The following is a 101,625-nucleotide window of genomic DNA, read 5'->3' as shown; positions in this document are numbered from 1 at the left end:
TTCCCTAACCTAAGGCCAGGGACACACTTACCGGCGAAACCGCCGGACGCCGGATCCGGTGGCGCCGGAGCAAGTTGAGATACACAGGAAGGCATGGGGCAGGCCACACTTCTCCGGTTCGGCGAATCTGCCGATCCGGTGGGAAAATGCTCCGGCGAAACCGCCGGATATTCTCTAACTCGCCGGACCGCCGGATCGGCGGTTTCGCCGGAGCAGTGGGTAGCGAGGCATTGTGCCTTATGGAGATGAACACACTTACCGGCGAAACAGCCAGACTGCGACTGCCCCCACTCCTCAGTCGTGGTTCAACCCTCGAGGGTGGTGATTGTTTATGATTTGTATGCAGTGTCCAAGGGGTGTATTTAGTTTTGTTTTGCTATTTAGTTAATTTAGTTTTTATTTTTAGTCTGTTTATCATTTTAGTCTGTTTATCTGTATATCATCATGGTGGATGTTGATATGGATTTACTTATTAGTTTGGTTCATGAGAAACACTGAGCTATAATTCTAACTGGAGGTAGCACTGAATGTCAAAGATGCGTGTCGCCAGCCGCCATGTTTGCGTGAGGTGGGTGTCCATAAGAAGCCATATTATTGCTATAACTATTATTATACTTGGCTTAAAATACCTACTTTGTATGGTCACCATTTCAAAGAAAATTATTAAAGTATTAAAAGTATTCAAGTATGACAAAAATACTCACTGCTATACCAACCTAGTTATAAGAAGCCATGTTATTGCTATGGTAAGAAAACTTACTGCTATACCAACCTAACAAAATCAGCGACTCGCTTTTGACAGACTTCTGCCATGGCAGTGCTACCTCCAGTTATAATTTTAGCTCAGTGATGAGAAACCAGAACTTTGTGATAGGTCTTTGGAAATTTACAAAGACAAAAAAACGAGTGACAGCAGCAGCTGGCGACAAATTTGTGCCGCACTGAATCCAGCCTTTCCAGCGTCTCATGTATAGTTTTTGTCCTTGTTGCACTGTAATCTTCGATAGTAGCTCGTTGAATGAGGGGACAGACATTCGAAAATAATTTAAAAACTTATTCTCTTTATTTCTCAACTGTAAAAATAGAGTGTAAAAAGCTCCATGTAGCTGTCTGTTCTCCAGAATAGGATGCACCCAAACACAGTTCGGTGGTGTTTTCTCTTCCTTCTGTGGTGGATCAAACCATATCAAACACAGCAAGGCCAACTTTTGAGGTCTCGACAGCACCATTTCTAAGACTAAACTGTACTAGAACTGTACTAGTCTAGGGTCGCCGGAATTTTATCCCCCTGAAATTTTACCACCTGGGCAAAGCTGACGTCACTACGACGTAGTAACCTGAGTGGCCGAAAGTTTGTTCGCGGCCGCCCGCGGATTTGGAAGTCTAATGAAAATAGCCAGAGCGTGATTAATTAATTAGATTAGCGATAAAAACCGGAATTTATCCCCTTGTCCATATAACTAGCGTTTAGACAGCTGAAGATGTACGGGCCGGATTTTTACCCCCGGAATTTTACGCCTGGATTTTTACCCCCCAGAATTTTACCCCCTGGCCGATTTTAGAAATCGAATAATCAATTTTCTTATTTCTGTTTTTAGTTAATTGTAAACATTTCATTATTTAGTAGCCTATCTTTATTTATTTACTAGCAGGGTACCCGTCCTTCGTACGGGGTTATAATATAAGTATAAAATATTTATTGTAGTTATACTAAAGCTTTGCGTTTGCAATAAGGGAGGACACAGTTTGATAAAATTTGCTTTTTTAAAGTTACAGTACTCTATAGTATTACCATAGATAAAACATACTCCCTTAGTAGATTTCTCATCCTTATGGAACAGCTGAAGACAATTTTATTGTTAGTTCTGTACGGTTTTCTGCAGATGTCGTGTTTTGTTTACAATTTGTTTCCCGTTATTACAGCCATTTATAACCTCGTTTAACCAAATAATACGATCTAATCATTAACAATAACTTGTCCCCTAGTTATATAACCAAACAGTAAAGCACATAATCAAGAAATTAACCCTAAAATAATAGAAACAAAATTTCGTCGACACTAGCGCCCAGTGTGGCGTACATGAACTAGACATGAAAAACGAGCTTCAAAATTTACAATGGGATGAGAAGTCTACTTGTGTTGGTTAGTCTATGGTATTACACATCTACCATAGCCATAATGTTCTACCACTTCACCTAAACAATAGAGAAAAATAAATTATCAACAATTCGCAAAATATCACAAATTATTCATGAAATGAAAAACACAAACATGACTGTAAACAATCCTACTTTGACAGTTCTCATTGCAAATCACAGTTTTTTGTTGCTGCTTAATTCAAATTAGCTGTTTTCATAAATGCAAAAAAAATACTGTTTGTAAATCTTATAACTTTTTAATGCTTTTCCATATCATAGAACCAACTTTTTTAGTTGAAACAGCTGACTAAATTCTTTAATTCCCTTTAAATAAGGTTAACATGGGGAATTACAGAGCCACTGGGGCGGAGCCCGAATGGATTTTTGAGATAAGAATATGTCTATATGTTAATCGGGAATGTAAGCTATCATCATGCCAAATTTCAGCCCAATCCGTCCAGTGGTTTATGCGTGATTGAACTTCAAACACACAAACAAAAAAAACAAACAAACAAACAAACACACAAACTTTCACATTTACAATATTAGTAAGATTTTGTAAAGAAATGTTTGAAATTATCATTCAGTTGATTGTTTACGTCATATTAACCATATTATTATGTTGGCTTCAAATATCGAATCATAATACTAGAATCTCAATATTAAAATTAAAAACTTGTTCGATTAGTTAATGTTACAAATAAATTAATATAGGCTACTTAATAATAAAATGTTAACTATTAATTAAAACAGAATGAAGATAATTAATCATTGTCACTAATTTATATATCTGACCATGCAGTAAGGTGTCGCAGCCAAAAATCCTTCTGGTCGGTATTCCTAATAGGTATGACTATCCCGCCTTAAACACTGAGATTTCAAAAATGAACCATAATCTGTTGTGCTCTCAAACCAGTACAAAAACGTTGTTTTTGTTTCCTTAAAGTCTCTGTCTCGTAATTTATTCACACGTCATGGCCTTCACCTTAACTTTAAGGGAAAGACAGCCCTTGCCAACATCCTACTTGAGTCCTTGCATACTCATCAGACCCCCACCCCTGATACCACCGCTCTAACCCTCCATCCTCCTGACCCAGCCATGGAAACCCTTACACCACATTAATCAGAACCAAAGCCTCCACACAAACCTGACCATGTCGATGTGACCCATACACTTCCAAAAACCCATCCTAACATAAAAGCCAAACAACTCGAACCTATGGCCCGTACTCAATGTCGTACCTTCTCCAGCAAACATTTTTTAGGGGAAGCCCGAAAACCTCCAGGAGTCCCTTGGTCACTCTATCTCGACAGAGAATGGGGAATCAGGGTAAAGGTTTAAAAATGTTGCACCAAAACATTAGAGGTGTGTTAAATAAGGCAGAAGAACTAGAAATGATGGCTGCGACACCTTACTGAAAAAGGAATTTAAATCTGATTCGAAATTGTTACAGCGGTCAAGGCTAACAATATTGTTTGTTCCACCAACAATAACAATCACATGTTCTCTATTTAAATAGTTGTCTTTGTTTATATTTTCTGCTGTGTAGTGTATTCTGCCTATCGATTTTCCTCCTCGTCTTCCTTGCGATGTCCTCTATCGTCTTGGTTCGAAATCCGAAATCTTGAGCGATCTTCTTAATGGTGTCCAGTTCTTTCTTCCTATTGGCTTGACTAAGTGGGATCTTATAGGCTCGGTACAGCATAGATCTAAAGGCTGCGGTCTTGTGGATTGTCGGATGGATAGACTTGCTGTTGATTGTAGTGTCCGTTTGCGTAGGTTTCCTGTAGATGTCGAAACCTAAGCAACTAATTAAAACTTTATATCTTTGGCTAACTCAATTTCTTTAATTTGAGTTAAAACTTTGTTTTACACTGTGGGATCCCAAATTACTTATGGGATACCGAATACTTACGTGCAGACAAAATTAAGAGTTCAAAGTTCTAGAGGCAGATGCCTCCGAAACTAGGGTTAAAATATTCGCGATGTTTCCAAGTGTCGGCCCTGAGGGTGATAAGATACCATCTGTGATATATAGACAGTGGTGTGGACAGGCCCTAATCTCACCATTGTTGGCGATATTCAAATCTACACCCGCGAGCGCGCCGCGACCTTCCCAATAATGGCTTCATCCTTAAAAAAACACTTTTGATATCTACCGAATTGGCGTTTGTCTTAAAATTATGAGTCTATTTATGAATTAGGTAGCGAATGAGAATTTTACCGTCTAGGAAAAAATACCCTTGGCCATTTTGGGAGTAAATTGTTGGTCCGACCAATAATTTTGATAGTATCTCGTAGACGCTAGCCAATTGAGTTTATTGAACGCCTTATGTTTATAGCCCCGAGAATTCGTTTTGGCACTATGTGCTAATTGCCTCGGTTGTCTGCGATGAGTTAGTCATCAATCTGGATACCAAATCAACAGATTGTAACTACTAAGTATGTTATAGTAGCCTAGTCTAACCTATATTTTACTGAGCGAACGAATTTTGGATCGTTTCATTACTAATCTGTGTTATATTACATATAAAATGGTTTAAGTTAACTTTTGCGTCAAACGATCCGTGATGTAGTAGATGACTACAGCTGTTTCGTGCCGCTGGGGCACATCTTCAGGTCGAGCGTTAAGATGATGAAGCTGTCATCCGAGGATGAGTTTGTCAGAATAAATAATTACACAAAATACACGTTACGAAAACATTTAAATACACGTATTTACAAACATAGCCAAGTGACGAACAAGTCTGTAAATACGTGTATTTAAATGTTTTCGTACCGTGTATTTTGGGTAATTATTTATTCTGACAAACTCATTCACGGATGACAGCTTCATCATCTTAACGCTTGACCTGAAGATGTGCCCCAGCAGCACGAAAAAGCTGTAGCCATCTACTACATCACGGATCGTTTGACGCAAGAAAGGTAACTTAAACCATTTTATATTGCAATTTTCAATGCAGAGGCTAACCCATCATATATTATATAGGTTAATTTAAACACGTTTACACTAACATGTTATCATGATTTTAAATTTGATAAGTCTAATTTATAATAATGCGTTCTCGGATGCTTTGTACCTCATATTTTTGTTATTGTATAAATGTGTTGGATAGTAACTGACCCATCGGACGGACTATAATCGTTGGCTGCTCAGGGATTCACAAGCGACGAAGCAATGAACGTGGGGTGTAGGAGCAGGTTCCGTAGACCAGATGAGTCTACTGAGTATATTATCTGGTTGGTGTGTGTAAACTATTCTAATCACACAAGAGTTTCGTTAGTGTAGTAGTCGAGTAGTAGGCCACTGCACGGCATACGACGTGGAACCCTACACATTCTGTGCTGTATATATTGGAAGTAAATACATTGGAAGTAATGTTAGAAAATCATAATTATTTTTCACACGGTCACTGATGGGCTTTCCTAATATGTCCTAACCAAACAATCTATAATCCGTAATTATTAACGAGCGATAGATTTGATCAATGATTACATAGGTCTTCACACAATATACTTAATCCCAGGGTCATCTATATCCGAAGGAAAAATATAATAAATTCTTTTCTGAAATATCTTCTGAATCATCTGTGGCTCCAAACTTCTATATGACTTCCCTTTGCTCCATCTCTATGTTGGACACCCAGAGGTCACGTTTCTTCAGGATTACATTTGGCAATTTTATTCATTCGCGATTCTTCTTCCCTTCTCAGCACGTGTCTTTCTCATATCTCTTGTGTCTTTCTTCAACCTTTCACCTCAATCCTTCCAATTGATTCTAAATTAATCCTAAAATATCAACGGTCTTGAATTGTAGACAAACAATGTGTTGAATAATTCCGCTGTTAGTCAATAAAGAGGACAATATGAACTAGGAAAATAAATCCACCTCAATAAAAAAAAACCAAAGCGGTATATTCAGACACATAATCTATATCTATATAATAAGAGAAAATATGTATGTATGTATATGTATATACCCTATGGACCCCGAAACCGCTCAACAGATTGTAATGAAACTTATAGGAATTTTTTAAGCATTATTCAATTATGGTTTGTGTGAAGTTTGGTGGAGATACGTCAAAAGGGCTTCGCCCCAGAGGGTTTTAAGGGGTCCAATGTCAGACTTTTGGAACTGCAATGTTTAAAAATAAATATAATTTAGAAGTAGATGTTTACTTTCACCATTTTCACCAACTGTTTTGTAGGTTTGAATAATCACAACATTCTGTATTAGTCATGATTTGAAATAGTGCCACACTGTTTCCAGAGAATGCAACACAGAAAACTATTTTATTTTTGGATAAGTCCAATTATATTAAATCCCAATCGCAGCACACCTGTGAACTCAACAGCGTTTAAATTCTCCACTATTAAATATGAAAACATACAAAGTAAAAAGCTTTATCAAAGTATTATAAACAATAAAAGGGATGGCAATGTCTTAATATTTTTATCTTTTGTTCTATACCCCCACAATCTAACATAGATTATTAAGTGGATAATAATCGTGCGTGCTATCTAAGGTATTCAAAAGCCCAATATGTCATTAACCCACCACATTACTGTAATTAAAAGCTCAAATAATACTAATGCGAAGCTTATATTCACCCATGCTGTGCAACGGAACCAGACTGGCGATAAAAAATGACACCAAGCTTGATCGAAGCAACAATCATCAGTGGTAAGTTTGAAGGAGAAATAGTCTTAATCCCAAGAATACTGACAATTTCATCCGAACTACCCTCTGAATTTAAACAACTACAATTTTCTTTGTGTCTTGCTTTTGCAATCCCCATTATAAGGCACAAGGGCAATCCCTGACTATTGCCGGTTTAAATTTAGAAACTGCATGTTTTCAAACGGACGGCTGTAAGTTGCGTGCTCACGAGGTGGTAGGTACTGTACGCCTAAAAACTTATGTATTTATACACCTAATGAAAAAAAAACATTTTTTATCCACTGACAATTAAGTAAAATAAATAATGTATTAGATGAATCGGAATAAGTTTTTGAATATTGCGGATCCTCTATCTAATAACCTAATTCATATGGAAGAGCTACCCTTGCAATCCAAAACATTTAAAGAGGCACAAGCAAGAAATCAGATCGGAAACGGGACTTAATTCGCAGGGAGGGAATCTTCCTGCGCCGTATATGGCACAACAGTCCACTTAGGTTCTCCTTGTAAGGTGGCCAATTACAACAAGATGCACCCGATCGTGTGAACGCTCCTAAAATGGAACCTGCAGACACAGCAATCGGTTATGTTTCAATTTGATACGACGAGAATCGAGTAAAAACAACTGAGAAAACTGAAGTAAATCAAACCACAATATAATTGGGACGGGTGAAACGAGATTCTTCGCGAGTCGAGGAGTGACCTTCATTCCAGCGGGGACAAAACGTTCTAAATATTTATATCATAATTTAACAACTGGATGTGATGGCTTCATAAATATGTTCCCTTTTGCAGTTTCCTAATCTGTGGAAATGGATCAATTGTAAGTTTGAAATGGTGGTTTCTTTATAATTTCCACATAAACGTATGAACAGTGAAAAAATGAAATTAAATGAAAAAAATTCCTAACTGATGTGTTCTTTTTGCTACTTCATAGTGTCTATTTTTTCCTAGGATGCTAGGCACGAGCCCGGGATTGTTTGTCCCGCGAAACGTCGGAGTAAATCCAAGGACTATTTGTTATGTTCGTGTGTATGTATGTGTAACTGTGACTTCGTAGTGTGTACATTGTGACGAGTCCTTGATTAACAAATTAAGGTGAGTGAAGCACACAAGATTGATCAGTAAAACAAACCTCGCCTAAAAACATGTTAATTCAAAAATAGAAAATTATTTTGCCGGAGCCGGCAACAATATTAATAGAGTGCAATGATCTCTGGATCAGTTCTGTAATAATGCTGTAAACACCAAAGAAATAGACCATGCTGTGTTTGCTCCAGACCACACCACAGGAGAAAGAGGAAACACTATCGGAGTATTTGGGTCCATCCCATTCTAGAACACATTCAGCTTCAGGGAGCATTTTATACCTTTTTATTCAGCTTAGGAATGACAAAAATAAGCTTTTTTTATTATTTCCGTATGTCCGTGACTTCATTTGACGAAATTTTCTTCAAAATAAGAGTTAAAATACAGGGACAAGACACTAATAAGAGAAACTACTTGTATCCACAAGAGATACTATCAGTAGCATCAAAGTATACAACTTCATAATTTATAGCCTATATGGAATCAATTATTTGTGGAGGAGTGGTAGGGGCAGGTCAGTCTGTTTCACCGGGTTGTGTGTTCATCTCCATTTGTACAATTTCTGGCAATACCTGCCGGTCCAATTTTGCCTACAAGTGTGTCCGTGGCTGCAGGACCCTACCAAAGAGAGAAGTATAGTCTATTCAAAATGACTTCTCGCACTCAAAAAACCAATTTATCCTATTTTCAAGAGAGAATGTACACGAGGTTCACCATGCCCGGCATTTTTACACTTAAGTACGACAATACCTATCGCTTGTAAATTAAAACCAACCGAATCGACGCCGAACTTGGTTTAATGGCAAATTCTAATCGTTTTTACGCCTTATATGCAAATAGGTAATTAAAACAGCAGTAAAACAGTGGCTAATTAAAGAGAAGGCGTGCACGAGGTAAATTACACTTGAATTGTAGACCGAGTACTCCGTGTCCATAAACAGCTGATCAACACCGAGATGTGGATCGCCCTCCTCACTCGGTCTGGCGGCAGACAAGGGAATTTATTAGAGAAGAAGAAATTTCCGGAAATGACCGCGTACAGCTGCAGTGCAACCCACCATCAAAAACACGGAGCAAGTGACCACAACATGGCACTTTTTATTTACATTCTCCGCTTTTTACGACCGTGGTTTTAGGCGCTGCGTCGCTTGTTTTTGACCCGCGTTTTTGCCCATTTCCGGGTGCGCTGTTTACCCGCGGAATGTTAGGGACTGCTGTTTATTCGCGCGAAAATACAGAGTAGGCTTTGAAAACTTAATTTGGCCCAGCAAAGCAAAGAAAGACTTCAATGTTTCTGTTTATTTCCGATAATGATTGACCGCAGGCATATGTGTTTTCAGAATACATGTTATCGTATTCCCCTTCGTGAGTTCACAGCTTTTTGTCCCGGTTTCAAATTAAAACAATCCTTAACTGTACGTCGTTTTCTCCCCGAAGTATGTAATAACTCCGAGCGACGGTAATGTTTGAAGAATGAGTTTGAGATTGTTGAGATTGTGGCTGTGCAGTTCAAACAATATAGAATCCATGAATTAGTAGGCTTCATTTCGATGTTACACGCTGAATAAATGCAAATCATAAAATAAATCCTCGTACACTAGCACGTAATAAAACAAGCTGCGAAGTCTTCATTACAACATCTAATAGACCCGTCAAATAAACACCTGACTCCTAGGAGTTATGGAAATTTGAGCCCAATAAACCTAAACCGTTCTCCAGAAGGAAAATATTGTTCAGTCTATGAATAGTTTCTCCATTATAGTTTGTCACAGCGTCGGTTTCACACCAGCGAGTTTATGCGTCCCACGGAGATGTTGTGATACTAGATTGTTTATTCCAGGTCCCGTTAGTCCGCAGATGATGGACAACCTCGACATCAGACATCTTCACCAGAGTCACCGCGGGGTTCGACACTCATCACAGCGGTGCAGCTTGTCGCGCTATAGAATGCACCAATGAGACATTCGCAGGCCAGTTTGCAAACACGTCTAGTTGAATATTCATCGTCTGCCTATTCTTGTTAAACGAACTTCTTCATTCAGGCAGTCACATTGCGTAAAGGAGGTGCTGTAGACGGGGTTCGTTTGTATTTTATGTCTACACCAAAAGTGGCATTTATGAACTTATCACTAACGCCTTAAGGGGAAATGTTTCAAACCCTTTAAATTGTTGCGGATGGTTGAGGTAATCGATCCCGTCATCTCGCACCAAAGTCTGGGACGAGCATTTAAGCAATTAAAACCCCCACAAGGTCGGTTTGACATTCTAAAGCACTTTTATTACAGACAGAGGCTCAGGCTGTACATGAACTAAAATTTATGCTGCAAACGTTGTCCACACATGGCCTACCGTACCCCTTGGAACTCGTGGACGAGGTTGGAATCAATCCTTCATTTTCTGATAACAAGATTGCAATAAGCTGCTACTATACAATATAACCCTATAGTCGTCTTGCTGAGACCATCTTATACTCCACTCCTGCACGAGACACACTGTAGAGTCGCGTGGCGGCGCTGTTGTAGGCACCTGTTGACTGCTGACTGCTGAGCGCTGAAGCTGTAATCATCGTCTGACGCCGGCGGTGATAGTCTACAGTCTATGGCTGTCGTGTAATGTGTAATGGAGTGATAGGCTATTTGAAGATAAAACACTGGTGTTTACCTACTAGCACTAGGAATAGCTCTAAGAAATTTCCATATGGAATGCGCCCTACGTACTGTACCTTCAATATGTTAGTATCAATGTTGAAGGTCTTAACCAAAATCGGATAATATTGTTAGGCGACTTATTAATTTTACAAGTAAATAATTAACGGCGACAATTCGAACCATGGACGTTTTGAGATCACGGTAGTTCTTAGCACTTCAGAAGAATACACACCAGAGCGAACAAAATTACTTCACAAAGGTAGATTTGCACAGTGACGGAAAGTACAGTTGTGTTTAGATTCAGTTTTTGCAAACGACACACACCGCTACTGCCGCTGATCATCTGCATATGACATTACACAGGGAGGTGCAAACAATGACGTAATGTGCACTTGTGTTTAGGTTCAGTGTTTGCAGACGACACACACCGCTACTGCCGCTGATCATCTGCATATGACATTACACAGGGAGGTGCAAACACTGACGTAATGTGCACTTGTGTTTAGATTCAGTTTTTGCAGACGACACACACCGCTACTGCCGCTGATCATCTGCATATGACATTACACAGGGAGGTGCAAACAATGACGTAATGTGCACTTGTGTTTAGGTTCAGTGTTTGCAGACGACACACCGCTACTGCCGCTGATCAGCTGTACGAGTAATCGCACAGGTAGATGCGCACAGTGACGTAAAGTACAGTTGTGTTTAGGTTCAGTGTTTGCAGACGACACATACCGCTACCGCCAAAGCGATCAGCTGTACATGTTATCACTAATGTCTAATCCTCCTAGGTCATTACGCAGGGAGAGGCACACAATGACGTAATGTACAGTTGTGTTTAGGTTCAGTGTTTGCAGACGACAAATACCGCTACCGCCAGAGCGATCAGCTGTACATGACATCAGGCAGGGAGAAGCACACAATGACGTAATGTACAGTTGTGTTTAGGTTCAGTGTTCGCAGGCGGCAGGTGCTGTTGTGAACTTCCACCTGCTTAAGGACCACCTGGGACAATTTCTGGATCAACAGACCTAACTGCTAATACCGGAACTCTTCCCCATTTAGTTTTACAGGCTACGTAATTACTGGTTATTTCCTAAATAACAGAATACATATTTTCTGTTAAATTGCTTCAAACATTTCAACGCATGTATGTAGATAGAGTTGTACAATTGAGTGCATATAATAGCTGAGTATAGCACTCGCCAAGTAACTATAAGATGTCAGTTAGATCATAAGCTTTCTGTAGATGTGAAACAGTCCCAGCCACCTTTGAGTACTTTGTTTTTATAACGATAAACCCAGCTGATCTTGCGGCTAGTAAAAAGCTGTAATCTCAATCATTAAGCACTCACTTAAGGTCGTAAAAATACAATCCGTCCATTTGTCTTGAAGATGAAATAATTGTAGGCAACTCAGTCTTTGTTCATTCGCGGTTAGAACGTTTTCCAGTTACCGTGGTCCTACTATCACACACTAAAATCAAGGTACTGTAGACGCCCTAACTATGCTCTTGTCAGAGAGGTCAACAAAAAGCAACAAATAAAAACGTAGCAATTAACTTGTTATCATACATTATTTGTTATATTTAGGTCGGCAAATTTTTATAACCTACGCATTTTACTTAGTTTTAAAAATCGAATTGTTCTTTGTTAAGCTGATCAATTCTTTCAAAAATGAAATCCCCTCTCTCGTTGGCTTTCATCCTGTTTTTTAAGTGTTCATTGCATAATAAACACTTCAACTTTACACTATAAACAAAAATTACAATATTTCACTCCATTTTATAAAATTTTCAACTAAAGGAGATTTGAGTTGGGAATAGATAGTCCAAAGGTCGCAGATGGAACATTAATTACATTGTCACAGATAGCATTTTTAAATAAGGAGGGATTATTTAAAAGGAATTCATTTTTGTGTTTCTTGAACCAGAGTGGACTTACCCATTTAGGTAAACCTGCTTTACACTTACATAAACAACATACATCAACAACATACAACAACATACATAAACAACTTATATGTAGTTTACAACCAGTTGACCTTTCTGTTTGGCTTGATTAAAGTTTGGTGGAAAACATAAATCGGTATTGACAGCAGAGCATTCTGTTGGAGGTTCACGTTTTGATATGCATATACACTTTTCCTTGATTACTTTGTGTACCATATGCAACAAACCAATCGCTATGTATCTTGTAGCGTATGTTGGTGTCTGGGGGGTGTTGACCATTCTCCTCAACTATCGTATAATCAATCAGAACAGAAAATAGGCCTACCATTCTGCAAAGTCTACGCATTCACTAAAAATTCGTCCCTTCGAATATCCTCCAAAAAATCATTTCGTCTTAAAGGTCACTCAAGCCAATCAACGCAAAGAAGTCATTCACTCCAGTACCGACCAGTAGCCCGGCGCAGGGTAATGAACAAAACACTTTGCGAGCTTTGGCAGGACAAACCCGCCTCGGATAACGAGCACTTAAAGAGGCGATATTTCCTCGTCACTGGATCCACGTAGGTGGCAAAGATAACAGCATCAACATGCAGATGAACATTTGCACAGGAGATGTGAAAGTGCGGCAGTCTGAGTGTAATTGCCAATCGGCGCATGCGCGGTATCTGAGCACGTGCGCGGCGCAGGCGCACGGCGGAATTGGCAGATCCGATCTCACTGCCCGGCCCCGTAATTAGCCAAATCCATGCATAATTTATGCAGTTAGCGGTCAACGTAATCGGGCCGCTCGCGGTGCATTTTGGCAATAACTATTTTTTCCTCTCTCGATACACCGGTGAGTTTTGAGTTTGTAAAACACTAGCCTTCAAGTAAAAACACAAGGAGTATCACGTACAACTGCTAATGACTAATTCATATCATCGAGATTAATCATACTTGTCACTTGTACAACTTGTCACAAGCTACTGTGAGTACACCTAATTTTCGCTCAAGTCCGATTGCGTTTTTTGAGTTGACTTAGAGCCAAGCCAAAGACTAGTTTTCAGATTTACGCACTCAATTTAATAAAAGATCAATTGTTTTTGTACACATTTTTTTAAATTTCAGTCATGTGGTTTTAGTTTAATGAGAGCATTTCATAGTGAAACGCGTATAAAAGCGTAAAAGCAAAATATTGGTAAATATTAGAACACAACGCCAGAATGGCGTACCAAGAATCGGAATAGACTGGACCATGTCATGAAATAGAGGTGAATATCGTTAATTTTCACATGTCAACTTATCTTTAATAATTAGAGACCAAAATGATTTTGAATTTATGCTCAACATTTCGTCATAAATAGCCAAAAGTAATGAATAACTTGCTGTTTAAGTAATTACCTACTAGTCCACAAACGCACTGGGTCCACGGTCATCAATGGAAATATCAAAATCCTTCTGCATAAATCCACCATAACCACCTCTCCGAGTAAAACACAAATAAAATGCAAATCAGACCCTGGGAAAGTAACGAAATATTTATTCCTTTTAGCGGCTCCGTTAATAAAACGACAATTGCTGGACGACTCAGCGCAAAATTGCGATTTAATGCTCTCTTTGACGGTGAAGGAACTGGTAGCCATATAAATTGAGCCCAATGCAGCCAACCGATAAACAACAATTAATTTTTCAATTTGCGGGGTTGGTAGACCTGCACGACGTGTGTGTTCTCGTTTGTATGCTGAGCGCATGCGCCCTTGCTGCTAATTGATATTAGTGTCGTCGTCTTAGGCGCAATCGACAAGGTCGTTCCATATTCTTTATGGTATTTAAATTAATTTGGATTTACAAGCTGGTCTTTTAAAGGGAGTGGATGGTTTCCTATTACTCAAGTGATGAGTTCGCTGAGCTATTTTATTACTATTATTTTTTTATACAGCAGGTTATTGGTTTCGTATTGGTCCCTGTCATTTATTTAAACCTGTAATTGTTTGTGATGATTTAATATTCGGCCAATTTATTGATAACATATACAATTAATAAGTTGAAATAGGTTCATTAATTCCTGTATAAAAACTTGAATCTTTCATGTATGATTATTCAAATTATAAATAGTTTACGTTATTAAAATAATTTAATTAAAGTATAATTTTGAAGTTTAATTAAACATTTTACAGGAGCCTGGATAATCCACAATTTGACTTGAATTAATATGATAATAATGTATACAGTATTATATTAATAGACCTACTTCCAAGCGTTCCAAATATCAGATTTTTCTAACCAATATGATCTTTTTATTAAATATAAGAAGAATCTACTTAGCGCAGTAGACATAAAGGAAAACTTTGCATGACAGTAAATACAATGTATATTCGACTACAGGTAAGTAAGTATATTTTAATATGACTCGTGTTAAATTGATATTTTTTAGACTTTTTAATATATTGGTGAACATACGATAGATGTTCTAAACGTGTTATCCCTACACGAGAGATCTATAGATTTCCAATAATTAAAAACCCTATGAGCAAAAAACCTCTTAAAAACACTTAACCACCATGTTGGAAATCTTTCAAGTGATAAACGGTTGGTTTTAGGGCCAGGGGGTGGGAACTCCTCGCGGCTCCCCGTCTATTCAGATTTAGTGAACACGTTAATGAACTCATCTTCCAAAAGAGCGAAAAAATAAACGAGAAGCGGCTCTCACACCTACCTGTGTATTTTTTCAAGTAGCCCAAGTTATATATTTAACCGCTAACGACACCCTCAACCAATCATGCTTTTGTTGGCTCCCGCGTGCCTTCCCACCCGACACTTTTAATTTCAACCAAACCCATTTTTATTTCCTTAATCCTCCCTCGATTAATTTCTCACCACTGCTGCGCGTCTCGGTGACCCTTAAATTAGGATTATGTCCGCTCATTGTGGGCCAGATTGTTTACGGAGGAGTAAATTTTCCAAAGTGACTGACACGGCGGTATTTTCGACATTAAATATGGAGTTGTAAGTAAAATGCGGATTTTGGAATGGCTTAAGACATTTAAAATGGATGGTTACATCGTGTTGATATGTCTTCAAGCTTACTTAATTTTTGAGATATTTCGGAGATGATGGTAATATTCATGGGATAAATGTCAGATTTATTTCTAATATATATTTGGAAATTGTTTGCCAACAAGACTTGTTTTTACAACGTTAGTATGGTGCATATAATTTTAGTGGTGATATACTACTACACTGTTACATATTTTAAACTTTTAGGTAATAATCAACTGGTTTGTAACTTAAGAAATGAGCATTACTAAACAAAAAAATATATGCTCGTAGTATAAATTTGGCCAAAACAAACTTAAAGCAGTTCAACATAACTGTCAATAAATAAGTAAACAACTAGCCAACCCGTGCGAAGCTTTCGCACTGAATCCTTCTCAAATCCCACTTATCGAGGTACACAACATACAGTTAATTCTGCGTAGTAACTGTATCGTTGATTTAAGTATGAGTCCTTACTTCAGGAATAGATGTGCGTTTACATTTTAGATAATTAACCTTTTCAAAACATAATGTTAAGTTACGTTCTTACATGTTTACAGGACCTATTTGACACTATTAACACAACGAATAATATGACCATATAACATTTTTGTGTCGATGGCTTTGTATTTATACAGACATTGTTTTCACTGAAAAAGCACCCTTTGACAAATCCACAAAAACTGAATGTGTAAAAAATGGGGTCATGCTTAGGTTTCTCATCAACATGATAATAGAGTCCTTTTTAGCATGGGTTTATGAGGGTAATAAACCGAAAGGGCTTAATGAGTAAAAAATTTAAACTTTATTGGATACAACAGAGCGTTCTACGTCCCTTGGTATGGAACGAATCAAAACTGATATAAACCGTTTTCTGTCGGCAACAAATTAGACGAAATATAACCATTCATTGAACCCTGTATTAAAAAGTTAAGGGGTGATGTTTGAAGATAAAATTCTTAAATATACATAGAACGGTTGGTAGGTATGTCAAAATGAAGGCTATGACGTAAATAAAGCAAAATAAAAGCTAAAGTATCCATGTGGTACTTACTTTTGAGTTGATTAATTTCTTAGTCCGTAATTGGATTGTTTGTCGATGCCGAAGATAGTTTTTTTATTTGCTTGTATTTTTACCTTCAGGTCTCAGGAATCGTTTAAAATGACCTATTTCACTATCATTTACACCCACACAAATTATGTGAAAGAATAACAACAACCGCTTTGCCTCTTGAGACTGTTGCGAAAGATTTCAATGCTGTAGTCATCTTACCATGACGACGGTACTTGCAAACCTAGTAGAAAATCACCAAACGCACCTCTTCAGTCTTATACAGTATTCAGAGGAATATTGAGATTAAAAGGTGTCACTGTGGTGTGAGTAGCCTCCGGATTGCGCATAACAACTACTAATGATAGTGGTTTAAATACCTTACTCTGGCAATACAATTGTTGTATTCCACAACTAGTTTCAACCTGCTAGGAGGTCATCATCAGGTGTGTATGAAGTAATATCATCCTTGTACGCACCTGATGATGACCTCCTAGCAGGTTGAAACTAGTTGTGGAATACAACAATTGGATTGCCAGAATAAGTTATTTAAACCTCTATCATTAGTAAAAATGGTGAATTCTGTTGATTAATCAGATGATCCTTATCTGTTGACGGAGACGTCTGTTGGATTTTATTTTATTTTTATACTATGTTGGCCTTCATTTGATATTTGATTTTAAAACGGATCATATGACCCGAAATAATAAGTCCTTTGAATTATGTAAGGAAGAAGAGTGAAGACGGAAAAGATAGGTAAACCTTTGATATTCTTAGACCTCTCAGTCTTATGAAAGATGTTTCAACTTGGTTTGATGTAACTATGAAAGTAAAAAAGGACAATTTCGTAGTGACAAGTTGTTTCTAGCCGCCGCCACTCCCACCTCTTTCCACACTTCTCTAGAAGGCGATATATTCGCCACGGACTCCCGCTGCCTCATTATGTCTGATATGGGGTTTCTCGGGAGCCACAAAGGTATTGGGGCATAAATTTGCCGTAAATTTCCATTAAGGGTGTCTGCGCACCGGAATGTCTCTATTTCGCCGACTTCCCACTGGGCCTTGACCCCGACGATGACGATGACTCCCACCCTGACACTGGTCGTGGCGATGATGATGATTGTTCGACACGTTCGTGGAAGATGACATTGATGACGATTCTTATAATGAAAACACAAATATCGGTTTCAAAAAAGCCACAACTGTTGATTGTATCGAGTCATTGGTGATGGTCAGACTGACGATTATGGAAAAAGGGACTTAAAATTATGGTAATTGTATTGATAATTTCTACAATATTCACATCGTTCCCCAAAGAAAAATGATGATGAGAGCGATGTCTTTAAAAAAGCCATAACCAATTATTTAATATATAATATAAAGTATCAAAATGTATCAACTTGTAAATAATAATGTAGTTTAATAACACTGTTCAGTAACTTAATAAAATACTATAATACAAGATTTGAAAATTGCTCATGATTTTAAGTACCTATATTAAATATGTAAAATGTAAAAAAAAATATTTTTATTTTTTTTTTGTAGAAAACGAAACATTGGTTTTCAACTTTTGATGTAATACTACTGTTATAAGTTGAAATTGTTATTTTCAAATTTTCTAAGCAGTCATGTTTTTGTATTAGTTTTTTTTAGTGAATTTCCCATATAGGGAATAAGCTATTACCGTAGTACTCATAGAAAGACCTGGACCCGGGACCGATTTGATTTTGTCATTTTGAGTTCCCTAGTGGCCAAAAACACCATCCGTTCAAATTCATATATATACATGTGTGTGTGTCCGTTAGCGCGATAACACGAGCAAAGATGATCCGATTTCGATGAAATTTGGTATAAACTTGTAAATCTACGTTTATTCGAACGAGTTCGCGATCCAGTATAATCGGACCATGGGAACGGGGGTTTTATGAGGTAAAAATGGGGTTTCCCATTTTTGACCCTAAAAACAAAAAAATGCAATTTCTTCTTAAACCGTTTTGTAGAGCTTAAAAAAGGAAATAATTTAGTATATTGAAGCGCTGTTGTATGCCTAACGGTCACGGAGAAAATTAAAAAATAGTGTAATTTAAAATTCCCATGTTATTCTTATGGAGAAAATGAAAATTGTTGTAGTTCACTTGTTTATGGATATATGTTGATACAATTTTTCAAGTTTATTTATTTCATCCTATACTATTGACATATGGTCAAAAACACTTTTTACCTTCCCCGTAGCAGCAAACTGAAGCACTTGTTAAATCTAATGTTATTTAAATAGGGAATATAATATATGTCTTATTTATGGAAATATTTGAGTAAAAATGTAATCATACAAGTTGAAATTCGCTTAGTCTGCAGGTTTGCTGCGGCGGTGGTATTTATGAAATGCTCGTGAGCAACATATATAATTTGATTCAGGATATTAAAAATTTCATACCGCCCATGCTCATTTAAGACCACGATTATCATTGCTCTTGAATCGCAAAACTCTCTTTGAAAAAAATGCTCTATTGAATCGCAAAATCAGCATTAAATTAACCCTCAAAAAAAGAGCAAACCCAGTTAGAACTCCAATAAACATTCCTGGTTATTAATGTGTCGATTTGCCTAAAACAAAGCCATTCTTTCTGATTAGAAGTGCCGCCGTCTCTGGCAGTCGAACAGGCTGGAGACTTGAAGGATGGTGTGGACAGGTGGACTTGTATTAATGTCGCCATGCTCTGGCCGGAACAGTTTTATCTATGATTTCAGATTTGGCCTGGAGGGTTGTGGCATCGCATAGCTAAAGCCATTCGTAGTTGACGTGATTCGAACCCAGGACCTCGGGGACGAAGGCCCGCGTTTTACTCTTGACCAGCTCGTTCCCTGGTCTAACAGAGTAGGTCTGACAGACAGGAGACTTGACGGATTGTTCTAACTGGTTGACTAAGGTCGGGAGCTGAAACGTCTAATTTTGTAATTTGTCAGCCTGTTGCATACCTCGAGTCCTCCACTAGGTGGCCCAGCCCATAGACCTCCTACAATACAATCAGTTCTGGTCCAGTATGGTGTGATAGATCAACAAAGATTAACAAACAATCACCGCCTGAGAGCCACTGGTCGGAAGAGAGTGTAATCTATCATCGGAGAAAGTTTTAATGTGGTGTACTTAGCTGCTGCGAGTGGCTACAGATTATACGTCTGTCCACACTACGATAAATGGCTTCAGTTGACCGCTGTCAAACACAGAAGACTGGATCTAGATATCATTTTGTTGGGAGGCAAGTCGTTGTCATAGGGACCGTTGTTACAGCTGGGTTGGTTCCACTTAACAAATTCTTTATCGAATACAACGAGTGTCTTCATTCTAATAAATTGTAGGAATATGTAAATAGTTAAGAATAGTATGATTTTTTAGATTTTAAGAAGTCTACGAAATGGTAGTACTGTAATAGTAATAGATTTATAAAATACATACGATGCGCCACTTGTCAACAAACGCAGACTACGCGTTGGTTCTTGCGTTGGAATTGACAATTGAAAGAGAAATTAAAAATATAGATTTTGAATTTCTAACAGGCCTAATCAAAACTCATCAACACATTAGTGGTGATTCGTATAACGTGTTCGTATTTTTTACAATTATATGAACTACTGATATTAACTAAATAATAAAATACATAATCTTAAAATAATCTTTATAAAAAATTGAGGTACATTTATTAATCATTATCAGGCAGAAGTAAGAAAAAATCGTATGTTGTTTAGGTGTTGTTTTGATTTGTTGGGCGACACAGATGTATTCTTCAATGCATCAATTTGTAATTTAAAATACAGCATAATATTCTTAATTATCCACCTCTACAAATACATATGCGATAGAGATTGCTTCGTATTACTATTCAATTATACAGTGATATCTTATGAATACGTTTGCACAGGAGAACAGGAGCAATGTAACAACCGTTCCTCGACAATCGCAGTATCCAAGTCAAGGTTGAAATTATTTGGCTGGTCAGCTAACAGCTGATTGATGAGGTAGTCACTAATGTGGAATGCTACTTAGGTGGTGGAATGGTGAAGCTAAACGAACGGTGAGTAAATTAGCAACTGACGATTACTGCTGCTGCTACCTCCAGAGCACATTAGGCGACGTGGAGGAGCAGAGTGGAGTACAGAATTAGTTTGTATACTGTAGGCTATACACAAATAATTCCAAAAGAGGATTATGGAAAAAATTCAGTCTTCTTTGTCTTTATTTTTTGGGCCTTGCCTTGCCGGATTTCTTCACGCGACTGTACTAAACAAGAGGTTAGATACCTTGATTGCTAAAGTAATCCTTTCTCAAGTTTTATGGTGTGAAATTCTCGCAAAGATACCACAAGTCACCCGATCGCTAAGCAGACTTTCAAGGAGTACATTCAAAATCAGTAATTTTATCTTTTGTTTAGGATAATTTGTTGACCACCCCTTTAAGAAAATAATGAATTCAATTCTTATAGATGTTATACTGCAAATACTTTTGGGATTGACTATTTACTATAAATACAATGATCCATAGAGGAAGCATAGTTCAATTTTATATTTATTATAATATAACAGTCTTCAGTTTAAGTTTACACAATTTTGGTAGTGTGCGTGTTCTTGTATTCATCCAAATCCCTGAAATATTGTAAGTTGTTGCCATATGGAAAATAAAGAAACCCAATACTGTACCGTCTCACACACTTCCTCTGCCGGCAGATCTGATTATCAATAGTTACTGACGCGGATTCAGTAATGGAAGTTTAAGTCTTTAAATCCTAAGGCAACGAACATCATCGAGTAGTCTTGAATAATACGGAATAGAAATGTGGTAATTAAATTGGCCGAGAAGCTACTAGTGAAGATGCAATCTTATAGTTTGGTCCGCCGCTTCCTCTATAGTTACAGGTTATAGCAGCAAATTATAGTCCAGCCAGCCACTTTATTATTGCGGCCGAGGATGAACTAAATGAATAGTTTGGCGGCTCGCGTTGATGAGTTGGTTTTGTGTTTGCGGATAATGTTACTTGACGGCTGGTGGCCAAGCTTTGCCCAGAGTAAGTCACTTACACAAGGTAATATTTATTGCTCACTATATCGGCAGATAATCAAGAATTTACATGGAAAAGGAAAATGTCCATTTAAGTGAGACGTGTAGGGTTTAACACGTTGAAAATAAGAGCATTGAGTATAAACCTATCATTGAGTTAGGTTTATACTCAATGATAAGAGTAAACCAGGTATGAAATTTTAATTCCAAAATATAGAGTAACTTTTACTAAATTATGCCTGGTTAAACATGATAAAATCCTATGACACAAAAAAGAATAAATCAAGGAATTTAAATATTTTCATTCATACATTTAATTTATGATCCTTGATTTAATATGACATCTAATACTATATTTAAAACATGATAATTTTTCAATTAAAACTTTATCCTTTTTAAAAATGAAAAGGAGTTACATATAATAACACCTGAGAGCAAAATTTAACAATCATTATAAATATGCTCAGAAAAGAGTCATAGGAAAATAAATCAATAACATACATATTGTAGGTTAAGGATAGAACACATATTTACTTAAATTCAACAAACTTTGATGACAAACAATTTCAGTGTTGTTAGCCTGTCAGGGGTGAGTATGTATAACCATCTCAAATGATATCATAGGGAAGCTCTGAAAATTATTTTTAAAGGCTATTAAAGAAAGTCCCATTTTTGAGGTTCAGTGATGAACTAAATTTGAAATTGTGTCCAAAAGTAAATGAAAGCCAGTTTCTGTGCATTCGTCAACCGGAATAGTTGAAATACCACTTGGTGTTTCCAGAAATAATTAAAGAAATCTCTTAAAAATGCGGAACGAGTTGAAAAAGAAATTAATCGAAATGGTCTGAGGAAAGAGAGAATCTTGGCCGGAATTCATACAAAACACGCTAATGATTTTTGCTACTTAATCAAGGAGAAATGTGGAACGGGTCAGGTTTTACCACCTAAAGTGATTAACCATATTTGGTAGAAGTAACGGATAAAGAGGAAAACTGTTTAAACATAATTAATTATGACTTAAAAATACTTTTTGTGGATCAAATAATTGTTTCGGTAATAAAGTAAGAAATTCCAATATCCATAATCAATTCCAACTTTATTACCGTCTTTGTGAGTAAACAGTATACTAAACAAAACAGTAAATATACTATTACAAGTGTAATTTGACGTATTTTTATATCTTCAGGTGTTAACACGTACAAAGCTGATCAAGAAGTTTTTTAGCTTCATACGTCTACATTTTTAAATAAATGGTATCAGGAATCTGACACATACTTTCTCCCATTAGCTTGCCAAACACTCATATCATATTATATTACACACGGTAACCGGCTTACACTTGGGTGAGAGTAACTTAGATAACTTATAGGAACATTTAGAGTAACTTTGATAACTTATAGTAAAATTTAAAAAGTTACAATAAATTTTAAACCATAATTTCGAAAGCAATAGGGGTTGTAGAATTTCGTTTAGAGTTAAAAGGATAAAAACATACACAAATTTTAATAAAAATCTTTCGTTTTTTAAATCAGTATTTGTGTTATTTAATTATTATGGGTTTTAATGGTGAAAACCACAAAAGCTGTAAAGCCTTTTGAACCGTAATTTTTACAACGACGGGGGCTATACCACCTTATGTTTAGAGACAAAAAGACTATACAATTTTAATTAAAATCTTTCGGGCCATTAAAAAAATTGTCTTTTCGTTATTTTATGGGGTTTAATGAAAAAAATACCATTGAAAATACAAATTTCAAAAAAATAAAAAAATTCCTTGAGATATCATAGGTTAGTACCTACATACCAAACTTCGTCAAAATTGACCACAAGTGTAGTCTGTAGCTCAGTAAAACTCCACATGCAGACATACATATAGACAGACACACACACACACTTGACATATAAAATCATGAAAAGTTTGTGTAACCAATTCAAATGGACTTAGGGAAGATCTATTCTCCTTTGGATTTACGCTTTCAATGTAAATAATACGCATGGAAACTTGTTTCTTAATAGTTTAATGTCCATACGCTCTTTATCCAAGAAGTAGCTTAATATTCAATAGTAAAATACAGTAGATATGGTTCACAAAGCTACAATCTTTGCGCTCATGAGCGTGCAAGATTTAAACGTCCTTTAATCTACATAAATGTACTAGTTAGTCCCTACATATCAATATAAAGAGTATAGAAACGTAATAATTGATACGAATTCCAACACCATGCGATATATTTACACCTTGCACTGCAAATATTAGACATCAAATAAAGTTAAAAGGTTCTTTTTCATAAAAAAAAATAACGGACAATTCTGATTTTCTCGAAAATGTCCCGAACGATTAAAAAAAAAAAATGTAATATGTTAAAGTTCTTTGAATTTTGAACAAAATGGTTCAAATCCCATTTCATTAAAAATTACGGTTCAAAAGTTATTAACTTATGTTATTTCCCTATAAAAAAAACCCATAAGATAACAAAAAATCATATTTTAAGGAAAAAAGCAGGTATGATTAAAATTAATGTTTTATGGTCCTTATAATTCTGAATAAAATAGTGCTATCCCCATTGCTGTAACAATAAATAAAGGTTCAACAGTTATTGCAAATCATGTGATTTTTTCTATAAAATATATTGTATACTTCCACCGCTTACCCATGATAAAGGTAAGTACCAGTGCGTAATAATATGGTAATCAAGAAGTTACAACAAAAGTCTCTTGTGGGAGATCAGTAACTGAACATTCCCTCCTCACCATGAACATCCATTAAATAACTCTTCCATCTTCTCCTTATCCCATCTCCACATGCCGGTGCAGTAACACTAATAAACACATAGTGTAAACAATATTTAACATCTTTATCTCACGCTCACGGTCTCCTATAGTGTGTGCGTTGTATCTAGGCCCGCGGCAAAACAGTATCACGTGACCCGGTGTTGGTGTTAACAAACCTATAATCAGGTAGTGGAGAGGTCAGGTAAGGTCATGTGACCACTGTCCATTGTTATCCTCTGCCTCGGGCTTTCAGATTCTACACCTGTTGTTTTGTAAACCGGTCCTTCCATCTACATATGATTAATTAGTACAATCAATCCATCTCTTAACGGAAGTAAGAGTGACAGTTTGAAAACTGTATTTTCAACCTGAAAAGCATTTGCTCCCAGGAATTAAATATTGATTGATGCAGCAGTATTTACACTCTTTAAGAAAAAACTGCAAAATAATTGATCGATTACGGTTAGCAACTTTCATAAACACAAAACACTTAGGCCTATAACATGGACCTCTCAAAGTACGGACTAAGAGCGATTTTAAAAAGACACTTTTCCCAATAGGGGCTGTTGAATTAACAAGCAATGTTATTGGTACGCAAATTTTCTCACTTGAAAAATTAATGTATTCAGCTATTTATATTATATAAAATATTGTTTATGCATTCCTCGATTAATGGCGAATTTCTCTACAGAGAATAACTATTGAACTCATTTGCAATCACAATTTTGAAATTTAATCCTGATTAACTTGATAGTATACTGTAGTACGTCCGCGAGATATTATGATTGCTAAACAAAGTTCGTCGTCTTCTGCTTCAGGATTTTTGTTTTCCTATTAAGTTTTCAAGTTTTCAATTCAACACCATAATGCCTTAGGGAGAGACTTTTCTGTGAAGTGTGGTGAATCATTAAGTAACTATAATACCAATCATAAAAATTATCCAACCTGTGTCTCTATGTGGATTTTTTTGTAAATTACAGAGAAGGCTGAAATTACAACACAAATTTTATAAAGTTACAGAAAAAATAACTCAGAAACATAAATACTTTAAATGTCATGCATGTAAATATCTGGACTAATTAGGGATTTCGAATAATTCCTTCAACTCCTTTTACCGTTGTATCTTGCAGGCCACTTTATATATGATGAGATCAAGGCGGCGACGCAGACAGGTGATCAAGTAGGCAGGTGCATGGCACGCGACCACTGCCTTCTTGTTTACTTTGTAGCTCTCCTTCTCTGTTGCACCAACGCTTTCTCCATAACCCTCTCTCTCTGGAATTAAAGTATTAAATTATACCACGGGCCAGGAATGGCAGTAAGCGGGTTATCCTTGTTTCGCGTATTCTGTTGGTTTACGGTGCCTGACACGACTGTAAACAAGCAGGTAAGACCGGGATTAACATGTTTCCTATTCTCCCATGTCGATGCCCCCGGCTCGTAAACCTGTAAGCTCCAAAATGCTTTTATTTCTATTTTTGAGGATTAGTTTGTTGAGGTTCAAACTCTTCGAGTGAGAGAAGGTCATCTGTATCAGATGGGAAATCTTGATCGCCAAACTCGTTTGGGAACCTACAATCTGGGATTTCGGAGAACATCACTACAAGACTACAAGTTTTGATAAATCTGAAAATTTAGGTTTATGGAACAGTTTGACTGGATTAAAAGCTCGAAGGCTTCAAAATTTGGCTGGACTCCAAATTAAAAATACTCACGCCATTTTTAAAAATTGACTTTACTAAACATGGTCACAATTCTTTATCTCCCCATAACGGATACATTCCACAGAAAATTACATAAAATAAAAAGGTTAGTAAAATAATCTTACAAATAACTAGATAAATAAATAAAAATACGTATACATTATATTAACATAATCTTTTGAAGAAATTATTGTTACTAGACGAATAAAATGAAATTGTTTATTATAAAGTCACAAATTATTTCAACGCAATTTTAATTAATATAATAAGAGATAGAACAACAAATTTACACTGCCTCTTGATGAAACAGCGACACTTCCTATTTCATAGACGCCGTAGGGTTCCCAGATGAAATATGATGACAAGTTTGTGGATGTAGTTTGACTACTATAACTCAAGGTCTAGTCCTAGTGTCTAGCTACTGTCGAGTCAGCTGGTGATCGCTTCATCTGCGCTCCTAGAGGTGTTGCTGTCACCCAACATTGACAAGTTTGTGGATGTAGTTCGACTACTATAACTCACTGTCTAGTCCTAGTGTCTAGCTACTGACGAGTCAGCTGGTGATCGCCTCATCTGCGCTCCTAGAGGTGTTGCTGTCACCCAACATGGACAAATTTGTGGATATAGTTTGACTACTATAACTCACTGTCTAGTCCTAGTGTCTAGCTACTGTCGAGTCAGCTGGTGATCGCCTCATCTGCGCTCCTAGAGGTGTTGCTGTCACCCAACATTGACAAGTTTGTGGATATAGTTTGACTACTATAACTCACTGTCTAGTCCTAGTCTGGCTACTGACGAGTCAGCTGGTGATCGCCTCATCTGCGCTCCTAGAGTTGTGTCTGTCACCCAACATTGACAAGTTTGTGGATATAGTTTGACTACTATAACTCACTGTCAAGTCCCAGTGTCTGGCTACCTACGAGTCAGTTGGTGATCGCCTCATCTGCGCTCCTAGAGTTGTGTCTGTCACCCAACATTGACAAGTTTTGTGGATATAGTTTGACTACTATAACTCACTGTCTAGTCCTAGTGTCTAGCTACTGACGAGTCAGCTGGTGATCGCCTCATCTGCGCTCCTAGAGTTGTGTCTGTCACCCAACATTGACAAGTTTGTGGATATAGTTTGACTACTATAACTCACTGTCTAGTCCTAGTGTCTGGCTACCTACGAGTCAGCTGGTGATCGCCTCATCTGCGCTCCTAGAGTTGTGTCTGTCACCCAACATTGACAAGTTTTGTGGATATAGTTTGACTACTATAACTCACTGTCTAGTCCTAGTGTCTAGCTACTGACGAGTCAGCTGGTGATCGCCTCATCTGCGCTCCTAGACTTGTGTCTGTCACCCAACATTGACAAGTTTGTGGATGTAGTTTGACTACTATAACTCACTGTCTAGTCCAAGTGTCTAGCTACTGACGAGTCAGCTGGTGATCGCCTCATCTGCGCTCCTAGAGGTGTTGCTGTCACCCAACATTGACAAGTTTGTGGATATAGTTTGACTACTATAACTCACTGTCTAGTCCTAGTGTCTAGCTACTGTCGAGTCAGCTGGTGATCGCCTCATCTGCGCTCCTAGAGGTGTTGCTGTCACCCAACATTGACAAGTTTGTGGATATAGTTTGACTACTATAACTCACTGTCTAGGCTACTGACGAGTCAGCTGGTGATCGCCTCATCTGCGCTCCTAGAGGTGTTGCTGTCACCCAACATTGACAAGTTTGTGGATATAGTTTGACTACTATAACTCACTGTCTAGTCCTAGTGTCTGGCTACTGACGAGTCAGCTGGTGATCGCCTCATCTGCGCTCCTAGAATTGTGTTTGTCACCCATCATTGACATGATTTGTAGAGTGATGCATTTAAATGTGCTCTTGTAAATAATATTTATCCATACATTATTCGGTGTGTTTATAAAATACGTAATTGTATTAAGTTATACAATTCAAAGGTTTCCCTCGTATTTTAAATGTTTATCACGATTAGGAGATAAAATCGTTCTATATATTATTTGTGGGCAGCCTTATAGTATGAAGTAAACCGATCTCTCTATTCTAAGGAAAACATATTATAAGCTATGACGTTTTAGCAGTATAAAGTAAAACTGGCTTTGTAAACATATACCAAGAATGGTTAATTGAGATTGCGATGCTGGTTTTTACGATCCGCCAACAGCTGAATTTTCAAAAACTATGGAATTTTTCATACATGTGACAATAATTTTAAACGCGAAAAATGCTGTGAAGACAAATATAAATGGACTTATAAATATAGGAATATGAATATAGGAATAGTTCAATGTTAAAAATAATTGACAAAATGCAAGAACATGACAATCAAAAGATATAAAAATTGTCATTAATTTGTATCAGAAAACCAGGTACGTGATGAACTATATCGAAGTTTTTGAATCACTTTGGTTTTGTTGGTTGGTGTCTGTGCTTTTGTATTTTTCTACAAAAGCTGTAAGCATTTTAATACAGAAATCTAAAGAGTATTGCAACCTGCAGTCAAAGAGGAATAAACGGATCTTGATACAGTAGTACAAAGCAGCTCAAGATGCAGTAAATGACTACTGTATTTACAAATATTACAATAGAGAAAATCAACGTTCTGATTGTTCACCTTTACATTAGTTCTCAATGGTAGTTTTACACCTCAATGCAAACTAAGTTCTTTTTCAATTATACCCGAGAGACTCAACCTACTTAATTAAAACATAAATCACTAAGATGAGCAAATATACCTAAAGATTGAAACTCTAATCTGAAACAGTGTATTAATGAGAAAGTTATCATGCTGTTGTTACAAAGCCATTAATATTGGTAATCAATAGGTGATTCATCATCGGTATCTACAAAGGAATCTGCTGTGAGGTACTAATAGATTGTCTGGGTGAAACTTATTAAGGAATTGGATCATGTGAAACACAGATTTGATGGTAGCAACGTGATATATACGTTCACAACAGACCTTGCGTTCATTTGTATTGAAATGTATCTTGCTCGTGATAAAGTATCATCAAGTCATTTATTTTAGCTTATTTTTGACAAATCATAGTATGATAAATTGTCTTTATTGTAGATCTCTTTGAACTGGAACAGAAGATGGCTTCGTTTTAATAGCAGTTCACGTAGCGTAGTCCCATTTCCTTCTCATCCGTCTTTGAGTGTATCTTTTCAAATTTTGCTGAGAGCACTCTAACCAAAGAGACAATATTCAGCCAAGCGTGTGACTTAATTTCGACCAGACATCGCGAATTATTCGCATCGCTGTCAAAACAAGAGACGCGACTTGGCGAGAAACGTTCCTGGGAAACCAAGTGTGAATAATTCTCATACATATGTTAGGGACGACCTGCGCCGAACTGAAGGCATTTAGAAACACTGTTGGAAATATGAGCGTCATTACACGAAATAACATCGTCATCGTTTAGAAGCAGCCCAGAATATATCAGCCGAATGGACGCGGGAAACGTATGGTTATTGGTTATTGCGATCTATGTAACCAGGTACGTCAGATCGCTGATACATCGCTTGTGTGATTATCAATGCTGGCCGATTTGACAAACAATTAATTTATTTAGTGGTTTGACGAAAAACTTTACGCAAGTTGTTTGAGCAAGTTTACTCATCCTTCAACGAGCAGGAAAATCTTATCTTGAAAAAAGTCAGTTGATGGTTCGAAACTGGGCCCAAATCATTGGACTTTTAACAAATGACATTGAAAACCACCTGACCCAGGAGAATTAATATCACAAATACTACAAAAATAATAGTACAAATTTAATACTATTTACCCTATACATATAAATAGCACACCAAAAAACAACTAATCTTCTGCCATTTTAACTTAACAAAGTCATTTTTCCATTTCTTGAAAACAAAATCCCTTCAGTGACGTCCTTGTCTTACTTGACATTTCTTTTCACATTCCTTTTCAGTCACTTAAAAAATGCCTTTGAATACTCCTTCCAACATTTCTTCAGGGATCACTTTAGTTTCTTGAAAATTCAAGAAAACCTCTAGAGCAACTTTGAAAAACCTTAAATTTTAAGTAGTTTATAGGGAGAACCCCCCCCCCCCCAAAAAAAAGCAAAGAGCCAACGTAAAGCTTTCAACAACGAAAGCATTCTGGAAAACCTCTTTGGACTTTGAGTTACTGCAACTCACACTTTTTCAACATTTGCTGGTGTACAAAGAGTTTTCCGGCACCCACCGATTATTTTTATGGTTATCCTAAATAATTTTACGCAGTTCCCTATTGTTTTCTAATCTGGAACAGCGCAATATCGACCAAGTATGGAATGTGGTCCAAACAATCTCTGGGTGTTTGCACAAGAATAACTATTTTTTAAATAGGTTTATACATCAAAATATCAGTGTTACAAGCCTCAGGCACTATGCTTACTAAAATTGCATAGTTTGATTAATGTTATAACACAGCTGTTCATTCATTGTTGCTTTACTTATAATGTGACAACGAAAGAAAATCGGGGTGCTCTCACTGCCTCACCCTGTATAACGTATTTTGTACAATATGTACTAAAAATAAAAAAAAAGATTAAACCAGGAAATAAGTGCAGCAATACATTGGCACAAAGGGGCTAAGAACGTTCGGTACAACAACGTTTTGAAATTGGTAAAATCATAATAAATGTTTTTTTTTTTTAAACTCTCAGTTACTCTCACCATTTTAAAAACTTAAGTCCATAGCCAGTGCATTCTAGAGTTGCGGATTTGCGTAGACATCCCAAGAAATGCGTACTATCACGGTAATTCATACAAGAATACGCTAGAAGATCGCCTTGTTGAACGATGTAGTGCAATTTGATGACGACCAGTCCTATACAGGCCCGGGGGGCCGGGCTACGTCCTGCTCGGGCACTTGTTCAATTAAGAGGTTTCCATCAATATATCAATGCTCTGAGATAATAGACTGAGAAGATTGACTTTTGTTCGTACTCAACTCTTCGAACAGTACCTGCGGTTAGGGTTGTTCTAATTTCTGAAATCCTAAGACAGGTTAATGATTTTGATGAGTTTCAGGTAGATTTTGATGTTGTACATGATCCGGGATTTGGGTGGTCATAGATAGGTCAGAGGGACGAAGACTCAATGATAAAACAAGGCACATGATAGTGTTGATACGTCTATCTATTTATTGCTATAAAGAGGTTTAAAACCAGTTTTCTTTTGCTCGATTGATATTAGACGAAGATTTTCAAGTTGTATTTTCATAAGTTTCATAAGTTGATGTTACATTGAGTAGTTGTTATTTAGTATTTTTCAGTATGTAATTGTATGGTAAAAGTGTAAAGAGGATGTACATAAAAGTAAAAACTGTTAAAACAATTCTTACCAATGAAGTGTTATTGACGAAATATAAGGCAATATTTAAATAGTTTACTCTGTTCAATTTAGTGTTACGTATGAGTGTATTTATTTAAAAATTGAATATTAAAAGTGATTATTCATAGGTAAATTACGAAGGACCACCGCAAATTACATTGCGGAAAATAATAAGAAACTTGAAAACATGTACCTTTACAAACTCCAGTGCAGACGTAGGGGGAAGTGGGAAAGATGGCGTATTTGAATTTCAGATTAGTGTCGGCGCTGTGACGAACCCTTGGATGTTGGATGAGACGATTTTCGCTCTTCTTAGTCTTCTTTCTGCTTGAAGGCTTGATGTTCGCACGTAACGCTAAGTCTTTTATTGTTCGTGGCCACTTTAATTACACGGAAGTCGCGACACCGCACAGGACACTTTGATTACTTGATGGTGCATGATTCGTGAGTTAATAAAACGCAAATAAAAATACTACTTGTCACTAAAACAACAAAATAACTTCAGAATAAGATTGGACAATGTCAATTGCAATTAAAATGAAAACTAAAAACAACTTGATTAGTTAATGTTAATGGCAATGAGGTTAAAAGAGGTGGCCGGTACTAGACCATATTAATAGGGCCGTGGACAGAGAGAGAATGACCAGGATACCTGTCTGAGGCGAACGACAAGCGATAAAGACAATGACATGAATAGAGCGATAAGATTGTTGTCTGAAGATAAAACGGACTTGGGTTCTGTGGCTTTGGCGTTTGGCATTACCATTTGTATTTAAAATAAAATAAATATTCTTCTTTAGAATTAATATAAAGTTAATAGTTCCTTTTTCCTTCTAAATACTAAACATACAGGGGGCCTTGAATCCTCCAGGATTCAACAAATCAACACAAAGATAATATTCCAATAAAATAAATCTTCTTTCCAAAGTGGTTGAGAAAAAATACTATTTACAAATTAAAGTTCTTGAAGTTACTCTTGATAAGCAGGCAAAGGAAAAACCTTGTGAGCTGGTCGAGTCAAGAGTCCTTGTTGAGTTTTCAAGTGGACGACCCGTACAACCTCATCCTTTCCAGGGGAGACACCCACAATCCGAGCTAACGGCCAAGAAAGAGGAGGAGTAGGCTGATGTACTAAGGCGAGGTCACCAATGCGAAGATTGGAATTTTGTTCAGTCCATTTAACCCGCTGATGGAGGGTGTGAATGTACTCCAGTTACCATCTCTTCCAGATGCGTTGATTTAGGGCCTTGACCAAATGCCAGTGTTTCAGGCGATTATCAGGAACATCTTCCAGATTTTCATCAGGAACAGAGACAAGTGGAGCTCCGACCAAGAAATGTCCTGGAGTGAGCGCAGTGACATCTGAAGGGTCGTTTGACATTGGTGTGAGAGGTCTCGAATTAAGTATCGCCTCCACTTGAGTAGTCAGGGTCATGAACTCTGAGAGGGTTAGGACATGTTCGCCGATGACACGGCGGAGGTGATGCTTGGCACTCTTAACGGCTCCTTCCCAGAGACCACCTTGGTGAGGAGCAGCTGGGGGGTTGAAATGGAAGGTAATGTCTTGGTTTGAGGAAAATTCAAGAAAAGATGTTCGTTCAGCTGACTTGAAGAGAGCTTGAAAGGCGTTATTAGCACCAACGAAGTTTGTCCCGCAGTCCGAATATATGTTCTTGCAGAGGCCACGTCTTGACACAAAACGAGTTAGTGCAGCAATGAAGGCATCAGTTGATAGGTCAGTAGCTACTTCAATGTGAACAGCCTTTGTTACAAGGCAGACGAAGATACAAATGTACGCTTTTGTCAAACGTATTGAACGGAGGTTATGAACCTTGATGTTGAAAGGACCACCGTAGTCCAGCCCCGTGTTGAGAAATGGACGAGAAGGTGTCACTCGGGATTTTGGGAGATCACCCATCAGTGGAATTTTATTATGTGGTTTGTGTCGAAAGCAGATGACACACTTAAAAATTCGAGAGCGTATTGCGCTGCGGGCAGAAAGAATCCAAACGCTCTGAGCGAGAAGGGATTGAGTTAATTGAGGCCCTGAATGCAAATATTTCTGGTGATAGAAATCAATAAGAATGTCAATCACATGATGTTTCTTAGGTAGAATTACAGGATGCTTAACGTCTTCTGAAAGTTGAGATGCATTCAATCGTCCACCAACACGAAGTAAACCTGATTTATCAATGAAAGGATGGAGACGTCGAAGTGATGAATTGGTTTTAGATGAGTTGTTCTTCAACGCTGCGATGTCATCTCCAAAAACCGTTTCTTGAACCTTCTTGAAGATTGTCAGTCGACTTTGAGTTAACTCAGATGAGGTGAGAGGGCCTGAGCACCTTTTTGAGTGCCGGAGGTTATAGATGAATCGTAAAATGTAACCCATCACTCGTGTAAGTTTGCTGAAGTGAGAGAATCTAGTGAGGAGTTCCCATTCTTGAGTGGGTTTTATTGTAGATATAAGAGTGGTAGGTGACTGAGGTTTATTTTCTCCTGTTTTTGTAATATCTAGAGGAGTAAAGTTTGAGGATGGCCAAGATTCACTCGAATATTGAAGCCATGGGGGACCAGACCACCAAAGTTCGTGGTTAGACAATTCTGATGGGAGGATACCTCGTGACGCGCAGTCAGCGGGGTTATATTCACTGGATATGTGTCGCCAGCAATGATTAGGTACTAATTCTTGCACCTGCGCAACCCTGTTCCCAACAAAGGTCTTCAATCGATGAGGTGGTGTCTGCAGCCAAGTTAGGGTGATAGTAGAGTCACACCAGAGAATGATGGATGAAATCTTTAATTTTATCTTGTAAATAGAAACCACATAGGCTACTATCTGGGCAAGAAGATGGGCGGCGCATAGTTCCAAGCGTGGAATTGTAAGTTTTTTCAAGGGAGCAACCCGAGTCTTTGACATAATCTGTCTGATTGTGACAGTCCCATCACTGAGTTCACAGCGCAAGTAAACATCCTTCTAAATACTAAACAATTTAGATTTGTGTGTTTTCCAAATTCTGCTTATTGAAGGTTATTAAAACTATTTTTACCACAGATATGAAGGTTTCTGAAGTACTGTAGTAGCTCTCTGTTTACATTTTATTATTTGTACTTAAATACACTTAAGCCAAGTTAGATTTGACCAAATTAAGACCCTAATTGGTTAGGTTAAATATACTTTCCCCCTCCTTATTCCAAATAACTCGTTAGAAATTTACTGTTTTGTTTTGTTTGAAAATACTAAAGTCTTGGTTTTTACACCCTGATCACTGCAAATTTAATGCATTTAAATGCAAACATACTTGTCCTATGGACTAAGTGGGAAAGGAGTTTTGACAAAAACGTAACCTCGTTGATTCCCGACCACCCCATGTCGACAAAGTGCCATCAATAACAATCTCCATTAATTACTGATAATTTCACCAGTTGATGCAGATTCGCGAGGAGGACACGTGCGCCATTTGCATTTCGTCAGGAGAAATCATTTTTGGAACCAGTTTATTTGCATTTCCTCCCAAAACAGTGTGTCCCCAGCATAATTAATTATTCCTCCACATTCTTCCGAGGGAACCGTTAATATGAAAAACTACTTGTATGAAATGTCAGAGGCATAAATTGACTTCAACATTGTAGTTAAGTTATTTAAACATCCCGATTTGAATAATCGACCAGTGTGTGGTGTTGTAGAGTTTGCACTTGGTTCAACGGGGGAAAAATTAGCAGAAATAATTTGGGTTATAACTAGGTCATACCAACATCACCCTTATTACCTAAAGTGATCAAATTTAGTTTAAATATAAGAAGTTTATCTGGGGTTATCTACCGCTAAAATTAAAAATTTAATCATAACTGAAATGCATGATTCCCTTGGGGTCTAGAAGAGTAAATTTAACTAAGATATTAGTTTAAACAATTATTTTAAGCATATTGATGTGGAAATTTGCCTTTATTTGTTATTATGTTGGTCTACTATGAAATTATTTCGTTACCAAACAAAACACAACTGAATCAAGAATCAAGAATCAAGAATATTTATTGTCATGAAACACATAAATACAGTGTATTGACAATCGTCACAACTTGACGAAAAAAAATTTGTGAGGAAAAGTTACTGGGACGGTGGCGTTGTCCTGTAATCCAACTACTAAGAGGTTACGAATTGTGGATATTTATAGGCATGCACTGTGGATGCGATACTCCCTGGTGTGGATAAACGTCCGCACGAGTGAGTACTACGACTATCCGCAGTACTATCCTGAAAATTAGACCAATTCGTATATACCAAGGCAAAAATGTGGTTCGGATTTCATTATAAACAGTAGGTCCCTTAATTGCCATTAACTGTATGGGTTATTAATTAACAGCTGTGTCTAAGGAATAAGTCGGCCTTAGTCACTAACAAGACTACAAGAACGCGCCACTCATTCTACACTCATCTCCATTCATACTTGGCTTAAAATACCTACTTTGTATGATCACCATTTCATTGAAAAGTACAAAGTAAGTAAAGTATGCAGTTATCACTTATTTTCACTTATGCATTGGTTTTTGTCCATTAGTTATGTAATGGATAGCTGAAAAAAGTAAAGGAGACGCTATAACTATCTGCTCTCAATTTTACCATAACAATACAAGATATTGCAGGATATAAAATGCCTAAAAATCCAACATTTGATAGTCTAAATACAGATAATGGGTTTCTAAAGGCTAATGATAATAACTTCGGCATCGCCTACAGATCTTAATGCAGTTGGATGCAGGTCTAACAATAGTATTGCAGCGGCAAGCCACTTTGAACTCGAGCATGCGGGCAAGTGACTTTTTATGGTTGAGAATCGGGTATCACACCGACAATCACTGCATAATAAGTACTGTACAATACATATCGATGTTGTAAACATACGATATTCTTGTACTGATTTCCTTTCAAATATACTTACCAACGAAATTGACTAATGATAATCAAACAAAGAATTGCATTTTACTTTCAATGTAACTACAGTATAAAGTGTGACATAGTTTTTTAAATATATTTATTATTATATTTGATTATTTGTTGTCTATTAAATAAATTATTCACGGTACAAAGGAACTAAAATATGTATTTATAATAATAATTTTATAAGGTTTATAATTTTTATGTACGAGTATATTCATGATTTTAAACGATTTGGTGACAATCTTTTGATTTTAGGACGATAGTGAGTTTTAATATTGATGGAAATTGAATCGTTCGATAAACCAGGTTGGAAATTTATTTTTTAGTCCCTGTTTATCCAATTATGATACCAATTACTACAACTAAATTTAAATGATGCTGTTTTACCGAGTTAAGTTGCACATTTCTTTTAATTTTATATTTTTACACTTTCAGTTAATTGTATAACTGCAGAAAATGCATTATTCGTATGAACGACACTGTGGTGTTATTAATATAAAGCAACCTAGCATTCAAATAGTTTTCAAATTCAAAACATTTTAAATCGTATACTAACTTGTCAGAGTAGCATATAGCCAAGTGAACGTTTATATCGGTAGCGGTTTACATCATCGCAGACTGTGGTAAGACTGTTTTGCTGCGTTTTTTGAAAGATTCTCTTCCAGAAGAGGTCTAGAGGAGGATCCGAGAGATGCTTGGTGATTGACAGTGAACACGAATGTAGAGACTTAAGTGCCTTCAGCCTTCACCCTTCAACAGCCTTCAAACAGCGGCGCTTCTGATGCTAACCTCTACTTGAAGGATGTATTGAATAATATGAGACTAGCCGACCACTGAAACCTCGATTGTACTGGGGTGAGATTCTTGAGACTTCACTAATGAAGTACAGCTGTGCCTGCAGTAAGTGTCAGTAAAGAGAAGGCAGTACTGTTATATGTACAGGTTATTGCTTAGCAGTACCTAGCCTACGTAGTAACTTGAAGGATGTATTCAATAATTTACGAGACTATCCGACCAATGAAGCCTTGTAGAAGATTCTAAGATTCTTCAGTGAGAATGGCATCAATGAAAATATGCGATTGCTGGCCGAAGGTAACTTAAAACCATTTTTGCGTAGGTATAAAATAAATTGACTAAGGTTTCACAAATTTGACACTAAATAATTTCTTGATCAGCATTTTACTTTACAAGAACCTTTTTAGGTTAATTAACTAGGGAAGGGGGGTTAGTATGTTTCTGTGTACTTGAATGTATTTGGAAATAAGAGTTGACATTCTAGAATATTCAAATTCTTGATGAATATACTTGAGTATTGCAGAATTGCATGTTTGGAGGTAATTTTGTCACCGCCGGTCTGGTTCAAACGGAACACTGGTCTACTGAACGGAATACTGGAGTTTCGGGAGGTGTACCTCTGTGCATATACTGTTTATAAATATATATCTCATAAAAAATTACAATATCTAGTAAGCCAAGAATTCGGTTACAAATTCGGGTTTCCACTGACTATTTTCTTCCTTGGAAACTAAGTAGGCTTTATTTATTTTACCAAACAGGGGTGTGAGAACAGGCAATCTGCCAAATATAGACGTTTATGTGCGGCACATATTTGTGTGTGTTTATGACGTTTATGACACACGAACACATAGTTTATACCCTACTCAGAATAATTCATTCATAAGCACTTTCATCTCGACAGGAGTTTAAATCTACAATAACGTTGATATAGTAAAGTCTTTAGATGATTTCCTTGACCTTGAGGGATCTTTAGCCTACTAAAAATAAATGGTGGCGATTTTTATTTAGGATTGATTTTCGTGTCATTGTTCCTAAATTTACTGTGGCCCAGTTAAAATCATATAAACAAAATGGTTGTTACGTGCAAATGATTTTACGACAGGAGATGTTTATGCTAGTTTGCTGTTGTATTTCTTTTATAAACTGAATTTGTTTGTAGGTATATTCTAGATTTTAGCACAAACAATAGACCTATCTATCTGTATAGTTACGTATCTATTCATCAGCCATTCTATATTCTCCTGAGTTGTAACTCAGATGATCAAATATGTCACTGGATTCAAATTGATATAGGAAAAACATAAAATACTGGCATAATGTTTGACTATAATGATAGAAATATACACTACAAATAAACATGAATGATGTCGAGTAGAAACAACGTCAAATGTTGTGGATACCAAATTTCTGTTTAACCAAACCTGTAAGGAAAACTTAATGTGAGCATCTTTCATGTCATATCAAACTATTTAAGAATCAAGAATTAAGATATCAAATGGATCTTTATACAGTAGCACGCCGTATGAATGGCTCGTTGGCTACAAATGGACTACATATTGCTCATATTTATGGAGTGTTAACTTAAGCATCCAATTGTACAACTCTAAAACTATACTTTTCTCAAAATACGCCAGTAAATATCTAAGCACACATTAATATAAGTAAAGAACACAAGTTTGCATCAGTGTAGGGGAATAGATCACCTCCAATTATTTTACCTTTATATTATAATCCAGGAATATTACTGTGAGAGGCCCGAGGCTGTGTAGGAGCAGGGGTCACTACCCGCGCAGCCGCGGCGCGTATCTCACACGGCCATTTGTCCAATTTGTCTTGACCATTTGTCTTGTCCAATTTTCGCCGCCGTGCCAGTCTTGACAACACTATTGGCCCCTCCCTACTTGGCTTCCTTGTATACGTAAGTTATTGGTCATCTAAACTTGCATTGTTTAAATCTACCGTTAAATTGGCAAAATCTACATTAACCTAAATTATTTTGTAAAGTTTTAACGAAGCATGCTACTTTCAAAGTATCATTGAACAGTTGTAGTCTAAGCCATCGGTGTGCATGTTTTAAATTGATATTCCAGTCAGTTCTAGTCCGTAGTTTTCGGGTAAATATAAAATGTCCAATTGTGATAAACACGCTACATTCTTATCACATCCTTATATGCTAGGGTGTGTTATCGTTTTAAGTATTATTTTAGTTATACACTTGTCTCGATAAGAAACTTATTTTGTGGTAATTGCACAATATGCAACGTAAATGCAACCACAGAATAACATTTTTTTATTCTGTGATACAACCAATATATTCTGTGAACTGCCAAATTGCATATTTCACAATTTCAGACAGCTGGATCCAAAGAAATTAAATTTAATATTTTACACAAACTCAAATATGTGGTAGGTTTATTTTAAAACTTTGTCATAGATTATTTATTCTAAAACTATGTCAATGGTTACTGTATAATAAATACCAACAGAGTAGAGGGGGTTTTTAGTGAGTAGTCTGTGATGGATTCAGGAGTCTCACACTACAGGCTGGCTATCTGTGTGCGTAAAAGCATTTACCTCCTCTCCCTTAAAAAAAAAAAAAAACATTCTATAACCATTGCTCATTGCAGTATCAACTCAGGCTCTGCTTTAGACTTTTTAAAGTGTATAAAGTTATGAAAACAATGTTATTGATATATTATCATGGAAACAGTATGAACATTACACTTCACAAGCAAATAGATGTTTTGTAGGAATTTGGGGGCTATTTTTTTTATAAATTTGAACTGCGGATTAACTTGACATAGCTTGCACCTTGATTTTTTTATATATTTAGTCAAATCTAGTAATTGTGTTTTGCTACACGTGTTTCTATTTTGTGACCTCTTCCCGTTGCAAAGCACGGGTACAACAGCTTGTATATAAAATACCTTAAAACTAAAAAAACCTCAAGCAACGTTGGTCTAAAACGCCTACAATTTGCGAAGTCATCCAAGTATAAAATTGGTGAAACCGTGAAACGTCAATGAAAGGCCCCAAAACAGAACCGCTATTCTGTTACAAAATCATAGACAAGATAGTATTAAAAAACAAATTTAAAACTAATGGATCGACAAACGTGTCGAATACTGATTGATTAAAACCGCAGATTACAAAATAAGAAATGCCAATGGTAAACAAAGAGTGAGGTAGGTTAGTAATGAATATACGGAGGGGTTTTTGACTAGATTTTTTCCGGATGTGGGATGTGGGAAGGGTTTTCAAATATTCTTTTGACAGGGATAACAAGGTACAGGTGTGTAGACCTCCGTCTCTCTCTCTTCTTTCTCCTTCTCCCACTTCTTTTCCTTTTTTACCGCCGTCCTACACTCGCACGCGCACTCACCGGCGCGCGCACCACTGGCACGCGACTATCGGATTCTCTTTCCCATTTCTTTTCCTGTTTCGACGCCGCCCAAACGAAAACTTGGCTGATAAGGAAGGAATCGATGACCTCCGACCACATTCAGCCTCAACACCTTACATTCATAACACATTCACTAAACCACCCTGTAAAATACACCTCACATTCACTTACGACATTCATAACACATTCACTTTACATACACCTCACATTCACATACGACATTCATAACACATTCACTCTACATACACCTCACATTCACTTACGACATTCATAACACATTCACTTTACATACACCTCACATTCACATACGACATTCATAACACATTCACTCTACATACACCTCACATTCACTTACGACATTCATAACACATTCACTTTACATACACCTCACATTCACTTACGACATTCATAACACATTCACTTTACATACACCTCACATTCAGTTACCACGAATCAGATCACATTGACACAAAGTCATTGTATCAATGCGATTTGTTCACATCCCCCCACACATTCAGAAAATCTGACATTTTTGAATAAAAATCGGTTCATAATAAAATTATTATTGTACAACATTTATAATAAAGCCCATTTGTGTTTCGTTTTATAAAACCAAAACTTTTTCAGGATCGACAAGCATTATTTCAGTCGGAAAATAATTTTCATGATTGCTAATGTAAAAACTGGCACCAAAATGAATTATAAAATCATAAGGAAAAACTCCCCTAACAATATTAACACTATTAGGAACTTTCATATCAAGCTTTTTCTTACCAATTTTTAGGATACAGTAATAAGAGTTAATTACTTATTTATTTAATAACATTTAATACATAAAGATGGTTGTGTGTAAATACTTAATCCTCATTACACAATAAAGACTTATTTTTCATGCATTCGTTCGGAAGGCAATAGATCGTAGTAATCGCTAGATCAAATTGTCCAAAATGTTATTTCGTAGAAAACACTGCTAGGATGCCCACATAAAACCTTTTTTAAAAGAAAAACAAGGATCGAGGTTTTTGAAATTCCCGAATAACATGTTTTGTTTCTGCTCTGGAATTAGAGGAGATATGATCAGCAACACTGCGACATCGTGTAGGCCAACACTACCACTCCGCTACAATGGGACGCCGCCAGACCAATCTTGCAAGCCTAATAACACCTTGTCCGCTCTGGATTCTCAGGTATTTGTTACCCCATTTGTTCTCACCCAAAAGACATTTGAATAAACGAATGCAAAATAGCGGCCACGCTGCGAGTCCAAGGAGTGCGGCTTACTGTTTAATATTCCTACGAGGGTCTATGGTTTGAGGTAGTATTGACGGTAAGACTATTTTAAGGTCATATATTCACAGGATAGGCCTTCGGAGATGGCAGAGAAGATGCTATGGACATACTATGAGAAAAATGAAATTGTACAATCTTCATAAATAATGTCGAACATTTAGTGTAAGTTTAAATAAGGTATCTTAGAAAATTGAAATTAGACTTCTGCGTCAACGGAACATCAGGGTGAGTATTTCAAGGCGATGATGAGTTTGGAATAAATGAAAAATGAAATAGTAGCTTTGTTTGTAAGTAAGATAAATTATACAGATCGTTTTATTGAGGAGGAAAGACATCAGTAAGTACTGAATTCCGTCGCTGAATAAGTTTTCCTTCCAAAAAACTCTTACCAATATGACAATACGGTAGTGGTTTATTTTAATAACTAATGGTGATTATGTTAATTTTCTCAAATTATGAGATAAGAAATCTACGAACGAAATTTATATTACAAAATCCTGCCCGTCTAAACTACATCAACGGCCAATCCTTTTGTGTAATCTAAAGGTGGAAACCACCCAATTTAGACTTGTAGATTGTCTCAGCACCACCTCCACACTCACACACACAAACCGTGATCTGAGACAACGCTGCGAAGTCATAAACAGTTTATGACCTGGGAACTGCGGTCAAGTGCTAACGTGTACTGAAGCACGCGATTGAGCGTGAAATGTATCAACCACAACCAAATTGACCATTTAAAACGCAATTTGAGTTCTTGAAGATCATAAACCTTTCACTGCTGCTGGTGCGAATGCACTTCCGCACATCCAAGGTGCATGTCATACATTAACAAATTTCACTCCCCTCCCTCCCGATAAAGGCAGGTGTGTATACTGTACCAAGTGGGCCAGCGTTTGCGAAGCCGCCGCCCAACCCGCCCAACAGCCAGTCGCCCAACCGGGCGGGCCGTACAGCTTACAGGAGAAAGTAAAGACGTTTTAAGGCACTGTTTATAGGTATAACCATTGACTTTTGAGTACAGCAGGAGACATCTCATCTATACATACCTGTTGTAGCCAACGTTTGCTTCACCTGGAACATAGTAGAGTGAGCCACTCACATAATCGGCTGCTGTCAAAGTTATATTCCTTCCGGGTCGCCGGAAGACTGCCCCCCCGGAAAACTACCCCCCAAGCGGGTTCCTACGTCATATTGACGTCAGAGACCGGGGGGGGGGCAGTTTTCCAGTCACGGACACTCAAATTTAGTTGTCAAACAGTTCTAATCTAACCTAACCTAACCAACCAAACTTGCTGTAACATTTCGAAAATCTGTTTTATATTCACCACATGTCTTTTCTATTATCCAACTGAATTACTCTAATTAAAATTAAAATTACATAGCATGATTTGTCTAGGGGGGTAGTATTCCAGTCGCGGACACGGCTTCCATGTTGGTTCGTTAGCAGATTTTGTGACGTCACGTTTCACCTGGGGGGGTAGTTTTCCGGCGGATAGTATTCCGCAACCCTTCCTTCCTTGGTTTTTCGTACAATTAAGGTTGATGTGACTTAAAATGGCACAGTTTTCAATAAGTCTCGTACTTTCAGTTCGGCTTGGAAAGTTGGCACATTCGACAGTAGTGATTACTGTACATGACAACAGCGCACTCTCTCCGTAAATCGGTTTAACTGCGTTAAACTTAATTTTTAAATTGGCTACATCTTAAGATAGGGTTAATATGTATACTCCTCTTCGTAGGCGAATGTTAAATACTCGCTCAAAGGTTAGGTAATGTTAACAACTTGTAACATTCAGTTTTAGTTGGTCAGTGCCAACGAGCACATTGTGATCGTTGGTCAGCGCACACTAAATGTAAGAGACACTTCTTAAAACCTTTTTCCGAATTTCATGATAAGTATTGCACTGTTCAAAGTCAATGATGTGTTTTAATACTAAAATAAGTAAGCAACACATTGTTTGATTGAAGCAAAACGTGTTGAGCATTAATACTTTTAAAGTTCAGTGGAGTAAATTACAGTGCACGTTTTGCTAAACCGATTGTATTTCTTTGACAACTTCTCCGTTGAAATTCTATATTCGACCGACTATAGTCAGGTTATATCACAGCAGAATGTTTTCAGAATTCACCATACATAATGTACTACCCCATATTCCAGGCCGCTATTTCAAATAAACATCGCGGAAATAAATATTTACAGTACAGTAATAAGTTTTATTTTGTTAATACAGTTAAATGTTTTTTGGTTGAGAACACATTGCCACAAAACCTGGAATTTCCCTTCTATAATTTTGCCCACGTCAAATATGAATGACAAATGTAAAATATTATTGCAGTAGCTGTTGAATTTATGCTGTGAAAAAGCCAATTAGGTAAAGATTTCAAATAATGAAATTAGAAGCATCTGATTTTTATTCTGCTTAAAGGACCACCTACATTTAAGATTTAGTTTTTTGGGAAATGATATAGCTGATAATCGGTAATTTGCAAAGAAAAACCGTAGTATAAAAACTTAATTGGCCATTCACTAAAAACTTTTCTATAAATCCCTCATCGCTCTTCCTAATATCAGCCACAATCCAACACTATAATCAGCGATGTTTTAAACTATTTGGCAGATTTGGACCTATTGCCGTCGGCGGCTTTCATTATAATATTCAGTTAAAATCCATCAAAAGTTAGAAAATTAATTCCATACTGATGACAGTGGTTAGTTTTCAATGGGTATTGAAATTACGGCCTAGGTGGAGCTAAACACGGATTAGGAACTATTTGAAAGTTACAACTAGCGACTCTATTAGCCTGCCTAGTAATTAGACTGGGCTATAATCCAGCGACTGGTTAGTGCTGTTAGTGCTGTTATGGCTGGTTGTGTTGTGACTGAGACAAGTCAAGTATAGTTGTCATCTCTGGTCTAGTTTATAATATATGGTTGAAGATACGGATGTCTCTATCAACGGCAGTTTAACTTGTCTGAACCACTTGGCACAAGTTGTGAAAGTTTTAGATTCCAATATAACAAATAAATGTTAAACATATTCAATAACGGCCACATTTATAATACTATTGTGGTCTTGGGATGCAACATGTTAGTGATGCGACTCGAATCAACCCGTAAACTACACTGTTGATTAGGTATTTAATTTATTAGTACCGGGTGTTCCGGGTCAAGCGTATATTGTTTACTGTAAATATTATTGTGATTTATTAGTACTACTAATTCAACTGAATAGAGTCATGGATAAAACATACTCCCTTAGTAGATTTATCATATTTATGGAACAGCTGAAGACTTTTTTTTTCTACCCTAAGAGACAATTTAACTCACATATTTTTTATTTTTTTTTTAATACACATTTTTATAATTTTATGTTATTAATCCACATATATAACAGATAAAATCACTGTTGTCAAAATTGCAAAATATTTTACTGACCAACCCAATATTTATACCCATCCGCAGTCACCTCTTGCCCTTCATAAAATATGTATTTATATTAACAGTAGACTAAGAAAAGTGTATATTTTATTTTTATAAATATATAAATTTTATTATTATTTTTTATATTATAAATGTGTGTTTTCCCCTTGTGTGTTACCATAGATTAAAAGAAGTAGACAGTGTTACTACAAGCAAGTTGACTATCTAAGCAGCCAGTTAGAACTCTCATCACGCACAGACAAAAGCCCATGTGATGTTTTTTTTATATATTCCTATATTGTAATGCTGCTATTACTATTGTACAATAAAGGTTGATTTGATTAATCTTACATTTAAAAGATCAATAATTTTCTTAATCTGTATAAATGGAAGTAGGATACGAGTGGAATATTGAAACAGTAAGATAAATGGTAAAAACAAAACCAACGATATTACGAGATTACTTATTGTCCAGAAAATGTTCTTTAGGTCCACTTGTTTAAATTCCAAGATCCTAGAATCCAGTATTTTTAATTTTTATATATTATTTTCTATATTTTACAAGTCTAAGATCTAAAATTAAAAAAAAGGTTCTATCTTACAAGGAAATACCTATACACCACCATTTGATGCTTCCAATAGCAAAAAGCTCTCGTTTTATAAATGATTATGATGAGCCCATTTAGCCAAGTCGATTTAGCATTCCGATTATCGCTAATACAGAGCAGGCCGCGCGTGGGACGATGGGATTTATATCCTTAAACCTCCATTAAAACATGGCGTTAATATTCTACAAATCAAGTGGCGAGTTAATATGGCAAGCGGCAAGATATAGAGATAACTCTTGGACAACTCTTGTTAGCAAATCACGCTAGGTACATTGCGAGTGTTCGAGTTGTGGCGGATGAGTTATAGATTATTTGATTGTGTTATTTGATTCGTTCAATTTTTATTTTGAGCACACGTTAGCAACGACTTTGAGTTTTAGTTCAAAATACAGCAAAATTGTCTTTCTATGGTTATTTTACAGCTTCTCTATTTTCACCCCACGCTGTAAATAAAACACGTTATTGGAATCTCTTCAATTTTTTTAGATTTTCTGTTTATATTTCGTTGTTATCTCGTCACCAGGATGGCAACACATTAGGCCCATTTTATTTTTTAAAATTTTAAATTGATTTTGTGTGTTTATTTTTAAACCTATTTTAATGTTTAAAGGGATTCTGCACATCTACAGGAAAATATTTTTCATTTGGTACCAACAGCGTGTAATTTGTTCCAGTAGTATGGTCAGGCAACATACTACTATATGCTTGCCTATTTTAATATACAGAGTGGCTGAAAAGTAACTTGCACCCCCCATAACCTTTCAACCATTTGAGATATTTAAAAATCGGTTTGCGGCAACCTTCTTAGATATGAAGGGCTACAATAATGATGGTTAGTTTTGGAAATTTTGTCCTTAGGGGTAGCGGGGGTAGGGGGTAGCTTAAAATTTTCAAATGGCAAGTATATTCGAGTTTGGTATCATTTTACAGATCTTGACTAAACAATTGACATAAATAATTATTATAACATATTATATCGACATAATAATTAATTCCCGAAGTACTGATACGATTTATTGTTACCAAACTTTGGTTTAGCAGTGTAATTTGTACCATCAAATGTAAAATAAATGAACGTCTTGTGGATTGACAGGTAAAAATTTCCTTCATAATAAAATGAAATTCCACTGAAAAGTAAATAATAAAAGCCAAAATTAGTTGTAAATAAAACGTGAGTTTCCCGTATATTGATTTTACAATCGATACCGAGTCATGGCTCGGTCCCCCGATACTAATTATCTTAAACCAAAATGCATAATACAATTTTTAAATGATATTTTTGAATATTATGGAATATTTCTCCACGAAACATTTTTTAGGTATAAAAATGGGATTGAAACATGGAATTCCCATCCCTCGCACTATTTTAAGATGCACCTACGATGACATAGAAATGTATTTTACCATGCCATTGCAAGATTGTTATCTTATATATGTAATTAATGAGAAAGGAGAACTTATTGATGCCAACAAATAGTTTTTATTCAAACAGCATCCCACCTAACTAATGTGCATTTTTACCAACATTTGCTCCATATGTGCTGCTTTGTAAGTGCAAATTTTGTCGATATGTATACGTTTGGTGGTGATATTTGCACAAGTCAACGAAAATTATCTTTACATAACTATCGTATTCGTGACTACTTTAACTGTCTGTAACGTGTTTATTTATCGTTTAAATAAACAAATTACACCTGTTTACATAATCTTCCTATAAACAAGAGCTGAACAACAATCTCATTGGCCTAAATAGATCAATAAAACTGCTGCATCTTGGGCGCCTGTTTTTCTAAAGCCATGTTTTACACGAAACCAAATCACTTCAATTAAATATTAATAAATATTATTAAAATGCCACGACCAGGCAAATAGGCAGTGAACAAGAAAGCATAAAACATTTCTTATTTATGTTCCCAAATTCATACCCGCAATGTCATATTTAAAGCTTAATAATCAACCATTAACCGAGCCCGGCGCTTCTAGGTAATCTGCATTCAAATCGAATTAGCCGAAGTACATATTTAAAGATTCGCACAGTAGGAATGCCGCTTGCGAAGATTGCGCGGGTCGAACACCGTTGGATCGATTGCACTTTAGATTGCAGTTTAGCGAAATTATGAGGTACGAAATTTTGCGTCACTCCTTGAGCGGTCGCGTGGATAAAACAGCTGATTTAGGAGTAATGCTGGTTAATAATGGCGGGAATGACGTATCAGGTGGGCAATCTCTCGTCGCTGGAGTTATAATGACAGGGCTACCAACCGTGGGACTGAATCTTTGACTGGGATGCTGTAGGGTGCCTGCAGGAAAATATGTATTTATTGGTAGAAATGTCCAATGTAATGTATATCTGGGTATCTAAGTGGTTGTAGTGTTCTTCTATAAATCAACGGGTTGTGGGTTTGATCCTGTACAAAGTGATAGCCAACCCCTTGATGATTCAAAACTGGACCCAGCTGTCCTTACAATAAATGTACCCGGCCCTGGTTAAAGAATCACTTGTCTACATCAGTTACACAAGGCATCTCACTTCATTATAAACTTATTATCCGTTCATATTTTGTATCCTCATTTCAATTAGGAATACATCTCCGCTTCTTTATGTGAATTAAAAGGTAAATATAGTTCCCCCTGTGCAGTACAAAAATTATGTTCAGTTTATCATAGAGAGGTTAAAACATACCATAGTTCGAAATTAACCAATTCGGGTGGTGTAAGGACGTACCAAATAGATATTTCGTTTTATTAAACATACCGAAAATAAATCTACTTACTTCCTTGATAAAAAATGTATTTCATTTGCAATGTCGGTAATTTTATTGCGAAGATTTAACTTAATAGAGCACAAACAGATACGTTTACTACCTCAACAAAATGTTTAGCAATATAAGCGTATAATTATGCTGAACCGGTATTTCCAATGTGTACAGTTTATTAATGACAAAACAACTATAGAATTCAGTACTCTCAAACTTAAGAGTAAAAATCTTTGCTTAGCCTACTACAAATTATTTATCATTTGTTTTTTAAATCAAAAGCAACAAATTTCATACGCATATTAATGTACACATTAAAGTAGTATTCGGTGTTTTTCAACCCCCTTTCTGCGATTTGCTCCAAATGAAGACCTGTTGTCGCGCCTTGCTACCAGTAACGCAACATCACAACAATAATGTACTGCGGTCTGTAGTCTAGAAGAGACCAGTAGCAGTAGGGCAAGAACGTCAACAGTGTTGTTTTAAAATTACTTATTCGTGATTTATTTATTTTATGAAAAAGGTGAAATTTATATTTTATACTAACGTGTGTATTTAATAACTGTGTGGGGCCAATACTGACCACAGTTTTAAAACACACGAATAGCAGTGCTTGAGGTCGATAATTTTCTGGGGATACTGAAAGGATATCGTGAAGATTTAGTCTACTCATTTGCAGTGAAATACAGTACAGTAGTAAAAGTCGTGATTTCAGAAGGCTTAATCGGGCACAACCCGGGCACTGGAGATAGGTATCCCACTCTGTTGACTTACCAGCTCATTCAGTTACTCCAGCCAAACCAGCCTTCTTTAATATGTAAAATAGAATCCAAGATGGGGAAGCCATTTGCCACTTTTCAAGTAATTTCTATGAACTCGCTTTGAAATACAATACCATCGTAAATGCTGATCATATAGCTGGTCATATGAAGTAATTATTATTGAGTAATATTCTATACAATCGGAATGCGAATTTAATCTTCACGTACAGGCTTGCTCCTACATGAAGTAGATTTGTGGTCTTCAGGCGACTTCCGAATCAAGATAATTAAACACTTAATGTTCACCAACGTTACGGCATCGTATACACAGACACATAGATAACTCGAAACATCTACTATATGAGATAAAGTCATCTAAAGTTTTCATCCACGGCACTAAGACACGAGCTTAAAGTACAGCAAGTTCACAGGCGAGGTTTCCAAGAATGCAGTCATATGATTATCGTGATGAAGTATTTAAACAATCACCTAAAGCGATATCAAAAGGTAACATCTTTATCAGTTGAAGTTTACGACTTTCTAAACCACAGATTCAAAAACAGTGCCGAAATTGATTACGTCGGATTTAAAATGCAAAATCCGCCACCAAATATGGATTCAAACATAAAGAGCCGGTCGCAAATCTGTATTTTATTGCTTACTAATCAGTCGTGCGGCAGGCGCCTGGCGAAAATTTATTCAAATTGGCTTCAAATACGGTGAAAATATCGGTGGTCGCATCCGCGTCAAGGCTCGGGTCAAGGAGACCATGCGAAATCGCCTCCTCGGGTTTATAAACCATAACTCCTGGATGAAATAATCGAACTACTTAATTAAAATTAATTTAGCGGGGGTCGACTATTTCTGACAGTTTATTTTGGACATAAAGCACTTTTTGATGGTCGCGGCGCTTGAGCGCGTGCCGAGCAATTAGGGAACTGGTACAACCGGCACCAAAATCGACTCTGGGGTCAACCAACTACCGTCGGGTAACAGATAAATTAGCCTCTAGGTGGCCGTGGGAGGGGGGAGGGGTTCGTGGAAATGCGTCGGGACACGCGTACTGAGCTTGCCATTTTTGTAATTCGGTGATTTGGAAGATTTTATCACCTCATTCCTCTCTTTTTTAGGGTCGTGAAAATTGTCGGTACTTAGACACGAATGTCTCAATTTTGTCAGTTTCCGTTGCTTTTTTAGTAAAGCAAAAACTCGGTAAAGTATTTTCAAATAAATTGTTTTCATAGTTGTTTTTATTTGGTCTTAATTGTTTAATATGGGGTTTAATAAGGGGTTTAGGTTTTTTTTATAAAACTTATTAATATTTAAAATATATAACTATATAGGTGAGTCCACACACGTAGACATCTTGGTGAAGGTTTAGTGTACAAATATCAGCCACTTTCTATACAGAACTCTGCTGAGCAGAGCACACGGGGCGACAATGCAACAGGGGTTTCTGCTGCGACTCTCACAAGGTGATATTTGTTGTCAGTTTAGAAACCAACAAAGTATGAATAATTCTATATCAGTAGATGCAACAAACTCTTGATGCCTCGTTCATTTTGTAAAATCTTTGCAGTCAGTCTCCTCACCTACTTTTGACCTGGCCAAGCTAAATCTTTGCAGTCAGTGTCCTCACCTAGTTTTAACCTGGCCAAGCTAAATCTTTGCAGTCAGTCTCCTCACCTATTTTTGACCTGGCCAAGCTAAATCTTTGCAGTCAGTCTCCTCACCTACTTTTGACCTGGCCAAGCTAAATCTTTGCAGTCAGTCTCCTCACCTAGCTTTGACCTGGACAAGCTAAATCTTTGCAGTCAGTCTCCTCACCTAGTTTTGACCTGGACAAGCGAAATCTTTGCAGTCAGTCTCCTCACCTAGTTTTGACCTGGACAAGCTAAATCTTTGCAGTCAGTCTCCTCACCTAACTTTGACCTGGACAAGCTAAATCTTTGCAGTCAGTCTCCTCACCTAGTTTTGACCTGGACAAGCTAAATCTTTGCAGTCAGTCTCCTCACCTAGTTTTGACCTGGCCAAGCTAAATCTTTGGCTAAGATCGTATCTCAATGAAGCCATTTCACGAATCAATCAACTCCACTAATCACTTCATTCGCTTATTGGCCGCGTATCTTTACGTTTGGGACCGGTTTAATTGCCCGTTCTGACTTCCTGATAAACCCCACTTAAAATGCAATCAAATTTGGGATATTTTCGGGGTTGAGTTGTGTTGGTGGTGCGTGGTCTGGAAAGTATAGTGGTGAGCTTTAGATGTTATTGTGATTGTCTTTTATTTAAAACTAATATTTTAATTGTTTTAGCTATTCCAACTCGAACACCATTATTGTCCTTTTGTATGCATTTTCCAGAAGACTTAAGTCAAAAATCCTCCAATCTGAAGTTATTTTTATTCACCAGCAATTACGGAACCACCATAATGTGCCTTGAACTCAAATATCGGAATTATTTTATTTTAAGAACTTGATTTTTGTATGCTTTATGACAACATAGTTTATGGTTGTTTTAATCCTAAGGGTACAGGGGAATTCCCTTACTATTTAAAAATATTCCTGGAAATGAAAGAATGTAACTAACTGCGTCTGGAATTGTCGGTGAACGAATTCTTGTGATGAAAATTAACATTACTGCAAGTGTGCTACTGAACACATATCCAGTCCACTAAAACTACCAGCAATAGTCTTTCTTACTAATCACCAGAACAATTATCTCTACAGAAATCAATTCGATGCCAACTATTTATTGGCATTTATTAATTCACACGAGATGTTCCAAACAGGATGCAGTGAGACACTGTGAAGCCAGTTATTAGTAAACTTGGCCGAACTATTCGATCTTTACCTCCAAATTAAATCAGCACGCTCGCATTAGCATCGCCGAGTTCTCCAGACGATTTACGACTGAAGCCGTGGGTTGCCTATGATTACCAGACGCTCAGCAAACTCATTTGGCTAGTTTGTGTAAACTGCGACTCCGACTGAGCTAGTGCGGTTCCCATACAAACTGGTTCCTGTCAGATTATTAGTTAGCTTCTGTTCTATTGTGGAGATGAGCAGTTAAGATAAGTTGACGCCAGTTGCCAGTTGCCAGTTGCCAGTTGCCCATTCCACTCAGCAGTTTCGTGGCGGATGAAAACCAACAGCAGATGATTGCCCGGTACATCCCTTGATTAAGCGCTTGCTGCTCGCGATCGCTCTGCAAGTTGGTGGTTTTAAAACACTAGTTCAGAATGATGTGCTCTCGATCTGAGTGTTGCGCTAGACTAACGGTTTGGCTGGAATCTTACATTCTTTGAAATTTTCTGACTCTTAAAAGCAATAGATGTAAGGTAACTCTTCAGAAAAAACAAATACGGGTTTACTTTTTAACTACCGATATTTTTTTCATAACCATCAAGTTAGTTTTCGAAAATTGACTGTTGTTACAGAAATACATCATTATTCGCATTGGTCATATTTCTATCAGGAAAATTATGAGGACGAAAATATATAAGGTAAGACCTAATATTAAAGATTTAAATGAAGTTTGAAAGTGTCAATTGTACTTTCTTGTTGTTTTTAGTAAAACGAAAATGAAAGCAGTTTTATATAAGTAACCAAGCTCTTATATATAATTTTTAATTTCAAATTAGACATAAAATTTTGCTGAGCCTTGTATGGATGAGTTGAAATTGTTTACTACAGTATTCTCTGGACGTGGATTTGGTTTCTGTTAATGTAGAATAGGTGAAACTTTGACTTAACACACTACAATAAAGTCTAACACTACATAATGTTAAGGTAACGTCTGAATTGAAGTAGAGAACATTTTTGTGTTAAAAAATGTCCTCAGTCTAATATAAGTTTGACATAGTAGTATATTACGACCTAATAGGTCCACCATCACAATATTCTTATTCTAAAAGGATAGAACTTTGTTTAGCTGTGAAATCTATCACATATTGCACCCTATCCAGAACCAAAGGCCTTATAGATTCGCAATAACAAATCAAAGGAGTAATGACTAGAAACACGTCTCACGTTTTCCTACGTTGCCTACATCCGTCCTCTGCAAGTGTTCGGGAACACCTGGTGTGTTCGAGCTCATGAACGCAATGAGAGGTGTTCTCAAAAATGATTTCGCAACTGAATGTACTGTAGTTGTCCCAATCCATACGTTCCACACCGAAGACCTGTCCTAGTTACAGGCAGACCAAACAAATGTTTCAATTTTGTATGTGCTCGAGAGATATATTATAACTCAAACACGAGATAAGATCAGAGGATACTCGTAATTATTTATGGCTCGTGTCAAAAACAGCAATTATTTGGTACGAGAGAAAGTGGGGACGAGTTGGCGGCAGGTGCATTTCGGTGTTGGACTCTGGCAAGAAGTCTTCGCTCAAGAGCTTCAACCAAAAATAAACTTATGATGTAGCATCGAACCAATGATGATTTTAATCCTCACAAAATGTACATTTAGTTTTACTTGGGATGCAAATAATTGCAATTTTATTCCAAATTTTAATTTTAAGTAAAATACTCTCATCACAGGAAAATTCAAATAATAATTTTGCTTGCGAGATAGAAAAAACACTTGCATATGGCTGTGATTCGGTTTTGTTTATTTTTAAACCCTTGATATGCAGTAAATTCTTGCCTTCTCACGTGATATAAAACAATCGTAAGGCTCAAAACTGGAACACGAATGACGTTACATTCCTCTTCATGTTCAACTTATAAGGCTTATCTTCCAATCAAAATGAATCGTTTGACAAAGTATGACAAGACGTATGACTTTATGCATACTTAAATCTATTTCTTCCCCAGTCATATTATTCAGCATTTGGATCTTTAAAAAACAAATACCTTCTATTTTCCACACAAAGTACTTGTCTTACAATTAAACAAACACATAATATAATTAGTTTTAGGAGATTTTGTTTTGTTTTATTATTTACAGTTGTGTTGAGCATGAGACGTGTTTTATGACAAGTGCAACGATCGCCAATTTTTATTCATAGTCAGCAAATTCACTATTGGATTCTTTTCAAGAAGATGAACGCCACTATAAAAATCTTCCACCATGCAAATAAAGGTAAGGTTTGGTTCGGTCAGATTGAATTAGGTCATATTCGTGGGTTCTATTTATTACTATCTGTGTTATAAACTAACATTTTCTATGTACACATTCATTTTCATAGGGACAAATGTTTAATACGTGTCCCTCTTCTTGTAAAGTGGAAAGACCTGATTCCTTTCCGAATCCAACACTTTTTATCCAAATTTAGCCAAACCTATTTAGAGTCGACCCGCGCAGAATGCGGAGGCTGTCACCTGGTACAGTAATTAGAACTGACGACAGCACAGCGGAGCGGTGGCGGGAATTAGCATGGTCAGTTTCCAAAACGAAAGTGGCACGGCACGCGACAGGTAGGCAGGTGCCGGGGCATCTGTCAGGGACCACGCGCCCCCCTCAGCCCCCTCCAATACAACTGTATACCAATTACACCAGACTCAGGCCCACCAGATTCGGTGCATTCATTAACATAATTAGTGACACTAACTCAAGTACAACTTGTTATTTTGCCACGGAAAATTTTATCAGGAATTGGTAAAGTTACTATACACCAACATCGTACGCACGATACAATAATTTTACGGTGCTAAATCAATAAATAAATCAATGAATTTTAATAACTTCAACTATGGTACAGTACAGTATGTGCATAAGTCATGTGGTTAAATGGTTTCAGTGACACTAGCCGTTCTAAAAAATCAGTACACGCAAACACCCTTTGAGTTTTTTTCCTATTTTCGTAAGCATTTGAAGTTATACTCCTTTAGAGGGGATTTGAGAGGAAGCGATTCCATCTTCTCCACCTCGCCCTAACTTAAAAACCACAACCAGCCGCTAATCAGCTGATATATAGATTAAGCTAAAAAAAGTGGAGGGGGGACCTTGCCCTTAAACTGCCCAAATTGTGTGAACTGACTATATAATGCTTATTACCATATCATCAGAGTTAAAATACAAATCACAACGTCAAATCTATACAATGTAAAAGATTAACTGAGCAAGTACAAATTTCCTGTAGCTGTCACTTAATGAAACCAGCATGTCTATATCACGAATTTGAAAACCTTTACTTTCACTATCCCCCAAGAAAGTAAAAGATATTTCTAACGAAATAAGTCAAACGAGCTGAGCATGTACAGGACAATTTTCTGCATAACTATTTAAAAACCTCAATTCTTGATTAGAGTTATAAGACAGGTCAGGAAATATAGTATACCCAATATAGTATTGCTACGTATACTCTTTTCTGACTCTTGTCCAGTACGTGCAAATAGGTGAACATCAATGTCGTGATACCTTATATTTACCTCACTGAAGGGTATTCTTTTCGGCTGTAAATATTATTTTGGGTTAAGTTAACATAAGTACATTCTACTAAAGGAACATAGTACAATACTATGTACTAATAAATGCAGAATGTAACATAGTACATTCTGCTATAATCTGAACTAACTCTGGTGGCTGATAAATAGTATATGCAACTTTACAACTCTATGAACAACTCTATAAATGTGGGATACGCGTTATGCCTTGTTTATTTTTGAATACGACAACCACTAACTTATTGTTTTCCACTGAGAGCTACTGAAACCCCCAAATAGAGGACCACTAAGGCTAATCATTAACAAATATGGGTTTTAGTATCGACTCCTTAAAAATGAACATTAATATTTTAGCTCATAAGTAATTCACCAAACCCGAACAAAAACCTTTTAAATTCTTTATAGTAAAGTGTGGTATTAAAGGTGTACATTTCCCACGGTGGCCGTGAGATCTGAGCTGCTAATCACAGTTTCAGATCACTTATCCTCAACTAATTCTACGGTCACTTATCTTGTAGATCACTTGCAGCCCACGCAGCCCGGACCCACAATTATTTTGCAGCAGCAGACTAAATGATTTATATGAAGGCTCACATTACCCGCCATTTCTCGCAAATTTGATGGAAATGCAGTTTGAGGCGTGTAACTTTCTGAGTTATTCTTGATATTTGGTGATAAAGTTGACTGAAAGATTGTTCATGTTTCACTTTAAAGTACATAATTCATCTTGAGATAATTTGTACCCCACCGTGACTCGAAGGCTTCAGTAAAACCGAGCGTTGATGTCTCTTGAAAACAATCAGGTTTCAACTGTATGACTGTTATTATTTTGCTAATATTTTTTTTTAAATGGGACGGATTAAAAAAATATATTTGATTTAATCCAAGACAGACAGTAATACAATCGTAAAGTTATTGGACCTCTACTGAACTGATGATGTTAGGATTTTGTAGTAATATTAGTTTAGGGAAGTATGCTACATTAAATTCAAGTAGGTAGTGTAAAACACATTAAGGTAAATATTAAATAAGCTTACATTTGAAACACTTGCACTCTGATCTTCCCCGTACATTTAAAGTAAATAGATTCGATAGTACAACCGAGATCACATGTAGAGTTCATCTCATGAGTAAAACAAGAAATAAATTGAACCTTTACAGAATATGTAAATTTAAAGTCTGCTACCTCTCCACCAAGCATGAGTTATTTCTATTCCAAATTATTCAACTACTGTTTATTTTTGTAGGAAGTTAAACAAGGGTACGTTTACTTTCAAATCCCGTTTCTATCACACCCCATCGTAGAGCCTGGGAAGTTCTCCGAGGCATTTCTACAACCGTGAATCCTTACGACATAACACATTCTAAATTTCTCCTTAATGAGAACCCATCGAATCACCAATGTTGACGAAGGACAAAACACGACATCAAAGTGGATTAAGCCATCAAATTCCGCCGGAAGACACCAAACACGGGGGAATAAATCAAATCCACCCATGAACAAAACACACCCGAAACAATTTCCGATTTCATACTTTCCCTCGACAAGCGGCTTGCGCGGAGTACTACAAGGGTGTACAATGTGACTACATGCCGCGATGTAGAATGTAGAATGTAGAATGTAGTAGCTGGCGGCGGTGACGCGGCTCCTCTGATGAAGACGTTTTGGACACCTAGATTGTTAATTAATGATAATCCCCAGCTAAACACCGGCTGGTGTTTGCCGTTGTTATTAAACAGGCTCGGCTGGATGGCACTTATTATGTTAATTATTTTTACGACCCAATACTAGGAGAGACATAAACAGTCAATAAAGTTTGTTCGGAGGTGTAACCAACAGCTATTGGCCGAAATTGGTCAGTAATTAAGTCTCGTCCACTGCGGCCACGTGGGCGTTGGATGGGAAATAGTGAAGACTGTGCCGAGTGAGACATGGATGCAACACAGGGGGTACTAACACATCCATGTAACAAAGGGGGGTGTTAATAGATCCATGCAAAAGAGGAGGTGTTAATTTATGTATGTAACAAAGGGTATGTTAATACATGTATGCAACAAAAAGAAGGTTACTGCCCGTATGCAAAAGAAGGGGTGTTAACATATATGCAAAAGAAGGGATGATAATGCATATACGTATAACAGAATGAGAGCTAATTAATTCATACATGTTACATAACTAATGTTAATGCTTACAATGCTTCATTAAGTCACAACCTGAATATAATGATATGAAGTTTTACTCTGATAATATCTCAATTGTAAATAAGTAAATGTGTCAGGCAAACGCTACCGCTACGCTGTTTTCATCTCAGTATATTCACATTTAAACAACTAAAGCTTTAGTCTATGTACTGTCTGTTAAAATATAAAGCTTCTTGGAAAACTCATCAGATCCCAGTACATGACATAATGAAAGTTGATAACAATTTCAAAACTAAATTAGGCTAACAATCCCAAACTACTTCAGTACTGGCACCCTCATTCAAATATTCTTAGTTTATTATATTATAAACCTGTTCAACTCATTTCAATAATTGTTTATGTTCAATTTAGTCTTTTTAGCGAATTTCCCTATAGGGAAGTAGCTATTACCGTAGGAGGCACGGTAAGACCTAGACCCGGGACCGATTTACTTTTTCATTTTGATGTCCCCAGAGGCCAAAAACACCATTCGTTCAAATTTTTATATATGTATATATATAGACTTATATATATATATATAGATATGTACATGGATGTTAAGTGGACAAAATTTATATACAAAGCGGTTAGGAGGACAATTGCTGTCCTCTTATTAATAAGAAGACAGTCCTCTTAATATCCTTGTATATAACATTTTGTGTCCTCATAACAGCCTTGTGTATGGCAAAAAAGGCATACCAATACACTTGTAGGAGGATGAATTTCCCAACTAAATCCCATACATTTTAAATGGGTCTGTCCCCTGAACAGACGTGTGTATAAATTTCAAATATGTGTCCTCATAACGGATTTGTGCTTACCAAAATATCCTGTGTTTTTATAAACAAATTGTTGTATTTAATATTTTATCTAATTAACTATACAGCACGATGTGTAACTCACTCACTGATCAGGTATACATATGTTTGGGCACTTCTAGACGGGCTAGGAAGTAGAAATTTGGCACGATGACAGGTCTCTGCCCCAAACCATGAGGAAAATTCAGAAAAGTGACAATTTCACATTTCAACATCCCCCCACAAAAAATATGTGTTTCTCGAAACGTCTTTATTCAAATTTTACAATTATTTTTACGCTGCATTATTGTTTTTGATCAAAAGCTGGAACCGACGTAGTATATTAACCGCTTTGCCGTACCTCTTACCGTTTCCGAGACCACTCTTACCGTTACCACCTGGGGACCGAGCTTTGCTCGAAGAAAGTCATTAGTATACTCTGAGAGCAGTGTTTTGTCACTGCCGTTCATCCAAATCAAATTTTGCAGTCTATTTGTAATATGTTAAACATTACCTGAAGATAGATGCAAACCTCTTTGGTTTGTATTAGGTTTGTTTATAATCAGCTGTATATTTAAATATTTTGTTTTTTAATTGTAACTATGGGATAGTGTTTGAGATTATGAAAAAACACAAGTGACTCGAATGGAGAGTACTAACTATTCTTTTGTTGATGTTACGGTAACTATTTTCGTTCCCAAATTAGTAACCCATAAGGCTCACTGTTAGAGAGTTCTGTCTTTCAAGTTCATTATTTTACGAAATTAGATTTTTCTTGGTAGTTTTAACTGCATAAAACACGTTTTTAGACCAGAAATATATTATTTACAGCTTTGGAAGGAAATCGTCGAAGATATTGTTAGAGTTATCTATACAGGGTGTTTTTTTTTTAACTTGCATCTTTATTTATGTAAAAACCGCAATAGATAGAAATATTCAGTTTGCGGGAATCATCTATTGACGTAGGGGGTACAATTTTTTTGAATTCAACGTTACATTCACATTCCCTCCCTTCCACCCCCTGCCACCAACTTATTTTTTTTTAAATAGCAAGGTACCCCTTGTGACATATCAAATGAAAGAGCATGAAAAAAGAAAATGTTTGATGACAAAAAATTTAAAATCGGTTCATAAACTTTTTTTATTTATTAATTTTTTTTCATAAATTTCCGCACCCCCCTCCCCAGAACTTAATTTTTTTTATCGCAAGGTACCCCTTGGGACATATCAAATGAAAGAGCATGAAAAACGTCCCCTACGTCAATAGATGATTCCCGCAAACTGCATATTTCTATCTATTGCTGTTTTTACATAAATAAAGATGCAATTTAAAAAAAAAACACCCTGTATGAATAAAATTAGAGTGTTTTCTGTACATTGCTCAGAAATATATATTTTTTTGTTATTTTTACGTTATACAGTAAAGAAGCCGAAACAAGTCTTATCTCAATTTTTTCTGCCTGTCTGTCTGTCTTCCGTCTGTCACAGCCCAAGAGCCATTTTACGTGGCCTTCTCCTGAAAAACGAGAGTACCTATCTAGATCCGAATCATTTTAATGTATTCACTGGATTGGCGAGAGTGTCTTTAGCTATTAAAATATGGCCTCATTACTTTGTAAATAAACTTACGGACGTTTAGAAACCCAATTTTGTGCAATTTTTCTCAAGTTTTCTCCCAATGTTTATCACATAATCATCTATGAAATAGCGAACAGCTGTTCGGATTAAGATTATTTTTCTCTAGTTGTCACTGATATGTTTACATTGAATGTTGTTTACAGATACCGCAATCATTTCCGATCACATTTCAAAATAAAATTCAAACCAAGTTGGATTAAAGCCGTTTTTCCTGAGGTTTTTCCTTACATAACGGATTTAATTAATCGCAAGTGCAATAATGTGTAGGGTAAAAGTAAATGAAAATAGAGATTCTTTGTGTATACAATTTTTCTTCAGTTTTGATAACCGGGAAAGAGACCTTGAATCAGTATTGTATACTGGCTGGGAAACTTACATTTTTTACATAAGCGTTACTAATAGCTTACATAAAGGTTTCAACTCATTAACGGCACTTCAATGGTGGTTGTGTAAAGTGACAACTGCAGTGGGTGATTGTAACAGAGGTTTACGGATTATGCTCAAATCGCTTTTCCAATGTGCCTTCTCAACGCTATGTGCTGCTCGCTGGACCATACAGCCAATAGACCAATTGCCTATCACTTTTGGGTTCTTAGGCCTAAACAATTATTCATAATTTGGTAGCGCATATTACTCAGTGTTCCGTACGGACAGGACAAGAACACCTTTGATAGTGAAGAGAGCACATATTATATCATAATTAATTATAAAAGCACAAATTATAAATCTTATATATTGTTGTAGCACAAAATGAGCACTAAATCATGGCACCATTTTCAACCGATTTGCTCAATGTGGTGGGGCGGATGACGTCATCACCGGCAGCAGTTTTTCCTCATTTACTCGGGTCTTTTAAGAGCACAAATTATAAAACGTATATACAGTATATTGTTGTAGCACAAAATGAGCACTAAATCATATGACACCATTTTCAGCCGATTTGCTCAATGTAACGGGGCGGATGACGTTATCACCAGCGGCAGATTTTCCTCATTTACTCGGTTGTTTTTAGAGCACAAATTATAAAAACTATATATTGTTGTAGCACGAAATGAGCACTAAATTTCTATGTATAATACATTGTTAATTCCTTTGGTGGCGGGCTGAACGTAAAGTTAGCCCCGCCAACAGTTTTTATAATTTTTTTGTGTGTTATTGTTGAGCACAATTTTTTTTAGAAGCACAAATTCAGCACTAAATTATGGACATGTTTTTATAATTTGTGCTCATTATGGTGGGGCCAACTTCACGCGGGCCCCCGTGTGAATCGATAATGTCTCTAGGTCAGTAAAAATTACTGGCTAGAGACATTATCGATCATAGTTGTTTTAACCATTATGAATCAGCATTGTTTGGTGTAGGGTTTGAGACAATTGTTTTTAAATTTCAACACAAAAATATTTTTTTTTTAAATAGTTAGTTTGTCCGTACTTTTACGTCTACAGTCTAAATGGTATATTTTCGATAGTTTGAAAATGCCAAAATCGGATTCCTCCGATTTGCAATCCGTTTTGCATTTTCATATTTGTTTTTTGAAATATTGGAAATTTAAGTAAGATAATTTTAATATTTCACCAAGAAAGCCTGATAAACAAAACCGGATTGTGGCATTGAGTTCAGCATAAAAAAGTAGTTCAAAATGATGGGTCACAACACCAACTTCATATTTAAATTAGTTTATCACATTTCAAAATGGCAGATCCAAGATGGCGGCAGAAAATAATATATCCGTCATAACCAAGTGATAATAAGTCGACAATGAATGGTGGTGTATACTCATCTTTATCTAGCACTATTTTGAGATTATGGTCTTAGTTTGTAAATGCACAATGTTAAAATGGGCTAAAAATAAAGTTATAAAAAGTCCTCATAACTTTAGAACGGATCAAGATTTTTAGAAACTAATTGCGGCATTGTAATCAGCGTAAAATTCTAGTTTGAAACAATGGGTCACAACCCAACCTTTACATTTGAAAAAAACTTTGTATCCAATAATGGTGGATCCAAGATTGCGCCCAAAAATGTATACCCAGTCAAAACGAAGTACTTACTACACTACAATGATCTGACGTGGTCCGAAGTTGATATCTTAAGAAATGTAGAAAAAAGTAGGGTGGGGGAACTCATTTAAAACTCACCCTGTATTATTAAAAACATTTGGGTTTTCTTTTCCGAGTTTGTTTGGCTCTTCTACCCGACCGATTTTCATTATTTAGGTCTCAAATTCAAGGTATGCACGCACAGATTTCCCATCAAGCATCGGCATATATCATCTACAGTCCCACTCGGCTTATAATTAGGCGAAATTTGCTCCCCATGTATTTCTTAAGGGAGTTAAACCTGGTTTTCTTTTCCGGGTTCGTTTGGCTCTTCTACTAGACCGATTTTCATGATCGAGGCCTCAAATTGAAGGTAAGCACAAACAAACTTCCTACCATGCATCGGAATATATTTTTCTGCAGTCTCACTCGGCTTATATGTAAACGAAATTTGCTCGTAAAAGTTTAATTATTTTTTGGATATGATATTTATTTCAACGCTGCGGAGCAGCATGGGTCCTCTAGTTAGTTTATAAATCTTGTGGGATTTTTAAGAACAGAACTACATGTTTTAATGCGAACAAAGTTTATATGTTTACATGGTAATACATACAGCTCTTTAAATAATAGTGTCTTAGTTAATATTTTTATGTGATTGGTTTACTTGAGAAAAACTGAATTTTTAATGTTAGCTCTTATAACAAAAGTGATGAATTAGATTGAATGAAAACCATAAAGGTTAACAAAATTTACATATCATCCATACGCAGGTTTCCTTCAGTAATTGTGGATTTTATGATGTGTTTGAAATGCCGCCAAGTAGCAAATAGTTCCATCTTGTCGAGATCAACAAGGATACAGAAAACATCTCTATATATATATACAGGGTGGGGCAATGAGAACGCCACAATTTGTTTTAGCTGTCACATATTAATTGTTGCAACAACGAATGATCAGCTGTGCTTAAAACATCAATTAAACTATGCCATTTTAGTAAATATTATGCCCGAGGGTATTAACATTGGGATTTTGATGTGCAAACCTATTTTTAAAATAGTGGTTCTTGTGCAAAAACCGAGGGATTGTTTGGATCACATTCCTTCCTTGGTCAACATGGCACTGTTCAAGATTGGAAAACAATGATGAACTGGGTAAAATGATTTAGGATAGACGCTTAAACCATAAAAATAATCGGTGGGTGTCGCAAAACTCTTTGTACACCAGCAAATGTTGAAAGAGTGCGTGTCGCAGTAACTCAAAGTCCAAAGAGATTTGCCAGGAAGCTGTTGTTGTTGAAAGCTTTACGTTGGCTCCTTTTTATGGAAGGGGGGGGGGTTTCTAATAAGCTACTTGAAGTCCGAGGTTTTTCAAAGCCACCCCACATATTTGCTTGAACCGAAGCTATGAATTGTCCAAAGACTAAAGTGATTCCTGAAGAAATGCTGGAGGAGTATTTGATGGAGTTTTCAAGTGCCTAATGTCAAGTAGGACAAAGACGTCACTTGTAGGATTTCGTTCTCAAGAAATAGAAACTTAACTTTGTTAAGTTAAAATGGCAAAGGATAAGCTGTGTTTTGATGTGCTATTTATATCCATAGGGTGAATATTATTGAGTTTGTACTGCTTATAAATTGGGGCGCTTTCATTGCCCCACCCTGTATAACGCTAAGCCGATTTTTGTGAACAAAACTCCTCCCTCATTTTTGAACCGATTTTGATGATTAAGGTGCCAAAAAATTACCCTGATTTGTAGATTTGTAAAATGGTTTTCATATTTTGAAATCTTTATTAGTTTGGGCAGGATCTTCCGTCAAAGTTGGGGTTTCTCCTATAAGATTAACATGGGGGAATCTAAACATTTAATTGGAAACTTTGTCCCCACTAATTTGAGAGAACGGCTGGGCGTAGAAACTTGGTAGAGGTGTCCAAGAAAAGGTATCGGTCTGTAGAAGAGCCATCAACAGAAAAACGAAGTAAATTCCCTTAGGGCTCTGCCCTAAAATCCTGTAAAGCTTCCTTCCCAGATTTGTTTACATTATCGTCATACGGATAATTTTTCACTACTTTTTAATGAAGCAACTGTTAATATTTCAATTGCATTTTAGACAACACTACTGAGTTTGTCAAAAAGAAGTATTTGCAATGTAATTTTCTGATTTTAAAATTTATTTTGTTCTGCATCATCTCATGTTTTGCAATATAACGTTCAATTACGAAATCATTGGAAAATCTTAATATTACAGAAACTCTTAAAATGATTTCTTATCGAATTATATTATATCTATTGTACGGGTTGGTGTCAGCCTTTTTGACTACTTTTGCCGATATTCTGTCATATTATTCAAGACAGATAGGTTCATGAGATCATTTCCATACATGTTTTCAATTATTAAAACAGATTTCGATTGTGTAATACAATACAAAATAATACAAGTGCAGAAGGGCACGTTGCCCATATGAGCCGTGTTCATATTTTGTTTAAATTAATAGTGGTTTACAGCAACTGGATTAATATTTTAATAATTTGTATAAAGACATGTGTGTATGATTTAGAAAGTCTTAATCTGCAAAATTGCAATTTATTGCAGACTTTTTAGAGGTGTTACTTTGATGTATTCATTCAGCTTAGTGAAAACAGAATAGAGCCTTTGAATGTTATTAAACTAACGAAAAGGGTTGTACATGTTGTGTTGTTATTCATATGTGTTTGAGAACATATGGTATTAGAATATTATTTGTTTAGTTTTTGTTGGTAAACATTCTGAATCTTGATTTATTGTAAAAGCTACCTAATAAAGTATTTGTCTTATTAAAACTATATTTTAATTTAACTTACGATAACACTACACATGTTTACTAGCGCTACTCAGCAACAAAACCCATTTAATTTATCTCTAAAAGAAATATCTCAAAATGCACCGGTAACTTACCCAGATAGTAACATAAACAAAATGTTCAAACTCGATACTACAAAAAAGTTCAGGCCAGAGCCATTTTAATGCGCTTGGATTGTGACACTTATTAATTCGATTTATATTTCTCTTAACCAAAAGATGATAAAGATCTGCAGAAGAAGTTCATTGTGCTCTTATCGTGTCTAATAATATCCAAACACAGAAAACCTTGCCTAAAATTAAAATAGTACCTATATCTTGAAAGATGTTTTGCAGTGGCCTATTACGGACCGGGGCCCACTTGGTTGGCCTTAAGTGAGATTTGTGAAAATAACACTACACTTCGAATGTAAAACAAATTTCACAAAGAGTAATTACTATTTAAGCCGTTACTGTCATGACAGAAAGGTCGTGTTCCTTTTGAACTAGATATCCTCATCCTTTCTAAGATACGTTGATTAACAACAAAGCATGTAAACATCACTATTTACGTAACAATTTACAGTATTTGCTTTTTGAAAATGCAGCATTGCTTTGTCATTTGCATTATTTGTTGCCAATAAAGCCGCATGGCCATAAGAACGAGGTCCCTCATTTCGAGAATAAAAGACAGCATCACTACAAGTATATTCCACTACACCTAACATTCCGAGGATATATTATATTGAGCACTTTATGTAATTGATAAGGCTGAGACAACTGACATCCGCATGTCATGGAATCAATGTTATGCTAAAATTGCTAAATTTAGAGGGTTATTCATTGGCACAGAAGTACGGTATAATGACCAACGTGACGAAAGAAAAATAAAACTTTCACAGCTTTAGGGTGGACCTCCCTTTGAAATAAGAACGTGCCTCCTCAACAAACATATATTTTCTAAAAAAAAAAAAACACACACAAATTTAATCTGCATAACACTGATGAAATCGCAGAAGTGTGTACCACAAAAGATCCACCAATACGGTTTTAATGCTATTTAAAGGTTCTTTCAAAAGCATTCTTTATATTATATTCATCAAAAAGAAGATAAACCAGTTAACATAGGAACAATAACTCCTATGACGGACGATATAAGAAACTAGGTGCAACCCGTCGAAATCGACGGTTACTTTCAAGGCTTACGTTAATTAATCTAACTGCAATAAATTGGGTGAAATAAACATATTTTGAGCATTAAGCAATAAAGTGTAAAACAATAATGATTTTAATTGCATTAGTAGCCAAATTTGGTTGATCATTCAATGAATTAAATATTCCCCATACCGTACGGCATCGGAGTTATTATTAGTATGTTATATGGTATCTCTTCCTTTGGAAAAACCTTTAAATAGTATTGAAATCGTATTGGTGAATCTATTGTAGTTAAACACTGCCGTGATTTCATCAGTGTAATATGATTTTATTTCAAAAGAAAATATTTTTTGGGAAGACATATTCTAACTTCAAAGGGAGGTATATCCGTTACAGTGTAAGTTTGATTTTTCCTTTGTCACGTCTCGTCAGTTCATATCGTACTTCTGTGCCAACGAATGAACCCTCTAGCATAGTTTTGAGAAATTGATTGTGGGGTTACTATTAAAGCTGGAATTCCTTGACATGGGGGATGTCTCAGCCTTATCAATAACACAAAGTTGTCAAAATAATCTCTCTACGGAATGTTAGGTGTAGTGGAATACTTAAAGTGAAGTTGGCTTTTATTCTTTAACTGTTAGGGGCCTCCTAGTTCATGTGGTCTTGCGACTTCATTGGCAACAAAGTGATGACCTTTCTGTCATGACGGTAGGTGCTTAAATAGTATTTTATTTTACAGCCAAAATGTCGTGTTATTTTCAATAATGTTACCAACCCAGTGCGCCAAAGTTCGTAATATAGGCAGGTGCAAATAATTTGTCAAGATGGGTACCATTTTAGGCAAGGTTTCTATGTTTGGATTTTATTAGACACGATAAGAGCAAATATTTCTACATAACTATTTTATATGTGTAGATATGATAAAATGTATGCAAAAGTGGTGAAAAAGGCAGAAACCGTACAATAGATATAAGATAGTTCAATAAGAAATAATTTAAGAATTGCTGTGATAAAAGGAATTTCCACTGATTTTGTAATGGAATGTTATATTGCAAAAAATGACATGATAAAGAAGAAAATCAATTTTAAAATCAGGAAATAATATTGCAAATACTTATTTTGGTAGAATTCAGTAACTCACAATATGTGTGTTTATTGAAATACAATTTAAAAATGAACAGCTGTTTCATTAAAAGTATTATTTACATTGCCAAAATGTAAACGACTCTGTGAAGGAATCTTCAAAGGCTTCTGGGGCAGAGTCCTAAGCGATTTTGCTTAGTTTTTCTTTTGATAACTCATCTACAGATCAAGACCTTTCTTTGGACACCCCTACCAAGTTTCTACGCCCAGCCGTTCTCTCAAATTAGTGGGAACAAAGTTTCCAATAAAATATTTAGATTCCCCATGTTAATCTTATGGGAGAAACTCCAACTTTGATGGCCTGTGGGGCAAAGCCCGAGGATTTTTATTACAGGAATTTGTGAAAGGGGGCGTCTACACAAAAAATACTTTATTTTGACACGTCGTTTGTAAAAATCCGTCCATTATTAACGGAGGAGTAGTGTTTTGTACACATCACCTTCACGTATTATATATAAGGATATGTTATTCATTGAATGATCAACCATATTTTGTAACTAACGCATAATAGTCATTATTGTTTTTACACCTATTTATTACCGTATTCATTAAACAATGCTAAATGCGCACATTTTTTGTAATTTCACTCTTTTTTTCGCAGTAAGAAGAATTGTCGTAAGCCTTTAAAGCAACCGTCGATTTTGACGGGGTTTACCTAGTACAGTACCTACTATTATAATGGTTATAGTAGTATGTTTTCTGTGACAAGGACGACTAGAAAGCACAGAAATTTTAGCCAAAACACGACGGCTTAATCTTCGTCTTCGATCACCTTCCGATTGATTATACAAATTATTAACGTGTAACACTTAGGTTATGGTTTAAACTCTTGAATAAATGCAAATGTGAATGTTAATATAACTTTTGTCACGATAATATAACTTGGTTTCACTTATACTCTAACCATCACATAAAGCCCTCTTATGCAGTTATTAGTAGCCAAAATGGTAGGATTCAAAACTGTAAAGGGTTGATTTCTAAGTTACATCTGTACCACCCTGTTTTAGAATAAGTTGATGACTAACCCTGAGGGTTTAAACTTTCGGAGGCAGGTCTCCGAAAATGCCTAAAATTACATCTCCGTGTTTTTTACTCCCCTTTTTTTACGAATCAACGTGTAGCTAATCTAATTACACCAATATTTATTTTTACACAAATGTTCTCTTCACTTAAAAATGTAGGTAAAAATAATTATGAAGCTCGATGGTGAAGGTCAATAACAATATATTATATGGAACCCTGATGACTCCGCTCAATTTTGTGGATGCCTCTGCGACAGCCACCTAGTTTACATTATTTTATATTGGTACCATTTGTTAAATATATTAAACATTTTCATTTGTATGTCAATGCACTGTATTATAATTTCAACGTTGGCTCTAGAATAGGTGCAAAGGTTAAACTCCAGGCGCTGCCGGAGCGGCATTGCTTTATTGTTTTAGAAATGCTTATATCTTAAAAACGGTAAGAGATGTGGCAAAACGGTTAAAATTCAGGCACACTACTTGGGTATCAACTTTTGATCAAGAACAATAATACAGCATAAAAAATCTAAAAATTAAAAAAAAATTAACATTATTTTATATGGGTACGCGGTTGAGTGATGCGAAAAGAGTTTGATTTTGAAAATATATATTGGATGGATGGGGATTGGAAATATTTATGGGGCTGGACAGTAGTATAGAACATTTTCATAGGTATGTATAGGCAGTGATAAATATTAATATTAGACCATATCTTAATGTAACATTTTTTCTACCCTTTTACGTAATTAAACTCATAATCAAGAAAAGGAAACTAAATTTAATGATAATACCAGGCTTACTATACATGGAGCTGATGAGAGGACACTTTAAGCTTACACAAGGCTGTTAAGAGGACATAAGAATAAGAGGACGGTTAAGTGTCCTCTCAACAGCCATGACATGTGGGAAGATGTTAAAGGGACCTTTTGCTGTCCTCTTATTATCTATTTTCCCTCTCATTTGGTGGTTGTTCTATGAAGGTTGGCAATACTGACAAATTTTACTATACCAGACGCTGTTGAGAGAACAGTCAACTGTTCTCTTATTCTGTTGTCCCCTTAACAGCCTAGTGTAAGTTTATATATATATATATATACGTCCGTGAACGCGATAACTTGAGTAATTTTTGTCCGATTTTGATGAAATTTGGTTTAAAGGTGTAAAGCGGGATAAACTTGAATGAGTTCGCGAACCAGCACGATCGGACCATGGGAACGGGGCTTTACGGGGGGTTTTATGGGGTAAAAATTGGTTTTTCTCACTTTTGACCCTCAAAACACAAAATTTCCCGATTTCTCTTTAGACCTTTTTAAAGAGCTTAAAAAAACAAATAATTTAGTATATAAAAGTATTTTTGTTCGATTATTAGTAACAGAGAAAATTGAAAAAATTCTAAATTTAAAATTCCCATGCTATTGTTATGGAGAATATTGTCAAATGTTGTAGTTTGCTTGTTTATGGATATATTTCGATCAAACTTGGCAAATTTATTTATTTTGTACTAAGCTATCAATATTTTACTCAAAAACACACTTTATTAGTTTCCTTGTAGCTGCAAACCTAGGTACTCGTTAAACCTAATGTTATTAAAATATATTTAACTGAAAATCAATTCGGACAAATGGAAATTCGCTTAGTCGGCAGGTTTGCTGCGGCGGGGGTATTTTACTTTAAATTTACTTCTTTTTATTTAAATAATTATTTGTTTATTTTGTTATCTTGTCTGTGAAGTGGTGAGCGACAAAGAAGACTCTCACCACACACAGATGTACAGTCTTTGTGGGGATTTTTTTCTCTTTTTGTTCATTGTTTTAAGCCACGATTGTACTGATTTGTAATTTTGGAAATAAATATATTCTTATTCTTAAAAATTGTTGTAGAGGAAGAAACACTCTGGGCTTATTCCTTGTCTTGGGTACATCGCGATTCTGCTGTACTCCGATCCATGTAAGACATTTCACATTTTCTCATTGCTGATTTGTTCAATGTTTATTCCTATTATGAACATGACATTGTATAAAACCATTAAACATACTAGCTGTGATAGCTAAGTCCCATTATTGACACGTGCACCATGAGATACGAACTAAAACACACAGTCTTAAATGGATTAAATCAAACATATAGATGATTGATTATCATCTATATTTTTGTATATAAATTTTATTTTTATTTTCTATATAAATGATTGATTATCATCTATCATTTATATTTTTATTTGTATACTGATATGTATACAAATAACGATCACAGCATGGCAAATAATCAATTGTTCTATTACAGTACTTCTAGTAATACAAGTTGTAACAATCGGAAGTGTACACTGGCATTGACTATACAAAGAATAGACTTCCCAATTAATGTAAACATTTGAAACCAAAAAAGAGTGGTGCAATCTGTGATATGTATACAAATAACGATCACAGCATGGCAAATAATCAATTGTTCTATTACAGTACTTCTAGTAATACAAGTTGTAACAATCGGAAGTGTACACTGGCATTGACTATACAAAGAATAGACTTCCCAATTAATGTAAACATTTGAAACCAAAAAAGAGTGGTGCAATCTGTTGAGATGGTCACCAACTAGAGACAATATTCTCTGTTAAGTGATAAATCAATCAGCTGTTTGCTATGATACTGCATTGGCTTTAATCAATTATGTTACCCAATACACTATTAAACTCTGGTTAGATGGTCCTGAACTTCATCTATTTTCTCGGCTTCAAACTTTTATATCATATGGGAAGTTTAGAACAATAAAAAAGAACAGTAGCGAAAGTACTTTAGTTTAATAAATGAATCCTCTTTATACTGTATTTTCTAACTGTACGAGCAGATACCTGGGAACATGTTATAAAGCGAACAACATAATACACCGTAAAGGTAAAACATAACTGTTTTATTGTGTTTGAATTTTTTATTTTTATGAAATATCATTTTATAAATCGTTTACCCATTACGTGGCATGATGATCCTTGGTCCCTTCAACGCAGCATAATCGTTCAAAATACAAGTTAAATAGCTTGTCAATAATCATGGTACGATTTATCGTATTTTCTTAACTAAATAAGGTCCAATAACACATAAAAAGAATACTTACACTTATGTAGTTAGTCATTAAATAAATTACAGTAATAGTTAGACAATAAATACAGTATACTTAATAAGTTATAAGTAAGGAATAAGTATTAAGTTGTATTCGAATTAGATTGGAAACTTTATTCATCAGACTTTATAGACGTCTTTATTTACTAACACTTATTTTTATTTAGATTTTTAAAAATAAAGTTGTAACGTAAAATAAAGTTGAACTTTAGTAAAAAGTTTATTAGAATCCGTCTGCCATAATGTTATGCTCATTAACTAATAAAAACAGTGACATGCAGAAGATTAAAACATGAAAAACCCATAACGGTCTTAAAGGCATTGTAGTCTTGCTAATTTATTAAAGGCAAAGGAGTACTCCAGTTTTTGCAGTGTTTTCGGTTAAACAATTATTCAAATATTAAAAAGGCATTCCAGCCCCGAGCTATTGTGTGAGCAACAAAGCCCTTGTAATTGTACTGTGAGGGATTGTTTCCCTAGGGTTCGATTTGCTCGCAGGGGCAGAGTTGGGGTCTTCTCTTTTATATTTTAATTGGCCGATGCGTGTGAACAATCTCCGATTTGATACCAGACAAGATAAGCAGATCGAAAATACAATTGGAGCAAGGGAGTTTTGCGACGATGGGACCGTTGGGAATGAAATGCTGTAATCGGACTTGTGAATTGCAAGAGGTCTAACGTAAAAATGCTTGTAAAAATGAAGACCTAAGTATGGAACAAATGTTAAAAAGGTTTTGTGTTCTATTGAAACAAAGCATTCATCCTGGTACAAGCTTATATCAATTGATAACCAACGATTTTGTTTAGAAAAATCCGTGTAAACTATAATTTGATACGATGATGATAGCTGAGATCTTCGTTTTCCATTCTTCGTAATAATTTTTCACTTGTGGATTCTTTCCAGGATGGCTTTGGACCAGTTCATACTTAACAGTTAACATGTCAATGTATTCACATTTAATGCATACTTTAAAATTATAACATCTTTCACATATTATATTATTTTTAGGGGTCAGCAAAATGTATTCTTCTTCCCCTTGCCAACCATACTTGTAGTGGCAATCTACTATACAAATTGTATTACTACAGCAAACATATAGGCCTACAAATTATGTGGACATTGACTATGAGCAGGGTACTCCAATGTTCTTAGTTATAATTTGTTATCTTAATAAAATCCGTTTTACGTGATTCTATAAGAACAAGCATATTTCGATCTTAGTTAAATATAATGGGCTTCACAGGCATAATTAATTTCCCCGAAAGCTATTAAATACTATCATGTACTTGTCTTTACCTGCAAAGAAGGGGTCTTAAAATACCTCCTAGAAAACTTTACTAATAATATTAAATACACATTGTTTATTGAGTTTTAAAATCTATGGATTCCAACGTAACATTTAAAAAAGGAGGAATTTGGAAAGAAAACCTATAAAGAGTGAATTATTGTTTGCATTAGTTTCGCTTCAAATATTTCCGGTTGAAGCAAATAAATGTCTTAAACTTTTTTCTGCAAAACAGGTCTTTGTAGTGGACTGCTAACGGACGTTCACACCGGGGCTGAGATCCGAGATCCAAAAGAGGGAGATTTCGAAAAGTCCGCGTCACCGTGCAGCCCGCGCCCCACTTTAAATTAGCTCTATTGTTAGGCAGCTACGTTGGCGAAATTCTGGAAAAAATCGGGGTCGGTTGAAAGAGCGAGGGGAGGTTCAGAGTTCTCACAGGCTTGCAGACAATCAGCTAATTATCATTGGCTTGAGTGAGCACAGCGACTACTGACTATGGGATCTGAGCTGCAGTAGAAGTGGTAGTGGGGGAAGGGGTCGTACAGGTAAGAAGCATGACTTTAACCTCAGATTAAATATAATACAGTCGAGTTCTATGTTTTTGCAAGTATTTTATTAATTACTATCCTCTATTATCTGCATGCAGTTTACTTAATATTTCGACCGAAACGGTTAACTGCATTCAAACTATAAACTGAAACCGTTACAAATATTTACTATTGTGTCACTGACATAGAGCACACCTGCAGCGACTCCTCCGCGAAACCTTTTAATTACTCCATGATTCACCGTCTAATTGGGGCTCTCCGCATGCAAATCTGTGATTTAAATTTTAAACTACGACGGAGATAGTTAATCGTCTTATTGTTGTCCAAAAATAACTGCAATTATGCGGTTCCAAGAAAGTGCGAGGAGCTCTGACCCGACGGTACTGCTTTAATGTGTAGTTCCCGCCAAGGCTAATATCAAGCAGCTGGCGCTTCCATTTGGCGGGTATTTCCGGACCGGACAGCACGGGTAATAAATGTAGCAGTGCCATCTAGATCGCGAGGTCATCGGGGCATGTTAACACTATAATAACCGTGCACGTGCACAGAAAATTAGTCTGACACAGTGTTAAATTAGCATATACGTGATAATATCCAAAATACTGAAAGGAGATCAAACAAAAAGATTATAGAGCATGTCTCCAAATTGAATATATAAAAGGTGAAGTACGGGTCAATGGAAGCAGTACTGTATGCAGTTTAAGTGTGGGGTTAAACCGTAATGATCGTATTTAATCATAACTATAAAAATACTACATTATCAGTTATAACTCCGCAACAAGCAGATTTAGGACGAGATGGCGAGATGGAGGAAGCGGGTAGGAGAGAATTATAAACACGATATAATAGCTTACATAACTAGAGAAAATTCAAATTACAAATGGTAGAGAATATAGAAGGTGTCTTTATTGGAATAATCTTGATAAAACATTAAACAATTGATAGACTACATTCTTTCCACTTTTACATAGTTATGACATATTTCAACTCCATGAGACAACATTTAACACACTACTGGATTCTAAGATCCTCGTTATTAACACTTATCCTAGTTTATCTTTGGTTCTACATTAAATGTATACCGCCCTACTGTGTTAGGCCAACGGTGGTTAATTGGAAGATATAAAACTCCTGAAATGAGCCTCGGAGAGGTGCCAGTATCAGACCGGAATCTTATCGTGATCTATTGATTTGACGTTAAAAGCCGAGATTCTAATGAGGACAGAGGCTAGTGGGAGGCTTGACAGAGCACCACACAGTTGTCTGTGGTCAGTTGGTTCCTGGCCTATTAAGGTCCACATTTTTACGAAGTGACCAATTTATATTTTCAACAGTTTCTTGTAGGTGGACGTCATTGAAGGAAGTTGTTCAGTGACTTGGTACCTCCTCTCGCCGTAGTCTTGACTTTTCTAAATGGAACAGCCTTTGAATTTCATTGGTATAATGTTTGTTTAAGTATGCTCAGAGGTATAATAGCTAGTACGATTGGCTGACACTTGCATGTGGTCTAAAGTGTTGTCTAATCAAATAACAGACATAACCTCACAGGCGCCTTTAACTGTTGTGATCCGCATTAAAGAGTTTCTTACATAAACACCATCGATTCAGTCCCAAATTCTTAGGTAAACTAATTAATGGCGTGTAAGAACAGACATTAGTGGTAGATTGCAGGAAGTTGACTCAACATTTAATCGGTGTAAACGACTGGTCATTACCTGAAGAAGACTCCCTTCCAAGGCCAGCCGTTCTGCCCAAATCGCATCCGGAGCAGAACAATTGTGGGAATTGCGAGACATTATCTGACTTGCAATTACCTTTATCTGTATCTCACACGTGCCGAGTCTTATCTTGAGGAGAGCAGCAGATGTATGTACCTCGGGGTAAGCAGATTCGGCATCTCCACTTGATATTCCACAGTCTGCGTCTGTAGTCATCGCCGACATTCAATGGGTGGCATCGCCGACAACATCCGTGAACCGTTATTGTTCGGATTGAGATTTTCTTTAAAACCAGATTCCTTTGGTAACCTCCGACATAACTGTTGCCCATGGTAACTTACATTTTGAAATGGTAGCTTGGAAACTGGACACCTGAATTTAGTTATGCTGTTATCTATTAGTATAAAAAGGACGATAGCATGATATTTCAAATAATTTTTCGAGTTCTGTTTTGCATCAAAGGCATGATTTGTCCAGACATTTGAAGTCGGCTGTTGTTTCTATTGCTGCTCGATCAAGTTGTGCAGTCCATCGGCATATTTCCAGATAGATGTTGTATTTGATGCTGTTCGTTGTTTCCTTTGACTTTTTAAGATGTGCTGTCGGCATCACCAGAAGAGGAAGTAGTAAATATGTTTTCGACCTAAATTCTCATGCTGCGCCAAACAAATATATTTTGAGTGTACTGATCACGTCAAATTTGTAACAAATAAAATAATCGTCATTTCCTAGGCGGTGACGTTTTTTACTCATTACAATTTCGACTGTAAGTGCTCTTGGCCCTTAATTAGGTCGGATTTACGACCAGACGACATCAGCGAAGGCTCCTAACCATCAAACAGGGCGGCTAATTTGAAAATAATTAATCTCGTGTCAATGATTAGCGCGTATCGCAGTTGACCAATTAGAGGAAGCGCCGGTAATGGCGGCCTGTGATTGGTGGTAGTAGCGGAACCTAGCTCGGCCGCATCAATCATTGGCTAGTTTGCGATCGCGCCGCAGGCTCGCGGAGTCTATCACGGTTTCTAATGACTTTCACATAATTTATCAGCCTTATCAGTCCGTTTAGGGTTTATGAATATTTATCCAGCTCGGTTTCAGTCGCGATCTCCAGCAACATTTTAGTCTCGCTCGCCTCTCGGTCGCTCCACAGTGTTAGCTTATCTTCACACAATCAGGACTGGATTGATTTTAAATACATGTAAACACGGTTGCTAGGATAGTTCGCCTGGGGAATGATAATAGATAACACCACGGTGTACAGATTTCCGGAGAATTCGATAACAGTTTAACGCTGAGAAAATGTGAATTTTGTCCATTCATCCTGCTAGGTCGTTGAACGTTGAATCACAAAGGTCAATGAACTATGAATTACATTTAAATTCATCTATGACAAAACATTCAAATTATATACTGTATTTTCAAAATGGATATCAATTGTTCATTATTTGCATTGTACATTTTTAAACGCACATAAGTCGCTATATTGGAATGACAATTCCTAGAGTTTGCACCATTAAAGCTACAATAATACCTAACCTACCTGTACCTGCTGAGTACAGACCAAACCTTTCTCGTGTTTGGATGATGCCCTTATTTATTATTTTACAAAAGAATTGAAATATTTTATCTAAAGTATTACTCAATGAAATCAGTCTAATTGGTTTTCCAAAAACATGTCACCATTGTCCATTATAGCCAATTAAAACGTACTGCCGAAAACAATATCTAACAACATTACTAAATAAAATAAATATAAATTCACCCATTAAATAAAGACTATAAATAATTTTAAGTCTCGACCTCTAGGTGTAAAAGAGGCAAGCACTCTTTCCTTGTTATCCCTCGAGCAAGCTCACTTCTTTATTGATGAGAAAATTAATAACATGACATTTGTGACGTTTAATTCTTGATGGTAGGCTTTCAAATTGAAAACAGATAGGCCGACCTTTTGAATGGTTTTTAGCAAACCATCTTCGGGACAAACTGTAGTACAAGTAATACGAGTCAACAATGGACTCAACTCAATCTACGAGTTCTTCCGAGATTTTGAAAATGGATTGGGAATCTCGCGGCAGGCTTGTAGTATCAACTGCATCGCAGTCAAAGGTGCTTGATACATAATGCATGATGTTTACACGACGACTCGGATCTTCGGCTGCTAACTAGAGACCCATCGACACCAGAAAGCAGCTAAATACCAAAAAACTGGAGCACGCGAATTGATCGCTCCCATATACGGAGTGAGGTGACAATAAACGTCAGGTAATATCAGCTTATTAAGACATACGAGAACAGAAGTTCTGCAAGTCCCTCATTTAGAACCGACGTGCTTTTGGAAATGTCATTTTGGGTTTATAAAAAAACACTGTTAAAAATGTGTAAAACAAAAACACCTGACTTTTCTTGTGTCCATAGGAATGTTACCATTGGACTGTTTGTGAATTCTAGAGGTAGCTGTGCTTCAGTTTTAGAGTTGCAGAGTTTTAATCACCAATGGCTTAAATTGAGTGATAACCTCGCACCACTGAGCCTGAAGTAATGTTAGAAACGTTTCAGATTAGAACCTTATGTCCTAATGTTTCTGAACTTCGTTTTTCAAGTTACTGATCAAGGAAAGATTACGAAACCGCTTATTCTCATAAGTTCAATACTCCATTTATACCATGTATTCAAAGGTCCATTTAGTAGTGTGTCATCCATCAAAACCTTTCAGCTGACAATACCCTATCATTTTAGAAATCCCCAAATATTTGTTTCCCAACGACCAATTTTACACGAGAAAAACAATGTAAAACTTGTTTCTACAATAACGGGGACATTGTGGCTTCCGTGTTGGTGTTGGTGGCAGCTTACCTTTACCGACACTTTCCTCGCTTGACCACACACTCTTATATCTTCCACTCGGCTCCTTGTCTTTCACGTAAAAAACTTACTTTAACGTCTCCATTCTTTAGTGACTAATTTCTGCGTTCTGCTCAAGAGTGCCGTTAGATGTTTATGGTTAGTTCGTGGTTTTTCAATTTTGTTTTCCTAAATCTAAAGTTACACTAGACCACACATTCCTGACTGCCGAATGCGGTGTTTGATAGGTTAAGTTGTAATATTGTATTTCATAGTTTCTATGTCACATTTCGATGTTTTCACTTTAGTGTAACCTTTCTTTGTTTGGTATAACTTGTGTTTGTGTTGTTTTGATGGGACTACTAATTATAACGTTATTTAAGTTTGTATTCTCATTTGAGTGTTCGTTTGTATTATTTGAAAATTATCTGTTTATTGAAGCACACTTTTACCTGTTTTGTCAATTCCGAACTAAGTGTAAAATTCCTAATTATGTGTATTTAATCAAAAGTTATGTATTTCACACCGATATATGTATCCTAATTAAAAGCAGTAAACAATTGAAAATCTACTTTTTTGACTCTTTTTCTATCATTAAATGTTCCAAAATGTTAACAATAGTGATATTAACCTGTCGGAAAATACTGATTGTAGTCCTTCATTTTAAGATCAGAGTCATCAACTGGTATAATAACGTCATTGATAATTTCATTTCTTCAACGAAAACAAACCAGCGCGCTCAGTAACTGATGGGTGATTTAAATAGCCTCACAGCTTTGGTAACAGATTTGTCGGGTAAATGATGATGAATTGTCGGGAAAATTTCATAGTGTCCATAATCTGGGGTAAGTGTGATAACGTTCAAGTCCATCAACTAGTCCCAAAATGCAATCTCATAAGAAAAGTTTCATAGTGTCCAAAGGGACGCGTTGCAGAAAGTCAACAGTCCCGGAAGGTCAAATAATTTATACCTGTGCCGCTAGGTCAAAAACTACAATGTTTGCAGTGTCTGTAGATCAAAAATCCCAGTAAGTCAAATAGTACAGCCCGAGCTAAAAACGTGGTCTATGTTAAAGCAATTGACTTATTGGGAATTTGACCTAATGCAACAGCAGTTTTAATATAACGAAATAAGATAAAATATAAGTTCAGTTTCGCTGAGTCAACAGTGCCGGAAGGTCAAAAGTATAATCTGTTAAAAACAACGATAGTCCTCTCGACGCATGACTTCAATAATTTCGTGTTTTGGTGTACTTAAAGTTGTGCTAAAATTTTGAAATTTGGTACAGAGCTTCTTGGTTAGTCCTACTCGATGACTATTTTGTTGGAACTTTAACTATTTACCGATCTAAATAATAAAAATTGATTTGTATGGTGAAATGGTTTTAAATCGTGATTTCTAACATGAAAAAGTTAGCATGCGAGATTTTTTTTTGTTTTTGGGTTAGGGAGGTTTTGTCTGTGGCAAAGTTGTAGCCAAAAGTGTGATGCGTAAAATATATTTTTTGGATTTTTTTACAATCAGTGGTTCAATAGATAACTTGGGTTGAAGAGGACGGCAAATTTAGCATTTCGCAACGCATGGAAAGAACTACATCGTACGATGCGACTGCTGAGTGGACTTTAATGTACAGTTCTAAGGACAAGAAAAAGATGAATATACAGATCACCAGTACATTCATATTATTTATAAAACATCTTTCTGTATTACCAGCTTACATTTTTCACTTATAAGAATACATCATAAACAGGGTGTTAAAATAAGAGGGAAGATACTTTACCTAGTAATTCCTTGGGTCAAAATAAACAGAAAATCAAGAATAACATTTTTTCCAAAATCGTTTCGTTAACCAGATATCCGCCATTTTGTATTTTTTACATACAAATATTTATCTTTACACTTTTCCAACCGATGTTTATGAAACTTGGTATGTGTGTTAAGGTAGGAGAGACCCATGTTATAAACAATGATTCATCTTGATTCGCCCTAAAATTTCAAAATTTAACACTTAACTACAATATAATATACTTTACTACACCACAATATTTACGTACCTATCACCATAAATCTTTAATAAAATAAAACGTTCACATTTTTAAAATCCAAAGTAAATCAATGTAATCTTTCTTTTTTGAAAAATATAGTAAAAAAATAAGGCGATGTTAAAATAACGACAGGCGAGTTTCGATCTGGGTGTTTCAGGTTTGAACCTAGGAGGATTTAACATTAATTAACATTAATGTTTAATCCTCCTAGGTTTGAACTGATTGAGAGGAATACATGAAACCGAAGGGGGGAGGTAGCAACAAGTGCACTAGTACTTACTAGTGTCCAATTACAATTTGATGGATTGAACCAAAAACCTTTTCTATTTCACTTATTTTCAGCTGTTAAATTTCAAACAATACGTTGTAGCTACATCATCATCATCGTTTGAGTTTGGGTTTTACCGTTTTCACATGAACAGCGGTTACCCGGTATATAAGGAACTAGGTGAAAGCCGTCGAAATCGACGGTTGGGGGCCTCCTCGTTTATATGGTCGTGTGGCTTCATTGGCAACAAATAATGCAAATCAAATAGCAATATGGCATTTTCAAAGAGATTTAAATTGGCTGTTACGTAAATATTGACGTTTACATGCATTGTTAATCAACTTATAAAGGATAATGTGATCTAGTTTAAAAGAAATATGACCTTCCTGTCATGACAGTAGCTGTTTAAATAGTATTTACTCTTCCAGCCAAAATATCGTGTTACTTTCAATGATGTTACCAACCCAGTGGGCCACGGTCCGTAATATAGGCCACTGCAAATAATGTGTCAAGATAGGTACCATTTTAGGCAAGGTTTTTGTGTTTTGATGTTATCAGACACGATAAAAGCACACTGAACATCTTCTGCAGATGAATAACTGTTGGAGAAATATAAGCCGATTCATAAATTAATGTCACAATGCAAGTTTGAGCATTTTGTAACTATATGAGAAAGTTACATAGTATTTCTTAGACTGCTGCTCAGTGCACTTTAGAATATGTTTTTTAGAGATAAATTAAATTATTTTCGTTGCTGAGTAGCACTAGTAAACATGCACAACGCTTTTTCGTTAGCCTAATAACATTCAAAGGCTCTCTAAGAGTTCAAGAAAATAGCATTGCAAATACTTCCTTTGGACAATTCAGTAACTCTCAATAAATGTGTATTGTTTAAACATTACACATAGTATAAATAAGTCAACCATTAGTATGTATTTGAATTTTTTCCAAATGCTGAATTTGTGTCACAAATGCTGAATGTTACAGCTGTTATGTTAAGCAAATTATATTGTACTAAAAGCTAGCTAGAAGCATTGACTATTGGAGAAGGTTAGCATCGGCTATAGACTTTTTAAAAACTAAAACTTAATTTCTAAAAAACTGGGACCCTAATTTAAAATTATGGCTTTGACATTCCCTAGTTCTCAAAATTATCTTTCTTTGAACACAAAAATTATGAAAATCCGTCGACTGGTTGATTCAGAATCGTGAAAAAACCCCATTTACGTTTTAATAATATATATGATGGTTTGGACAGGTTTCAACCCTTCCGAGGCGTAATACATTTACACAGTTTATGTGTAGACTACATTATAACTCATAAAATAGTTCTAAAATTAAATGGATCTCCTTTTACAAACGTATATAATAACCAGAAATTTTCAGATCGTCCTTGCGTGTATTTCATGCCACAAATTTTGACGAAAGGCTTTTCATTACATAAACTATACCTATTTACAGTGTTGACCAAACAGTTGGCAATAAGCATTAATAGATAAGCTATGTACCAAATATGATAATTTTAGCTCTATTCTAATTATGACAAAACACGAAGTAACTAAAAGCGAGTTTTGCTTGTGTAGTAAGCGTTGCAGGAGGTCTACTTTACACTGAATCGACGTTCACTTTTATTGCTTTTGATCTTCCGGCACTGTTGACTCAGCGAAACTGAACTTGTATTTTACCGTATTTCGATATATTAAAACGGGAATGTTGCTGGAAGTCAACAGTCCCGGAAGATCAAATAATTTATACCTGTGCCGCTAGGTCAAAAACTACAATGTTTGCAGTGTCTGTAGATCAAAAGTCCCAGTAAGTCAAATAATACAGTCCGAGCTAAAAACGTGGTCTATGTTAAAGCAATTGACTTATTGGGAATTTGACCTAATGCAACAGCAGTTTTAATATAACGAAATACGGTAAAATACAAGTTCAGTTTCGCTGAGTCAACAGTGCCGGAAGATCAAAAGCAATAAAAGTGAACGTCGATTCAGTGTAAAGTAGACCTCCTGCAACGCTTACTACACCAACAAAACTCGCTTTTAGTTACTTCGTGTTTTGTCATAATTAGAATAGAGCTAAAATTATCATATTTGGTACATAGCTTATCTATTAATGCTTCTTGCCAACTGTTTGGTCAACACTGTAAATAGGTATAGTTTATGTAATTAAAAGCCTTTCGTCAAAATTTGTGGCATGAAATACACGCAAGGACGATCTGAAAATTTCTGGTTATTATATACGTTTGTAAAAGGAGACCCATTTAATTTTAGAACTATTTTATGAGTTATAATGTAGTCTACACATCAACTGTGTAAATGTATTACGCCTCGGAAGGGTTCAAACCTGTCCAAACTATCATATATATTATTAAAACGTAAATGGGGTTTTTTCACATTCTGAATCAACCAGTCGACGGATTTTCATTATTTTTGTGTTGAAAGAAAGATAATTTTGAGAACAAGGGAATGTCAAAGCCATAATTATAATTAAGGGTCCCAGTTTTTTAGAAATTAAGTTTTAATTTTTAAAAAGTCTAGCAGCCGACACTAACCTTCTTAAGCTAGCTTTTAGTACAATATAATTTGCTTAACATAACAGCTGTAAACATTCAGCATTTGTGACACAAATTCAGCATTTGGAAACAAATTTAAAGACATATTTAGAGTTGACCTATTTATACTATGTGTAATGCTGACCATTGATACATTCAATTCTTAGGTATGAGGATGGCAGATTAATTAAATATGCATAGTAAAATAGTAGGATGTCCAAATGATTTTTTAAAGGAATCTTTGTTCTCATTGATTTGTTTTAGTCCCATATAATTTGTTTTAACTAACAGCTGGTTGAATGTAATATTGTTCTATATAACTACTAGCTGAACCCGGCAGACGTTGTCTTGCCTTTGACTATTTATAATCCCGCGGGCTTTGCCCCGTTTAACTTCTTAATTTTCAAGATGATCTCGTTCGCATGGCTCAATCACGTCCTGGTTGAAGTTCGTTCGCTACGCTCACTCACCTTTAGGTTGGAGCTCGTTCGCTGCGCTCACTTGCCTTCAGGTTAGCTCGTTCGCTACGCTCACTTGCCTCTAGGTTAGCTCGTTCGCTATGCTAACTCGCCTCCAGGTTGAAGTTCGTTCGCTATGCTCACTCACCTTTTGGTTGCAAATTAGCTGTTGTCATAAATGTAAAAGAAATAATAGTGCTGCACCCTGTTGGTAATCCTTGTAACTTTAATGCTATTGAACATCATAGAACAGAACCAACTTGTTTAATTGAAACAGCTGTTAAGATTCATTAATTCCATTTCTCATAAGGTTAACATGGGAAACTCCAGAGCCACTGGGGCGGAGCCGATTGGACGGATCACGAAATTGATGGTGTATAAACCTATTCCATGACATTCTACACGTATGTACCAAGTTTCGTGGCAATCGGTTCAGCGGTGTCTGAGTTTATCACTGCCAAACAAACAAATATACAAACATCCTCTTTTATACTTATAGATTAGGTTTTTGGCGAATTTCCCATATAGGGAATAAGCTATTACCGTAGTACTTATGGTAACACCTGGACCCGGGACCGATTAAATTTTTCGTTTTGAGGTCCCTAGAGGCCAAAAACACCATCCGTTCAAATTCATATATACAGGGTGATCAACTCAAGGAGGCCACCATTGGGAAATCGGAAACGGTAAGAATTAGAGAAAACTTTAAGTGGGGGACATTCCTTTTTTTTGTGGCAGTTAAAGATATGATTTTAGTTTTTTTTATCATGCATTTGGATAGAATATGCAATTTAAAAACTTTTTAGCCTTGACATTTTTTCGATAAACCCACTCGATTAGGAGTACAGCCTATGGAAAAATGACTTCCGGTGTACATTTTACATCATGTAGCTCCTAAACGAGTAAGTTTAGAGCAAAATTGCAAAAAGTAAATTAGTCTTAGAATTGCATCTACATTCCTTAAAGACTAAAAAACAACAAGTTTTCCACTTTTCAAGTTTGCCGCCATTTTTTTTATAATATAATTCATATTTTTAATGAATTTTATGGTCTTTTTGGAATGTGGATGCAATTGTAAGACTTTTTTACTCTTCGCATTTTTGCTATAAACTTACTTGTTTAGGAGCTACATGATGTAAAATGTACACCGGAAGTCATTTTTCCATATGCTGTAACTCCTAAACGAGTGGGTTTATCGAAAAAATGTCAAGGATAAAAAAGTTTTTAAATTGCCTATTCTATCCGAAAACATGATAAAATATAGGGAGTTAAAATCATATTTTTAACTACCACAAAAATAAAGGAATGTCCCCCATTTTAAGTTTTCTCTAATTCTTAACGTTTCCGATATCCCAATGGTGGCCTCCTTGAGTTGATCACCCTTTAACTTATAGCCTATATTTATTTATTTATATATTTTCCCCGGGGGAAACCCCAGGACCCCCCACCTTTTTGGGGGGTATTCCATACCCCCAGGCCCCCGGTGACCCCCCCCCCAAAATATATGTCTAGGATCGTCCTTGTCTTCTTAACCTATAAAACACGTGGGATACAGCCTTTCTTCACTGATCACGTAATGCATGATTTTCTATAAAGTCTTGGGAAAATAAAAGGTAAAATAGATAGAATACAGGTGTACTGTATGTGGTTTATAGTTTACACACAAATATTCATCAAACTGTGTGATATTTTGTTATTGCAAAGAACAATTTGGGAGTATCGTATTGTTTAAGTCGATGGAAAATCTCTGTTGATCCTGTTTTACAAGCAAACCAAAAAGATACAGTAGTCACCACTCTATGCGACATATTCTAACCAGAAAATTGTAATCGTATGATTCTATAAGCATTGGTAGGATTGCAAAGTACTTCACAAACATTATTTCAAGGGTAATAACAGTCACAATTTCCGCTGACTTTAAAAGAGTCAACTAAAATATTATACTAATGGACACACAACTAAATGGAACAACTAATGGAAATACTCACGATGTACATATAACAGTTCGATATAAGCATTGAGTATACACGTCAGTAGATACGTGTATACCCAATGATATAAGCAACAGTTCTTGCAATTTATTGTTTATTGTTTTTTAGAGTTGTTTCGGACTTACTCACACTCGTATAAGGTTGTCCACGTTTGTCAATGATAATGTAGACATGTTACACCCGTTGTCACGAATATGTTTACAAGTTTTCCGTCTGTTTTTGAATAGCGATACATTTTTTCACATACTTAAGAACCACCTGATTTCGTGCATTACATGTTCGTCTCAATTTTATTTGCTTTAGTAGGCATTATTTTGGTTGATGAGGACTTCAATAGGTCCTTTGCTCATGAAATATATTACTTAATTAATTTTTATTGTTTGGTAAAATGGATTAAATTATCCAGCAAACCCAAATAGAAATAGTAAATATAGTATTTCAAAAAAATCAGTAACATTTTAATAATGTAGCCTACATTATTTCCTTGAATTGCATAACAGCAATTAATTGAGCTGATCCTTATATAAATAAATCAATATGTTCTTCATAGGCATAACATGGGTTCTTTAAGAGCCACTGGGGCTGAGCCCAAGGGATTTTAAAACGTAACGTTGGTTTGCAAATGTACGTGACACGCTCTTTCTAATAAGACATGAATGGTCAAAATCGTCTAAGAAATGCGGAAGAGTTCAACGGAAAAATTTCGTGTTGGCGTTACAGTATGGTTGAAAAGTCCTGGATTGGCTATATTTTTTTAACAATATAGATAAAGTAGTGAGACTTGGTATATCAATAATAGCCATAAATATCTACTGTCTTAAGCTATTATCACTTTTTTATCCCTTAAGGGGGGTGGCCCACAAAGACTAAGAAAAAATTCTTATATAATTTTAATACTTTTTTACCTGTTTTTGAAATGGCGACCATACAAATGTATGCATTTTAAGCCAAGTATGAATGGAGATGAGTGTGTGATGAGTGGGCTGTAGGCGGAAAAATAAGAACAAACTAAACTATTTATTAACATAACTTTTTTTGTGTTGAAATTTAAAGACAATGGTCTCAAACTCTACACCGAATAATGCTAATTCATAATGGTTATTATATCTATGATCGATAATGTAGCCATGTTGCTTTGAAATGGCGACCATACAAATGTATGCATTTTAAGCCAAGTATGAATGGAGATGAGTGTGGGATGAGTGGAGCGATCTTGTTGTCCTGTTTGTGACTAAGGCCGACATAATCCTTAGACACAGCTGTTAATTAATAGTGCATACAGTCAATTAATAGCAGCAGAGGTCAAGTTTGGTATCAAATTAAAGGGTTTATTCATAAAAATACATTGCCGCAAACCCAAACTCAAACGATGATGATGATAAGTCGCTAAAACGTATCGTTTGAAATTTAACAGCTGAAAATAAGTGAAATAGAAAAGGTTTTGGTTAAATCCATCAAATTGTAATTGGACACTAGTAAATACTAGTGAACTTGTTGCTACCTCCCCCCTTCGGTTTCATTTATTCCTCTCAATCTGTTCAAACCTAGGAGGATTAAACATTAATGTTACCTAATTAATGTTAAATCCTCCTAGATTCAAACCTGAAACACCCAGATCGAAACTCGCCTGTCGTTATTTTACCATCGCTTTTTTTTAAATATATTTTTCAAAAAAGAAATATTATATTGATTTACTTTGGATTTTAAAAATGTTAACGTTTTATTTTGTTAAAGATTTATGGCGATACGTAAATATTGTGGTGTAGTAAAGTATATTATATTGTAGTTAAGTGTTAAATTTTGAAATTTTAGGGTGAATCGAGATGAATCTTTGTTTATAACATGCGTCTCTCCTACCTTAACATACATACCAAGTTTCATAAACATCGGTTGGAAAAGTGCAAAGATAAATATTTGTATGTAAAAAATACAAAATGGTGGATATCTGGTTAACGAAATGATTTTGTTAATAAAGAAAGATGTTTTATAAATAATATGAATGTACTGGTGATCTGTATATTCATCTTTTTCTTGTCCTTAAAAAGTCCACTCAGCAGTCGCATCGTACGATGTAGTTCTTTCCATGCGTTGCGAAATGCTAAATTTGCCGTCCTATCAACCCAAGTTATCTACTGAACCACTGATTGTAAAAAATTCAAAAAAAATATATTTTACGCATCACACTTTTGGCTACAACTTTGCCACAGACAAAACCTCTCTAACCCAAAAACAAAAAAAAATCTCGCATGCTAACTTTTTCATGTTAGAAATCACGATTTAAAACTATTTCACCATACAAATCAATTTTTATTAATTAGATCGGTAAATAGTTTAAAGTTCCAACAAAATAATCATCGAGTAGGACTAACCAAGAAGCTCTGTGCCAAATTTCAAAATAATTTTAGCACAACTTTAAGTACACCAAAACACGAAATTATTGAAGTCATGCGTCGAGAGGACTATCGTTGTTTTTAACAGATTATACTTTTGACCTTCCGGCACTGTTGACTCAGCGAAACTGAACTTATATTTTATCTTATTTCGTTATATTAAAACTGCTGTTGCATTAGGTCAAATTCCCAATAAGTCAATTGCTTTACCATAGACTACGTTTTTAGCCCGGACTGTACTATTTGACTTGCTGGGACTTTTGATCTACAGACACTGCAAACATTGTAGTTTTTGACCTAGCGGCACAGGTATAAATTATTTGACCTTCCGGGACTGTTGACTTTCTGCAACGCGTCCTATTAAAACTGCTGTTGCATTAGGTCAAATTCCCAATGAGTCAACTGCTTTAACATAGACCACGTTTTTAGCTCGGACTGTATTATTTGACTTACTGGGACTTTTGATCTACAGACACTGCAAACATTGTAGTTTTTGACCTAGCGGCACAGGTATAAATTATTTGATCTTCCGGTACTGTTGACTTCCAGCAACATTCCCGTCCAAAGCTACATCAAGGCGTGTAATAATGTCAAACATAAAGATGTTGAGTGTGGAATTCTCCAATGGATAACCTTGTAGACAGAGTATTGTCCGTACTTTCAGCTTTTAGAGGAGTTATGCTTTTTATAGGCGAGTTGTGACCACTCTGCTCATTTTTCTGTTACAGTAATTTGATTTATTACCCTTTGGCCGTTGGTACATCGCTGCTGTTAGCTCTTTGCGCTGACCCATTGTGAGGGCAGTTAAAATTTTATTGGAAACAGCTCTCATAGCCACTTAGCGTTAGTGTTCCGAGCCATTTGGACTTAACCCGTCCGTGGCGACTCCCGATATTCAAGTGGCGTTCACGTCTGGTCGAGCCAATTTCACGGTCGTAGTTCAGCCTATTATAACCACTCGACCTTAAACCTGTCAAATACTCAACGTTTGTTCTATCGATGGCGGCCAAACAGTGATGACTCTGCTGAACGTATCTCATTCAAACATGTTTACCCAAAGGTTCAAGTAAACTTGTATGCATCCTCTTAGTTTTCACCATACAATACAACTTTTAAGGACAACTATAATTTGATTTAATATTTTCAGAATTATAAGGTAGGACTAAACGGATAAATGTGTAATGAAATATATGGGCTGATAAAACAGGGCCAGGGCTACAAGATATCGCCACTTGTTGTTGTAATCCGAATACAATATTTCGCTACTCTGGGGTCGACAAACGAGAATATGCAATAGAGATCATTCTACATGTAAAACTTAAAGACAAATAGGATGTAAACTTGGTTTTCGAAATGCTTTGTTAACGCGTTATGGCAATCCAACGATTACATTTTGGATGAGGATTTCTTGGGAAATCGGATACGTCATCGATGTATCTCATACGTACATTATACGTACATCGAGAGCTTGGTTATAGTTTTTTGTATGCTGTTTGACCTAACTAATTCAGTGAATTGTTAGTTGAGTAAGTTTTTTTAAGAATAGAATAGGCTATGCAAACTAACTTTAGTGAAAACTGTAACAGTATTTTCGAATCCATGTCAATATAGCATTTTTTCTCTATTAGGGCTTTTAGAATGAGCTCTCAAAGATACAGCATAATTATCATTGTATATTGCCCTATAATGTTAAATTAAATTTATTATCACCCCCTGTATATTCGACTAACATACAATGTTAAAAAATGCTGATAAACTAATTAGTTTATCTTGTTCTAACAAAAACGCTGTCACTCCCGCCCGAGTTTCTCACGCCTAGACTAGTGTAGGCGTAGGGCAGGCAACAAGATGAATCATGAAGCTGCGCTGTGCCGTGTCCAGGCCGTTATCATATGCTAGTCCCAATCATTGCCGACAGGTAGCGCGGGCGACACTCTTTGAGCCGCGCCGCTCGCTTATCGCTCCGATTGACTCATTTGTACTGATGTCTATATTAAGAGCTGCATTTCAATGAGCCAACTATTATATGATATCGGAGAACGTTTTAGTTAATGCAATGATTAAATTGTGACCGTTTAGATAGGAATAATTTATTCTGGAATTTAGGTACAAATATTTTATCTCCTAATAAATATTATCAAAAGTTGTCTTTTCTTCAAAAGGAGGATAGGGACATCGTTTTTTTTTAGACTAATATGATCAGGTACATACCTTTACGTCAACAGTTCCAATTTGTAGTGAATAACTCACAACATGTTTCGCCTATTCAGGCATCGTCAGGTGATATCCTAGCAAGAATGCTTTGTCTTCATCCATGATGGAGTCGTCAAGAAACATTTAAATAAATACACAAACACGCACGAAAACATTTAACAAATAGAGTAGGCCTACTATTACCGGTCGCGGTACGGAGGCAGACTGAATTTGCTGGAATTATGTAACACCGACCCCTCCTCCGTTATCAGTAGTTGTACTACAAAGGTCAAACTGTTCTTGTCTATTGTTGAAAGCTATTATGGCATTGAAGATAGAGTGTGATTTGAAATTTAACTGGTCATTTAAAATATGGTTTTTATTGTGGCTGTCTTGGAAGCTTTTGTAAATTTCAAACTGTTCCAGAGAATCCAATTTATTTCCTTTATTACAAACATGGAGAATTTCCAGGCTATTGTCAATTGTATCTATGGTTTGATTTTTATCTAATATATGCTGGGCGAAAGTGGATTTTTGTTTGTCTGCTCTGGGGTCGGGGCGATGTTCCTTGTGTCGTTGAGTAAACGATCTGCCTGTTTGTCCAATATAAAAATCCGGACAATCCATACACTTCAATTTATAAACTCCAGACTTGTCTAACTTATTTTCAACAACATTTTTTTGTGTTAAAGCTTGTTTGGTTTTATTGGTCGTTCTAAATGTTAATTTAAGCCCGTGTTCCCTTAAAACTTTGTTGAGTCCGTTTTGAGCTAAGTGGCTGTATTCTATGCAGATGTATTTCATCTCAGGTTCATTTAGCCCTGGTACAGGAGCTTTTGGTTTGGTTTTCAATTTTGTTACCAGTTTATCTATTATGCTCTGTTTGTAACCATTGGAAATAGCTATGTGCTTAATTATATTTAATTCTTTCTGGTAGTCTTTGGCTGAGAGCGGGAATTGAAGTAACCTGTATACTAGGCTATTGTAAGCGGCGAGTTTATGTGATATAGGATGGTATGACGTGGCGTGTATTGTTTGGCTTGACGTTGTAGGTTTTCTGTAAATACTGAAGCTAAGTTTACTATCTCTCTTCTCAATGGTCATGTCTAGAAAATTTATTTTATTGTTGGTTTCAGTTTCTATTGTGAATTGTAATTTGGGTGCAATGTTGTTTAAATAGTTTAGTAACAGGTTCAGTTGTCGATTGTTGCCATTAAATAACATAATGGTGTCGTCAACATAACGATTGTAAAGACTGATTCTATTTCTGTATTTATTGGAATCGGAGAAGATGAAATTGTTTTCTATGTGGTTCAGATAAATATCAGAAAGTATTCCAGATAACGGAGATCCCATAGCGAGCCCATCCGGTTGAGAGTAGAACTTGCCATTAAAAGTAAAATAGTTTTGTTTTAAAACCTCAGTTAACAGTGCCATAATTTCGTCAGTAGATTCTGATAACATTGTTTGACTATTGGTTAGGTGTTCTTTAACTATTTCCAGTACTTTATCAATAGGAACATTCGTGTATAGGTTAACTACATCGAAAGATGCGAGCGTGTGATGCATTTGAATATTTAAATCTTTGGTTTTATTAATAAACTCATAGGAATTCTTCAGGCTGTAGTTGTTGCTTAGAGTTATGTTTTCTCGTAGTAGCTTCTCTAGTTTTTTTGCTACTTTATAGGTAGGTGCTGGAGTAAAATCTACTAAAGGTCTGATAGGAATGCCTTCTTTATGTACTTTGGGAAGACCCCTAAAAACTGGAGCTGACGGGTTCATTACCTTTAAATATTTTGTTTCATCCTGAGAAACTAACTAACTAACTAACTAACTAACTTAAAAGTAGTTTTGCACTGATTTGAGCAACAGTTTGCCAGTGCAATATTTATATATGGTTGAAGTAATTGGTATGAAATCCAAACATTTATACTTTACAACAAGAATGTCAACTCGTAGTCAATCAAAACAAAATTCTTATCATATTCGACCCGGAAATTTAACTTATTGATAGATTAATACACACACAAGTCTGTTTTCAATACAATGATTCTTTGCGTTTTATTAGTAAACATGACATTTGGAATCTTTTCGCGAAGTTCCGGGACATTGGGCGCTCCCCGCCGCGAGAGAACAAGTTCTTCGCATTTTAATGTGACCGATATTGGAAATCTTGCTGATTGGCAGATTTATAACTGGCAAGTTAAATTTGGCAAATTCTATGTTAACTTTTAGACTACAAAAAAGAAGGGAATTTATGAGTATTTTCCTTATAAAAGGTGTGCCCTTGTACCTATATAGATTACTCTTTCCTATACAGGTAAATGAAATAAACAAAATTACAAAAGAAATAATGTAAATACTGTACTGTACTTTGCTTGTCGTAATTGACGGTGTACAAGTAAAACTAGGATCTAAACTTTCCAACAACCATCCTTAACCAACGATATGCACCCAAAAAACATTAAAAGGATGTTTGAATCAAGTGCTTATACAGTATCATTAACAATTTAAACCCAAAAAATTCTTATTTCAGTGTTAAAAACAATGTACAGTTGCGGGGTTTTCTTAGCTCGGGCCAGGAATATAATGTAACTGGACGAATCACGTGTATACAGTACCTACGGTTTGTCAAGTGTTCAACATGTGACGCGTATTGAGAGTAAATTATTAAACTATTTAAAATAGATTTTCTTTCACATTTTATGACATTCCTTCAAAAATTCCCTTTTGGTAGTTTCTAAAGAGTCAAAATAGGAAAACACCCACCTAACAGTTTCGCGTTTGATTAAAATACTTCAACTTTTAACACGATCGGTGTCTAACTGGCAGAACGAATAGTTTTGGTTTTTTAGTGTCTTCTAAAAAGAGGCAATTAGTTTTTCGTTACTGCCGACTGTTGGGAATTTCGGAACGTCTGTGTTTTTAGACGATCTTTGGAATCGCCCTAAAAACTGTTTATTGCAAACGTAGTAGTTTGACAGCAGTTAAACGGTCGGAAACACGCTAGACTCGCTAGCGTGCGACAAATGAACTAGTGTCTGTGATTAGCGCGGGAACTGACGCGCCAGGCGGCGGAATGCGCGCGCTTCATTAGGATACCTGGGCCGCTGCCGCTGCTACTCCCCTACTTTATTACTAAGGAGCCTCGTTAGTTCGGACCAAATTCCAGATCTTCAGAAAAAGTTGCAAAATTTTGGAAGTTTTAACTGGGTTTTAAATCAAATGTGTGAATTTCGAACATGGTAGTTGTTTTAGATAGATTAATTGTAAAATAGGAAATTTGATGAATTATTGGATTACTTTATGACGTTTAGGAGTAAAAGGAAAGGTAAAAATATCGAATATATGTAAAAATATACGTAGTAAGAATTCCTAGATTATTTTAGTACATATCCAATTTGAATGATCTTGCCATATAGTGTTCCTAAGATGTTTTTCTTAATACATTTTCGCAGGCCTTCTTCACATAAAACAATGCATTACGATTAGATGTTGATTTTGTTTCATGTAGAGGCCCTATATTAATCCGTCTCTGGTTTCACTTGTACTATAGACCCAAATAAATACAGAACACAAAGATAATTATGTTTACTTTGTATAATATTGCTTCAAAACTATTAAACATAGCCTAAAACATTTTGCAATAACTCGGTTTCACGGTTGCCACCTTTGGCATATTTTATACTGAAGTGTCTTGAAGACTCGTTAAAACCCGAGCCCACTTTGAATGTCACAATGTGTTCAACACTTAGTATTGCATTTTGAAATTACTGTATTGTATAAGTGCTAAGAGTTTGTTACAACCCGTGTCCTCTAGAACAAAATCTCAATGTAATAAACAATTGCCTCCGTACTTCCAACGCCGTTGAACTTGACCACATCAAAACCACTGCTAAATATTTTATACTAGCTGTAACCCGCGGGCTTTGCCCCGTTTAACTTCTTAATTTTCAAGATTATCTCGTTCGCATGGCTCAATCACGTCCTGGTTGAAGTTTGTTCGCTACGCTCACCTTTAGGTTGGAGCTCGTTCGCTGCGCTCACTTGCCTTCAGGTTAGCTCGTTTGCTACGCTAACTCGACTCCAGGTTGAAGTTCTTTCGCTAGGCTCACTCACATTTTGGTTGCAAATTAGCTGTTGTCATAAATTTAAAAGAAATAATAGTGCTGCACCCTGTTGGTAATCCTTGTAACTGTAATGCTATTGAACATCATAGAACAGAACCAACTTGTTTAATTGAAACAGCTGTTAAGATTCAATAATTCCATTTCTCATAAGTTTAACATGGGAAACTCCAGAGCCACGGGGGCGGAGCCCTAAAGGATTTTTGAAATAAGAATATGCCTATATGTTAATCGGGAATGTGAGCTATCATCATGCCAAATTTCAGCCCAATCCGACCAGTATTTTTCGCGTTCACTTGTCACAAACATACATCCATACATCCATACATCCAAACTTTCTCATTTATAATATATTTAATTTTATTATTTATATTTATTATTTATTTTATTTTATATGTTCGTTAATATAAACATTTCCCTCTAATTAATTAAACCTGACAGAGGTGCTAAAACACATGGAACGTGCGAATAAGAAATGGATATTACTAACGATCCGATGAAGAACGATCGCAGTACGTTCGGGGGTCGGCCGACAGTTTATGACTGCAAGTTTTTATCTGCCCGCCTCAATAATGATAAATGTTTATTGCATTATAAGCGGCGCAGATTTAGGAGCTGCAGTTTCGAGGTGGCCAATGCATGCGATCTATCATGCCCGGGGAGAGTGCGATGCGATCGCGGGCAACGCACTGCCCACTGCCCACTGCCCGCCGCCCGCCGCCCGCCACCTGTTGCCGTCCGGGAAATGAACGATCGAATATTGAAACGAGTCTAAATCAAATCTTGGTCGGAAGATGGCCGTAGTTGAATCGGTGAAGATAATAGTTGAGGTTTCGGATGTGTTGAAGCATTGCAGAAATCTAACTTAGGTACAAACTACTGAGCCCTGAAGATGATTGCTGCAAGGCAGCCGAACGCAGTCATCGCCCAAAGAACAAGACTTGTCAAACTACCTTGCCTGAGGAAGCCTATCTTTACGTCCATATAAATCTACTCTCGACGCTCTTTGAGGTGTAAATGCACAAAGATCGTTTCTGGGCCCAGATTCCATTTGATTATCAATTAATGATGCTATTCAACAGAAAGGTCGACAATATAGTAACAAGACCAAAGTATAGAGCAATCATTTACATAAACGTAAAAAGTGCAAATGGCGAAGAAACACAAATAATAATCTATATATTTAACTCCGTAAGAGAATCGGTCCCCACAAAATATCTCGAGCTAGGAAAACAAATATTAGAAGTGAAAAAATTACCTTTGCTAGGCCGCCAAAGATCCAGTCATTTTTTAAATGGAAGTACGCTCTAGTATTGGTAATATTTTTTTATGTTTTAGACTCAAAAAAATGAGAGCAGCATGGGTCCTCTAGTTCAGTGTTGAAATGTATTGTGTTAGGGGAAGACCGCAACTCCGGAGAGTATTTAGGAATGGTGCACAGCAGAAGGAATGGTTAAGGCCAAATTACAACGGAGGTAAAGGGTAGCAATTGCTGCTATGGGACCCTAGTACGTCTATAAAACTAGGTGGCGTTTGCAGGGGCATCCATAAAATTGAGCGGAGTCATCAAGGGTTCATATTATATTGTTTTTGCCATGCTGCAGTAAGAACAGTAGTTTTTAATGCATGCGTTGCGGGTCTAAAGTAGTATTTTTATTCTCTAGGGAGTAAAAATCGTTTTTAGCCTCTATGGAGTAAAAATCAGTTGTTGTCAACTCAGTTATAAATTTCGATTGTAAACGATTGCATGTATCTAAAATATGTATCGATTCGTGCTTCGTAATAATTTTAACCTACACAGTATACAGTCTCTTCCAATAGCATTTTAGTATTGCAGATACATTATAAATTCCCACACTCAACATTGCTCACTTTTACTACTTCCTTCACCACCCCCTACGTCGTGGACCTGTTTCCCTCTTTTCCCATTGCATTTTAGGATTGCAGATACATTAATGTAATTGCCAGACAGTTCCCACACTCTTCACTGCTAGCCTTACTAATTGCTTCACCATTTACTACGTCATAGACCTGTTTCCTTCCCTTCTCATAACATGTAAGATTACAGATACATTTATCTAACTGCCCACACGGTTCCCCCACTCTGCACTGCCAGCCTTTAATATTTCCTTTACCACGTCCTCCGTCGTGGGGCCTATTTCCTTGCCTTCTCATAGCATTTTAGGATTGAAGATACATTAATCTAACTGCCACAGACGATTCTCACACTATGCTCATACTTTAATATTTCCTAAGCCACTTCCTACGTCGTGGACCTGTTTTCATCTCTTTCCATATCATTTTAGTATTTTAGATACGTAAATCTATTTGCCACAAACATTCCCCACACTCTGCACTGCTAGCCTTTACTACTTCTTTCACCATTTCCTACGTCCTGGGCATGCTTCCATCCCTTCTCATGGCATTTCAGCTTTGCAGAAACATATAATCTAACTGCTACAAACGGTTTCCAGTTTCCACACTCCACACTGCTCACCTTACTACTTCCTTCACCTCTTTCTACGTCGCGAACCTGTTTCCCTCTCTTCCCATAGCAATTTAAGATAGTAGATACCTTAATCTAATCGTCACAAACAGTTCCCACACTCCGAACCAAAAATCCTTGACTACTTCTCTCACCACTTCCTACGTCGCGGACCTGTTTTCCTCCCTTCCCATAGCATTTTAGGATTGCAGATACCTTAATCTAATCGTTACAAACAGTTTCCACAGTCCGAACTGCTTTCCTTTACTACTTCCTTCACCACTTCCTACGTCACGGACCTGTTTCCCTCCCTTCCCATAGCATTTTAGTATTGCAGATACTATAATGTAATCGTCATAAACAGTTCCCACACTCCGGATAGCTCGCCTTGACTACTTCCTTCACCACTTCCTACGTCACGGACCAGTTTCCCTCCCTTCCCATAGCATCAGAGGATTGCAAATACTGCTTTCACCATTTTGTATGTCGTGGACATGTTTCCATCCCTTCTCATAGCATTTCAGCATTGCAGGTGCATTAATCTAACTGCTACGAACGGTTTCCAGTTCCCACACTCCACAATGCTCACCTTACTGATTACTTCATCTCTTCTTATATCGCGGACCTTTTTCCCTCTCTTCCCATAGAATTTTAAGAGTGTAGATACCTTAATCTAATGGTCATAAACAGATCCCATACTCCGAACAGCTCACCTTTACTACTTACTTCACCACTTTCTACGCCACGGGCCTGTTTCCGTCCCTTCCAACAGCATTTTAGGAATGCATATACCTTAATCTAATCGTCATAATCAGTTTCCACACTCCAGACTGCTCGCCTTTACTACTTCCTTCTTTACTTCCTACGTCGCGGACCCGTTTTCCTCCCTTCCCATAGCATTTTAAGATTGTAGATACCTTAATATAATAGTCATAAACAGTTTCCACACTCCGGACAGCTCGCCTCGACTACTTTCTTCACCACTTCCTACGTCGTGGACCTGTTTTCCTCCCTTCCCATAGCATTTTAGGATTGCAGATACCTTAAACTAACCGTCATAAACAGTTCCCACACTCCGGACAGCTCGCCTTTACTACTTCCTTTACTACTTCCTACGTCGCAGACCTGTTTTCCTCCCTTCCCATAGCATTTTAAGATTGTAGATACCTTAACCTAATAGTCATAAACAGTATCCACACTCCGGACAGCTCACCTTGACTATTTCCTTAACCACTTCCTACGTCGCGGACCTGTTTTCCTCCCTTCCCATAGCATTTTAGGATTGCAGATACCTTAATCTAACCGTCACAAACAGTTCCCACACTCCGGACAGCTCGCCTTGACTACTTCCTTCACCACTTCCTACGTCGCGGACCCGTTTTCCTCCCTTCCCATAGAATTTTAGGAATGCAGATACCTAAATCGAATCGTCATAAACAGTTTCCACACTCCAGACTGCTCACCTTTACTACTTCCTTGACCTCTTCCTACGTCACGGACCTCAAGCTAGTGTCGTCATTTGATTATATTTATGATCCATACCGTTTATGTTCTAATATCTGTGGAATAATGCTATCAGCTATTTTTTATCTACTGCTTTCAAAAGTGAACAGCTGATCATATGTCTTTGTTTATGTGTCAAATACTGCTTCCATAAGGATTACATTGAAACTTTGAGACCCAGTGGGGCGGATTCCTGAGAGACTTTTTTAACGCCATATAGATGTTAGCACTCACCGATATGGTCTTTATCACCATGCAAAATTTGAAAACGATTGCTTCAGCCGTCTAGGAGGAGTTTGCGTATTACGAAATGCATAAAAGTCGATGTATAAGAGCTTCGCTCGCTTCGCTCGCTCCGCTCAATAATACTGTTGGTAGATATATAAATAGAACTCTAAAACATAAAATTCAACGTCCCAAGCTTCATCGCAGAATTGAAATTCAGTATTTGGTAAAATATTTTGCATTATATAACTCTTATAGTTTTACTGAAATATTTGTTTTTTTTTTTTATTTTCAAAAACTTGGTATTTTCTAGCTACAGGTAGGTTTATAAAACTACGGTACCATTCAAATAATGCTCTTAAAGACTAAATCACATCTATGTTAGCTTTAAAGGTAAAAACTACTAGATAGATTTACATTTTTGTTAAATCGTGAGCCCAATACTAAATAGAGAAGCTTGTTTTAAATTTTATTTCTGGACAATTTTATTTCTAACAAAATATTTTTTACAATCGGTGAGGTACCATGTTAATGAACCCAAAAGGATGTGTATACACACCTATACAAGTAAACAACAAGTACACACAACTATACCGGTACATAAAATTCTTAATTGGTATTTTAAACTTAAAACATAGTTACATGACAATTAGATAGTAATCTCCGTAGAAATGCCGAAAAAGTACAACATCAAAGCTATTAAATATCACCCATTTCTCTTGAAAGATCTCCTAATACTAACGACTCAATTTTCCAATTCCCTGGTAAATTATCGGCGCTCTTGAAAGTCGTGATCGCAGTTATCTATAACCCTGTTATCGCTGTCGATCTCTCTATTAAATGACAGCGAAATGCGGGCCACGAGGGTATTTTTCAAGGTTAGTTATATTCTAGACGATTTAGCGACGAGATTGCTCCTATCAGTTAGGCTGATGAGGAGATATCTGTCTAAAATAGATTATCGGTGATTTTCATCGACGCCTCAGTAATAAGTCGAATATAGATTGACAAATCGTTTGCGATATTTCTTCACCGCAGTTAGTAACAACTAACACATTGTGAGCTGGCTGAGTATGATCAAGTTAAGATTTTTTAATTTTCGAAAAACAAATAATTTGGGTGGAAAACGTAGTTCAGTACACTAAAGAACTTATTTTATAGACCATGGGTGGAAATAATAACTGTTAGATCTGTGAATGAGTCGAAAATTTATGCAGTTTTATATAAATGAATACTGCTTTTGATTATTAGGCGTAAACAAATAAATAATATATTGACCTGGCCAAAGGCTAGCTAATCTTGATCGGAACCAACGTGTTTATTTCATTCGTAGAAATCTAGTGTTTTAACTTCTTCTCAGCATTGTTGCTATTTCTTAGCAACCATAACTTTTAAATAAAAAAATTAAGTTAAGCAGTTTAGTTTTTTAATGAGAAGAAAATCCTATTTAATGTTTAACGAGAGCACTTCTGTGCTAAACCAGAGCAACTATCGTCAGAATATTTACAATTAAATACTCTACACATTAACAAAATAATAGCCGCAAAACTACTACGACCAAACACTTTTATCACAATTTAATTCTGTTTATTGATATTTATATGATAGTCCAGGCAAGAAAGAAAAAAACTTCCAAATAGAGGAATTCATAAGCTGACTTCGGTACAGTTGTAGGGAAAGGGTCCTGAAACGACGTAATAAAAGTACTTGCCGTTGGGAGTGGAGAAGTGGCAAAGGTATTTTTTTTAGGTTTTTCGTAAGTAACTCAAAAGCTATAGCCTCAAAGAAGTTTGTCATTATGTAAATAATGTACGTAAAATAATCTACAAAAAAGGTACCATGCACTTTTTTGCCAGGATTATTATTTGTATATGGAGGGGAGAACATGGTAATCAGTATTTTAGATTCATTTTTATTACTGTGTTGAATTTTTTTTATAAATCTTTTTTGTTTTTTCCATACAACGTACAAACACAAAGATACATTTACACACAAAAAACAATAACCACCTTGGGTTTAAAACCTATGCCGGTGGATTTATACAATTTCTTAAGTTCTTAAATATGAAATTGATGTTAAGTATTTATTAAATTTAATTATTTAAATCGTATTCCAATTATTCCAAACGAGTCAATCAAAATTTATTAAACCAATGTTTATGTTTACAGATTATTCTTATTACTGTTAAAAATTATAATTAATTTTAAATATTAAAATCTAACCTATGTTATTAAATTAAATTCTTTTAGGCTATATCACATGTATAACTTAAAGAATATGTCATTATTAAGATTGACAACACTGTTCATGCAAGCAGTTAAATTTAAGAAAACTCTTATAGATTATTTTATTCAACAATTAAATTATTTGAAAACACATGTGACTAAGTGAAGATGGTTAGAAGGAAGCCAGAATGAAGATACATGCTAAACAATTATTTTTATCCATGAAGAAAAATGTTATTAGGAAAATACCAATTCAAGTAAAGAAAATCACCATGTAAAATTGGTATTTATCAAGAATATAATATGTAAGTGATTCCTTTTATTATTATAATGACAGCGAGTTTCCATTTTTGATCGGACAATATCAGCTTGATCCTTTTATGGACACAACATTTATCAATACAAATACAGTCAACTATTTCCTAAATTAAAAATTGTTATCATAACCTATTTTAGACATGAAACTTACCTAAACATAATTATCAAAATGTATAACGTCTATTAACTCATGGATGCGTTGTCTTGGCTGACTCTGATCATTACACACGTTTTCCCAATTTCGATTTGATCAAAAGTGAGTTTAGTGGCGTTTTTGAGGCAACTTAGGCGTACGCCATAGATACTGCAATGTCATAATTTTTTTGGCAAATGTTTTAGTTGAAATAATGGAATTGTTCACAAACTGTTAAAAAGTGCACGTTTGCACAATAGATTCTGAAATAAGTAGGACTATTGCCATCTTATTAGCATAGGGATTTTAATCTTGCACACGAACTATCAGTTACCACAACTGTTGGAACAATACGTTGGAATTGGGGGAAATACTGTATGATTCATATTTCACTTTACAATTCGTCTGCTTAACCTAGTGCAACAGCACACTTAAGTTGACTTTTATTTTATCAATGTCGACGTTTTAAAATCTTCAAACTGAATTGAAACACTTACTACGCTTTTCAGGACATTCGCGACGTTTCATTGTTTATAGTACTTGTACTGATACTCGATAAACAAGTAAAATATTTATTGGAGAGATCCAA

The 101,625-nt window shown here is 36.1% G+C and overlaps 1 protein-coding gene across 1 annotated transcript; it reads right to left on the bottom strand.

The window, feature by feature from the left end:
* Positions 1-32,665: 32,665 nt before the first annotated feature.
* Positions 32,666-75,492, bottom strand: LOC128989282 (uncharacterized). Its single transcript, XM_054411160.1, has 2 exons — positions 75,274-75,492; positions 32,666-34,195 (listed from the first exon to the last, which is right to left on the bottom strand). The coding sequence occupies exons 1-2, from the start codon at positions 75,490-75,492 to the stop codon at positions 32,666-32,668; spliced, it is 1,749 nt and encodes a 582-aa protein (XP_054267135.1).
* Between the last annotated feature and the right edge of the window lie 26,133 nt (positions 75,493-101,625).

Source organism: Macrosteles quadrilineatus, unplaced genomic scaffold (genome assembly GCF_028750875.1).
Source record: "Macrosteles quadrilineatus isolate MER2022 unplaced genomic scaffold, UCM_ALF_1.0 Scaffold_3__2_contigs__length_128488019, whole genome shotgun sequence".
NCBI classification, from domain to species: Eukaryota; Metazoa; Arthropoda; class Insecta; order Hemiptera; family Cicadellidae; genus Macrosteles; species Macrosteles quadrilineatus.
This window is presented reverse-complemented; position numbering and strand designations above follow the sequence as displayed.

Coding starts and splice junctions, on each gene's coding strand:
- LOC128989282 (XM_054411160.1), bottom strand. CDS start 75,492: ATGACTACAGACGCAGACTGTGGAATATCAAGTGGAGATGCCGAATCT. Junction 34,196..75,273: donor TGGAAGGGAGTCTTCTTCAG/GTAATGACCAGT, acceptor ACTTGGCTGCAG/ACACCACCTCATCGATTGAA.